The sequence below is a fragment of the Colossoma macropomum genome, unplaced genomic scaffold (assembly GCF_904425465.1).
Source record: "Colossoma macropomum unplaced genomic scaffold, Colossoma_macropomum, whole genome shotgun sequence".
Taxonomy (NCBI): domain Eukaryota; kingdom Metazoa; phylum Chordata; class Actinopteri; order Characiformes; family Serrasalmidae; genus Colossoma; species Colossoma macropomum.
In genome coordinates this window covers 18782574-18907045 of record NW_023494790.1, presented here as the reverse complement: position 1 = coordinate 18907045, position 124472 = coordinate 18782574, and the positions used below count along the sequence as shown (strand labels likewise).

The 124472-nt window shown below is 38.9% G+C and overlaps 4 protein-coding genes across 7 annotated transcripts; 1 reads left to right on the top strand and 3 right to left on the bottom strand.

Annotated features, from left to right (window-relative positions):
• Positions 1-2972: 2972 nt before the first annotated feature.
• Positions 2973-30713, bottom strand: tmem94 (transmembrane protein 94). Of its 3 annotated transcripts, XM_036572438.1 has the most exons (32): positions 30590-30713; positions 26959-27272; positions 22660-22779; positions 22409-22536; positions 20918-21054; positions 20503-20711; positions 20145-20296; positions 19902-20004; positions 19693-19779; positions 17574-17690; positions 16374-16430; positions 15001-15105; positions 13943-14116; positions 13389-13601; positions 12661-12970; positions 12076-12249; positions 11888-11990; positions 11457-11665; positions 10857-11038; positions 10393-10528; positions 9808-9923; positions 9623-9722; positions 9338-9446; positions 9059-9248; positions 8721-8798; positions 7436-7521; positions 7228-7309; positions 6865-7046; positions 6684-6778; positions 4619-4712; positions 3992-4156; positions 2973-3855 (listed from the first exon to the last, which is right to left on the bottom strand). In XM_036572438.1, exons 2-32 carry the CDS (start codon positions 26980-26982, stop codon positions 3783-3785), a joined length of 4110 nt encoding a protein of 1369 aa, XP_036428331.1. In that variant the 5' UTR covers positions 26983-27272; positions 30590-30713; the 3' UTR covers positions 2973-3782. The 3 variants fall into 3 exon arrangements, with proteins under 3 accessions (XP_036428331.1, XP_036428334.1, XP_036428333.1); XM_036572441.1 differs by lacking the exon at positions 16374-16430; XM_036572440.1 differs by lacking the exons at positions 26959-27272; positions 30590-30713 and adding an exon at positions 25227-25397.
• Positions 30714-32174: 1461 nt separating this feature from the next.
• Positions 32175-65700, bottom strand: myo15b (myosin XVB). Its single transcript, XM_036572437.1, is given in 66 exon segments — positions 32175-32291; positions 32405-32542; positions 32846-32979; positions 33926-34053; positions 34202-34326; positions 34454-34602; positions 35139-35235; positions 35360-35437; positions 35564-35658; positions 36194-36324; positions 36438-36514; positions 37379-37455; positions 38008-38080; positions 38174-38237; positions 38446-38752; positions 39004-39115; positions 39577-39718; positions 39848-39966; positions 40732-40850; positions 40943-41018; positions 41228-41287; positions 41398-41513; positions 42050-42284; positions 42520-42610; positions 42769-42937; positions 44540-44641; positions 44866-44944; positions 45034-45282; positions 45373-45491; positions 45584-45685; positions 45884-45916; positions 46065-46143; positions 46330-46400; positions 47408-47526; positions 47735-47908; positions 48583-48655; positions 48859-49028; positions 49833-50068; positions 50421-50516; positions 50704-50739; positions 50741-50829; positions 50919-50976; positions 52324-52386; positions 54711-54801; positions 56242-56417; positions 56539-56653; positions 56817-56941; positions 57680-57725; positions 57898-58046; positions 58176-58253; positions 58453-58578; positions 58786-58917; positions 59779-59874; positions 60297-60420; positions 60539-60597; positions 60709-60822; positions 61573-61734; positions 61866-61979; positions 62158-62221; positions 62329-62432; positions 62539-62632; positions 63584-63658; positions 63749-63858; positions 64064-64127; positions 64852-64916; positions 65222-65700. Coding segments are annotated over 66 exon segments (7659 nt in total). The 5' UTR covers positions 65639-65700; the 3' UTR covers positions 32175-32192.
• A 5-nt stretch (positions 65701-65705) lies between these two features.
• Positions 65706-67413, bottom strand: LOC118808947 (myb-like protein X). Its single transcript, XM_036571828.1, has 3 exons — positions 67387-67413; positions 65829-67237; positions 65706-65718 (listed from the first exon to the last, which is right to left on the bottom strand). The coding sequence occupies exons 1-3, from the start codon at positions 67411-67413 to the stop codon at positions 65706-65708; spliced, it is 1449 nt and encodes a 482-aa protein (XP_036427721.1).
• A 5788-nt stretch (positions 67414-73201) lies between these two features.
• asb3 (ankyrin repeat and SOCS box containing 3) lies at positions 73202-79345 on the top strand. Of its 2 annotated transcripts, none has more exons than XM_036572435.1 (9): positions 73202-74319; positions 75381-75539; positions 75644-75756; positions 75872-76004; positions 76303-76480; positions 78008-78214; positions 78327-78596; positions 78784-78917; positions 79085-79345. In XM_036572435.1, exons 1-9 carry the CDS (start codon positions 74121-74123, stop codon positions 79252-79254), a joined length of 1563 nt encoding a protein of 520 aa, XP_036428328.1. In that variant the 5' UTR covers positions 73202-74120; the 3' UTR covers positions 79255-79345. The 2 variants fall into 2 exon arrangements, with proteins under 2 accessions (XP_036428328.1, XP_036428329.1); XM_036572436.1 differs by having other exon boundaries at positions 78784-78976; positions 79085-79309.
• Positions 79346-124472: the final 45127 nt, after the last annotated feature.

The following is a 124472-nucleotide window of genomic DNA, read 5'->3' as shown; positions in this document are numbered from 1 at the left end:
GCGCCCACTGCTGGAGGTCTTGCAATCGTATCAAATCTCTGGTACTCTCAGCTGTGTGGTGTAGCTACGGTACGTCATAGAAACAGGCCGTTACTGATGATTAGAGACGGTTAGCAGGGCAAAGAAGAAAATCCTGGGCCTGTATTCATGAAGTTTCTCAAAGTACGAGGGTCAGAGGTCTCTCATATTTACAATGATCTTACTGACAGGAATAAAGCCCTGACCAACACTAGCTCTCTGAGAAACTTTATGAGTACAGGCCCTGGTCATTTAAACATCTAGCCACTGATCAGCTGAAATGCAAAACATCTTCAAAATTATACACTGTATGTCCAAAAAATTGTATGCATCTTTTCATCCAAAAATGAAGGGTATTAATTGGGAGTCTGACAACCTTTGCTGCAGTAACAGCCTCTACTCCTCTGGGAAAACTTCACACTAGATGTTGGAACATTGCTGTGAGGATTTGATGGCATTTAGCCATAAGAGCATTAGTGAGGTCAGCTACTGATGTTGGATGGTTGTGTCTGGATCATGAGCTCCACTTCAACTCATACCAAAGGTTTTCGATGATGCTCCATCACTCCTGACAGCTCAGTTCCACAGCTCCACTGCACAATGCTAGGGGGCTTTATACCCCTGCAGCTGACACCTGGCATCAGGCATGGTGATCTTAGGCTCGTGCGGCTGTATTCCACTCTATCAGTAACACATTTTTATAGAAATTATACTGTGCCTGTAATTAGAAGGGGAGCCAACATACTGTTGGATATATAGTGAACCACAATTTCAACCACCTCCATTAACTACTAACATAGATATGATACAATGCATTAAAAGGTTTTAATTTTTTATATTTATTAACAAATTGGCTCACAAATCATTTGGAAAAAAAGACATCTTAAAAAAATACAAAATGTACAACATTTATACATTTCGTGAACATTCATAAATAGCAAAATTCTTAATAGTAGTTGGCGTAAACCAATACAGGTTTTGTTCTGATCGTTTATTTGCACAAATATGTGTGTACAGTGGAGAGTTGATAGGGCAGGATAAGGCTGATATGAATGGCGGAAGCACCAGCAACACCTGCAGTCCATGCAAGATTGAGTTAACATACTCAGAAGAGGACAAAACTCTAAACAATGTCTTTGCATTCGTAATGTCTTTTATCATGCATATATCTCAGCAAAAAAATATATTCAATAAAACTTTAAAAATAACTTGGATATTATCATTTTTTATATCTGTACAAAAGAAAAAAATAAGCTGCTCAATCGTTACACGTTTTAAGCTGATAATATAGTACTGTACATACGGAACTGATCAGTGCTTTTCAACAAACTTCTCCCATTTACTCTGATATGTCACCTTTTGCAACTTTTATACCAGCACTAAAGCACCTGTTAGAAACTCACTCTGTCATTGGGTCGCCCTGCCATGCCGGATTTAATGGTTGCGTATGCAACACAGCCCAAACTGCCCTGAGGTGGACATTCAACACAGTGCTAAAAATATAGCACAAGGGCTTCAAAAACATTCTGTGTATGTGCTGCATGAACCACCTTCAAGGTTAGAATTAAAATGCAGGGTGATAACTGAAATATGCACAATTATGTAAAGCTACAATATTGTGAACATGAGATTCTCCTCAGGCTGCCTTCATGTGTGTAAAAAAGTCCTTTTTTAATATGATTAATAAAAAGATGTGACACGAAATAAATAAATAAATATCAAATGCAAGGACTATTATTGAAAAGACTACAAGGATCAAGTCAGGTATAATCAACAGGAACAGGTACTTACAATATCATTTCCACAGTAACAGTTGCTTATTGAACATGAAAAGAATAAGGGCAGAAACAATTCCCCCAGGAAACTGCAGTGACTCTCTCTAAATGGATCCAGAGAGAGAGAGCGAGAAAGAGAGCGAACATTAGAAGTACATGGAAAAGACAAAATGGGTTAGACAGGGCAAACTGAAGGAAGGTTTTGGTGAGCTCACTGCACTAAAGCAGGAGTATTCTACAGTGAGCCACTCATTCAAGCCTTACAGTTTCCAATAGTTCATTATTAGTGAGTTTCAGTCTATACAAAAGCCCAACTGGCCTTCAAAAGGACATAGCAGTGTTCTTGCGAAGGAGACATTGTAATTTCAAGAATAGCATATTGATCGTAGTCAAAGCAGTAGAATCCCCTGTATTAAGATTAAAACAAAAATTGAATAAAATTGAGGCAATCGGCAAGAGGTAGAATAGCCCTCCCCTCCCGAAGTAAAATGTAATCTACACTTCAGTATTCTAGATATTTAAAATAGTGATCCAGCCCCAGCTGTGTGATGAGAAAGCAGGCAAGCATTACGGTCTTATCAAAGCATGCACGTGTATGTAAAATATTCGGCCTATTCTGGCTGACATTCACATATGTAAACAACACGGGTCAAATTTAGACAACACAGAGCATGTCAAAATATTAAGTCAGATGGAGCTGGAAGAATTTTTTTTTTTCTATTTGAATAAGCCCTCTTTGATTTTATCTCCTAAGAGCTAATAGTCCAGCTGCATATACTATAAAAATAAACCATGCCTACTAATTATTACTTGTACACTTTTTCCACAGCCGAATTTCCAGCAAACATATTACCAAACAATAATATAAGAATGCTTTGTCTGGAAAGAAGCAAAACCAAAATGTTTTAAGCCATTTTCTGGTTAATATTAAGAATACTGGTAGTCAACATCAGCCACCAAAAGCTGATAAAAAGGCTGACATACTCCATCTATGTTCCACAACATCTAACTAGATTCCCTTCTGCGTTGAGCTGAGATGAACACATAGGTGGCATCACACTTCGCTGGAATAAATACCTTCAGTACCTCCAGTACCAGGATCTAGATGATGATGTATAGGGCTTCAAACTTGTCTAAGTGAGAGGAAGGATTTCTAATTTCTAAGTTCTCACTAAAGAAAAGAACAGTTTTAGTTGTTCTAGGCATTCAGTATCTACAACCTCTTTGACGGCCTATTTAATTTAGTTTTTAAAAATAATTTAATTCCCATATGTTCCTCTCACCAGGAAGTCTGTAACGGAACGTCATTCCTTTCTGTGAGTGCAAAAATGTTTCCCCTGCAAACACTGGACGTGAGGTATTTTGAAGGACATACAAATATGCTTTCACATTCAAATCTTTTAGATGCGTGCTACAAAAGGCTCCTCAGTGTTTAGTGATGCAAGCAAGACAGTAAATAGGAAATTAACTGTAAAAAAACTGCTTGACTAACCAGGTGTTAACCAGACTAAATTCCAACTCTGAATAACATCGCCCAGCAAGAGATCCAGCACTGCTACCACAATGATGTAATCTAGATCTCAATGTGAAATACTATCTTGCTTTAGTAGGTAAAGTGATTAGAAGGATGTATGATAATGGTGCAGGAACAATCTTAATCATTTTACCGTCTTGTGGATGACTCTTGTGAACTTCATGACCCTCTCCCTTCCCACTCAGTTACGGTTTTCCCTTGTTCAAATGCAAATAAACGGTGAAGCTAAATAGAAAAAGAAAATATGAAGAAAATCTTAAATTAAATGCTATTGTGGGAAATCACAGTGGACAGATGCTGTCCTCAGTATTTTGGCGGCTTCGAGGAGGGTCAGTGTTGGAGTCAGGCACTGAGCACTCTTCTGAAGACTGTGGAGGAAAGTGACCCCTCCCTCCACTGCTGGTCATCAGTGGGAACCATGAGCTTATATCACAACAGTCCCATGTTCTAGCAGCTCAGAAAGGAGAGTTCATTCCCAGCTTAGTCTCAAACTGCAGCTTCTGTCGTTTCTGGTAACGCACACGTACCCTGAAATGACAACACAAATAATACTCTCTGAAAGCTGTTACGTTTGTACAACTGTTAAAAGTCATTGTTGCAGAGACTGAACCATATGTGGTAGCTAATGAGTCTGCCTTTCCCTCTTGTTCCAAGTGTATCTTACCTGATCTCATGTAGCTTGACAGCCTCATTAATCAGCACCACCAACATAGTGGACAGTGACACCAGCAGCCAGACCACCTTGGGCACATCACTCAAAGTAAACACCAGCCTTCTGTCCTGCCATAGCTGATAATCTACTGTAGCCTGCACCACCTGACCCAGCAACCTGAGAGAGATGATGAAGACATGGAATGAAAGATGGCATGAGGCTCAGCTATCCACTAAGATTGCACACTTTAATGTATGATATTTAGTTTCACTTCTATAGCTAATGAAAGTTGTTGGGTCCACATCACAGAAAAAAATTAATGCTTTTTGAATGATATAATAATAAAATATAATGATAATAATGATATAATAATGAAATAATGGGGTAACCAATCAGAACAGGTTATGTACATATATTAGTCTTAAAGGGACAGTAACAAAAGCAGCCTGTTGAATTCTAAGGGATAATGAGAGGTTGGAAAATGCTGATGTAAAAATGAATTGCAACTGTTTGTGGTAGATAAATCCACATAAATGTCATAAGAGTACCTCAGAGGAAAAAATTATATACAAAAAAGGCAGGATGAGTCCTTTCTTATGTTCACCTTTTAAATAACAGCTTTCATAGTGAAACACTTACACAACAGGCACAGTGAGACACCACCATGTGTTGCTGAAGGGGTTCTTCCTCCACAATGGCTGAGAACGGTGCACATAGCTGAGAGAGATCACCACTGGGAAAGGTGAGAGAGAAAGTGTGTACACAAGACAGTAATTTGACTGCTGCACCACTGATACACACTAACAGCAAGTAATTTACATCTGTAGATAAGGAACATTTATTTTTAAGACTCTGAAAGTAGCTATGGGCATTTAAATCATTCTTGCTATTCAAATATCAGCATTTTTGAACAAATAGTATTTGAATATCCCTACAAGAGCAGGGCGAGTTCAACACTATATGGCCAAAATATACCTTCGTAATTATTGAGTTCAGGTGTTTGGCCACACCCACTGCTAAGAGGTGAATAAAAGCAAGCACATGCAATTACAATAGACAAACACTGTCTGTAAGAGCTATTATTGTGAAATTAAAGCATCTAAGCAACAGCAGCTCAGCCACAAAGTTGTAGACCATGCAAAATCATAGCACGGGGCCACTGAGTGCTGAGGAAAAAAAAACAAAAAAAAACACCTAACTTCTGTTGCATCACTTACTATAGACTTTCTAACTGCCTCTGGAAGCAACATCAGCACAAGAACTGTGTGTCAGGAGCTCCATGAAATTCCATGTTTTCATGTTTGCGCAGCTGCACACAAGCCTAAAATCACTAAGCGCAATGTCAAGCGTCAGCTGCAGTGGTTTATACAACAGTTAGTTCTGGCCACGCAAGCTGATTGGCTGAGAAGCGTTCTTTTTTCACAAACACTATATCACTCTGGTGAGACACCGTTGCTAAGCAACGACTTTGACAGCTGCAGGAGACATTCATGCCATTTGATTGTTTTCACTTCTTACTTTGCACACAAACAAAAAATGGATATTTTTAAGATCACATTTGACCTACAGCCAATTTGGTCAGACTCTGAAGATGAGACTACACTAAATTCCAAAACTGTCATTACAACTGAGCAAGCTTTTCAGTGGGCAGCTGTGACAGAAGAACACCTAAACAACATGGAATTAGACAGAAATTAAACGAATACCATTTGCCAAACAAAATGGGCAGTAAAATGCTTTACAGACTGGCTGTAACAAAAAAACACTAATACTGATCTAGCAAAAATGACAAAACTGAGCTAAACTTGATATTGCGGCAGTTTTATGGCTCAGTCTGTACTTCAAAAGACGAGGCTTACAGCACACTTTGCAGAAAGTGAGTTCGTTACTCGGACGTAGCAACAAGCTGCTTGTTAAGGAACTATAATTTGGCGGAAGGAATTGCTAACATTAAAACATATTAAATACCACGTTCATGGCCCAATTTATTTGTGTCTTACTTTATTTATTTAACTGTTGTATAAAAGCAATAGAACACTCAAGGTCGTATTGTTATTTCGCAATAACACACTCCCTCTCATGTTCTATTGCTCAAGTAAGGCACGCTGCTACTGGACTCTGGAGCTGGGGAGCAACTCCATTAAAATGCCCATAGTGTTGGAATGGAATGTCCAATAAGCTCATATAAATATGATGGTCAAGTATCCACACACTTTTGGTCATATAGTGCATAATTATCATACGCAGCTAGCATAAGATCCCTATTTGGTCATCTAGGTAGTGATTTACCTTTGGGTACATGACTAAACACAGGACTAAACATAACAAAAGCAAACAGACAGAATGCTGATCCACACAAACTGTGCAACTTGCACTACGCATTTCTTATCCTTTTTTATTTGAAATATTTCTATATATAGCTTCATTTAAATGGCGGTATTAAGCTCTGCTATCAGCAGCTTGTGTCCAAGCATTCTCTAAGGGTATTACTTCCATATGCACTCAAAAACTGAATTAAAATTAAAGTTAATAAACATCTACATCTTTTTTAAATTCCAAACAACACATTCTTTTCAAGTCAAATGCCTGATTAAGCAAACAAATACTTAAATAAGTTTAGATATCCGTATATTTGAATAACCAAACTTCATGCTGCTTATTGTGAGTACAGTGAGGCATCGCAGATACTGAAAGCTGGTCTTACCAGTATGCAGAGCCAAGAAGCCTGCCATGACTTTCTGGACCAGCAGCAGACCATTAGATAACTCATCAAACCACTTTGGAGCATCTTCATATGAGCTGCAATCAGGTGCAAACAGGTGATCAAATGAGTTATCAATAAAAACTGTCTGATTATGAAAAGGTGCAGTGCCTACAGTGTGTACCTAGGAGTGAAGATGTTGGAGCAGTTAATGGCACTGCCATCAGCTCTGCTGATGTTAGCAGCTCTGCTGACGTTAAGAGCTCTAGCACACACTTCCTGCAGAGAGAAGCCGAAGCCCAGCAGGTAGGCACACATTGTCAGACCAAACTTGAGCAAGAACCAGCCCAGAAAGTACTGCTGAGTCTGGGGGGGAGATAAGAAAAAAAATACATTTTACATTCTTAATCTGGATCCTAACATAATTACTAGTCATTATGGCACCGACACACACACAAAAAAACCTGTGCCCACAGGTATCACGTTAGAGAATGGGATGCGCAATTAGATGCTGTGTTTGTGCCTTTTGACATGACTCATGACCAACCTTCCGTGGAATGGCATCCAGATTTTTTCCAGTGGGAACTGTCATCACAGAGCTGTCTGGAGGCTTCCCCAGTAAGGACACACTGTGAGACATGGGCATATGCACTTGAAAATCAATAGGACATAATAGGATGGTAACCTCTGTGTGCATGCGTGAATGCGTGCATGATGGGTGAGACTGTAAGACAGATACTTTTTGTCTCTCCTACCTCAGCAGTGGGTAACAGAAACAGGAAAGCCACAGAATGTCTGTTATGTTCATTGGAGGGGGAAGCTGAGTAAGACAGGCCAAGAACTATAAGAAGGGAGAGGAAAAAAAAATATATTTCATATTAAGCTTATTAACCAAATACATATTGAGCAGTCAAAACATTTTTGCAGGCATTCTAATAAAAGTATAGCACCCCAAGCAAAAATACATACGATTGATATAGATTTCTGTGACAGTTTGGGGGCAATACAGCCAAAATCACAACATATGTAATTTTATATCATGGTAACGGTATATATCATCACAATGTACTTCATTTTAATACTTTTAATCTGGAAATGTGATGGTGTGGGATAGTCTCAGAAAATGTGGTTTCATGGTTTTCCACACTAAGGTGTATTTAATGGAGGAAAAAAAACAAAACAAAAAGATCAAGCATGGCACGTTCAATAATTTAAAAAATAATTTATAGTGTAACGTTGCCTACTTAGAAATTTATAACTGTATAGTGTGCAAATGGAAATATTCGGAGAAGTCAGAGCCCTTGGAACTTTGTCAATGACTGTCAGCAAGTGTGTCTAGCCAGGGCTAGTGAATGGACAGTGAAAACTAACCAATTCTCATTTTTAGATATCCAAAATGATCCCACACTGCCAGATTAAGGTGCTTTTTGGGTGTGTATAAAGCTGCGATGTCCTATCCCACTATCAGCTTTTTGTACACTTGTAATGTATTAAATGTGATGTGTGATGTGTTAAATAACTACACCACTACCTGTGTAACCCGTTTTAACAGTGTTATTACAAAATGTGTTGTCTTTAACTTAACACATCAGTGTGTCTATTAAAGACAGAATGAATTGTTTTTTTAATCACATCTGTTTTAAGAATGTACACTAACACCTCATGACAATTGCTTGGTGATCTGCAAAAGAGCATTCTGCGAGCACACACAAGCAACTCCACATGAAAATGTTACTGTAGCTTCTAAATTCCTCCTAGTTTGGAAATCGTGACTTTTCGTGATCATGGTCAATAGTGAAACTGGTTAAAAACATGGACATAATGTAAAGCAGTCCCTCCTACTCAATTTGAGATGAACTGCACTGTTTGTGAACATTAACCACATAGCCGAATGATGCCAGCTACTGCAGTAAAGGGCCACATCTCCACCAGTGCACAAACTCTTACCATGGCAAGGCATATACACAGTCATACAGCCCAACCCTTATTCAGAATGTATTATTAAGACAGTGGCACATCAGGTGTGTCACCTGCGCTCACCTGAATGATGACCAAGGTGAGCTGGCACTGCAGCAGGAAAAGGAAGCACTTGCGAATCCCAGAAGTGGTGTGCCTGGCCTATATACAAAACATGAACACACATCAACCTTCACTCAATTTTTAATTTTACTTTGTCGATTTCATATAATAATTTGTTGACAAAAATAATCTTGTATAAGCATGCTGGAATTCTAAGCCTGATCATGTTTTTGTTTTTTTTTGTAAAAAAGGAACAATGTGAATGTGTTTCTGGGTGGGTAAGTGTGTCACTGCCCTATAAATGTGAACACAGCATGCTTCATTTTGTAGAATAATTTTGTAGAGTCAGTGTTCGATACCTGCTCTATGAGTTTAACCATGCTGACGCTCTCGCCATGGTGGAAGGAGACGGAGCAGCCGAGGCTGTTAAGGCGAGCGCTGAGGCTCAGCGGGGAAAGCTCCTCCCGCTCCTCACCCACCCCACAGCCAGCTGCGTAACCAAACGTCTCCCACGAGCACCGTGATGGGTACAGAGGGTCCAGAGAGATACTGCACCCAAACACAAACACACTTGACGTTATGTATATGATGCTACACATTATTCATCAATATAGAGCAGAAGTAGCACGTTGGCCCACCTGAGGTTACTTTGCAGAAATAGGCAGCTATTGCGGAAGTTAGCCGAGCTCCCTAAACAACACGTCACCTCTCTATTCTCCTGCATAATTTTCATCATCTCGCACATGGCTGCAATTCACATACACGCACACAGACAAACATGGAGTGTTTTTATCTATTTTCCATACAGCTCATAATCAGTTCATTTTAAAATGAATCCAACTGGCTGTGGCAGGAGATCTATATTCTTCCTGCTATAATAAACAGGTCACAGGCGCAGGTCACAGCCAGCACCAGAGACTCACTTTCAGGTGTGCAGTCTGTGAAAAGGGGCACTAGCAGAGGCACATTGTCAATGTTCTTCAGGTGAGGGCGGACCTGGTGAATACCACGAGGCAGCTTGGCCTACAAACAAAGAGAAATATAAAAGAAGGATTCACTCTCTGATGTGGTTAAATTCTTAGAAGGCATTGGACACAAGAAGAGTTACTCTGTTGCAGTCCTCCAGAAAGCTGGGCACATCACTGTCTGTGGGCTGAAAGCTGGCAAGATCTGACTGGCCTTCATCTTCAGGAAGTAAAGGGCCCTCAGCATCATCTCGAGAATCTGCACAGACAGACAGCAAAGCAAAGTCTGATACTCAATTAATATACACGCACGCAAACACAGTTTCATGCGAAGGTGAAGGAGAAAGAACCGAATCAGAGTCACAGCAATTCTCTACACAAACCATAGTGTGTATATTCACTGCATTTAATCTGAACACTTCCCAACAACTACAAATAACTAAAAGGTTGGTTAAAAAGATCAAAAAGCAGCAACATTTAATGTTAAACTGAGCTCATCATTATTAGGTATTAAACGAATAAGGGGTACCTATGATGTATTTTACCCACTGGTCTAATACATGATGGTGAGAATAAGATAAATCTAATAATAGTGGATTACTCATATTTAGGTGATTCCTGACTTAATTTAAGTGGGGTTCGAATGACTTAATACCAGTAAAAGTTGCACAGACAGACACAGATGCCAATGTACACAAGTGCACACATGCATAAACAAAACAGCTTACCCTGCAGTAGGTCATCATGTACAGAGCCAGCCTGGCTGGGACTGGATGGAGCTCCATCACCATGGCCATCTCCATTAGGGGTAAGAGAGATATGACAGTTCCAACCCGTTTCCAAACCCATTTTCTCTGCAAACACCTAGCACACAAACACAATTTTTTCCCCACATATAGCAGCACCAAAATGTTAGAATATGTACCAGTCCACATAGCGTCACATTTATTTTAACGTATATAAGAAAAAAATCACTGTATTAGGGCTGCAAATCTTTAAATGATTTCTATAACTGATGAAACTATCAACTCCTATTCAGTTAACTGACTAATTAAATTATTTTGTCTTGTTCTTTTCTCTCCCTTTGACACATAAAGTCAAATCAATTCTTTTTAAATCAACTCACTGACTCAGTTAAGTAACTGTTGTAGTCTTGCATTGAGAGGTACTTGGCTTGCCAGTTTGACAGTACCTTACTGCGTAGCTCGTCTTCTCTGGAGAAGTAGACGAAGCGAATGCACGCTCCCACCAGGTTCTCAATGAGCCGCACTGTATCTAGACGTGCCTGAAACTGTGATGACACCATGCCCATGAAGATTTGCCCACTCAGGGCCTGAACACAGTCCTCCTTCTCCAAGACCTCTCCAATGCCCTCTGAAACACATGCAGACATGCACAGACAGTAAACAGAGATGATTTACTGAATGTGAATGAGGGCATGGCTAACCAGCATTTTTCAACCGCTAACCCAAAACTCATGCGCATATCATGTGAAGTCGTTTTAAACCCAAGCTACTTATGGTAATCATGCAAAGGTGTTCCAACAACCTTACAGACATAGATCTACAACTGACTGATAATCTAAAACATTCCATCATGTTTTATTTTCAGCGCATTAGTATGACTTGTGTGGTGAACCCCATTTTGCATTACTTAAGTTAATTTGTGGTTGAACAGGAGGTTAGTAACATAAGATGACCCTCAAGTGGAAATCAGATGAATTAAGTCTGCAAATTTCATGCAAAAGGGAAGGGGAGAGGATTGAATCTTAGTCTCTTTCCATCTTGCTCACCGTCCGAACTCCAGCTGTTGCGGCGGCTGCTGTGTTTGATGGGCGTGGTGCTGGGCAGATCCACTCCAGAGAAGAGTGTAGGGCCTGGGGCCAGCTCCACACATTTCCCATTTAGTTGGTTGGACAGCACCACCTGCATGGGCTTATAGGCAAAGGCAGAGCAGTAGCCTGATAAACAGGCACGCTGGTAGAAATCCAGAACCTTCTTCCTGTGGAGAAGGAAATACTCACTTTACTGCATAAGACAATGCAACATTGCGTGTACTGTGTTCGCTAGGTTTGGGCAATATTGATTTTAGGGGGGAAAAAAAACGGCATAAATAACATTGATTGGAAAGGCTGGTGTCATTTTGTCATAATGTCAAATCTAAAAACTAAATTCTAAAAAATACCAGACTGACCAGCAGAGCATGCATGTGCATGTATCTGACCTGTCAGAGCCAGAGAGTGGGTAGATGTCTGTGCCGTCCCAGAAGTCTGTGCAGGCCTCTAAGATGAGGTCAGCCGAGCCGTGGGAGAGCATCTGCACATTGTCTGAAAAGAGTTCAAAAGGTTAATGACTGTGCAAACCAACAAGCATAAACAGGAAACAGGCAGTGACAAGCTGAGGGTCTCTCACTGGTGGTACTGTCCCGGACTAGAAGGCTGATCAGGTGGCTGATGGGTGGCTGGCGTTTGGTGAAGTGGTGCGGGCGACGTGGAGCCGACTCTCTGGCCTTTTCTCCACAAGGCAGCTGGTACAGGGCCAGGTGGTTCTCCTGCTTGAAGAGTTCTCTCGCTCCAGGAGTAAAACCTTAACAAAGGCACCAGGACACAGTGGCACTGTGTCAAGTGAGAAATCCTTTTGCATACATTATGAATGCAGCTGAGAAACTGAGGCAAATACATATATTTATCTCAACATAAACATATTTACAGGGTCCTTAAAGTTTGACATAATTGCACCAAAATCTAGAACAGGGATCAGTAATTCTGGTTCACAGAACAGTTTGGTGATTTCCTTACTCAAACACCTATACTAAACTTGGTTATTAGCTGAGTTAAATCAGGTGAGCTTGAGCAGCTAAATGTAGCCCTCAAGAACTGAAAATGAAGGCTCCTGATCTAGTGACGATTAGGAAGTTCATCAACCTTCAATGTGGTTCTGAACCAGCTGCTGCATTATTATAAAAATGTGTAGGTTAAGAGTGTGCCTCATGCTCACCTATGAGCCTGGAGAGCTCGCAGAGACCCCAGGGCACATGCACAGGTAGCACAGCGCCATGGCTCTCCTGCAGGGCCAGGTTGGACAGGTGGTCTGAGAAGCGGCACAGCTGTTGGGTGACTGTAGCATTGCATAGGTTCAGCATGATGTTGAGGCCCAGCGGCTTCAGTGAGGATAGGTGGCCCTGCCAACCGGAGTCATCAAACTGGATACTCACAGGGTTCTGCTGGTCCTGAGACAGACTCAGCATCTCCAAGTGATAGTCACAAACAAAGTCCTCAGCTTCACACAGACCATCAATACCGCAGAGCTGAAAAAAATAACACACATGCACACATGCAACTGGAAGTTAAGAATCAATGCCAAAGCTTATTCCATGAATATCACCCAGGCTATGTTTACACTGCAGGTAAAAGCGGCCCAAATCTGATCTTCACATGTGTCTGATAGAAGTGATGTTAAAAAAAATCATGTAAACGATGAGAAAAAAAAAAAAACTGGATTTGGGCAATAGATTGGATTAAGACCACATTTATATGCAGCCTAAACATAACTTATGTGCTTTTTGAAATTATGTACTTCATACAAAGTTGCATTCTCTGTATGAAGCACTTACTCTATAGATTTAAGCTGAGAAATTTAACACTCTACACCGCAAAGCAGGGCACAAAGGTGTGTAAGGGTGTGTGTGGTGAAGTATACTGGCATTCTGGTTTTGTTTGCGGTACCTGAGTGCTTTCCTCTTCACCCCCCTCCGTATCATGGCTAAAGCTGACATTGGAACCGGACGGGTGCTTGGAACGTGTACTCTGGGGGCCCCGACGTGTACGATGTATGTCGCGGACTGTGTCATGTGACATCTCACTGGGATCTGGCTCATTGGTTTGATGTAGTGAGGGTTCAAAGGCAGGAACACTGAGGAGAGCTTCCACTTCCAGAACCTACGGACAAGAAAGTGCCCAGAGAGGCACAAGTAGAACACCATCATTAGGAAGTGCAAATTGGGAAGTGCTGCAAACACAGCAAATTCAACATATTCATTACATGACCACAACAGAGAAGCAACCTTTAATTTACTCTGAAAATCTCATGGTCACTATGCTGACTATGCCATACTCTGGACTCATACTACTTGTTGAATGCACTTCAAGTAGAAAGGTTTGCTGTTTTACAGGTATAATTACAATATGAATGAATTAAACTGAAATCATGTTCATTTTTTGCTTGTAATTTGAATCTTGGCTCAGTTTTGTAGGGGAACTGTGACCACATGCTTCTTTACCTCATCGCGGTCCTCCTCTCCTTCCAGACGACAGAAAGAGTTGATGGACAGGTCATCTCTCAGGTCATCCTGGCTGTCGCGGGGCTGCTCGACGCGCCCGCTGAAGAAGAGCACAGTCTCTGGGCTGGGGTTGGGCCAGGACAGTAGACCCTGCTTATCCACACAGCACAGCACCTACAGCAATGACATACAGGCTGACACAGTCAGGACAGGAACTGGAGTTATAAGCCTACCAGTCTGCCTTACTTTACATTAAACTGTAATCACTGGAAAAATATTTCATTCATCTTCACTGAGCACTCTTCATTCATCTTTGTCAATAGGTATTTGCACCACAGAATGGTTCGATCTGTTAAGTTAAAAAAATTAAAAGTCCCTGACACACTCCACCTGTGTAAGTCAATGATGAATACTAGGGAATCAGCAGATGCTTTCTCCAAACATGTGACCGGCAAGAAGCAAATTCATTTATTTCTTTTTCTGGCCGAATTGTGCAGCAATATTATGACTTTACATTACACATTTATGCTATTTACTCTGTATTTGAATGCTGGTGCAACACACATTAAACAAAATAATTATGTATGACGCTTTGTACTAAATAGCTAGTTGCCTTTTACTTACGAAGCAGCACTTTGTTTGATACATGTTATTTAAATTGATTTTTCTTTTACAAACTGAAAATCCCAGCCTGGCCCATTAGCAAATAATGTTATTAACACTGCAACCTAATAGAAAGTAATGAAAATGTGCTAGTTTGTTAGTGTGTTCAATTAGCTCCGCCACGGCATGAACTTTGGGTTTAAAACACCCGCCACACATCAGTTTGGCTGTAAAGAGCAGGATCTGGCATAAAAATCTATTACTGTACATCGAAAAAAAAAAATCTCAAGAATACCCCACCCCGAGTTGTTTTTTACGTTCAGAATTTCATTAGATAAAATACATCTAAAAAAAAACAACTAATATATAGCCATATTTCAGATAATTATACTTGTCCAGATATAATTTTATATTGTGTATGCGTGTGTCAGCGTGAGAGAGTGGAAGGAACGTACCGTCACTGAACCTAGATTGTGCAGGAGACTGGAGGTGCAACACAGTGTCCGAGACTCTCCTTTCAGAACACCTTGCAGGTGTCTCCACACACAGCGCAGCATCTCCTACACACATATACACACACATAAACAAAGTCAGTCAGAGTTAAGTCACCTGTCCCAGGAGATACTCAGCTGTGTATCATAAAGTTTGGTTTTGGGATTGCTCTGCAAAACCATCTGCAGAGTGGAATTTACAACTTCCCACCCCTTCTGAAGTCATACAGAATATACACACGTCCACACACACAGCAAAAATAATATCTTGGCGACTGAAATCATCTGAAATCTAGTCATGTATTTTATCTAGTGCAATTACCTTATTCCACTCACAGATAATGTTGCTGGTGTCAAGATATATTCTTACAACAATCTGATCACAAGAAACATTGGGTAAATTAACTAGATTTTATATTTCACTTGTCAAGATGATATATTTTTTGCAGGGTAGGTAAGTCAGGGACAGTCCAGTTATGGGTTATACTCTCGTTCAGATGCAGAGCTTTTAGACTTGGATCAAACTACCCTGTCCTATTCCATGTCTATCAAGTTAAATTCACCTGGGACTAACGGAAGCATGTATATGCATATATATATATATATATATATATATACACACACACACACACACACACACACACATACACACATACACACTCTATATATAACTATAGTCAAACCCTTGCACAGCTTGAAACAAGAGAATGAACTGGACACCCAAATACATTAAAAAAAAAAAATCTCACTATATAAGCCAGACAATCTGGTTCATCATGCAATCCATTTTTTTCAACACTCTTTACCATTTACATTGGGTCAGATAATGTGACAATAGAGAGCTCATTCCAGGAAGCACAGGCTAACAGTTAGAGCAATATGTTCTATCATGCAGGCGATAGACATTGCATGGATGCAGGCAGGCACAGGTTGGGGGACTGTATGACTGGTGCAGGACTGGCAAGAGGGAAGCCAATACAAGAAGCCAAAAATAAACAACTAAATTATGCTTAAAAAGCCACACACCTGATAGGACCTCTAAACCTTAATACAGCCATATCAGTCCAGCAAGATTGAAATAGACACAGTAAACACTACAGTTTAAGGGTCTGTAGTGTTTACTGTGTCTATTTGTGTGAGGTTTTAAAAAAAAAAACAGTAGAAGTGCCAGTGTGTATTATAAAATAGCGATCTATGCGTATTTGAGAAGTGACAGCTTAGAATAAAAGGGATTAAATAATTAATAATGATGACTATATGGTGGTGGTGTGTACAGAGTAGGGGGGGGGTCACGTGCAGTGTGTGAGGAACGAGGGAGACAAATACAGAGGATGTACCTGGGAGGACACCACTTCCGTGTAGCTGCTTAGAGTGTCCTCAGAGAACTTAGCCAGCTGGGATGAGAGAAGAGGTGAATTAAGACCCCTTTTCTGCTCTTCAGGAACACGTGATTCCGGCCTAGCGCTCGCTTACAGCTGAACACATAAGCTCACACTCAGCACTGTGCAGGTTAACTCACAAGCCAAACGTATTGCACACAGGGCGTGTTACTGAGTAGCAGGATGATGAGATTTTTGAGGGGAAGTTGAGCAATGTGGGCTGTGTAATAATGCATGTGTATGTATGTATTAATGCACCCTTGCTAAATATGTGGAAAACATAAGGGGTGGGAAAAGTAATCAGCTTGTTGATGTTTCTCAATTTTCTCTTGAAAGATCTTGAAATAATTTATAAAATGTCACAAATGGATTTTTACATTTTTGCTGTAAAATAAGTTCTAAAGTAAGTTTTACTACTACTGATGTTTTCATACTTTTTACACTTTATTTATATTTTAGCACAATCTGGCTTGAAGAAGAAAACAAACGCATCATTAATACATGCATCTTTGCAGTCACAAACGGGGCACTATTTTTCTGAAATTACTGAATGACTAACTTAATAATACCACTGTGCTACTGATAAGTCCTCTGATTAAGTAGTTTCAACAAAAAAACAAACAAAAAAAACAAAAAAAACAATAAAGTTAAAAAAATTGCTGGAATATCCCAGAATTACTTCATGTTTGGACTCCTGTTTTAGCCTATTACCTTACAGCGCTCTATATGGCAGGGGTTTTTGTTTTTAAATGAAATATTTCATCATCGTTTCTCAAGTAAAATGAACGCTACACTGTAGACAATGTGACACAAAGAACTAAAATATTATGTAAAAATGTAGGGTTTTTTTTTTTTTCCATTTTTTAGACTTAGTAAAACAGGCCAGTAGACCTAAGTTTGCAGAGTGTAGGATAAGTTCAAATTCAACTACACAAACACTATTGGTAACACTACAAATACAGCAAAATAAATCATAATGAAGAACATAGAAATGAAAAAAAATTGAGATGCATTGAGAATTGCTTTATAATAACCTTGGCATCCTGAATTGAAATTGAACTCAAATCATGACATGCCTATTGGATTCCCAACCCTAGAAGGCTTGTTGTGAAGGTGTCCAGTTGAAGTCAATGAATCAAAGCAGTAAAACGGGCTCACCAAGCCTGTTGGAGAGTTGCGGCTGGATTCGGCTAACACACGTGCCTCTCCATAAGCGATGACCAGGACCCACATGACTGGAAATAGCAGAGGTAGGATAGGTAGCACTCCCATCATCTACACAAACAGAGGATGATAGACACAATATCCATCATACAAAGACCATAAACTACTAACTAATTACCTAAGACTGCCTTCAAAATTTTTCAAAATTTCTGCATAATAAAACAATTAAGTAATATATATATATATATGATATGTATGTATATATATATATATAAAAACACTGTTATTCAGAGTGGTTTGATGTGAAATGTTCCATTCTAGATAATTTTCAAATTCAACTACACAACACTATTGGTAACACTACAAATACAGCAAAATAAATCATAATGAAGGCTATAGAAACAAAGAAAATTGAGATGCATTGAGAATTGCTTTATAATAGGATAGGAACCAGGTCTCTTAAGAGGTTAATGCCTCTAAAAGCTACCGCACAGAAAGGGATTACAGCTTTTTACAGGTAATTTTTTTAGGTAGAACTGAAGAAACTTTTTACAGTGTAGCTAAAACAGTAATAATACAATACAGCATCATGCCATAAATCTGCATTGTATAGTTTATTTTCATTTTGGACTAATGATAGATGATAGCAGATGTTAACAAAAAATGCATTTCCTCCAGGTAATGAAAACATACACAAGTGCAATTTTTATTTTTAAAAATTAAAAAAAAATTACATTCATTTCTCTTCTCCTAGCAAGGTACTCTACTCTTGCTACAGAGTCAGAATTAACACACTGCCTATGGTGAGAGATATTTACAGTGGTATCTGGTAAAATAAATTAAAATGGTTATAGATATATAAATAAATAAAAGTTAAGTGAAATTACATGTGCTTTATTTTCTGCACTTTTCTCATTATAATTGTACAAAGATTAAACATACTGTTGTTTCCCAAATATTAGAAAAAACTCAAATTGCATTAAAATAAAAATAAAGTACACCAAAATAAAGTACTCTCTCACATATACATATATATACATATATATATATATATATATATACATATACATATATATATATATATATATATATATATATATATATTTGTAGAAATAATTAATATCCATTATTTTTTCGAGGTCATACTACATGATGTACAAAAGTGGCAACTACATGCCAGCCGTTAAAAAGGTTCATTTTTCCCAAATTTCAGAGAGACTTACAAATCTGTTTGCTGCTTCCATGGGTCCTTGGCAAATTGCTACATGATGCAATTTCCTGTTTTTTGAGATGATTTTAGCATAAACGTCCCAGAGTGGTTGTTTCTTGATGGTTACACCACATGATATTTCATAAAATCGACATCATCGGACAAAGTTTGTTTGTATATAATGATGGAAATAAAATTAGAAATGCTTTGCAGTTTTGAACAGGACGACAAAACATTTTGGAAATCATGCCAAATGGGATAAAAAAATAAAAATGAATAGATTTAGAGTAATTTCAAAGAAGTTTTCAAAACAGCAGTCATGGCCGGACGGTCGCACCACATATTTTGACCCTTTAAGTAACAGGAAAATTACAATTAACTAATATTTTTTAAAAAGTTAAAGTGAGTAGATATGTGGGAAAAGTACTACACATATATAGTACCTTTATATGCATTTAAACCTTTTTTAAACTGAAAAAAATGCTGTCGGACAAAAAATTTAGGCATCACGTCACTGACCCATAAACCAACTGAACTGAACCAGATCTACTTCCTCAACTTTCAGTTCTTTAGCATGTCAACCAGTGGGCTGCAGAAACGTTTGTGGTCAGCTGTGAGGACCGTGAGTTAAAAAGGGTTAGTCAACCACTGCTCTATTTGTTTTGGACAGTAAACGAAATGGTTATATATCGAAACGCATGGTTCCTATCACCACCACTATAGAAAAATAAGAGCCAGTTAAGTTTCCCTACAACTAACTATTCAATATCAAAATACTCCTAATAACTTTATTTATATATCAACCATTTAATTATGCATATATTAATAAATTGGAGGAATTCCTCTTTAAGGAAAATTAAGTTCTGAACTACTAATGAACTTCCTCAGTTTGAGGAGTCTTACCTGCAGCTGAAGGAAGTTGAACTGAGCTGGAGTGAGACTGGGAGTGTCAAAAAAGTAGCGAATTGTATTCACAGTAAAAAATGCCACCTAGGAAACAGTAATTAAACAAAGCAAGAATCGACACAACACATTAAAAGGCAAACATTTTTAGAAAAATTGCTGTCCATGATTTCCGTATTTTAAAAAAAATAACAACAAAGTTGACATACCAGCACTGCTGGGCAAGCAAACTTAGCTATGATAGACTGCACTGTGAACCGTTCATTATCAAGAGCTGTGACCGGCCGAGACAGAGCGAGATCAAGACTATTCCTACAAAGAAGAGATTGCATTGTGTCAGAGATCATATCTCTATTTTCTACTATGCAGATGTTTAGCGAATATGAATGAAACAGACAAGGCAAAAACATATTTCAACAGAAAAATCATTTCTGAGGATTACTGTGCATTACCTGACATTGTCAAGTATAGGGGTGTGGACCACCCTGAAGAGGCGGAACTGCTGGGGGCTGTGAGGGCCCCTCCTATCATTCCCACGAGGGGAGGGAGGAGGTGAGAAGGGTGGAAACAGGTCTCCAGGCTCCAGCACAATGTGTTCATCATCCTGGAGGCAGATGTGTCACAGTAGCAGAGACAGGGAGGGTTAGCACAAAAATTCAAAATTCAGAAATTCAACAATAACCTTGAATGCCCGGAAATCTTCAAGTATATTTTGTTTGAAACTGACACTCAGACAAAATAAGCACTCTAACACAAACAGGACTGAGGTAAAAAAAATAATAATAAAAGCATCAAACAACATAAAACAACCTTAATGCCTCTGAGCGAGGCGAATGCCTCTTGGCCTGGTCTCAGAGCAATGATATCACCCTCCACCAACAGACTGACAGGTAGATTAACCAGCTGCTCATCACGATATGTCCAGTGCAGGGACCAGGATGGAGAGGAAGGTGTGTACAGGTCAGGGTATCGAGAAGGGGCCCATCTGATTGGCTGTCCTCTGCTTCCTTCCAAATAAGCTGATAAACAAGTAATACAATGCCAGAACTTCTGTACTTTGAATGTTTCCAAGTAAACGAGAAAACCTCAGTAGTATGACATGTACATGGATTTTGTGGTGGCATGTATTACGATGACTCTTTACAAAAACAAAGAAAGAGGTGTACCTAAAATTAAACATGCAATATAAAATGCCAGGTCAAAACAAAAAGGGTTTCCCCCTCACCATTCAGTTCTGAAATGATGGACTTCAGCCGCCGCACCATCTCACTCCTCTTCAGTCTCTGCTGACGTCCAACTAGGAGGAGGTTGAGCAGCAGCAGGAGGAAGAGGGCTCCTGCATTCACCAGTTCGATGCCTTGACTGACCCAAGAGAAGTATTACAAGTTATGTAATATAGAGCCTGCGTGAGCAAAGACCTGATTATCTTTCAGTTTTTCCCCCAGCAACTTGTCTTTTTCTCAAGATATTCATTCTGTAAAAACTAAGGTTGTCTCTCTAGTATAAGCATTTTCAAATGAGTTGAGCAGCGTGGGGACAAGTGGGTTATGATGTTTTTTGTTTTTCCATGAGAACAGAATTAAATGATGGCCATTCTAGACCACAAAAGGAAAGTATGCCATTTCTGCCTCATTGCTGATGCTCCTGCATGCACAAAAGGCAGTTATGCTTACTCCATTTGAAAAAGTGCATTTTTCAAATCACAAGAGCTGCAATTTTAATTATTCATTGTTGTCTTAACAAGGTTTAAAGTTGGGGAATTTAACATAATGACACAAAGCTTGACAACCTCAATATATGTCAGAAAATTGCAGTAAGATATTCTACCCGAATTACTCAGCCCTACAAATACCCACCTTTGTCACTTGTGCCCCAACCGTGTTGCATATGTTATAAAACAAGTTTACTTTAGCCTAATTGGTGCTATTCATAGTTCACTGTGTTTAATGGCACAGCATGAGGTAGGCTAACAATAGGCTAACCACAGTTAAAGTAACGCATATATACAAGGCTCAAAGTTTTATTATACATTTCTACAGCCTAAGAATAGCTCAACCAGTTTACACTGAAGTTCCTGTAGTTACTGAATAATAAGCCTTAGGGGGTTACATACTGAAATATTAGACAAACATTAAAAGGGTTGCATGACTGCATTTGCCCTAATTATTTTATTATTTTTCTATTTACCATCTCACGGCAGTATGCAACAGCGTAGGCCTACACTTTTTCATTCTTCAAGCGAAATATTACTGTTTATTTTACTTAATATAAGAATCAGTACACTGATTAAAAGTGGACCAAAAGCTTAAGGACTTTAGGACTTCTAAGAGTACTTTATGTCTTGTTGCACCTTATAGAATATTTGGTGGGCATCAGAACAATGTTACCTCTAAAATGTAAAAAACCCCATGGGAACCCCTGCTATAATGCCCCCAACCCCATGCTATACTGGAAGGAACTGGAACTGGAAGGTTCAAGGAATGAACATGTGCTGGAACAGATCTAGTGTATTCCAGATTGCACTGCAAATCAAGCCAACCAACAACAAAAACAATGAGCTGTAGTTTGTTTACATGTGACATCTCAAATTTTCCAAAAGCGTTGTGTGTTCTAGTAAATATAGATAAATACAGTCTCCTGCTCAGGTAAAATGACTTTTGTTCCAACGACAGTAATTCACTATGTGTAATGCCCTAAAGACATATCCTCAACTCACCTGCCTGATGGCTGACTGCCATGGCAACAGAGCAAACCAACCACTACGAGCAACGTGAGGGCAGCTCCAGGCCAATGAAAACATGAATGGCGGTCCTCTTGGTGAAGGAAGCTCTTAGCCCACAGCTCCTGCAACGATACACAATCAAATTTAGATTAACCAAACGTTCCACAACATTTGCACCAATAAGAGACAGAGAGTTAGAGACAATGACCCAATAAGCCACATGGTGTGTGCTGAGGCTTACCAACCTGTATAGTGGATCTGCGCTGGCTGAGCTTCTGGTGTTGCTCCAGCAGGCTGGAGAGCTGGTCCCGGAGGGTCTCCAGAGCCTGTGCTGTGGAGAGTCCCAGTGGAGTTGCTCCTTCCTCCTAAAATAAAGGGCCAGTTCATTCACATTAATCAGTCAATAGAACTCTAAACACTGCAAAGCCATCAAATGCCTCTGCATTTTATGCCACTGGGATGCATGATAATATACAAATTATATCTGCATCAGCAGACATTTGCTTTTAAACAAATATAAGCATCAAACAGATGTTCAGATTTGACAGATATTTCAAATCCAATATTTGATGACATATTAATTGCACTCCAAAACAGCAGCATGTTTAGGAGTCACTGAATTTCTGCACTAAAATGTCAGTGCTCTATTCATTTTGCTGCATTTGTAACCCTCTACATGAAAGTGTTAATCCAGGAAGATGTGAAGTCATATTAAAGTTTATGTGCCCTAGTCAAATTACGTTTTGTTAAATTTTCTATGTACACACCTTCTATAGAGAACACACTTCTACACTTTTCAATGCACAATCACTGTTTTTTTTTACACTAAACTCAGCAAATAAATATGAATTATGCACTATGATTTGCAGAAAAATGCCATTTTTAAGGTTGTTCCCAGTAGAGGATGTATGCACAATTTCACTATTCAGAAATGCCTAATAAGACCAAAAAGAAGAGAGAAAATTCCCACACTATCCCCCTGTTTCTTCCAGTGCTATCTTAGTCTGACTCCCATTTGTGCAGCAGCCAGACTCCACGCAAAAGACAAGAGCTGCACGGCTATAAATAAACCCAGCAGTTTCCCACAGCCAGAGACCGAGGAAGACTATGCTAAACCCCCAGTGAGCCTCCATACAGAGGGAGGGCCTACACACATCCACATGCAATGGCTCACCACCTACTAACTTGCCATCTGTCTCACTCATGGACCTACAGATACTAAACCATCAAAAAGGAATTCCATAACTCTGCGTTACGGTCATAACTACAAAATAACAAACAATGCGCAAAAGGCAGCAAGCTTTAACAAATAAACATAACAGGCGAATAACAACCTGCAGCTCTTTCAGAGAATGCCAGCATGCTAGCACTGCTGCTAACAGTCTACTCACACCATCCTTCCAGAACCAGGTTCCATCTTTCAGGATCATGACAGAGTCCTTGTGTTCGACACAGAGACTGTTAGTCAGACACGATAGTGTGTGTTCAGTGTATATGGGTGGGTGGGTCAGGACAGTGTGGTGGACAAAGTGGGGGCTGCTGGATAATGTATGCTGCTGTTTCAGCATCCAGCCGGTCAGTCCAGCCACCACGGCTCTGTCCCCAGCGCATTCAGTCTCTCTAGCACAGCTTGCCAACAAAATGCACAGCATGCCAGTCCTGGCTGCTCAGTACAGACAGACTGTGGAAGACCTTCTTTTTTGTGAATAATATTGTGCTAGCGTAAAGGAATGGTTCACCGGAAAATCTAACTCAGGCAGTTTTGTTCTCACCACAGATGCAGATGCTGGTAATCAGTCAAGAGAAGCTTGGTGTCCAAAAAAGTGCTCATGTGTCTAAAGTTTAGTGCTAAAATTGAGCAAAAAATTAATTATTCTAATACGTAATACAAGTCTATGCCTTCTGCTGTATTACTATATTAGTCTTGTAGTGCCATTGCAAAACCAAAGAAACGTCAGACACTAAAAATATCTTAATTGATCGATTAGGTTTGCTTAGAAAAGCGTATTGTGACATTGTGATGAATTACGTCACAATATAACGATAAATATTGTCTTCTTGCCCAACCTTACGTGAAACCACTTACAGTACAATGTTTGGTAGACGAGAATGAAGAATGTGGTTTTTCATGGCCAGCTCACCACAGACAAGCCACTACTGTGCATTACCAAAGATGTTCTGCTGCCACTAATTCACAGAGTGAGGCAAACCTTCGCCTGAGGACATGCAGGAGTCGGTGGTGGGGCGCTTTTAAGTGAAAGAATTACTGTGTTAAGAGGGGGATGGATGGGCTGCAAGAGGGGGCGAGCAAAAGAAAGACTCTGACAGGCCAGCAAAAGCATGCCCCAACCCCTCCGTTTAGCGGGCATTCATCTATTTCAGCAAGCACAGCACTTTTCTATCTCAACAGCAGCGGTGGGGGCTGGAACAAGAGAAATGGACAGAAAGTATCCTCAGTGACCCTCCTGTCCCAGACACCGCGCCACAGCTCCACCTCTAACGCCAGGCCTCACCTCTATCTGTTCTCACAGCGCAGAAATCAATAGCAGCATAGAGGAGTGCCCTGTAGAGGATTTCAGTAACAAAGCTGAGACACACACACAGCTGTATCAGGATTTCAAGGACAAAGTCAAAATAGCACAGTTTTATTTTGTCTACACTCTGCAGAGTAACAGTCACACCTCATATGACTCCAGTGTTACAGTTCTACTACAACAGTTATAAAAGCTCCACAAATCAACTTCTCTGCCATTGAGCTTGCTATAATGCTTGCAGTGTCAAAGAGACTAACAAAGTGTAAAATTTACTTAACCTCTAAGACTTCCATCTTCACACAGAAAAAGGCAGCTGCTATGACTCCATCTAAGGTGTTAATTATTAAAGAAAATAGTGAAAACAGAAAGAATCATAAACAGGCGTAAAAGGTGAGCAGACAGCTCCGCTGAGAGCTCGTCAAGTACAAATGTTAGCATTTCAGTATCTCTTGACCCAGTTGTGAAATAGCCTCCGGTTCAACAAACCTGAACTTCCGACAGACCTTTAGAACCAGAGGATAAATACGGTGAAGAGGAACAAGTGAAATAAATGATTTAGCTTTAATTCACTGCTGCTTAATGTACACAAATCAGAAACAAAGTGTAAGAATTTAAATTCATTTTCACAATGATCATACACTGTAGAGCAGTTTTTTTAAAACATGGACCAAAGGATCATCACTAGCCTATCATATATAAAATCCAGATCTCTCTTGTATATATATTCTTCATATTAATTTATTATCCTACCTAATCTGCTACATGAAAATACATAAGTTTAACTTAACTTATACGACTACCGAGAAGTCCTATCAGAATTTCACTGATCGATTTTGCAGCAATATTGGCACCTTGGTTGTTTACTGGGCAGGAGGGGTTTGCAATGAAATTGTAGAGACTTGTGATTATTTTGAGCCTTACATATTACTTTAAGCTGTTCTGAATGCAGCTAAGTTAGTTTCTGATCAATCAAGGAAGAAACAAGTTGGAAATTAAAGAGGAATAAGAACACAGACATATGGGGAAATGAGAACCATACTTCTACTGTCATTTATTCAGGAAAAATTAGGAAAAGAAACTAAAGTGTTCTAAAACATATTTTGGTAGAACATCCAGTAGCAATATGTGACTCTGAGCTATGCCTGAACAACACCTAAAAATATTTATTATTATTATTATTAAGAATAATTTTCTTATTGCTAATAAATATATAAAATATTGGGATGATACATTAAAATATCCACCGCAAAAACACTCGCGTGGTTCACACAACACATGTTCCACAAATGATGCATGTTTACAATAACAGAAAGCACTTGCATGATTTACATATTTAATGCAGAAATAATGCAGTGATTGGACAAAATTGCAAGTCCTTGCAAATATTGCAAAGCTTGGAGGGACTGATGGAGTCAACCTGTATCACTTTTTTCATCTCTTCTTCTTTTGATTCGTTGGTTTAACTGTGCCCCAGTCTGAACTGAACCAAATCAGGCCATTCTCTGTAAACAGTGCCAAACTATAAATTGGATTCTGGGAGCAGATTAAACGTACTGTGTCATCTTGATAGTGATGGTGAATTACAATCAAAATGAAGTGCTATAAAACCACAACCAATTTTGTGGTGGCTTTGGTGGAGGTATGTGTGAAGGGGGGCACTAACACCTAGCCACACTGATTAAAAACACATTCCGGAGCAGCATGGACGTGATGAATAAGCAACATCACTACAAGACACATTTTACCGTCACAGAATTTCATATTTACAAGCAGCCCCTCTTATTTGCCAAAAAAGTATTTTTAAGCCAATGGTCTAAATCCACAAGTCACAAATTTAAATGTCCACTATATTGAGAAGCTGAATGTTTGTAGATCACTGAAGGATTGCAAGCTGTAAAAGCAGAAGTGCTGTGGAGAACAGACCATTCAAGAAGACTGTGGGAACAGCCAGCATACCAAGTCCACAAAAAACACATCCATTCTCAAAGTGAAAGCAGTGCAGCAACTCACCTGCTTTTTATCTTGCAGCTCCATGGCAGCCCCTGCCTCTCACCATGCTCCGTGAGGAGGCGCGGCGCTGGTTGACAGGGGCGTCCCCCGTCCTGACACAGGCCCAGACCGAGGATGGCAAGTGCGTCCCCTGGCCCCCAGACACTAATCCTTTCAGCACTGCCAGTGTGAGATAAGCCTCGATACCTAGACTCAGAGCAACAGCGTGTATGCAAGCTGCTGGAAGTGACGGTCAATGCAAACAGACCGATTCCTCTTCCAATACAGTTCTGGATGATTAGTCTGGATGACTCTCCTGGGATAAGGAAATTAACCTGAAGAAAAAAAATGAAAAGAATAGAATGACAGCAGTTTAACGTTATTGTATGTAGCAGCTTACACAATACTAAAACTGTACAATTTCATAAAGCTACTCTTTAGTACTGGAAGCAATCTGAGGTCACATAACAGTTCCAACACTCAGAGGGCGTACTCTGATCATGTTTGTAAATATCCTTTCAGATCCTTTACAGCCAAGAGGAGTGAACAATAACTGACTCAAAATACCCAGTAATACAGATGTGCACACATGCTCTCCTCAAGCTCCCTCTGGGACCAGCTTAGGTTCACCTTAGGGGTTGGGGAACTGAGGGCCAGAGTCAATGCCAATGTGGGTAATCAGGAGAGTCAGGAGAATTCCTAGTGGGCCGGTAGCGATCTGCACCAGTTACTGTGAGCTAAATTATAAACCCATATAAGCACAAGAGTGCAGAGACAAACTGTAAGTCACATGCCAGCCTACAACCCCATTTTCAAAAAATTCAGATGTGCAAAAAGTAAATAAAAAATGAACACACTGACATGCAAAGCATTTAAACCATATATTTAATTAAAATAGTGCAAAGACAACATATCAAATGTTGAAACAGAGAAATGTTGTTTTTTGAAAAATATATGCCCATTTTGAATTTGATGTCAGCAACCAGTTTCAAAATAGTTGGGACAGGGGCATATTTACCAAAGTGTTGCATCATCTCTACTATTAACAACACTCTGTAAGCATTCAGAAACTGAGGAGACCAATTGCTGCAGTTTTGAAAGGGAAATGTTTTCCCATTCTTGTTTGGTATAGGATTTCACCTGCTCAACAGTCCGGGTCTCCTTTGTTTTATTTTTCATTTCAGTATCCACCAGATGTTTTCAATAAGTGACAGGTCTTGACTGCACTGTCTTTCTGAAATAAGCAAGGCCTTCCCTTAAAAAGGTGTCATCTGGCTGGCATCATATGTTGCTCCAAGACCTGTATATATCGTTCAGCATTAATAGTGCAAGTCAAATGGGCAAGTCACCCATGCCATGTGCACTAATGCACCCCATTCCATCATGATATTGGCTTTTGAACTGTACCACAGATGATAAAATCCCCAAGTTCTTTGCTATCTTACACTGAGAAACGTTATTCTTGAATTGTCGCATTATTTGCCCACAGTCTTTCATAAAGTATTTTTCAAAAAAACAATAAAGTTAACATTTACTATGTTTTATGATTAAAACATGGTTTAAATGATTTGCACATCATTGCATTCTGTTTTTATTCACATTTTGCACAGCGTCCCAATTTTTGCAGGTAGTACATATGCAGTAATTTAGGTGTTCAACCAGCAGCCCACATGTGATAGCCTTGGTTTGGTGATCACAACTGAGTCCTGTACAGTGGACAGAGATTAGATTTTTATTTACATTTACATTTCAAAAGATGTAGCAGCTACACTCAGACACCTGTACAGGTGCTATCATGCACCTGCTGCACTATTTAAAGTAGACTGGAAATTCACATAAAAAGACATCAGCCTCAAGTAATCAGCATATCAAATTCAGTCCGACAGTGTGAATCTGGTACTGGCTGACAGCACAGGCAGTACTCTATGGAGTTAATTACATTTTTTGCATTCCTGACAGTTTTCACACGTGAATCATGAAAAACAAGAATGAAAAAAAAGAAAAACACTTAAGGAGGTTGAGAACATATAAGGTGGGCAGTGAGAAATGACTTACTTAGCTAGCATTAGTTTGTAGTACAATGATTGTCATGATAATGTCACATTTAAGATAAAAGCCTTCACCAGTTTTCATTTCATCACTAACAAGCCACCTTGGCTATCTCAATGTAGCATTTACATAATAAAAGAAAGAAATGACGAAGATGAAAACGTGCAGATTTTGGTCTGAATAATGTAACTCTCAGTCTGACTTTAAAGTCCCACTTTAGCGCTGGACAGAGTAAAGTGCAGTTTGGTGTTTTTGCTGCTCTAATACACAATAAGATGAAACTATGTTTGAGCTGGAAAACCAACAAACTGTCACAGAATCTGGGCCCCCATGACCGGAGTTCCCCACTCTTTCTTAAACAATGTGGGCTAGGTGGCGGAGGGGGAAGACTAGTCCTATCTCAAAGAGTTTTTGTACAATGCGCCATCTAACATTAAATGATTAACATCTCAATAATTGAATTATGTAAAATTTTGGAAAAAAGTGGAATTCCACTTCAGGCACTGACATTCTAACAGGTGAACTATATTTGGCAATGAATAACTGAGAAGGCTGGGATGACTCATTATAATATAAAGACATTATATTCATTACAGTGTGGGGCTAGTGAACGCAGAGAAGCAAGCTGTGTGTGATCCACTGCACTGCATGGTTGGTCACAAATCTCAGATTTCCTCTTGCAGATCTTTATTTATTATCACTTTGAAACACACTGTCCCAGAGTAATCCTTAAGATTAAGCACTCTCCACAGATTCACCTGCCTTGCATAGCTGGTGAAAGCTTAATCTCTCAGACACTCACGACTTGACAGGCTTCCAGGTGGCTTAGAGGGTCAAACTACAAGTTGCAGCACGCCTTAAAAAAAAAAAAAAAAAACACACACAAACCTTGCGTAGCTCCAACAGCCCCTCCACATCTAGCTACCTAAGGCAGCTTCTAGAAAGGAGAAGTGCTTAAGAAATATCACATGAACAGAGTCAGTTTGGAGCCACCAAGCTAGTAAAAAAAAACAAGCACATAGACACTTTATCACTAGAACCTGCAACGAATATTCCAGATATGTACGTGTGTACAGTAAGTATGCGTGTGTACGGGAGGACAGACGGTCGCCAAAAGCACTGACAACCAAGACAATGATTAAGATGCCCCGAAGCTGAAGTCAGCTTCTTGTTCGAATTTTCTCGTTCCACCTTAAATGGCGCAGCAGTAACATTCTGGCGCCATGGATAATCTGGAGTCTTTAATAACTGCTGCACCATTTAAGGTGGAACGAGAAAATTCGAACAAGAACCTGGCGAATAGGAAACACTTCAGCCTCGTTAAGATGTTGAAGATTAGGAGCCAGTCACTGAGTCCTTTCAAAGACAGACACACAATTTGTTTCTAAAACACAGCTTATGTTCGAGGCGCACACCCACAGAAAAACAAACGGACCTCCTCATTTCTTGTCGGGTCGTATCTTAATAGCTTACTCTGTGTCAAGCTAGCTATTAGCTACTTTCCAGCTGGAGGGCTTCAGTAACTGATGCCGCGTTGGCGTCACAGAATCAGAAAAACGAACCAACAAACTGCTTTATTCAGATAATGTTTAGTTTAACTTACGGAATGGAATCGTCACATCATTAATGAATGGTGTTATCATCTGTCAGCAGACGCAACCCCGCTGAACTGACGCTAGCTCTCTGTCTGTCTCAACCGCCCTGGCTTCCCTCCCTGATGACGGCCATGTTAGTAAGAATGAGCGACTCGCGTACGAATCGATTCGCTTGAAACGGTTCTTTTCTATGAATCGATCGAACCGATTCAGAAGTCCTGTACCGAAACAAGGACTGAAGAATTTAACTGAAGAGCGTAATTTTTCGAAGAGTAACTTTAATCACAATATTAAATAAATCGTATCATATTATATCAGCTGTGCATTGCGGCGCCGCATGTCTTCTCATCTCCCTTCGTGTAGCTTGTATTAGTAAGAATTATTATTATTAATTCATGTATTGATTGTTCGCTGTTCGTTGTGCTTTGCGTCAATGTGTATGCTGGTCATCTACTGTTCTTATGTTTACGTCCTTATATGTAGACCTATGTTTACCTTTTTGTCATAAAACTTAACCAACTCTTATGTCACAAAACTTAACCCACCTGATATACAGTGAACCTATAGTTCTATAAAATTGTAAGAACAACTTTAAATTCCCTTACATTTTACATTCAAAACTCTGTAAACGCTAAACAACTTCTCTTTACTGTCATGGGTTTGTGCTCTGTGCAGTCCGACCTCTCCGCTAAGAGAGACGAGTCTGATCAGACTTGTGTAGGTATATCAGTTGACCTGACGAAAATGAATCTTAGAATCAGACGTTCGAACGAACCGATTCAGCGAACTGATTCTTACTACTCATTGCTTCCCTGCTAGGTTTTTAAAGGGTGTGTCTTGTATTGCTGGTGCGCCGCAGCAGTAACATAATAGGTCAGCACCTTGAAGGGGCGGGCGTTGAAGGGTTTCCTCTCATCTGATTGGTCCTCATAAGGGCGGCTGAGCTCAGGTACGGAGTGTACGTTATGGTTTATCCACAAGACGAGCATTTATTCAGCAACTTTCATTTCTATCTCGTTTCTATCGATTTAATCCTCACCTCTACCTCTATACTTCGTATAAATAAGCCTATAGTTATAAAGATATTCAAAACAAACCACGAATCCAAATCACAGACGACAGATCGAAAACCCATAGTTTTTATTGAAAAGACTTGATGAGTTTACCTGGGCTGTACATTTACATTTATGTTTTTTTTTTTCCTTAAAATAAAGACATAGAGTATTTAAGCTCAAAAATAGATATAGGTTATATATATATGTACACAACTGTTTTAGGTACAATACAATCTCAGCATTTAGCAAAGTTAATTTGTAAATAATAATAATAATAATAATAATAATAATAATGATAAAGACTGTATCATTGGATGAAAGAAATAATTCAATGACACCATTTTCACAATTTAAGGCTTGTGCACAATACTTTTTATGTCTGCTATAGTTTGCTTTTATAGCAAAGTTCTCATAACTATTTTGTAGTAAACATTCAGTGATCACCAGTCTTGATAACTTGAACAGTATTGATGCAGATACTGATCCATCATTCAGTGAACATTAGATTAGGCAGTGTGCTGAAGCAGAGGATGGATCTGTACATGTGAGTATGGTGTTACAGAGGGGTTCCTGTACGGCTGGATACTGAGCCACTGACAGGTGGACTCACCAGCACCTCCATGATTACAGCAATGACGTGGCACATCTCCCTTGCCTGGATGGGTTGGAAAACAAAATTTTAGCAATACTTAGCTTAAAGTTTGTGTCATCCAGTGTTTTGTAAAGACTGAGGATTAGACAAAAAACAGCCAAATGTACTGTTTGTACCTGTTTCAGAAAAATAGTGATGGTTTTAACTTGAGATTTATCACCAAAGTGGATTTCCACTGCTGGCACTTTTTCTTTTTTGGGACGAAGAGAGCGCAAGGACTGCACCTCCTCCAGTGGGATTGTTAAGGATGCCATCTATACAATAAAAACAGTCAGTTGTGGCTTTGGTAACGAACAATAAGAGAAGGAGGTTACTGACTGAAATACTGTAGGACAGTGTTTCTCAACTCTGGTCCTGGAGGCCCACTGTTCTGCACATTGTGGTGTTTTCTTGCTTCAATATTCCCACTTCAGCTCAGTAAGGGTTTGGTAATGAGCTGATTATTTGGATCAGGCGTGTTGGGAGCAGGGAAAACAATAAAATGTGCAGAGCAGTGGGCCTCCAGGACCAGGGCTGAGAAACGCTGCTGTACGGGAACCTGTTTATAGCTATTCTACCTGTGTTTGAGGGTGAATGATGCTGATGGTCTCGTAGTTGATGGCCACAACACAGGGAGACGGGCAACCGCGATGGCTGACTTTCTGAGCAGTGAATATGCTGGAGCCAAACAGGGGCAGTGAACTTACATTCTCTGAAGGCAAAAGCAAGAAAGCAAGAAAGAAAGAAAGAAAGAAAGAATTAATGAAGTTATTTCGTGCCAACTCACCTCAGTCACATCATGGATTTCCATAAAAAAAATACAAATAAAAGCTTCAATTTATCCTGACTCAGTAGTGGTACTTCATTTAATGTTAACAAAAATTCTTACAGCTTTTATAGTGACAGTGAGCTACATAAATTAGAAATAAAGGTGCTAATGCAATGCCTTAGAACAGCAAAATCATAGAAGGATCACTTTTGGTTCCCTAAAAACCTCCTGATGGACAAAATTCTATAAGAGTTGAAATGGATGAATATTACTAAAATAAATAATCATCAGTTAATGTATAATAGCCTATTACTTACTTCTGTGTGTCTTTGGTTTTAGGGGGATTTTAATGCTTTGAAATGTTCATAAGAATACAAAATTGTTTATACACAAAGCTATTCATTAATCTTTGAGCCACTTCAGTCCTTGTGGTCTGAGGCCCCCTGAGGCCCCTGTCAGTCAGAGACCCCTGAGCACTGGCCTCACTAGTTCAGTCAGTAATCCATCCCTGCAATGGACGGCTCGCAGAATGGTTCATTTGTTAACTTCTTCACTTTTCACTATGTAGTCTTTGCTGCGTAGTGAACTGGCTGGAGAATAACAATCAAAAGACCGAAAACACTGTGAACACTACAAACGGGCTGACACGCTATACAGTGCACTATTGTAATAGGCAGCAATTTCAAATGCAGCTAATGAGATTTTCAAACCTTTAGGAAGCTTCTTTACAATGTAACGTTTGTGTATAATGTCAATAGTACATATCAATTAAAGATTTTTTCCTGGAACCATCCATCCAAGCCAAGAAAAAGTTAGAAACTTTTATTTATAAGTGTCTAACTAAGCTCAAGTGAAGACAAGAAGGTTGCCATTATAACATGTTACTCACTGAGGAAGCGCACTTTGGCTTGAAGGGGTTTGAGAGATGTGATGACAGACAGCTGTGCCAGTGTAGCACTGTACAGTTCACTGTGACTGATTCCATTCAGCCGGGGAAGATAATCCTTCACCACTTGCCTAAATGGATTAAAAACATCATAGGTAACAAGAGACACAATATCGCTTTGAGACAAAATAGTGACAATTTAAAAAACTGCAAGAGTTTGTAAACATAGTAATGCAGTCTCCAGTGTAAACGTAAAACTGCATCATCTCCATCACATACATAGTAGGCAGCTGAGTTAAGCCCAGAGCGAGGTGCTGAAGAGCAGCCAACTCTGCCACCTGCTGCTGAACTGGGGAAGCATTGCCGAGCAAGAGGAGTTTTCCATCCAGATAATTAGCCAGAGCCTAAGACATATATATAAGCTTAGTGTCCAATCTGTCTATACCACGAAAAGAATTACAGTATGGTAATAACAGTCAGCAGAGAGTCAAATAATCCGACTGGGACAAGTGTAGCAGAATGTGAATGTACCAGCTGGTAATGAAACTCCACATAAAGTTCATTGTCAAAGTGCAGGGGCTGCTGCCAGAGAAGCCGATGGAAGGAGAGGATGATTGAGTTGTCATCCAGCAGGAAGTCAAACAGATACTCGTCTGGGTGAATGGGACGAACTTCTCCATCTAAGAAAGAGGAGGAAAAGTGGACTGAGCATTTTCACACAGAGAACTGTAATGATGGGTAATGTTTTGGTATTTGTGTACTTCTACACTGAAGAACAGACAATAAGAACAGACATGGCAGAAGCCATGTGGTATATATGGCATCATTGCCTACATAGCTATCTATCTATCTATCTATCTAATACATACATATATACACTCATGTTCAAAAGTTTAGAATCACTTGCCATATTGACAATAATAATTAAATATTTCAAGATACATGTGAAGTGAATAAAATGATGCTATAATTATCCATGTACATAATTTGTTTTCATGTTATCTGCCTTTAGATTTGATCTTCACCTTTGAAATATCTAACTCAAATCAACCACTTTTTTGAAAACAAAAAATTCAGTTTGAATCAGTGTTTGTTCACTCCCTGCCCAAAAAAACCCTGACCTTTAAAAACAAGGGTGTGTTGTTGTAATGGAGAGGGAGAGAGAAAGAAAGAGAGAGACACTCAGAGAGAGAGACAGGTTGGGAGGTCTGCCTACCCTGTCTCCGGGTGGCATGGATGGAAAATTCTTGCACCTCAGCTGGAATATTCACACCCATCTCCGTGCAAACGTCTGACACTACCTCCTGCGCCACCTGAATGAGCACACCCACACACACAAAACTGAACTTGTTTCACCCGTGTATCATCACTGCTTTGATTGGGGCCTATTAGTGAGTGCAGGAGATATTCTGAAAGATCTTTCAAGCGTATTCTTACACTGAAGCTGCGAACTTTGCATGGAAACTCAACTCCACCTGGCAGCAGGATAGGCAGACGCCGGGAACTACGTCCAGCCTGAGTGGAGAATTTAATTAAGAATAATAAAAAAAAATACATTCACATTTACATCAGTCACCTTTTCCTTTGCTTTACAGTGAATTACTATATGAATTAACATTGTATTATGGTATTAAAACTTACCAAAATAGCTTCCATCTCCACATGAGAAGGAATATGTCTGCGTCCTCCGTAAGTGAGTGAGCGTTTGAGATTATCTTCACATGCACGAGACAGCTCTAAACACACACACACAGAAGTCAACATACCAAAGTGACATATGTGTATCATTTTGTCTGTTTATCAACAACAATTACTCAATGGCTGTTTTATATAAGGGCTATGGTACAAATTCAAAAGATTCAGCAACTGTCATTGGTATTGGTGATATTTCAATCAGCAGCAGAATGTCCACTGGGGGGGGATGCAGAATAAGGCTACAAACAGCTAATTTTGAGAATAAAAAACATTGGCTCGGGAATGGTGTCTGCTTAGTCAGTATAGATATTGGAAAAGAATAAGTGATATCATGCCATGTTTACAACCAGTTGATAGTCGATTCAAACATTTCTCAGACAAATTAAATTTTACAGCTTCTAATATCAAGCACAAAAATACTTTTAGCATGATATATTAGGCTGATGCATAATCTGAATACCCTTGAACATGAAAACTATTTGTTTTATCAAATATAGCTCACATAAACCCCATGAGTGGAATAGGTGAAAACCTCTTAAACATACTGAATTATGCTGTGTGAGGTAAGCGCCGTACCTTGATATGGGTGATTGGGATCCTGAGTGCAGCTCTGTAGATGGCGCATTACATAAGGCAGTAATGTGTTGGAACATGGAAAGAAACCAGTGACTAAGTTCAGCAGGCGCCAGCCACGAGTACAGCTCTCTCTGCACAGACAAAGTAGACGAATGTCTTATATGCTTCACAGACCTATACCAAGCACTTAGAATGCTGATTTTCAAAGACACATCTTGTACATAACGCAAGCACATTTACTCACCTGGCTGGATTGTTGGAGGTCTGCTTGATGATCTGACAGTAGATCTCATCTCTAAGAAACTCCTTCTCTTTTCCAAGCTGCATGAGCATTTTTCACAATCAATAGAAGAGAAAAGGTTGAATTTAAAAATTTCTTAAAACATTTTTCTCCAGTATTTACATTACAGGCAAAAGTTTGGAAGCAACATTAACTTTGTAAAAAGGTCAATGTAAGGGACTGTTATCAACAATGAGTGTGAAGAATTCATATTATATGTCATAATATTTTGGGAAAAACTTTTTTTTTTGTCAATAAACATAAACATTGTGATGGCACAGAGGAAATCTTTTTTTATTTCAAGTCAAAATGGCCATTAAGTAGTTAAAGTTAATTTTTCAGCTTGATTTTCTCCTCTCTCTCACAGATGAAAGCTTTGAGTAGTGTTTTTCTGATGGTAACAGTTTTGGTGGTCTACCAGGTCTTGCACGGTTGTTAGGAGTCCTGTTAGTTCTTTTAATAATTTTGTTAACTCCAGCATAGGAAGCTTCTATTTTTTCACTTATTTTCATCTGACTTTCCTCTTCCTTATACAAGTGTCTTCTATCTAATATCCTTACAAATATCTCCTTTTGCCATTTTAAAAGCACAGGAGAAAGACGTTTGTAAGACAGCTGAGGTGTGTTTGGGTCATTGCTTGTGTGAATGCTAGTGTCTCTTTGAAGGGGAACCTAATGTCAGTGACACCTTTGGGAACAGCTTTTGTTTAAGATTGAAAGGATGAAAGAGTTAATGTGACAGTACATAAAAGTAGAGTGGACAAAAGTAAAGAGTGGACAAATACTTATAGATTTGTTATTATTAGTTTGTGTATTTTTTTAAATATATGCTTTCTGCCTTTTCTGTAACACAGACAGTGACACTGACTGACAGTTCATTCAGAGGTATCATTGAGTTGTGTTTACCTGTAGAATGTAGTTCACGCATTTTCCTTCTGTCTGGTCCTTCTTCATGGGCTTGTCAGTCATGAACTGCATTATATCTGCAGAGAAGGACAAAGTAAAAAGAGAGGTGCAATATATTTTAAGAAACCTTTGAAATTCAAAGACAAAATCAAACCCTGACATGACAGCAAACGATCTGCAGGAAGGTTAGGCTAGAATGGTGATGGAAGGAAACACTGCATGGGTAGATGGAAGAATGAGTTCCACCAAATATCTGGAAGCAATTGTGACACAGTCAGTCAAAAATTATAAGCTGAAGCTTTTAGAATGGCCCCCTTGAACATCACTGAAAATCTGTTGGTGGATCTTAAACATGTAAGACTGCCCCAGGAATAACTATGCTAAAAAAGAATAGATAGACACCTACCTGGCTACAAAAACTGCTTGCAAGCTGTGATATCTGCCATAAGTATTGGCTTAGTAGAGTGCCCAAATTTTTTGCACATGCCACAATTACTATTTTTATTTTTTCTGTTTTTTAAGTTTTTTTTTTAATTGCAAATAATGGCAAAATATGTAATTTAGCTGTGGTTGCTCAAACTTTTACATACAATTAAATATGTGTACATGTGCATGCATTATTTACTCACTCATGAAACTCTGAACACCCAGAACATTGAGTTCATTGTCTGAGTAGAGGATGAGAGACTCTTTGATGGGCTCCTGAGAAACAAGATCACAGTCAACAAAATGTACCAAGGTGCAATACAGCATTATGGTTTAATACAGTTTCAGGTTTATGAAAGCTATACACACTGCAGTGTACTGCACCATCTCTTCAAGGCTTTTTACTCCATTGGGTTGACCTCGCTCATTCGGTCTGCATAACAAAACAGAGAATGCACAAACTATTATATTTTCAAAATATTAATATCAATATTCATTGTTCAGCAACATGCCCATGAATCTTGTTTTGCATGCTAAAACAAATCTGTACACACATTGTAATGTTCATAAAAAATTGACTGTAATGTTCATGCAACACATTCCTAATAAATCATGAAGAGAAAGCATCTGAAGGTAGTAACCTTAGAATAGCTTCTCTGAAGTACTTCATGGCAAATGCAGTCATGTGGTGGTGCTGGAGGTCTAACTCTGAGCCCTGGATTGACCCCTCCTCCACACTGCGCTCGCTGGCCCCCGAGCCCATAGGCTTGCTGACCTGAGATGAGCGGCCAGTGGGGGGCGCTAATGAGCTACCAGAGACCCTCATGCTTTTTCTCCTCTCGAGCTGGCGCTCCATGTAGGTGCTGTGGTAGTCTGGTGGTGCAGAAGGCTGAGTGATGTCTACAGGAAAGAGACCAGAGCGTCCTCCTGCTGAGCCGAAACTCCACCCTGCAGAGAAAACAGCCAAATTAAACACAGTGTGCAGCGTGCAATTCAGTACGATTCAGTGCAATACAAATCAAAACATACTCTGTTTATCAACAATAATGATTTACTGAAGTGGCCATGACATTCAGCTAAATGATAAGCAGTTGTCAATAATATCGTTGTTAGGTGGTGATATTGTTGCTAATGTTGCCACATACATAAAAGAGATTACCTTTTCTTTTCCTGGAGAATAGAGAACAATAGTAACTCACCTTCTTGGAGCCCATCCACATGTAGCAGTTTGATGATGTCGCCTCTCTGGAGACTAAGCAGGCTCTTGTCATCTGTCACATAGCTCTTCAGAGCAACAACATACTCTGAGCCCTGAAGAGATATATAATAAACCATGATCCACTGCTGAACTGTGGAAGGTCATTAAACAACCTGCTAGACATACTTTACCTTGGAACCACTTATCATGATAATAATTGCAGTTATTTTATCCAGTAAAAAATGATGAAATTTAGTTTTAGCAGTAAAATTATAATAAATTACACACCCACAGGTATTTCTAGATGTTTTATTTAATATTTGTATTCTGGAAACAACAAGAAGTTTTCAAGGCCCAGTACAGTATTGTCTTTCATAATCAAAACCCTAATCTGGCGGCTACTACCATCTTATTAAAATTATATTATTTATGTATCTGTAATCAAGCTTATACTTTTTTAAATTATTGAAAACTCTGATTCAAAACGTTTGATCACTTAGTCCTACCACTAAGTAGTTCTGTGAGTGTGGTATGACATTATAATACACACAGAATAAAGGTATAAAACAAGTACCTTAGTGAGTTCGGCAAGGAAAAGGTGCACAACAGCAGTGATCTGAGGAGCTTGTGGGGAGTGTAGCTGTAATTCCTCACTTTTCAGACAGATCAGAACTGTCCCAGCACCCTGCTGCTCCACAGACAACAGCTCTGCATAACTGCACAAACAAAAGAGACGCCACAGCTCAGAACAATGCAACTACGAAACAAAAAGTACTAATGTATAATACTAGTACAGCTCAGGGGAAAAATATGATTTACTCAGTCCTAAAGAACTGAATTGCTACCTGTAGCTACGCAGCAGTTTTAGGTGTTTTGGGTTGATGCCTGATGCTTTGGCCACTTTCAGCAGTCTGATGCCACGGTGAGAAACACCAAGAATCTGAGCGTCACCTCCATTTCCACCCTGAAATAGGAGACGTGTATGTGCATGAGCGTACACTCATATTAAAACAATATACAGCTCTGTGCAAAGCTCAGAGACCACCATTCATTTAACTTCCTGTCGAAAAGGCTTTATTACAGCTTTTTCAGTAGACTTTCAGTTTTTCAAAGAAATTGGCAGGGATGTTTTTCCACACCTCCAAAGTTCAGTCTTAAAAGTTCTGCTTCTCACAATTCAAGTGATCCCAAACACTTTCAGTGATGCTGAATTCTGGACTCTAGGGTGGTCAGTTCATTGTTCTGAGAACACTAGCAGACTCTTATTGTGATTTGCACATTTTCTTTTTCTTTTTCTCAGTAACAGCTTTTTGACAGCTACACATCTTTTCAGACTCATAGTGTTGAGTTGTCTTCTTAGAACATAATGATGGACAGAAACACTAGCAGATTTTTCAGATCTGAAGTAAATTTTGCGGTTGTTAATAGTCCCATTTTCTCTATTTATTTAAATAAATAACTACAGATTTGGAAACTTTTATGACTTATGTTTTCTTTGACTTTCCCCTCCCTCATACAAGCTCAGAAATATCTGGAAACTAAATAAACAAAAGGGTCGTCTCTGACATCTGGACAGAACTGTATTTAAGTAATGCTCTTGGAAGGCACTGTAATATATTCTCAACATACTAAATGCAGACCATGCAGCACAGATGACATTAGATCTGAGCAAACCTGTATATCTTTCTATGACATGCACCCATATGTGGAATAGAAAGGACTTATTTACTTTCACAGGGAAGAGGCGTGAGAAATAATTTTCCCAATTGTCTCTTGCTGCCATGACAACCCTCTTCTTCATAGCATCATCCTGCACAGCTCTGATGCTCGTTCCAATGTGAAAACTCGCTGTTGACGACCAGAAAAGCAATCAACTAGAGAACAGGGCTTAGATGATTATAGCAATATGTGCCTGAATAGCAGTTTAATAAAATTCCTACCCAGCAGATCTTTCATTTTGCGTCGCTCTTCACGTGAAATTCTCACACAGGAATCTGAGTAGGTGTCTCTCATAATCTATAGTTCATAAAAAACTAATTAGAACATTTCCCCCCGCAGTGGAATCTAGAAAAAAAGTTAATATACTTCCCTCCTCAGAGTTGATCTTTGATTAATGTACCTTTGATGTAAATGCCACAAGTAGGTCACTGATATAACGATTCTGTATTTAGTTTATAATTATACTGTCAAAAAATATAAAGAAGGAAACTGCTTTTATTACTTACCTGCTCACACAGTAAATTAAGAATGTAAGGGTGATTGAATTTCTCTCTGGGGTAGAACAACTGACGAGAAGAAAACACAGACTCAGTGAAGGATAAAGCATATGCAAAATTACAACAGGGAGAAACACCAAAGCATGCTGCTGGAGATGGAGGGGTTTCTCTCCACTTACCTCTTTGCGCAGGAAAAGCTTGCCAGGCATTTGTGAATAGGAGAAGTAGACACTGGCAGAAAACTTGTGCAGCTGAGACTGAACACTCTCCTCATTGGCCATTCTCTGAAGATCATCTGAAGAGATGAGATATTTGCTTTTAAAAACAAACTTTGGACTTTTTTTATTACTCAGGCCTTTAGTTAGCTAACTGTGGGTCTACTTTATTGTGTTTAATTACATCTTTTTATTTAGTTATTTAATTTATTTTCGATATTTTCACTTTATTTAGCTATTTAATGTATTTTTCCTTTTTTTCTTGTTTGTCTTTTATTGTTTTAACATACTGAATGTTTTTTCTTTCACCTTCCCATTTTAAAACGCTACTTTTTACTCCTTCTCCTTAAATTTTTACATTTTATTTCTGTGAAGCACTTTGAGATACAATTTCTGTATGAATGTTACTAAATAATATTACGTTTAATTTTTTTTCAGATGTGAAATGTTTTTATAATGACATCTGATTTTTATAAATACAAATGTTTTTTGTTTATAGCTTGCTGAAATCTTAATTTGGCTTCTTTTTTGTACTTTTTGTCCATAATTGGACTACCTTTTAAACGAGTTCACAATAGAGCCACACCACGAACTAAATGTATGTACTGCCACTCACTCAGTCCAGGTGCAGGTGTCGGGGGTGGCTCAGGGATGTCAATGGGCAGAGATGGGGAGGGGCCTGGAGGAGGTGGAGGTGGGAGTAGGGGCGGGGCCTGAGAGCTAAAGAGGTCAGCTAGAGAGCGCTGCTTCTGCCGCATGCTGCTAGAGATGGAGCGAGAAGAACGTTTTTCAGGCTCAAGTGGGGGTGCAGGGGGCACTTTTTGGGGAGGTGGAGGAGGGGACCACTGTTTCTGTTGCAAAAGAGGACAAGAGAACACCTGTGTATTTGGAACGGTAACTGTACTCACAGAGCATGGACAACAATTCATATTTGTCTGCTTTGGAGAAGTATTTCACTATGAACCTGCTGAAAAAAGATGTATAATTTAAACTGGAGACAGAGCTCTAGATATGCAAAAGAAGACATCCAATCACTGCGTGTTTACAAGAAAGTGCTAAGCATGATTATTATGTTGGGCATTTTACCTTCTGCTGGGTGACCGGCCCTTTGGCTCTCAGAATGGCCAGCGCTTCCTCTTTAGGGTCGTTCTTTTTTTTAAACTGCTTGGCAGGAACCCTGAAGAGTTCAAAGTTCACACCATCGACATTACCTAACAGTAAGTTACCTCTTTCAAATCTGGGAAGCTTGCCAAGTGATAAGAGCAATACAACCTTGTCCTGGGTAATTAACTGCACCATGTAGCAGAGAATGGGGTGGTTAATGACTGCCCTTACCTGACAGGCTCAAAGGCCTTGGGCTCTGGAGGAGGCCGAGTTTGGTACTTTTTGATGATTTCTCGGATGTTACTGCTGGGCTCTGTTTTACTCGGCGAGGCTGGAGGAGATTCCCTTTTCGGTTGTGGTGATTCTGCTCGTCTGGGCGGCTCTGGAAGTGGCCTCACTTCTGGAAACAGTAAAGAAGATTGTTTTCAAAGACTGAAGGTCTATTGTTTAAGATTGGCATTGTATTTTTGAGTTTGCAAATGAAAATTTAGAAATGACACGAAGAGACACATTCGGTGTCCAAAGTTTTCTTCTTTAGTTTGGCACTAGAGTTAATGCAGCTGACAAGTAATGGAAGCTTATTATCAAGCTTACATATTTATATTATCACATATTTGCCTCAAACCGCCTTGTTCATCTCAAATAGATGGTTTCTGACACAGTAGGGCAGTGTTGTAGGAAGGGACAAAAGTATGTTGCATTGCTAAAACAGCAGTAGCCGACATCTTGAAGCCTTAGTCTGAGTAATTTATGTATGCAGTTTGGAGCCTCATAGTTCCTCTGTACACCAGACATAGTGAGGGAAAACAAGGATTTAGACACTTCTGTTTTTGTTATTTAATATTCCCTTCAGTGCATATATCCACTTTGTATTTACACAAATAATGTCTTTTGACTTTGTACTTATAATATAACAAAAGGTATACAGATAAGCACATAGAAATATATAAAATTGATAGGGGAAAAAGTATTCAGACACAACCAAAGAAAAAATTAGTACTTTGTTGCAAAGCTGTTGTTGGCAATTGCAGCTTTAAGAGCAATATTGTGGTTTAATTTTGGCCCATTCCTTGCAAACCATCTTCAATTCCCCAAGGTTACAAGGGTCTCAGGTGGACTCTCCTGATGGATGTTGGATCCCCCACACATGTTCAGTAGGATTTAAGTCAGGTGATTGGCTAGGCCATGCAAGCACCTTTACTTTCTTTTTTAGAAACCAGTCTTAGAGTTATTTTGGATGTATCTTTCTTCTAGACAACAATGAGATTAGATGGAAAGACAAAGGAGAGTTTTGCTTAAGTCTTCTGCTGCTTAGATTTTTCTGCTGAGCAAAAGAGCTCAGTAATCTGAGCTCAGTGTACTTTTAAGTTTTAGTAGAAATCTCTACAATATCACACATTGTGCTCAGATTTGCTAAAGATACTATCACTCATCTTTATCTGCAAACTCCTTTTTGTCTAGTGCTAGTTTTCCTAAGGAATTTTAGGAGAATCACCACTGAGTCTCTTGAGCTACAGAGAAACAATTAAGAGATAAATTTTCCTCTAAGGAATGTCCATCTTCTCCGTTTTTACGTTCCTTTACCCCTCCCCTCATTCTTTATCATTAGCCTGAGAGTACTGTGAAACTTTCCATGGTGCACCTATCTATGTACAATTAGTTTAGGTTCTATGAACTTTCCAGTTGCATATTATCCAAGCAGTTGTACTGTCAGGCATGTTTAAGGTCTATAGCTTTTTCTATATATATATCTTTGCTTTTTAAACATATCTTTGTTTATACTAATAAATACATACTCTTTTATTCATATTTGTAAGTACAAAGTCAAAAGAAATTGTCTGTGTAAATTGGTGTGGATGAACTACATTTGGGGTTAGAGGAAGATTGTGCATGTTGTAGTGTATGCTTCATTTAAAAAAAAAAACTTATTTGTATAATATTATATGTATAAACATGAACAAAAAAATCCACTTTGAATAATTCTGACATAAGGAATGTTAACCTTCAGTCTTCACTGGGGAGGTGGGCTGTGTCTGTGGTGGAGAGGCATAGATCAGTGGTTTAGCAACCTTTGGTGCAGGCTTCGGACGAGTGTCCTGAACTCCTGTGTTACAAAAAAATCATATTTTCATATATCATATATTGGAATATAATATTAATCAAGCATTTAGCTGCTCAAGTTTTGAACCTAACCACTAATAAGTGGTTGAAAGCAACAGAAGATACTCCTAGATTGGCATCAATACTTAATAGTTCTCATAGTTTACTGTTTTGAGAGCTTAACCAGATTTACAGAAACACACAGAATCAACTAAGAAAAACTCTCACCAATGTTCTGGAAAAAGGCTCTCTTCTCCTGGAAGGATTCTGGCTGATTAGAGCTGGTAGAGTTAACTTCTCTTGCAGGCTGTACAAACAAGGTAAGAAAGTCAAACCAAAGAATATATATGTGTAAAATCATATTGTGCATGCAGGGTAATGTCTTTGCTGGAATACCTCTGGAATGTTTTGCTGCACAGGTGGCTTAGTAGTTTGACCTGCAGGGGAATGGATAAGAGAAGGTTCTGCTGGAGGAGTGGGTGGCTGTGGACGCTGCGGCTGTGGGCGCTGTGGTTGTGGACGTTGCGGCTGTAGACGTTGCTCTGCCTGCTGCTGTTGCTGCTGCGACTGCTGGCGCTGTTTTTGTAGCTGCTCCATCTGCTGCTGTTGGGAGAGAGTCATAGCCTGCAGTGTCATCTGCTGAGCCTGCAAGAGAAAAGATACATCTACTGTTTATACAGTCACATCTTTGAGTGCACATAATAGTAAACTGTGTCCTATTTTAAAAATTCTCACCATAAGCAAAGCTTGCTGATTGATGAAAGCTTGTTGTTGTTCAGCCAGCTGCTGTGGGTTGACAGCTGGGGGGGTTGCAGGCACAGGAGTTTGGGGCATGGCACCTGGCATCATCATAGCTGTGGAAAAGAAAACAACGAGCAATGGTAAAGCTGAGGGTTACATTATCTTAAGAGTATTTGTGAGATATGGCTTGGAAAAGAGCCCTTACCTGGCATGGGTTGCATCATAGGCATGGGAGCAGCAGCACCCATCATGTTTGGCATCATTGGTGCGGCACCATAGCCTGGCATGGCTGGATTCATGGGCATTCCTGGTGAATATTAAATACATTTTTCATATCCTTTGACATCTTCTTTATTGGCAATTAAAAAGATTCTGATTCTGACTATGAAACCACAATGCAGCATTTGTAAAGTCTTACAGAAGCAACAGATACATTCCATGCTATTGTGAATATATAAGACCATTCTGAAAGTTTAATAATATCTGTGGTATTTCTTTCACTCACCCATAGAATAACCTGGCATTGTCATCGGAACACCTATAAAACAGAGGATAGACACTTAGTGTCCATGAATGCCCCTCTGATAGACATTCCATAGTGTACAGATCTGATTCAACAAATTACATTCTAAAGTGCTTTAAAAGTAGTTTGATGGCCAGACTAGAATGAATTTTAATGATTATACCTGCTCCAGTAAACATGCTAGGCTGCATCCCTCCTCCTCCCCTCATTCTCCGGTTCAGCATGGCCATACGTTCAAAGTCCTAAAGGCATACAGAAACTCAATGTCATGGCATGCATAACTAACAGAAATGATTCAGAGTGCTATTTAACATAGAAAACATATAGCTGTCGAAGCACAAAGGGTCAAATTGCTTACAAAGATGGAACAAGACAGCACTAACTGTGATCTGCATAATGAAGACTTAAATTAACTGAACTGCACTGACCGGAGGACCCTGATCCAGCACAGGATCAAAAAGATCATCCACATAGGCATCCATCTGGGGACCTCGGGATCCTAACAAGACGAATATTGTCAGTGAAGAATTAGTGCAGTTCACAGAGAAAGCAGCATTTTTTCCTCCTTCTTTCCTCAGACTTTAAAAGCAGATTCCACAGATTTTTCAAAATGTCAGCATAATGTTCAGTCATTAAGATGCAAACAAAGTGATTCTGAATGTTTTGAAGGGGCTCATTCTAGAGAAACTTATTTAATGAGATTTCTTTACAGTGGTGGTGATAGGAACCAGGAGTTGCAATGTCTACAGTACAAATATTGCCATTTTATCTTCTATCCTTCTATCCTGATCAGTGAATCTACATGTGTCTCCTGAGTTTTTATATGTATTGGTGATGATGACAAAATAGTGGTAAAGCTGAAAAAATAAGCTTTCTAGACAACTATTTTGCCCTGAATGCATTTACCTGCCATATGCAGATTTAAAAAAAATACATTTTAACCCTTTTGTTGCCATATGAAGGTTACAGCAGAGAGCTAATAGCAGGTTTCACAGTGGTTATGCCTGTGTTTGAGCTGTATTTCTGGGTTGTGGGATGTTAGAGCTGGTTTCACTCTGACTAGTGATGGCAGGTTCCTCTGAGTGATCTGATATGTGAATCATGTCACTATTTTTAACCCTTTGTTTATAATATGAAGGCTAAATGCAGAGATGTAATATAACAGTAGCGAGTGGGTGATTTTGGAGCTGGATTTCTGGCTGATGGATTGTCCAAGGTGAATGAAATCACTCTGGATGGTGAGGGCAGAGTCTGATGAGTGATCTGATGTGTGAATCATGTCCCTGTTTTAACCCTTTGTTGGAATATGAAGGCCAAACAGCAGAGCAATAATAATATGATTTTAGGTGATTCTCTGAGCTGAATTACTCACTGAAGCTGATGTCACAGCTCGATGACTTCATGCTTGCTAGTTAGGGGCAGGTCTGCTGAATGTCCTGATATGTGGATCATGTTTGTGTCAAACATAAACCACATAATGATCATATTATTCATATTTGTACTCACCCTGCGATCTGCTAGGTGGACCAAAAGTGTCCCATTGAGCTCCTTCAAAAGGAGGGAGGCCAGGAGCCTGCATGGACGGAGCAGGAGGGATGAAGTCATCCATCTCTGGGGGCATTGCCCTAATTGTGGAGATAAAAACAAAGCTTAAACCGCACTGTGGGGAATGGAGAATATATTCTGAAAACTCTAATCTTAATCTGCAGTCAAAAATAGGCTCTTCTGATTTTCCTGTTTATTCTGAAAGCAATACATTACAAATCTACGTGATTTACACATCAGCCAGTCTTTTACTAGGCTTAGTAAGGCATATGTATGTACTCAACACACCTGTCCCCCATGTCACTGAAGAGATAATCAGGGTGGGCAGGTGGCTGGCCCAAGGCAACATCACCCTCCACTCCACCCAACAGATCCATCACATAGTCAGAACCATTCAGGTCAGTCCAGCCCTCTCCAGCCAGCAGAGACACAGACCAGCCTCGATCAGCCTCAGGAACACCCCTGAGGATAAAGCATATTGCATCACCAAGGTTTCATACTTTTTATTTCTATATCACTCTTACAGTCAGTTTAGTTTCACTGCAATACACAGTATAAAGACCAATGGCCAGTGATACACATACAGTTGCATGCAAACATTTGAACACTCCTGATGTTAAATATGGCATTCTCTGCATATTTAGTGCACAATTTAAATAAGCAAATAAGAAATAACTGCACATTAAAATGTGCATAAGTGTGTTCTCTGTAGAAGATGTATTTTCACTTAGAAAATCAACATAACGTAAAACTTCTGCATCTGATTGTATTTTTCTGCCATTTTTATTCATTTTTATGGGTTTCTTTTGTCACTGAAGTCTGAAAATACCAGTGCTTTTAGACATAAAACTTACCAAAAAACCTAATACAGTTCTCACCATTTTATATTATTTCAGTTACTTTTAATGGTTAATAAAAGGTAATCAAAGTGTTCGCTTTACTTTTAGTGCTAATCAACAATTGTAGCATTTAATCAGACAGAAAGACATCAAGTATTCAATGTAGTACATGAAGAACTTACAGCATAGGTACCATTTGTAGTGTATAACTACAGCATCCCATTCCACGTCATGCATTATGGCATGACAAAAAGGCTTTACAAGGTTTGTAAAGAAAAACTTCCTAACTGCACTTACCTGAAGCTCAGGAGCCAGGAAGCCAGCTGTTCTCCTGTGGTCCAGGACTCCACCTCTGCTGTTAGTGTCTCCTCTGTGAAAATGCAGATTGTTGAAATAATTATTGAAATAAGGTCAGAACCTCTACACCTGTTCAAGATCTAAGTATGCACTTTAGAGGCAAGAGCAAGGTCTGATATAATACCCTCACTCTACAAGGTATCACTAGTCTACATGTCATTCAACTGAGATTCACTTTACATGCTTTCCATACAATATAACACAGTCTGTTCTAACCATTGAAGGTGTTGACATCCACAACCATCTTCCCTTTCCTCTGATTGGCAGTCCATTCTAGTTGAGTGGGTGGATGATGTCTGCAGGCAGGCGCAGGCAGCTGGAGAGACGTGAGCAGCTTATGCTGACACAGAGAGCGGTATTCTCCTGGACCCCGATCTGACACATACCTAACAAATACAGGAGCCACTTCAGTCAATAGACACATGAGTGATGGTGATATAATGAAAAAGAGAATTAAACTGGGCTGCTGCAAAGTCCCTTACGCTCAACATCATGTAAGATAACCTTCAATGTTCCCAATAATCCCAATCTGTCTCAAAATATGTGCCTTATTATTTTTGCGTTAACATGTATATGTTTTGTATGTTGTGTATGTATTCATGTTATGTATTAAAGTAGCATTTATATGATTTTATATAATGTTATACCTATATAAGGACCTCATAGAACATGCATAACCATTGAAAAAGATATTTAAAAGAAATACTTGGGTATTTATGAACCGCTTATGCCAGTATTTGAAAGGTGACAAATGTTTATCTATCAATCTGTCTATCTATCACTAATTTGAGGGCATCAAAGAATTGATATATGGTGTTCTTAAACAGACCCCTGCCTTATTAAGTCCTTGCTAATGATACTTTATAGCAGTGTTATTAAAGGAAAAAAATCACTTCAGTATAAGGGCCCTTATGTCAATACAATGTTATTCATAAATACTCAAGTACTGTCTTTTAAAGATGTTATTTATTGCTTAAAGTCCCTTTGTAGAAAGCCTTCAAATAAAATGTCATTTGCATGTGTGTCAAATTGCATACTAAACTCATTTTACATTCTAAACTCATTTGCATGTATTTTTATTTATATACATTTTTAATTACTACTGCACTAGCATAATGGCCCACATCAGCCAAGAAAGCTGTAAACCACAGGCCTACTCTTTCTATCATAATATAGGCTGAAGGACGTACTTAAGAAGAGGTTTGTCCAAGGTAGGGGATGGGGTGAAGGCACTGAGGCAACAGGCCAGAAGCAGCCAGCCTCTCACTGAGCCCTCCTCACCCTCCCGATCCCAAGTGTAATAGGTTAGCTGGGCCAGAATCTCATCCCTGAGTGAAGGTCTGGTCTGGCCTTTCTCCACTATATAGTTCCCCAACATCTGCTCCTGCCAGCCAGTCAGCTCTGAGTCTCCACAGAAACGCAGGATCTGGTAAGGAAGAAAGGCAGTGACAGCACATGATATGGTGAATTAACCGCTTTGACCCCTTAGGCTTATTATTCTGATATTGGTCTTATTATTCAGTATCTATTATTAATTATTTGGTAAATACTATAAAACTAATATGATTAATTTAACTGATATTAAATGGGCCCACATATCGTTTAAAGCGTTAAACTAAAAATACTGATGTTAAAGCAGCCATCAAAATATAAAAATGGATCCAAATACAAAGAAACAGAAAAAAAGTCAAAATAAACATACAAAGTCTCAACATGTGGTGGAAGCATATGAAAGTATTACTAAATGCACTCTTTTTGGGCACATGCTTCTCACTTACCAGTTTGTAAATCTCCAGGGCAGTGTGGGCATCTTCTGGCTCCAGAGAGGTGAGTGATCTCTGAAGTGACTGACCCTGAGCCTGGCACCATCCATCCTGTAACAAGAACAGTGTTCAAAGCAACAAGCAGTTATGTATGAGCGAGTAATCTCTCATACACCCACATGACGGAATTCAATTACCCTTCATTACAAATGAAAATGAGTCTGAACCCTTGCACTAAATTTATACAGTACTGACAATCAGAGTGCTCATATATGGACAATAAATCCAAACAATGTACCTTCAGAACTGTGTTGGCATATCGAGAGAAAGGGATAGCTGTCAATATCACGGGGCAGGGAGAGTTTGTGCTCTGCTTTCACCTGTGGTGGGGCTACTTCTGTGACGCCTGACCCCTGTGGACGCCCTGTTAGAGATCAAGATCAAAAAAAACATGAACAAATGTACACACATGGAAGACATGCATCAATTCTGCAACACTGATTCCGCTCTCACCTGCTGAACTTCGCAATCTGGCTGATAGTTCAGCCGGAATCTCCAACATTCCCACATCCTAAAACACAGATAGTAATGACAAACCACCATAACATCCATACAGGCATATCATTCAGTTTTTAAGCTTAAGCTTATTTCTTCTTTGTAAACACTGACAGTATTTTCAAATGTAGTGTACTGTGTTCACAGAAGTGTGATACTACAAATGTGTTTTACAGTTTTATATCACATCCTATGTTAAATTTTTTATAAACACTTACAGTTCAGCATTATACTGCATCAAACACCTTATTGTATGGTTACTGTAATATTATTGCAATAAACATCATCAGCTTTACTCTAAAGGTAGGCAGCAAATGTGATTTTCAGATGCAGCAAAATCTTGACTGCAATTCAATTTTTCAATTGATTTTCAGTTTTGCATAATTTAAATGTTAAAGAGCTAGCTGAGCTGCAGTAATAGCTGTGAACAAGAGTAAACAAGTTAATACTTAACCAGTGGTAAATTTAACATTAAAGTTAATGCTAGCTAGCTATCTAATAACGAGGTAGCATAACTAGCACTATACTGTCATAAAATAAAGCATGAGATATTCAAGTGAGTTCATTACCTTTATATTTTGTTTCATACATTATATAACAGACTTCATGCTTTTTCTGCTTAAGAATCTGAATACCACTGCTACAGTAAGTTTCAGCTAGCTATAGGGTTCATTTTCCAGGGGTTGTGTAGTGTCATGTTAAAAGCAAGCTAACGGTGGTTTACATTCACTCACCCACACTGGGTTTAATACAATACAGATCAAGCTTAAATACTGACCTTTTGAAGCATGTAAAACATTGTACTTAACGGCATTTTGAATATTAGTAGTTTTTTCAGTGAATCCTTTAGTACATACTTGAATTTTAAGCCTGTGAGAATTTTCAATAATGTACATTTTAATTCAAGAAGTTAATGTAAACAATGAATATTTTTGTTAGGATTTTTTGAGTCTTTCAAGAGGATTTAATTTAATTTAATAGATATGTTAAAACTGCTGTTTTAACTCTTTAATTTCCTAATGTGTATATATATATATATATATGTATATATATATATATATATATATAATATATATATATATTTGTATTAAATATTCAGAAAAGAGAATATTACTGATTACAGGAATATACTGCTGTCATTTTTCCACATTTAAAATACAGTACAATGCCATTACTAACACACATTACAGTACAAGTGTATTTTTAAAAGTATTAATGATCTGTTTTACAGTGTTAGTAACTACTAAGAATTGTTTACAAGTGGCTATGAAACAAATATGCAACTTTCATTTAAATTGTGGGTCCACATTCAGGGCTCAAAGCTAAAGCCAGAGATGAAAAAGGTGAAAGAGTGAAATCATACCATCCCTGAATAGGTAGACTGGGTTCTGGTCGTGTGTTTCACTCTGGTTCTCTCGTCGTGCTCCTGTAACATCAAAACAACTGTACAATCAGCATTCACTGTCTTTGTAATGTACACAATATGCTTTTATTCTCGCCAAGCTCATTCTGCTCTTGAAAAGCCTTTAACATGCTTTGTCAATTTCCTTCTTGTCCTCTTACCTGTGCACTCCACTGTACAGCACAGAACAAAACTATTCTTAGCAGCAGAGCTTCTTTTATATCCCAGGAACACCCTCTCCCCCCTTGCCCCACCCCAAACATCAAAGTCACATGGAACAAGAGTCCACAAGGCAAACCCTAATCAAACCATATGTGCATTATCATTGGCTATGATCAGTGTTCGCCACTTTGTTTCTTTGTTTTTGTTAATTATGGTTCCTTATGATGAGGAAAAGGCACGATACTTATCACCATACTTATTCCATCATATCTGAAAAAGGAAATTTAGAAGTACTGGAGAGGAGAGTTCTTAAAAATTGCCTTCCCCTTGCCTATCCTTCAGCCTTTTAGAAAAATAACTCAGTTTTGTCCATCAGATCAAGAAAGTTTAACCTATTTCTCTGGTAAATAAAAAACAGCCTCCTTTACCAAAGTCCCTCCTACAGCTGGACTAAAATTAAACAATGACAAGAAACAGGGAAGTGATCCAAAAAAATAGAAAAAACTGTTGTTGTTTTTCAGACCCTGGTTTTACACACTGCTCCAATAGAAAAAAAGTAAAAGTCATTGTGAATGTAACAGTGTGACATGAAAAGTACTGCGTTCCAGGTAATGGTTCAGATATGTTACACTTTACACTTGCTCTGACACCTTTCTCAAGTATTCTTCCACTCACTCTCTTTACTGCTGTCTCAATATCTTAGCATTCTCTTTGCGTTATCTGATGAAAGGTAATATAAACTCTCAGAGTAACGAAACAGAACATACCTAAGGCAATGCTGAGACACAAGTAGTAGTCAACAGAAAGGAGTTCTTAAGAGACGCAGGCAAAGATGCATAATTCCTCATTGAAAGTGAGGGTTTGAAGTCCAAACAGGGCAGGAGTGAGACAAGGTGTGTGCTTAGAGAGAGAGAGAGGAGAGAGAGAGAGAGAGAGAGAGAGAGAGCAAAGATGAAAGGGCAGATGGGAAAGAAGAATTTACCTTAGCTGTAATAATTCTGATGACGCCCTGAGCAGAAGGCTAGTGAGTGCTTACTGTTTGGAATGGAAAACTTGCTTTATGCACAATATATTTTAATATTTCTTTAGAATTTAGAATCTTAAGACAAAATCTAAAGAATCTTAGGATTTTTCTTTTTAGATGTGTTTTAATAAACTAATTTTTGTTTTGTTTTAATTAATTCTGGGTCTCTTTTCTTAAAAAGAATCTTAAGACTTTTCTTGTTAGACCTGTTTTTATGGATTAATTTTGCTTTGCTTTAGAAACTCTGGATCTTTTAAGAAGAATCTTAAGAATTTTCCTTTTAACTTTTTCCTTATTATTATTATTATTGTTTAGAATCTTTGGAAAATGAAAACAGGCCCAATGAGATAAATATTACACACAAAATATAAGGAATATATAATGTTTTCTCAGATACATTAAGTCACATAATTAGCAGCAAGTATTGATCTAAAGTACTGATTTAAAATTGTTTAAATTGCTCATATATCTGGCTGGATTTCAATCAGCCTTTACATCTCAAACTCACTTTAACCAATTTGTAGCATACATTTATTGCATTTTCTGTAAGAAGCTGTATTATCACGTATGATGCCATCTTGGCATAAACAGAATTTAAATGTCTTATAAATGCACTAAAAATAGGTCTAATAAGAGAGGAAGCCTTATTATTTCATACAAATCAATAAAAGAGCAGATTATGTCGATATCATAATAAGGACTGAGATATTACACTATCACAAAAGAGATTACTGCTGCCTCTAGGGAGTGAAGATATCAAAGAATGTCACACATCTAAAGTGTGACTCAATCAGATTATTTTCTGAATCCTTTTCAAAAAGGAAGTTGACTGAAAGTGTGTGGTTAGTGATGTGAGTTCATACTTTGACCCGACACGTAACTACACATATATTTCTATGGTTGATCTGGAAGCAGTGGACGCGTCCGGCAACTGACTCTGAGCTACAAAAGCTAAGTTCAGAGCAAGAGTGAAAGGAGGGTGAGGTTGGAATTTATAACATTATCTGGGCAATAAACTGGTGCTGGTTGCCAGGCAATGAGTAACACAGAGGAGTGTGTATGTGAGACAACATCCAATAATGACCATCTCTGTGACATATGGCATATTTGACAGAGAGAGAGAGAGAGAGAGAGAGAGAGAGAGAGAGTGTCATGAGCCTACCCTCCAATGTCGTTTTTTGATGGTGTTCCTGGTAATCATCATTGTTGCCCAGAACTGAGTGAAGGAGTTCTTTAGTCTCTTAAAATACTTCCTGCAAATAAAATAGGCCAATATAACTCCTCTAACTGGCCATACATTTTAATCTTTTCATTTATTTACTTCATGGCTTCTGTATTTTTCCTTATCTCTCTTTTACTTTCGTGCATTCCTAGGCTGTATGTGTATCATGTTGTAGGTTGGCAGAATTTTAACAGAATGAAAGCAAACTCACTAATCGCAAATGAATCAAAAATTAAAACTACATGTGGAGTGCTCAGAGTTCAATAACATTTAAGAAAAGGCTCTTTGTAAAAATACTTTGAAAGACATCTTCTTTAAGAAAGTTACAAGACATTCTTTACTGAAAACATGCACTTCAAACAAGAACAGTATTTACACTAACCAGCCACTTAATTAGGAACACGTGTAGCCCTGCTCAGCTGTACAATTATCCAATTAGCCAGTCATATAACAGCAGCAAAATACATGAAATCATATGAGAGATCAGAGGAGAATGACCAGACTTGTTCAAGCTGACAGGAAAGCGACAGTAACTCAAAACACTCAAAAAAGCATCTCTGAACACATAACACATCCAGTTTTGTGGTGGATGGGCTACAACAGCAGAAGATCACAAGTTCCACTCCTATCAGCAAACAACAGGTATCTGAGGCTACAGTGGACATTTGCAGCAATCACATAATGCAATCAAGTCAACATTGGCCATAGTCAGAAGATTTTTAGCTGTTTTGAGCATCTTCTAAAATCCATGACAAAAAATTAGACTGTTCTGAGAGCGAAGGGACTACGAAGTCTTACAAAAGTCTGTCCACTCGATGGCCAAACAACACCTCTGGGCAGTTGTTTTCAGCCACCTCTTTGTATCTGTCTCTTTGAATAGACTCATAAACCCAAAACTACAACAATTTCAAAAGGATATTTGAAATCACTGGTAAAATATGTCAAAAAAATCTTAAATAATTTGTGCTGTTTTGATCTAATAATCTTCTGTTCTGGCTACCGCGCATGCGCATATCTCAACACGGGTAGGTTTTTTACCAGCAAGCTGACTGGCTCTTTTTATCGAACAGTGTTACTTCTCCCTTAAACAGGCGCCATGCTGAGCAACACAAGCATTCCTATTTTGCTTTCCAACCAGGGAACTCTCTCTCAGTGTTACTAGTAAAGTGGCCAGTGAGCGTATGTTCGTTGTGTGAAATAGTAAAGATGTAGACATTAAATTATAGTAAAGCCGTTCACAAAACTCTGATTATAGAAATTTGCTTCTACAGTGTAATGATTTCAGAGAATGTCATGCACTTACTGTATCGATCAATCTGATGGATGTAAGATAAAATGCCCTTACTGCAAGTGCATGGAGCTTACACAGTTGCACAAGTCATGCATAATGAACAATTTTGTCACAATTTTGTTTTGTTGTCCGTCCTGCTCTAAAACACCACTCCCCACCATCTGCCCTCTTGAATCTGACCTGGCCTGGTGACCTCTAATGTGGGACTGGATGACGATGGCTTTCTGTTTGAAGAAGCGAAAGTTGCGTCGGCAGATGAAGCCACGAATGTTCCTCTGGATGGTGATGGCAGCCCAAGTCTGAGTGCTGCTCCATTTCTCCTCCACCAGCTGGTACAGAGACTCCTTCATAAACACCTGAGAGAATGTATGGTGTGTTTATAACAGTGTAGACAATATGGGAGCCATTTATCATAAAATATATTTAAACATTAGATTTGTGATTCAGTTGCAGCAGAAATCTTCCACTTTACTGTACCTTAGTCCGTCCTAGTCGGTACTGACTATCTTCAGCGCCAACAACCTCAAGCAAGGAAACCACCTGTTCTTTATCAGAGAGCTGTATAGGCCGCTGTGTTAGCAACACACCATATCTATCACCAGAAAAAAGTGAGAAAGAAGTAAAGGTGGAGAGGTAAACAGCAGTAAAGCAGGAGAGAAGATAAAAGAGATGATTGCTTAACAAATGGCACTTGATTAGCATGTATTCTAGAATCATGTTTTTTAAATTCAAATTAGCTTCTCTAAATTATGCACCTTTCCATGAAATACTTGAAAGGGATGCGAATGGGAAATCCCTCCTTTCTAATATGAACAGTCTCTAGTATTCCTCCATGTCTCAACTGTGTAGTGATGTAGTCCACATCAAATAATCCAGGGAGCTAAACAAAACAACATACAGAACCAGGTACTAATGAAGAACTAGAAATAACACAGCATATTGTCACTGTAAAATTAAAAACTCATAACTTAAAGCTGCACTCTGTAAGTTCTGGGGATTTGGAGACCTCTCTGGTGGACATATGTAACTGCACACCAAGTGCAAAGAACATTTTGTAATGTCAGTTGTGCTTTGGACAATCTGATAATTGTGAGCGTGTTTAAAGAGTATTCAAAGAGAGCCAAAACTTATTGAAGGTCTTCCAAGGATCTAAGAGGACTGTCTACAACTGCCATCATATCTTTATCAGTATAATGTTAATTTTGTATCTAAGACCTAAACGTTGAGCTGAACCTTCTTTTTGAACCTGTGTGTGTGATGTTAACATGTAAAGATGTATGATATGGTCTGTAAAACTCCCACCCCTGACTATTAAATGACTATTTCAGGCTTTACATGATCACCTGGAGCAGCGCAAAGACATCATATTTTAAAATGTTTTTTCCTCCTGACTCAATAATACCACTTTCTTTTTTGTTAACAAAAAATTTTACATAGTGCAGCTTTAATTTTTTACACCAATTAAAAATGTCAGTTGCATATTGTATGAATATTTTATGGCAAATAGGCCAATAAAAATAGTCTAACATCACTTCATTATGTCAACAATAATATCCTTTTATAGACATCATGGAAGAATGAGTGAAGCACTTTTAATGCAGCATAGCTCAGAATTTACCTTGACATAGTTTGGTTTAAAACATCGGATAAATGTGGTTTTACACCTGAAAGAAAAGCAGAAGGAACAGATTATGTGCCTTTAGTGTAACATTTGAAAACAGAAGCCCAAGCCAAGCCTTGGAATCGAATGCATCTGACTGAAGAACCAACATTAAAAGTACATGTGTAACACAAGCAACTGAAAACAAATGAGAAAGGCAATGAGGTTCTAGACACCTCTCTACCCGTGTGATGAGCTCAGTGAGTGACTGCTGAAAGTGTGCAGCTACAGTAGAGGCCTGGTGCCGGTAGCTTTTCCCTCTGAAGCCCAACTCTCTCTGCTGGATGTAGCGCTCCTGCACCTTACGGAACAAACCTGACACCATCTGCACCACCACACCATGAACACAAACAAATACTTATTAGCTCAGCTCTTCAGCAGCATTTCCTTTAAAGCTATCACAGATCATATTTAGTATGCAGAAGCAAAACACAGAGTCTGTTGGGTTGACTACCTGCAATCTACTGCGTGCAAAGAGCTCTAATACCTCTGGGCGAAACTGGTCATGGTTTTTGTTCAGAAAGTTGTGAACCTATTGGGAGAAATGCATTCACAACAACACTGAGGTGTCAGAAAAGATCTTAATATTTAAAGATAAAACATATCTTTTCCACATTCTTTAGATTTCATAGTGTTTACATATCACTAATGACAGTTATATGAAGCAGTAATGTGGTGTATGAATAAGTTTATATGAATGAACAGACATATATTGTACTAAAGCTGCTTGCCTGGTAGGTGACAGCTCCTGCATAGTGATACACAGTAAAGACAGGCAGAGGAATCTTGGGCTTGGCGTAGTAGGGGCTGTTGCCATGGTGATAATGACATTTCTGCAGGAATGTGTGGTCTGTAGCCTGAGACAGAGAGGTGGGGAACAAGTGATAAAGTCTAAGGCATACAAAAAAACAAGAAGAGCAACTCAGTCTGAATTGGATATTCTTTACTCTCCGGTTTTGTTATGTTTCTTAGTTTGTACTCTTTTTAGTGTGTAGGACTGAGTATCCCACATTTTACTCCCGTCAAGGTCATTAGAAATGATAAAGCCTGGAGTTTGTGTGTACCTGCGGAAGGCAGGTTTGGTCATCAAGGATGCGAAGGATGCCATGTGGTCGTGCAGAGATGAGTTCCAGACAGGGGTGGAAATTCTGAAGGGTCACGGGATACCACTGAATCTGCTCAGAGTTATATTCCTCCTAGAATACATACAGCCAACATAAAAATACAGCCAAAAAAAACAAAACAAAACAATATATATATATATGTATGTGTATATATATATATATATATATATATATATATATATATATATATAAAACTGAAAGCTACAGAGATAAACTGCACTGTGTGTACATTTTAAAGAGTTTTTAACATAGAATTAGCTAATACACAAAATGTGCTTTACTAGCATCTATTCTAATGACATGATGACTTTAAGGACGTTCTAACGATTTTAACCCCTTAAAAGGCCTGGGTCCAAAGTTTTATTACACACTTCTATAACCTAAGAATAGTTGAACCAGTTTGCATTGAACTCCCTGGAGTTACTGCATAATAAGTCTTAATATGTAAATAGCCTGTTATTTTAAAGGGCTTAAACAAATAATTTATTTTCAATCTTTAATTTCAGTTACTTTCAAAGTGACCTCGTCAGTCAACATCACAATATCACTAAAGATAAAGAAATAAAATTAGGCAAGCCTAGTTTTTCCAGACCACAATCGTCTGGAAAGCATTTGTCAAAGAAATGTCAATGATATTTCATCAACAGTGAAGCAGTCATTCATGTAAATACACACGTGTTTCAACAACATGACTCAGTGAGTCAGTAACAGCTAACCAATCCGTACACAGCAACAAAAGATAAACACTGTAACTGAGTAAAGATTTTGTGCAGAAACTTTATCAGAAACTTACGCATAACAGACTATGTAATAAACTGTTGAGTTAAATCAGGTGTTTTTAACATGAAAACTGCCAGAAAGTGCTGTAATAAGGCCCTAGACACCCCTGTCTTAGACAGTCTGTAAGGTAACACACAATGCACACATGCTAACCTGCTCCTGTGACACTAGGGCTTTGTTCACAAATTGCTGGAGCTGCTCATTTGCAAAATTGATGCACAGCTGCTCAAAACTGTTCACACCCAGGTCCTGTAATAAAATGTCTGTTAAACATTTGATTCATACAATGCAGCCAGAATTTCAAATATAACTTATCACAGCCTTTATCGAGATGGGTGGTGATAAAGTGAAATACATAAAAGGAGCTTCAGATAAGCGACTTGCTATATTGAAGAGCAGTGGTTCTCTAAACGGTTTTCTTTTTTTGCTCCAGACCAACTCATAACACATTGAGATGAAGGAAAAATGCAGACCATCTGGGAGGCCCTGAGGACCAGGTTGGGTTTAAGACACTGTTTAAGAGTTGCATGCTCTAGGACATCATCCAGTTCTCTGAGTTTAGTTTAAGCTAGATCAGGAGTGTTACAGTATAGTTTAAAACTAAACTCCAGGGCAGGTGATCTCCAGGAGCAAGGATGTTCACCCCAGCAGAACAGAATATAATGTCTAACCTCAAACCCGTAAATGTCCACGATGCCAACAGTGCTGTCCATCTCTGTGGGGATCAGCCACTCATTGATGCGTTCAAACAGCCCATCAAAGAGCACAGAGTACAGGGCTTTGGCAATGGCATCCCTGAGTCACAGTGGATAACATATTATATGTACAAAACACAGAGACGCATTGTCACAAAGCACTTTTGCCAGAAAAAATAGCTTTTGTTTCTACATCTTGCTCTTGTGCAGTGCCTCACCTGGATTCAATGGCACTTTCCACAGAAAGGGGGCAGTAGATTCTGTCATAAGTTGTTTCCTATAGAAAGAGATAATAAGAGAAATGTATCTTTTGATTCATCTGGGAGCTTTTACATTAGAAAACATGAATGGTTGAGTGTCAGCATAAAAAAGTGTCTATGATGCTCACTGTGACTCGGTGTGTAATAACAGTCTGTAGGGCTTCAGCTGACACCTGTAATAAGTTACCCACTCTCCGAGCTTCAGCCTCACTAAAGATCCTTGCCACCTCAAATGACTCACTCTGGAAATATTAAACATACACATACACACCCATACACAGACACACACACACACACACACACACACACAACTTAACTTTTTTTTAATACACTGTACACAGCAGTGTGTGAAAGTCAGAGACCATCCTTCATTTGCTTCATTTTCATTCATGCCATTAAGTATTAAGTTATTCATTTTTTTCAGCATCAGGAAAAAACAGTAAACATACAATGAACAGAAAATTTACATAGAAACCTCATCAACTAAATACAAATACATAACATCACATTTTTTTTAGCATTTAATGTGTCCACCCTTTGCTTTTTACTAGCTCTGGGGTGGCTAGTCCATTGTTCTGGAAACACCAGCAGAATCTTTCATTTGCAAAGTTTCTCCTTTTTTCTATTTCCTTTTCTCAGTAAGGGCTTCTTGACTGCTCCACACCCTTTCAGACTCATAGCACTGAGTTGTCTTATCAGTAGAGGGAGGCACAGAAACACTTGTGGATTTTTTGAAATCCAGATTTGTTTTTCCAACATATTTTCCTTGGCCCTCCCTTACACAAGTGGATTATCATATATCTAATCTTTTCAGAAGTACCTCCTGAAAAATGAATAACTTGTACTTCATGGCTGTTTTGACTAAATTAAAGAGAGTCTCTGACATTTGCCCAGTACTGTATATATTTTGATAAAATGTACGCATGTCCAATTACCAGTGAAAAAAAAGCAGTATTCACACATTACAATTTAGTGTATGTTACTGAACAAACCTCATATGAGCTGAAGCAGATGTTGCCTAGCTGTAGAATAGATGACAGGATAGCCCAAATGGTGGCTATCTGATCTGCGTGTAAGCCAATTGTCTCAAGACAGTGTACAAGAAGCAAAAAGTCCTGCTTGTCATGCTTTCCTTGCAGCTCACAGACACCACCCTTTATCAACCATAAAAAAGAAACAAAAGAACAAAGTATTAAAATATATATGTATACACACACACAGTATACACACACTTGTAGGAAACAGGCATATATACTAGAGGATCATGGTAAGACCATAATAAAACCTGGTTGAGATAGTAGTAAGTCTCGGCTCCCTGTAGATACAGATCCTGCTTGTCCCACTGATTCAACCCTGCCAGCAACTCATAAAAAACATGATAGTTCCTTTCTTCATTGGCCTGTAGGAAGAAGAAGACTTATTTTGGACTCATGCCTATATAGTATTTATAACGTTATACAGCATGATCATTAGGTTATAAAATTTAAATGCTTTGTGTGCAGGAATGTTAAATCATTTACCCTAGAAATGACTGCATCTAGTACAATTTAAATGATAAAATAATAGAACACACGTACCTGGAAAACAACTCGTGATTTCTCAAGGAGATATTTTGACAGTGAAGTCCCAACAACAACACCTCTGACAAAAAGTGAAAAGAATGGAATCAATGCACATTTCTTTTATGTTCATGGTTATCTAGAGCTACAGAGAATGCATATTAACATATTAAAAAGGTCCACACTTACTGCCGTATGTGTATGTGTAGGTATTTGCCAAAACGGCTAGAGTTGTTGTTGAGTATAGTTTTGGCATTACCAAAGCTCTCTAATATAGGCAAGACATCCATTGGCTAAGAAAAAAAAAACAACAGAGATCTAAGACATTTTTTCAGTCCATCTCTTTTCAAGAACAGAGTGCAAGACTGTAGAAATGTACATTTGGTTTATTCACAGTACCTGACGGATGTTGTCATTTCTACCCTGATACATGGAGCTTAGGTAGTGGACAATAAGTTTGGCTGCTTCAGTCTTCCCAGATCCACTCTGGCCACTGTAGAGAGAATTTATACTTAATAAGGTACAAGATACACTATACAGACAAAAATATTGGGACATACCTCCTAATTATTGAGTTCAGGTGTTTCAGCTAATTAAGCATAGACAAACACTGGCATAGGATGCCACATCTGCCACAAGTCAGTCTGTGAAATTTCTGTCCTGCTATATCTGCCCCTGTCAACTGGAAGTGCTATTATTGTGAAATAGAAGCACCAAGGAGCAACAACAGCTTAGCCACAAAGCAGTAGACCATGCAAGTGCCTATCTGATGAACTGGGTTTGGCGAACGCCAGGAGAATGTTACCTACCTGACTGCATTGTGCCAAGTTTAAAGTCTGGTGGAGGAAGGATAATGCTATGGGGTTGTTTTTCAGTAGTTGGCCTAGGCCCCTTAGTTCCAGTGAAGGAAAATCCTAATGCTTCAGCATACCAAGACATTTTGGACAACCGTATGCTTCCATCTTCATCTTTGTGGGAATGGCCTGGGGAAGGCCCTTTTCTGTTCCAGCATGACTGAGCCCCAGTGCACAAAGCAAGGTCCATAAAGGCATGGCTGGGTGAGTTTGGTGTGGAAGAACTTGACTGGCTCGCACAGAGCCCTGACCTCAACCCCATCAAACACCTTTGGGATGAACTAGCACAGAGACTGCGAGCCAGGCCCTCTCCTTCACCTTTAATGTTTGGCCACACAAATGCGTTTCTGGATGAATGGTCAAAAATTTCCTCAGACACACTCCAAAATCTTTTTCGAAAGCTTCCCAGAAGAGTGGAAGCTGTTATAGCTGTGAAGTGGGGACCAAGACCATATTAATGCCTATGGATTTAGAATGGTATGTCATAAAAGCTTCTGTGGGTGTAATGTGTAGGTGTCCCAATGCTTTTGTCTATATAGTATATTAATGTTTCCTTACTGTTGGATGTTGGTAAAATATGAATCTCTCACCTTATGACTATGCATTGCTCTTGGGTGGAGTTTTGGGACTGGCAAAAGGCAGCATCCGCGATAGCGTAAACATGGCTAGAGACATTATTCACCAAAAGTCAAACATACTATCACAGCCAGCCATCAGTAAAGTGGGCAGCAAAAGGACACGCTGTGGCTACTTACGGTGGGTTATTGTGCTTCTCTTTGCCTTGGTACTGCTCTCTCAGTTCCTCTGTGTAGATATTCAGAGGCTTAAAGGGATTGACTGACAACAGCATATTGCCAATATACGTCTGTTTTGATCAGATCAAAAAAAAAACAAAAAAACAAAGTGAAAATATAAGACAGGTAAGTGTTTCAAATAAGCTTCAGGTTAAACTAGGCGCGTTGTGAGGACACTGTTTTGGAAAAGGAGAGGCTATTGAAACAGTTTAGACATGGAAATACTATACCAGAGCCAGGTCATATAGCTTATTGTTGAGGAAAGCTAATGCATACATAAATGGAATCCCGTTGAAACCTCTTCTTCAGGTTCAGCAGCACTGAACTCTCACTCACTTCTCTGCAAACACAAATGGGTTTAGATAGCCAGTTTAGGTGCACAAATAAATTCATCATGCATTTTCAGTTTAGTTACTGTAAATAAGCTTTGCAGAGAAATATAAATGCAAGTTCAAATTTACTCAAAATTTTAACTCTCCTTTATAGTAATGTAACATTTCTCTTGAACTCAAACATGATACATAACAATGACATAACTCTGCCATAAATATGTTGTGGCAGATGTCATACGGTGTCATGAGCTGTCACAATGGATTATGTCCAGTAATTTCTAACAGTGTGATGTTTGCATTACTGGTAATTTTTGTCGTTTTTCAGTTTTTGACATAATTAGGAAACGCTTATTGCCCTTTACACTGTATGTAAATTTCATAATGAATGAACCAAAAGAAGTGGCCCAAAATTACTTGGAAAAAATTCTGGTTCAATTGATTCACATTAAAAGTAAAGTATGTTTCTTCTTTCTCCTGTAAAGTTCTCACTTTGGAGATGCGAGGTTTTGTTCCAACAGCAGTGCATGACTTGTTTATGGCATGGTTACGTCAGTTTTATGTAGCAAGGTTCAAGTAAAGTGTGATCGAAATATACAATGTACAGTGTTTATAAAAAAATATGTTTTCAATGCACCATTTGCACTACAACGAAATCATGCATACATTCTCTGATATAGTAAAATGTTTTGGGTGAGAGAGGATAATTCAGGTGAAAGGGCTGTTGTAACTCACTGCAATTGTGACAAGTCCTCCACTTCATCCACCTCCACAGCCTGGCTACTTCCTGGCATGAGGACCTGGAGTAGAGAGTGGTGAGCAGTAGATTTCTATGAGATATGAGGATAATAACAGCTCATACTCACCATAACCCTGCAGCAGCACAACAGCAAACAAGCACAGCAGGAATCGTACAAGCACACTCTGTTGTTCAGTATAGTAGGAGCTGTATCAGCATACTACAGAGGAACGCTGTAGCTTCCATGCATGCAACACTAGCCGCTGTGATAACATCACAGATAAAGAGCAAATGTATTGAAATTGAACACAGAGCTCATTAACTGAAGATAAGCTATTTATAACCAAATACAGGTGCATTTTATACCTGAGTGCTGTTGAGTCTGTCCTCCAACATATTTTGAGTAGGATCCTCTGATTCCCATGGGCCCCTGCCATTGTGTATGGGAATTTTTTGAGCATGTTCATCATCTTGGTACACAGTCCACTTTGTGAGCTTCTCTATGGTTTGATGTGGCAGAAGGTTTTCATTGCGAAGCCAGTCCTGAGGATCACCACCCATTTGGTGATTCTGAGCCCAGTGGAGATCCATATTTGAAGCGAAAACATCCTCACCCATAAGTTCAGCCACTTCTCTGTCTTCTTCCTCTTCATAAAACGATGGCCCCAAACCATCTCTCCGTAGCTCAGCCTCTGCAGAGAGAACTGCTGGGTTTCCCTCATTCCGCTCCCCATTCCTGCTTTGCCCAACACTTCCACCACCTCCCAGAAGAGGCTTGCTCATGGACAGTTTAGTAAGATTGACATGTGAGCCCCCAAGTTTTCCCTTTGCTGCTTGCAGGACACTGGCACTATCTTTGCTGTCTAATGTTGGTGTTTTGTCTGTTATGGCCTCCTGTCCTCTTTCCAACACTTGTTCTTCACAGTTGCCATTCCTCTCTGGTTGACTGGTAGTGTTGGCCTTTTTAACAGACTTCAGCAGACTGAAGTCTGGCTTCACTGGAAGCACAAGACGAGCACCAGGTTTTGGCGGTTTGCGCTCTGGAGAGGCATCACTGCCTGTACTAGTGCCATCAGGAGCAACAGCAGTGTCTTTGGCCTTGCCAACTTTGTTCATTCTGGGGAAGACAATAGCATATTTGGCATCACCTGAGTTGGCCTTTTCTTCTGGATCTTGTGGAGGCAAACAGGGGTCATCAGATACATTTCCCAGGCCTTCAGCAGAGTCATTCTGAGTATTCGCTGCCTCTTCTGTCTTTAAATCTTCTTTGGGACCCTTATTAGACTTTAAAGCACTGCCAGCCATCTTCATTGCCATCCTGTGGCGAAGAAGACTCTTCTTGGACTTTGTTCTGCAATCTTTCTTCTTCAGGACCAGGGCAGGTAGCCAATTTGAAATTCCAATCGCTTGTGTGACCGCAGATAGCTTTCGTCGAACAGTGATGCTCCTGGGCATCTTCTTTTGAATCCAGCCGGAGACACGGCGCAAGGTAGTCATTCCCCTCTTGCGTGCTAGCAAACGTTCGTTTGGCTTTAAAGACACTGTTTCTTCAGTCTCGGTTGTTTCTGTGGCTGTTTCTTCATTATCTTTCTTCTTCTTTGCTTTGGATCTCAGAGACGTAATCCTTACCTTTCCTAAGGTCGGTCTTACTTTCTCAGGTTGAATGTTTGTTTTTTGTTTATCTACAGTTTCTTCATTTGTTTCATCTACTGATTGCTCTTCCTTGGATGTTGTTTTATTTCCATCATTTTTGCCTTTCCCTTTCATTGTAAATAACATACGTGACTGTTTGCTGAGCAAAGTTTTGGGACCTTTTGATGGAGCCGCTGCCTCCTCTTCCTTCTGGATCTCTTCTTTCTTATTCATTGCCTTTGTTTTGCCAGCCAGCTGTAGGATCTGAGACTTCCCCTTCACTGCATCAGTCTTACTGAGAGTCATCCTTTTTATCGGGGATTGATCTGAAGGTACGGAGTCTTCTTTAGACTTCTCTGCAGGAGTAGGCTCTTTCTTACGTAGTATCTTAGATTTCAGCATCTCTCCCTGACTTTGGAGATGTGAAGCAATGTCGAGCGAGTCCGGCTTTTTGGATGGAACAGCAGTTTCCCCCTGCTTGTCTTCGGTATCGCTGATCACCTCTTGAGATTCTACTTCTTCCTCACTACTGATGGGCTCCTCCTTAGGCTTATCTTTGACTTCGTCTTCTGAAGATTCATCTACATCCTCCTTTATTTCTTCCTTTTCTCCTTCCTTCACCTCTTCCCCTGTTTTGATCTCTGTGTCTGATATTTCTTCCTCACTGCTCACTTTACTTGCTTCTGTCTCCGCAGTCTCTTCCACATATTCTGACTCCTCCTCTTTCTCTTCTTCACTAGACTCCTCACTCTGTTGTTCAGACTTCTCTTTTTCAGTCTCAGATTCATCCTCTTCTGAGTACACTATCCTACCTCGTCTTTTAGCACGTTTCTCAGGTGTTTTGCTGGTTGTTTTGGCTGGGGACGTTTTTGAACCATGTTTGGTATTGACAGCCTTACCTTTGCCGGCCTTCCCTGTGACTCCATTACTAGTCTCCTTAGAAGGTAATGGTTTGCCATTTTGTTGTCTCCTTCTTCTTACTCTTTTCAGAGGTTTTTCTTCATCTTCAACCTCCTCAGCTTGCTCTGTTTTTCCATTTTCATCCTCATCTTTTTTGGCCTTCCCTTTACTGACTACATCTGCTTTTTTGGCTTTCTCTTCACCACCCTTGCCCTTTCTTCGTCCAGTCCTGTTCTCAGTAGCATCTTGAGAAATTTTGGATCCTGCCTTCCTTGCTTTTTTAATTTGAACTTCCTTTTCATTCTTGTTTTCTTCCACTTTCTGTTTACCCCCTCTTGCCTTTCTTGGTGATTTAGCAGGAGACATAATGTAGAATTAAATTTGCATGATTTGTTCTCTTCTTCAGTTTTCCAGATGTCAGGACATTTCTTTTATAACCTGCAGATTTGTACATATTTGGGAGACATCAAAACTTTTAAACATGTGACCATGACCGTCATTGTTAATACTTACAGTTTACAGTTGTACATTGTCTTTCCTTTAACTTTTATTTGTTGAAATAGTGAACTGAAGCGGTAAAGAGACCCATACTAGGAGGTGGACAAGATCATGTGTCATGTCTGTCATCTAAAGTGAAAGGTGTGCCTGACCTAATGGTCATCATTAGTACTGGGTTTCAGTCATTAAGCCCAGGATCCTGCATATAAAACTGTTTGGGTGAAAGATCTGCCCTATTTATCAGCGAACATTCCTTAATGCAGTAAGATGCCTACAATATATAAACTGTGATACACTGCATGCTAATATTCCATATGCATATACATAAAATCTTTTATAATAAAAGGAGTTGTTTTCATTACCTTAAAATACAAAAAAATCTACATAAGCTTTGTGACAAACCTCAAATCAAATTCTGTTTACATTGTAAATTCACATAGATCCCTAACACAGTGACTTATGTCAGTGAGGTACTGAATTACTTACTTGTCTTCTTAGTTGCACCGGAGGCATGGCGGGGGTCTTTCTGCTTGTCCTGAGCTGCTGGTATCGTTGACACACATCAAGGATTGAACTCGCTTTGGGACACAAACACCTATGCAGTTTCTCCAAAACAGATGCGAGTACACAAGTACGCACGCTCGAGGGGTCCTGTTAATAATTCACGTTTCCACGGCAGCCCATATAGTTATACACCCATTCATATCGGCAGCTGGTGAACAGACTCTGGAAAGGTGAGAGGCAGTGCTGAAGGAGTGACAAAAGGTGGTGACACATGAGAGAGGGAGTCAGAGGGAGAGACATGTTGAGAAAAATTCCGTTAGAGCATCTCTAAAGATCTATATAAGGTCCTCTCTTTTAATGTATTTTTTCCCTCTGATGCCTTGAAGAGCAACTTAAAGTAAAAGAGAGGATCATCAGCAAGCAGACACCTTCAAATAAGTGCCAAAAGTAATTTCATCTGAACACGAGTCTGTGAAATGACTGCATTACTTGGTGCCTGTAGAACCAAGATGGAAATCACTGCTGAATAAAAGTGCTGCCAAACGTTTTGAGTATATTGCTATTTATTACAACAATTATTGCTTCAGTTTAATATTTACGCAGCTACACACTTTGAGCAAAAATGGTTTTATATAGTACCAAAACCAGGTTATTTGACTTATAACAATAGCAGAATTCTTTGTTATTATACAGATCCATTTTTAAAGAGGTTTTTTAAGGAAGTACATACAACAGGTTTTTCATCATAGAGAAGAACCATATAACCAAGCAAACAACCACTTATGAACCAAATTCATAATTAAAAAAGTACTTGGAGAAAAGCTAAAGGATTTTGCAAGGGCCTATGATGTTAAAAGAAGATTGTAGATTATGTTTTTTTTCAAGAAAATGCATGACATGAAGTGGGAGGGCTAAGTGAGTTTCACTGTTTCAGGGCTACTTGCTTTAGTATTTGGTTTTTGTATTAATTTGCGCAGCTGCATGATGGTCCAATTAACATATTTAATATGTTCTCAAATAAATAATATAACAATTACATTTTTGAACAAAAACAAACATAAAAAACAGTGGCAATACGTGGCTACATGCTTGTCTTTCAAAGGCTATTTTTAATATCTGAAAATTAGGTCTGATTAATGATTGATCACCCTTTATTGAATACTGAACAATTGAAACTTTGTTGTAACAAGCGGGAAATGGTGAGCTAGGACACTGCCCAGAACTCTCTCGCTCAATAATTCAGTGGATATTGTCTACCTGCCTTCAAAAAAGCCGCTGTTTGGAAAGCAGTTCTAACTAATGTATAAAACCGCAGCATTAAATAGCATTTCATAACTCATGCATTAGAAGTTCCTGATCAATGTTCATTCTCATTTCCTTGGCTGTTCAATTAGAAAAAAGGCAGATTATGGAGTCAGATGTCAGCAAAGTGTTTGTGCATAGCCAATTACAGAACAAAGTGATGTTCAATAATAGATTATGAAACTCTTGGTCATGCATGTATGATAACTGACCCTAGAACCACTTCTTCGCACAGGGAATTTTCTACACCTGAACCTTCCTGACAGGCTGTACCACAGACTATAAGCACTATACTGTGAAAATACGGCTCAGACTTTACGTAGTTGCCTCACAGGGCATTCAGCAGTTTACTTCCATTATTATTTGGCCAGTTACAATACATACCTTCGAGATGAGGTTGTCCCTGATTTTGCAATCCCATGGCACAATTTGTATTGCTCTTAAAGGTCAGTTTCTTGCCTATCATGGAGGTCACTGAACCTCTATGGTTCACTATATATAGGCTGGCCTACTGTATGTTTTTATTTATTTTCTCCATAGGCCATTTTATACTGTCATATTTCACAAAGTAAGCTATTATGTTATTTGCTCACAGAGTCATGTACTCTATTACAGTCCAAGATATTGCTTTATAACACAGCAAAAGAGAGAACATATTAAATGTGCTTTCCTTCAGAACAGTTCCACTAGCGTACCTAAGCAGGATAAATAATCTACAGGCTCTGGAAAGAAGGTTTCAGAGAGGATATCGCTACAACAACAGAGAACCAAATTTCATTAGCCTATACAAAGCTACAGAGTCAATTTACATCTCTTAAACAGCAATTACTGCAGAGTTGCTTTGGACATGAACATGTCAACAAGTCACTGTCTTGAAGACAATTACCGTAAAGGTGATTATGGTCACTTTTTATCCTTTCATTCCTACATAAAGATAACAGCATAGTGAAACAGAGCAAATTGTTTTTCACACCTACTCATGGAATCAGTTTAAATATATGCACGTATGCAATCTACTGAGACCAGAACCACCTGTAGAATGATGTGTAAAGGTAGCCTGACACCAGGTGGTTCCTTCTCATTAATACAATAAGATATACAACTCACTACATATATGCTATGTAAGTACTCTTTCACTGCATTCATGTTATTTCCCACCTCCATTTCAAGAGGCATACCTAATACAGCGTTTTATCTCTGTAATTACTGACTCCAGGATAGAGGCCAGTTTGGAACAAGTCATTTCCAGCGTCATTAGAGGGCTGGGCAAAGTTTAGCTCTTATTTAGTTTATACCGGGTCAGAAATACCTTTTTCTCATTTTCTTCCTGGCATTTAGCTCTCTGTGATAAAGTTCTCAGTGAGCTGAGAGGTGGGGGGTCACAAGCCTCTAAATACAGAAAATTACTTTTGCCAGAAGTAGGAACGCACAGTTAAAACCATCTTAGTTAAGACCTGTTGGTGCAACCTATACTGTAGAGAGATGTAGTTCCAATCTGCATCTAACATGCTGCCACCCTCTTTACCTAACATGAATGCAGCTAAACAAAGACAAAGGAAGTTAAATAGCTGAAGCAGGTGTTGCAGAGTGTGGTTGGAACTTCTGGTATATCAAAATAGTACACCACCATAAGCAGCACATTCGTTAATTTAGGATGCATTATGTAGTAGTATGTGGTGTTGAAGGCAGCCTCAAACTCTGCAGGAAGGTAGATCTCACAAGGGCCAAGGTTCCAAATCCCTGTCCTGGAAGAAATGCCACTACTGTACCAAAAGAGTCCTTGGATAAGACACAGAATACAATATAGGCCTACCATTGTAAGTTCTGTGGATAAAAGTGTCTGCTTAAATCCATTCATGTCAGCAGCATCAGGCAAGACCTGACAGCAGGAATATGCCTTTTTCTTTCAGGACAGATTTCCAAGTTCTGTTACTAGTTTTTAAGGTTCAAAATGACCTTAAAGCACCCACTTACATCACAGAGTGTCTGTCTGTTTATGTTCCAGCACGTGATCTTAGATCTGCAGATACTGGCCTTTTGTAAACACCTTCTGTAAAATACAGAAAACATGGAGAGTGGAACTCAATTCCACCTTTTATTAGACATTCAAGCTCAGTGCTCACTTTTAAGAAATTTAACTATGTACATCTTTAACGTAGCATTTAATTAAAACTCTAGGTCTCTTGGTATTTATCTATTTAATTTGATCTGTGTCATTGTCTTATATGATTTTAAATGAACACTCATGATTTCTTCTGTTACTGTTTAGCTTTGTCACCTGTTTGTAAAGCATACTGAGCTGCTGCCAGCATGAAAAGTGCTATAAAAATAAAGATTATTATTATTATTAGGTGGTTCAGCAAATAATTATTCCTTCTATCTTTGTTTTAACAAATACGAAATAAACATTTAATAAATGCATGTCTATAAAATACATATATAAGATCACATCACTTAAATATACAGTAATTACATACCAGTTTAGTAGCCTATAAAAACAATTTCCATTGATACGGTGGAAAAAACAAGAATGTGTTAAAAAACTGGACTTAACTAGTCACACTGCAGGATTTAACAAGTCAAATGCTGGACTGAACTAGCCAATCTAGGCCCAGTTTCCAAAAAGCATTCTAGTCTTAAGATCATCTGAACTGGTAGAGAGAGTTCAGTGTTCAGTGTGATGCTCTACCGTTTAAAGATCATCTTTGTGCTAATATGCTTTTGAGAAACCCAGCCCTGAGCAGAGGATTCAACAACAAATATGACAAAATGTATGAGATTGGGATTGTTTGCTATGTGTATTGCGCATACTGTGTATATGTGTTTTAACTATGTTTTGTTATTGTTATAATGTTGCAATATTAAGCTTCTGAAAGCCAATATTTTTTAAGATACTACAGTATAGACAAAAATACACACACAGAAAGACACACTATCCACTTTTGGAAATGTACAGGGTGTCCCAAAAAAATTTACATCATTTGAGATGTGAATATCTAGCTACGTCTTAGGCAAACGAAATTAAATAGGCTTCATGTTGAACAATACAAGATTTATTTATCAAAATTCGAAGAAGAAATTCAGATTTTATAACCGATTTCACAAAGCTTCACAAATGTAATATCTTCCGATACTGGTGGTCGTCCAGATCCCTTTGCCCTGCATAGACAGCCTTCCTCTTTGAATTTTTTTGCCCAAATCTGCTTTCCAGTCGGTGCATTTTTATTTAATTTTCTCGAAAATGCACGCTGCACACTCTTGTTTGTTCGAGCATATTCTAACACACAAAACGCCTTTTCATTTCTAGTGAACGCCATTCTTCAACCTGAAAAAAAACATTAAAAGTTAAACTTGGTTAGTTTTTACACATTTTGTTCAAATTTGAGATCATTTGAGGGAGAATTGGCTACGTTATTAGACTACGAAATTATGTCAATTTTTGGGGACACGCTGTAGTGGTCTTCTACGGCACAGAGACTTAGTGTAGTGGCTTTTATTTTGAAGCGTCTTTTTCTACATCCGTTTACTAAAGACCACGGAAAAACAGTCCTCTTCAGCTCAGTGTAATGTTACTCGATTTGGGTGGCGATTTCACAACTGTTTCACCTTTACTTGCTGTCTGATCACAGAGCAGTTTATCGACCTGCCGTGCAGTGGATGAGGCGGTACAGACGAATCAAACCGCTGACCCTGGTTCAGCTCATAGCTGAAGAGCGACCTACCTGGACTGGATTTGGACTAACGTTACTTTAGGTGCCTCATTCAATGAATCTCGGCAGTTTGTGTTCAGTCAGGTGAAAGGCTGCAGCTGTTAGACAGCTAACAGTACTCACACAGATAATGTTTACACGGTCATAAAGGAATCAGCTAGAGGTTAACCGGCTGGTGCACGTTCGCGTTATTTTTCTAGCTGTTATGTAACTTAGTTTTACCAGCTAACTGTCATTTAGCGGACACCAGCTACCGACTAGCTAGGTTAGCTAGCTGTCAAATATCCTTCATATCAGTCTGCAGCTTATTACAACTGCTAACAGAACTGCGTTTTGCTAGCATCACTTAGACAAGGCTGCGACAGTTAGTTTAGCTAGTTTGCTTTTTTTTTAAGTTTGTTCTTCTCCTTAGCTAGTTAGCTAACCCAGCTGTTAAAGGTACTTTATATTAATATGTATTATATTGTGACCCCTAAAACCTGATTTTTCCTAGCATCACTTGGACAAGGATGCGGTGTAAAGTTAGCTTAGCTAGCTGAGCTAGTTCGTTAACTAGGTTAGTTAGCTAGTTAAATACGTCCACTTTGGGTTCTTCTCACACTCTTAGCTAAAATGTTAAAACTGAATTATTAGGAAGTGGACGCTGTCTTTCGTGTAAGTGCAGTTTTCTCGTCACTGTTTAACTTTCAGCGTTAGCTGACAGGACAGTAATATTAGTGATGGATTTCACCGAGTGCTATGAGGACACTTGCTCAGCCGTGGCACTGGCGGCCAGACAAGGTGATGGCCGGCGGGTTCAGAAGCTCCTGAGAAGAGGCTACTCGGTGGATGTGAAAGACAACCGCGGCTGGAACGCTTTACACGAAGCTGCTGCTTCTGGCTCTGCACAGTGTGTTCGCCTTCTGCTCAGCGCTGCTGGTGAGACACAAGTAGTTGATAAGATTTTTTTTCTTGGCTAAATTACCAAAAACAACCCCCTGACCCCTGGCTATCCGTTTGACTCCAGTGTGTGCATTGCAGGGTTGTAACGATACGTATTTTTTAGGTTCGATACGTTTTCGATTCTATGTTCAGTTCGATATATTAGGTCTCTTGACTGTACAAAGCTCCAATATAATACACATATTATTTCAGTTCATTTTTTATTCCCAGACAAAATATTGCAAAGTCATGCATAGTTCATGTCATTAATGGCGATCCTGTGAAACAGTGTGACTGAGCTATAAACAATACCAAAAATCTAAACAGCTATATGCTGCGTTTAAGTCTTGTTGGAAATAGTGAAATTAGTTCACATGAACACCAGGGCAATTTTGCAAATACTAGTAGGAAACTCAAATTTTGCTGTGAGCCCCAAGTCAAGGGTTGACAGCCTGCAGTAGATGAATGTATAGTAGATTTTAATAAATCATAAGTTGTAACTGGGATAATCTTCACACAAGATTTATTTTTTCTCTAAACTGGATAAAACATGCATTGTTTGCTAGGGTTGAACCATTTGAGGAAAATGTCTAATTCTCATTTTTCAGATTAATGTTGTGGTTGTGATTTAAATACAGTTATTGTCTATAAATTAAATATAATTTTCTCCAATAAGAAGATAAGCACATCCATTTCTTTGGACTTGAGACTTGAACACTAAATGTAATGTGCTAGATTAGCAGTTCTGCGCTATTAGGTTAATTAAGCTTATGTTAAATAAAACTTGTATATCGTTGTTGTGGGTACAAAACTTTGTATCTCCAGGGTCTTTTTTCCCCCAAAACTTGTAAACACCACCTGCCCTTGACATTTGTCCATGACAAATAGACCAATAGAAATGCTCCAAAATGGAAAAAAAAAAAAACTTTTTACCCTGGCTTCCATTACGAGTTAAGAATTTTTGTTTTTTTCTCCTGAAAAGTTAAAATTTTGAAGATGAAGTTTTGATCATTGACAGTGACGTTCTACATAATCACGAGTTTTTCCTCTCTTATCAGCCAGCTCTGAAGACTACGTCAACTCTCCGACGCACAACTCTGAAACACCTCTGTATTTTGCCGCAAAGAACGGACACATCCGTGCAGCTAACCGACTTATAAAGGGGGGTGCAGATATCAATAAGATGTCCAATGACCTGTCCTGCCCTCTCTTTGCAGGTAAGGTAAAACATTTTGGTCATATATAGCTCACTTGTCAAGTTAATTTGTGTTGTATATAATTCACTGCTTCAGTATATTGCTTTTTCCTGCTTTGTGTCAAGCTGTGGATGGTGGGCATAAAGAAGTGGTGGAGCTGCTGGTCAGTAAAGGAGCAGAGGTCAATGGAACTCATTCCACCTCTGGCTGGTCTTGTCTCCATCAGGCAGTTTACAAGGTACTGACTAGAGACCTCCAAGAACTGTTAAAGTCTTTTGGCACATAGTAAACAACTGAATTATTAGGTCTAGAAAGCAGAAGCAGAGTAAAAGTCATTGTTGCCACTTTCCCAGGGCCACACAGAGATTGTGAAATTCCTGGTGAGTGTGTGTTCACTTGAGGCTGTGGATGACTATGGGATCACGCCATTGTTCGTTGCTGCACAGTATGGACGTCACGAGTGTCTAGAGGTCCTTGCAAATGCTGGTGAGGTTACCTTTTTAATGATTAACTCAGTTGCTCTACATATATTGGACTGCAAGTTTCAAGCTTTCTCACATTGCTTACTTTGGTCAATGTTCAATGTAGCTTTTATTAGAGCACTACAGTATTATTCTACATGACATCAAAAGAACCTCTTATTATATGTTGCTGTATTGCTCAGCAAAGGAGTTTTAAGAGTTATATGGATGCAGAAGCAATGTAAGGGGAATAAAGAAAAGGTCTTAGGAAGCATAATAGTACATTTGCCAGTGTGACTGATATTCACCTATAAATCCTGCAGGCGCGAATGTAAATTGTCAGGCAAAAGACCTGGCCACACCACTGTTTATCGCTGCACAGGAGGGCCATTTATCCTGTGTGGAGCTTCTTCTTGCCCAAAAAGCTGACCCAAACCTCTATTGCAACGAAGATCAGTGGCAGCTTCCCATCCACGCTGCAGCCCAGTTCTGTCGGCTCAGGTGAGATGGCCAGTTCAGTGGCGCAGCAGTAAATATGTGTGACCATTTTTACCTGGTTCCAAATTCATATAGCTTTTCACAGTAGGACTGACCTAGGATCAGATTGTTGATCATGCATGTTGATCATGCAACTGTGAAAGTACAAGCATAAAGAAGCCAAATTAACAGATTAGTTATCTTGCTTCCTACCTATGTTTACTCAAACAAATGTCTGCAGTGACATAGAATCATGTCTTGAGTCATGCAAAGCTACATTTGTTCTTGAGATTGAAAATGTATTCTGGTAGTATACATACTAAACACATTAGAATTAGCTACATATCTAAAAAATACACCAACATTACTCATGCTACTCATGATGTGTCTCAGTGAATATAATAATTGTGACTGGCCTAAAATGGAATTTAGGTTCTTTTAATGAGTATGTACCACGCTTCATAACTGTAGCCATGAGTCCCGTGATGGTCTCATCAGTATTAAAAGTCGCTTACTTTTGAATTTGCATGAAGTTGAAAGGAATCAAAAACTTAAAATTGCACTGATAAGTCCGAGGATCTTACAATAGGCTTTGAGAAAACTAAGACTAATTCCTTTTGAGATAAAACCAAGGAACTTATCATTAACAGTTAGAAATTTGTTTTATCACTTGTTCTTTGCAATGAAACAGTCAGCACTATAAACTGAAGTATCTAGGAATTAAAAAAAAATACTCAGGAAACAGAAAAGGTTTGGGGTCAGTATGGACACCTTAACATTACTATATGGTAAGGGGTGAGAGATATGCCAAAAATGTAATATCATGATACTTGAAGACATTCTCGTGATAAACAATATATATCATATTTGTTTTTCCTATCTTTAATGAGTTAGAATAGACAAGTTGCAACAATAGCATAACATTTTTTAAAAATGTTTTTTAGTCAGCATTTCTCATATTGCACTGCTAATAAACAGGACCTCTTTGTAATGAATGATGTAGTTGGACAGTGTTCTTTAACTACTATGTACTAGGAAAGCATATTGTGATGTAGTTTATCACAATTATAATGAAAATATATAGCACATTGCCCACCCCAACTATATGGCTTGTAAATCTTTGCCCAAAGTGCAGGAAGCAGTTAGCTAGAATGGTTAAAACAGCTGGAAAAATAATTGGTAAACAGCAAAGCCTGTCTGACCTGTATGATAAAGCTGTGCACAGGAAGAGTGTAGCTATACTGAGTGATCCCAGCCATCTCTCCTCTGGCTGGTGTTTTAGAGCACCATCATCCAAAAAGAATCTCTATTAAATATCTTTTGGGTGTCCTTTTTATGAGTGATTGTGTGTTTCTATGCTTACATGTTAATGTAATGTGTTTATGGTGTATGATTGGCTGTGTGAACTATGGATGTTTTAATCATTGTATCTCAGGTGAGACCAAAGAAAAATGTCCAGTCTTGATTGGCTTATTCTGTTGTATTGTAATGGCTAATGGTTTTGTTGTTGTCACATTAATCCTAATCCTTGTTCTGTGTAACTCCCTACAGTATTCTGGAGAAATTGATCTCTGTGACAGGCAGGGACTGTGACCAGGGTAAGGGGAAAGTCAGCCCTGTGTATCTCGCAGTACTCAGTGGTCAAGCGGACAGTCTTCGTCCTCTGCTCAGGGAGGGTTACAGTCCAAATGCCCAGAGCTGCAGGCAGTTTGGATACTGCTGCCCTTTGGACATGGCTCTGTGGTGTAACTCTTGGAAGTATGAACTCAGACATGTGTAAAAAATTAAAGTACACAGCATTTTCATCTGTTGTTTATGGTATTGTGTAATAATATATGCTATCTTGTATCTATTTTTTTCTGTCTCTCAGTTTGGACAGTGAATGCCACCAGAGTCGAGAGATCGCTCAGATGCTGCTGGCCGCCGGGGCGCACGTCACTATGCCCACATATGTCTTTGCACTTCAGGGTCACGTACCTGAACATCTGCCCCTGATCCTGGAGCATGCTGGCCTCCCTAAGGAGCACCATCTGGGGGAGCTGGTCCAGGCATTGCTGAAGGAAGTGCCCAGTGCTCCCTTTTGGCTCCCTCTGCTGCTCAAAGCAGGCCTGGATCCCACACTGCTCCTTCACCAAAAAATGTAAGAAGTAGTAGAAAAGCATTATGTGATGATTTATGTTAATCAACACCAATCTTATTTACATTAAGTTGGAAAAAACAAAGAAAGTGCTGTTTGCTTTTACAGTGAGATAAATTAGGAAGAGATTTTGTTCTACCCCTCCTCTTCATGTGTAGTATTTCCCATGTGGTGTTTTAATTGTATGAAGGTTTGAAGAGGCAGAGACCAGGGTACTTAATTTCTTGCTGGAGTTCATTAATTGGAAGACTCTGCCCTCCACAATGCTTCAGATTCTCTCGTGCCGTCAAGCAAAGGGAACTTGGACCCCACAGAAGCATTTCGGTAAATACTGTTATTAAAAAAACTCAACACAGTGAACCTGCATTGTCTCTCCTCTCAAGGTAACATTACCTTTGCCCTTTAATTAGGGTTTTTCACATATATCTAGTAAAAGAGCTCCATGCAAGTCCGTTGCCATGGTAGAGTAATCGCTTTTCTCTGTGTTCCAGAGAGTGTTCCTGCTCTGACTCATCTGTGTAGACTGGCAGTACGAGCTGCAGTGGGCAGCGATGCTCTGTCTAAATCCTCCTTTGTTCAGCAGCTGCCTGTTCCGACACTGCTGCAGGACTACCTCCAGTTCAATGACATCTCCAGTGCCTACACCTACACGGCTGCCTGACTGACAGTTAGGGCTAATTAAGTGATCTTACTTGTTCCACGGCAGTATTTTGTATATATCTTAATAAAACTTGAATGCCCGTCTCCTGAAACTGGACTCTGGCTTGCTTCATTACACTGAAGTCAAAAGATGTGGTAAGGAAAAAGGATGATTTCCTTCATTTTCTTTTCAAGTTCGTTCTCCTCTTACACAGCCAGCCTTTAGACAGAGCTGGAGTTGAAATTCACCTCTGCTTCATGTCTTTGGTCTGCCTCGTTATCTCCCTTCTCCTCCTCAGCAGCTCTCCTCTCTATCTGCCTCCAAGGTCACACAGGCAAAATGCGCATACTCTTTTCCAATGCTAATTACGGACTGAGGCATGACCATTCAGTTGGACACATCTATTTTTTTGTCATCTTATTATTATTATTTTTTTTTACAGTATTTCCATGGCTTCTGTAGAAGTGCACTGCATGCTGTTAAAAGCTTTTTCATTTTATGTCACTGCAAAGTTTATACATTCAGCCTTGTCCATGTACTTAAAATACAGCACAGAATTTTGAAGTACTTTATGAATATTTGTATGTTTTATACAGATGGGAACACATCCAGTTTCAGATCTGGGCATATGTGCGATTTTATTTGACTAATTCTATATGTGAGCACTGTGCTGTTGCATATTTTAAGCATAACATGAATGCTGATGTATGTTTAATGTATACGTGTTGCTACAGGAACATATGCTTGCTCTTCATGGTGGAAGCATGTTGGCCTCGATAATAGGTCTATTTTTTTTTCTTACGTGTATCTTCAGAGCAGGGTTAAAATGAGGGTTAAATGTAATTGATTGAAACCAATTAGGCTCCTTGTTTGATCAGTGCTCAGCTGCTGTAAAGACAGAGCAGAGTCTGTTTTTTTAGGAGGAGGAATTTATTGAAAGTACATCATAATACCATCTGCCAACAGCAGGGGGAGAACATGTCCAAGCCTTGATGTTGCTGCGTGGGGCAGCTTGGAGCACTCTGAACAGGGAGCCATTTCACACACATACTTCCTAGTCCTACATCCTGCTTCTCTGAATTCTGACTAAAGTGAAGGCTGAGGAACTCGAAGTGAGGCTTGGGCGAGACAATCAGGCTGCCTCTCTGTGGGAGACCCCCCTGAATGCAAGGCATCGGCAATCAGGGACATTAAGGTCCCCTTGTAGTGCAGGTAAGCTTTGGTCCAACAGTTAAGGCTTTGATTTGCAATCAGGCTTTTGAGCTGCAGTCGAAGGATTCCTCTCTCTCTCTTACTGCTCTTGCTCGCTCTCCCCCTCCCATTTCACTTTCTATCCTTCCTTTTTCTTTCACTCTCTCTCTTGCCCCTTTCACTTGCTATTTCTCCATCCTTTCATTCTTTCTCTCCTTTTACTTTCTTTCCCCTTTCACTATCTCTTTCAGTCTATTATTCATCCTTTCTCCCCTCTCTCTCTCTCTTTCTCCCTCACCCCTTTCACTTCCCATCTCTCCATCGTTTCATTCCCTTTCTCTCTCTCTCCCCTTTTACTTTCATCTTTCACTTGCTCTCTGTCCTTTCACTCTTGCCATTTATTTCTCTTCTTTCTCCCTTCTCTCTCTCTCACCCCTTTCACTTCATATCTCTCCATCCTTTCACTCTCTCCATTTCTTATTTCTCCTCTTCTTTCTCCTCTCTCTCTCCCCTCTTTTTTCTTTTCTCCTCTTTCACTCACTCTTTTATTTCTGTCTTGCGCTTTGTTTTTCAGTTCTTTCTTCCTTCTCACACTTCCTCCTCTTTCCCTTTCTCCTCCCTCTCCCTTTCTTTTGCGCTCTCTCACTCTCTCTGCTGCCTCCACTTCCTCTTTTCTCTCTCCCTCCCTTCTTTCTCTTGATTTTCTCTTTCTCCATCCCTTCTCTTTTTTTCTCCTTCTCCCTCCTCTTTCTCTTCTTTCTCCCTCACTCCTTCTCTGCTACACATACATTCTTTGTGTTTACTGAACAAAAAAGAAAAAAAATGCCATCATTCACATTACTAACATCTTGCTTCAGAGATAATTTGAGAGATTTTAGAGGTAATGGAAATATTTTGCCCTTTCACCTACCTCAATTTTCACCAATTTGAGTTGTTGGGCCGATTTAAACCCTTAATTTCCACTAATGGAGTTTTTTTTTCTTTCTATGTTTCACCCGCATATAACCCTAGCGATTTGGCGTGGCTCCTTATCTGATATGCGACCCTGATTCAGAGGAGTGATGCCTAGAATAGGCCATGTAGCCTACATAATTGATGGCACATAATGTAAAATGTATCAATCTTTGGATGCAGTGCAGAGTTTTAGAAGAAGTCACTCTGACACCCAGCCCCAGAGCCAGTTCACCCTGTTTGACTCCCGAGCCTGGTTTGTTTAATGCTCGACATCCCTCACACTGTGAAGCACATTGATTCCAGGGGAATGCAGCAGGACTTTTGAACACTACATGGAGGAGGGGGCTTTGAGGTGCACAGACTCAAGCTCCCAGGCACTATCATCACACAGTATGGTATGCAGCTAGCTCTGTTTCCTTGGTGCTTTGTTCCGTAAAGAGATGCTCGCAAAAACAAAGGCACATGTGCACATTTAATCTCTGCCTTCAGATTTAACACTGCCAGCTCAGTTGGGACCATTTAATATAGTTTTTTTTTTAAGCAGAAATACTTTGCGGTGTATCACGTAGAGTTCATCCCGGTATCTAAATGATCTCTGTGCAATTAGAGATTGTTCTCCTCGGCTCTGTTCTCGTTCCTCTAAATCATCTTTGTGTGTATTAGGTGTATGCTTCTTTACAGTGTGGTGCCAGGTTCAGTTTCATTGTGAAATGTGGTGAAGGCACCCAATACCCTTATCAGCTCATTATCCTGTTCTCACCGTGGGTTTGGATCACTAGGACACCGTTGCCTGGCGACCTGCTGATGGGAAATATCCGCTAAATGATTTGCTTGAAGAGGCAAACTGTGTTTGCCAATATTTCTGTGAACTCTAAATGCTACACAAGTTTGCTTATGAGCCCCAGTGACTGAAAGTGTTGAAAGATGAAAGACAATGTTGTGACAACTGTGAACTGTTTTCATTTCAGTTGTGCTGAAAATAGCTGCATGTAATAATGTACCTAATGCATTTGTTCATTGCAGGTTGTAGCCTAATTTCTTCCTTTTAGATGAGGCTATCACAAGTATGGTTTACTTTGGAATCCTATTACTTAAAGGGACCCTCTGGCCAAAATAAGAAATGTAAACATTGTTACATCTGTTGTAAACATGCCTACTTGCATCCCATAGTGTTGCCACAGTAGTCACGAGAGTGAGATTTTCCCATTTAAAGACTAGGAGGACCCCCCTTTATGATGATGTGTCTAGAAGTTGGGAGGAACTTTTGAAAAACTACAAGTCTTTTGGGGCGGATACTGGAGGGTGGGCTGATGCAGAAAAGAAATAGCTAATGTTACTGCCAGGAAGCCAAAGATCATGTCTGTATTTATTAACTTTTACATCAGTGGTAGATCAGTGGATCAGTGAAGAGGGATTCCCAATGGTTGTATGGCAGATACAGATGCATAATGCATGCTGGGTATTGTAGTGAGAAAACACTGATGGATGAAAACACAAAGGACACAAAACTGTGAATTCTGACTGAGGGATGCAGTGCTGCGCTACAGAATATTACATAACAGTACAAATAACGAATTAAATACTGGTTTTAAGCCGGAACGCCTCTTTAAGTGTGGAGTAGGAGTGCAGGGAAATAGTAGACTCTTTTGTTGACTGCCAGGCTAATGTGTTTTTGTGCGTCACTGCGTTTTTTCATGTCTCACATCTCCAGCTTCCTGAATCATTGACTTTGCGCTGTGGTACCTCTCAAACAGGTCATTGTGTGCTTATTTGTGTGTGCAGATTGTGGCTGGACTAACCGAACCTGGGGAAATGAGCCCTTTTAATGGAGCAGCTGTTTTGTGGAGCATACAGTGGCATGGCTGCAGTGGCACTGAAAAAACAACACCCTGCCCACACAAAGCTACAGGGAATGACTGTGAATATTGCATTGAAGCGGCACCAAGTTAGCTGAGCATCCATGTTCTTCATTACTTACAGGAGAAGATTAGCAGGAATAATTGGTTTGGGTGGATGCTCACCTCATGTGGGGGTTCCAGGTGCAGACTAGTTGCTGAATGTGTGAAGAAGTTGCTGATTGAGAGAAATCTGTAACACCCCAGTGAGGTAACGTCCCTTTAAATAATGACTGCAGTCAATCACTCGGACGTTGTGTTAATCAGTGCAGCACAGAGCCAGACAGGAGAGGAGATGGAGGAGATTGCTGCAGAGAGGTGGAGAGAGCAGTGGCTGCAATTACAGACTGGCCATGAAAGGTAGTTTTTCTTGGTCCAGCTATTCTTGTATTTATGTATGGCTTCATTTTTTTGGGGGTGTCTGCATTAGTCTTATCAAAAAGGTACTAAAGACAGTACAGTACTGCATAAAAGTCAGAGACCACCCTTCATCTGTTTTATTTCTAGTCAAAATGGCAAAGTAAGTTATTCACTTTTCTGAGATTCTTCTGAGGGGATTGGATATAAGATAATCTGCCTGCATAAGTAAGGGGAAGAGTCAAATGAAATTAAGGGAAAAATAGAAGCTCCAAGTTCCAAAACATTTAAAAGATATAGAGACAAAATGGGACATCTCCATAAATAAATAGTACTTACTGTTTGAGAGAGAGGAGAAAGTCAAGCTCCACAGGAGATTTTTGAGGGCTGAAAAATCCACAGGTGTTTCTGTCCATTCTTTCACTGTGAGAAGTCAACTCAATGCTGTGAGTTTGAAAGGATGTGCAGCTGTCAAGAAAGACATAAGAGAAACAAAACAGAAGAAAAATCAAACAAAGAAGCTGCTGGTGTTCTCAGATAGATGGACTGGCCAACCCGAATCCCAAATGTGTTTGGGATTACTTGGATAGTAAAAAGCAGAAAATGCAACCAACTACTAAGACTGAACTTTGGAGGTGTGAAAAAAATATTCCTGCAGATTTCTTTATAAACTGAAAACAAGTCTTCTGAAAAGAATGGAAGCTGTAATGAAGGCAAAGAGTGGACACTCTTAACACTGAAAAAATATATGTAGTTGTTGAGGTATAATGTTCTGTTAAATATATGCTTTCTACTTGTATTTAATGTCCAGTTTGACTTAATAAAATAAATGGAAATTGGTCTCTGACACTGCACAGTACTGTATGTAATGTAATGCAAGCCACTCCTCTTCAAACTCCATGGAACATGAGAGCAGTAAACTCCTGAACTCATGGGGATCTCCTTCATTAGGCTTTTGAAGTATTGCCTTCATTTCATTGTTACTAACAATAGACCGTTTTGTGCAACACACTCAGATGCTTTCACCATGTTTACATTTGAGAGTTTCTGTCCACCCTCATTCAACTTTGACAGTGACTCGGTTGATACAATATTCCATCGTTGTGTCTCCCCAGGCTCAATAGCGGCTTTAACCTCATATTTGAACTCAGTGTTTGAACAGATCTGGTTCCTTATCAAGTTTATTCCCCACTACTGCATGCCATCACTGCTAAGTCCATAGAGATGACCCGATGCCCCCCTCTACATCATAAGACTTAACTATCTCCCTCACTCACACAGCTTCAAACCCAGGCAAGTGCTATCTGATGAAAGAGCATCAAAGAGAAGGTTACAGTGACAGCCGCAGTAGAGGGAAAAAAAAGAAAAGTGTCAGATCATTTAAATGCTAATTATCCATTTTCAATCCCTCATAAACTTTAACTGCAAGCCTTTGAGATTGGAACAAAAATAACATCTTGAGGAGGAATGTTCCTTTGGGAGCTGATGTCCTTTTTTTGAGCGGTGAAGGGAGCAAAATTATTCTCCAGAGAAATTTAGCATGCCTCACCATTTCGATCAACATAACGCACATCAGCGTTTGCATCCATTCTCACTAAGGTGCTACTGTGCCTTCCATAGGCATTATGTGTTTATGCCATGGGCATCCTTTTGTGTGGCATATTATGTTTAATTCATTTGAGTTAAGATGAATTTTTCAACTGGCTTACTGAAAAATCTCTCAGTCCTCAATGGTATGCACAATGGTGCCATGTTAAATGCAGAACACACACTGTCCATGCTATGTTTAGTTCATGTCTTGATGTTCATCCGACGAGCATTTTCACCGTCTCTGGTACACATTTTAATGAGACATTGCTAGTATTTTCTCAAGCATGGTGCAGAAGTTCCCAGAAACCCTCAGGCAGAGTGCCCACTCACACTCCTCTGCGCTTCCTTTCATATACGTCACTTGGCGGGTTTACAAAAAAACATCAGTTGAAATGTTCCCCCCAAAGGAATACACTGATTCACTTCCTTTCCAAGAAAAAGAGAGTGAAAAGAAAGAAAGGCGTACCTTTGATGGCTAAAAAGAAAGTAAGTTAAAACAGAAGAAGAATTGGTAACTGATTTGTGAAGTGCCACCAGGTCTAGCAAAGAAAGTCTTAAAATATTTATGGTATGCCTCGCATTCTGCACGTCATACAGCCATGATTACTATCCTGATCGTCTAGTTGAGGGGTGCCCAAACTTTTCATCTTGAGTCGCCAAAGTGCCAAGACAAAACAGCGTACAAATAAAGAAGCTTCTAATTGTGTTTTTGTGTTTTAACATCTCACGATATTTTGTGGCTAAAATGCTTCAAAAATACAGAATTTAATAAGTCATGTATAGTAGAAAAATATGCTTTTGTTGGGTGAGGTGGTGGGGTTATGGTAACTTTATGGTGAGCAAAATCAAACATCCTCATGAGCCAACTTCAGCCCGCAGGCCACACTTTAGGCAGCCCTGATCTAGCCGGGTTTTGAGATGTGACAGAGGTCTTGGAGGTCTTTTGTTGGACAGTCCGGCTTTAAGTTAACCTATATATTTTGTATTTATATATCACACTATAATTATTAGAGATGCACAGATACCACTTTCTCCTTTCCGATACCTGATCCTTTAGTATCGACTGAAACCGATACTAACTCTGTCTATCCTGATATTTATATAATTAAATTTTTTAAATATTTTATTTTGGTAATATATGCTCTGTGTCACAAATAAAATATACTCAGCTTGGCTAGATAGCATTTACTTGTTGTGTTTATGTCCTGTATATTTAGTATTAACTAATATATAATCAGTAATAAGAACCATATTTAATAACTTAAGTAGCTAAAAAATGTTTATTGTGCAGAACAGTTAAGAACAGAACTGAACAGTATACAGATGAACCTGTGGTGTTTACACATCAGCACACAGCAGCTTATCTGGCTCAAAAACGGAGCTGAATGTTGTTTCACATCCAATTTCCCCAAGTCATTTGTCTCATACGCACGTCTTGTTCACTCGTGCTGCATCTCTGAGCGTCAGTTCAGCAAATATCACCGTCGTCCACGCTGTCAGTATTAGCAGTCTTAGTTTTTCTGGCTTAGTTGAAACGACGGCCCTCGAGACCCCGCTGTTGAGTGATACGGCTAACCGACGGAGGCGCACCGCAGGCGTGGCTAGTGGCCGCACAGGCCCGGTTAGCGGGCTGCTATGCTAAAAGCTAAATCGAGGATAAAGGATAACATTCCGCCGAGAGTCCGGCGGGTCCTTCCGCTCTCTCAGTAACATTAAGTCAGATCGTAAGTGACCACAAAGCGGCAGACGAGTGATTACTGAAAGAAGCAGCTCAGCGTTCAGGTAAGTGGTCCGGTAGCATGTTCTTCACACCAAAAAGTGCCGTTACAGATTCTGCCATGAGCCCTTTTATTGCTGCTTATCGTCCCACACCGCCGACGTGTTGTTAAGTTCTGTTTTATGCTCGTCAGAAATTGCTTCGTGGTGTCAGTCACAGGTATCGGTACCCCATCACCAATGCCGATACTGCGTTTAAGTGCCGGTATCGGCGCCGATACCAATACAGTATCGGTATCGGTGCAACGCTAAGAATTATGTGAGGTTTACCTTTGCCTTTTCTCACAACTATTATTTGGTTGGCAAGGGGGTCATTTAAATTTATATCAGTATAAATGATCTTTGCAGTTGGAAGCTGACAAGAAAACACAGCAAGCAGGACTTATAGCCTATCCCGAGTTAATTAATTAAACTATTTTATTTAAGTTGTAAAAAAAAATATATATTTAATATGAATTTATTTTTGTCCGTGTTCATGGCTGCTGTTGACTTTAAAGCTAAGCTACACAAGCTGCGTTCCAAAGCCTAGGCTGCATTTTTCGGCCGCTACATGTTCCAAAGTGAAGGACCCTTCATATACAGCCTAGGGATGCAGCCTACGTTCAGAATGATTTGAAGGACGCATCAGATATATCCTTCCAGGCCTTTGGTTACCCACAGTTCTCTGCACACGAATGAGGCAAAGGAAGGAAAAAAAACAGCACCACGAAAATGGTGGAAAACAAAGCCGTTGGAGCAGAGTTTGTTTTAAAATGTAAGTTGTTCGCGTACCTGAATTCAAATCACTGATTAATTAAAGCATTCGTCCACGCAGCCTCGTTAGGACTGTTCCATTTGTGTGACCAATAGGCTACTAGGGAGGAGTCTTCATAGGACAGTCCTACCGAGGACCTGCACTGCCTTGGCTGCAGCTACGCCGCTGCTATGCGGTATTTGGGGATATAGACACCTCTCTGGTGGAAATGCGTAATTGTATGCAACGTACAAAAGAACATTTTGCAGTGTCGGTTGCACTTCGGACCTCCACAAGCAAATCAATTTTGATGTTTGTGAGCGTGTTAAAAGAGTATTTAAAGAAAACTCTTCAAAATACAACGTACGACATTGTCTGAAAAATCTGGCCCAACAGCTCTGCTCTCAAACTATTATTCCAGGCTTTACAGAGAGACTTGCAGCAGCACACGCACACCATTACTTTAGAGTATTGTTTTTTTTCCTGACTCAGCAATGCTACTTCTTTGAGTTTTAACAAACAATCTTATGTATTGCTGCTTTAAGTCAGAAGTCACTCTGAAATGCGCTTAAGCTTTAATATTCTCCTGTTTTAAATTGAAGCTCAGTGCTCTGTATTATATGATTATGTTAGGAATTCAGGCTGGGTAAATTTACAGTTTATGCAGAGGGAGGAATGTGATGTTGAACATGATGAAAACTTAGAAAAGAAGACAGTCATCTTGTGTGAGAACGTTCATTTTGTCAGAAAATTAATATTTTATTCAAGGAAATTACACGGGACCCCCCCACCCCCCTTTTTATTCTTATGGGATATCTAGGACCCCCTCAGCCTCCCCTCAGTTCAAACCATGGATCTATTTGAATCAATCTGAAACAGGAATGGAGTAAATGCCATCTAGCCTTTGTTTACCTGTGTGATTGAGTGGGAACAGACAATGGCATAACTAGGATCGGCGGCGCTCTAGTGCGACAAAAATAAATGGGCCCAAGCCATACATAATAACTTTCAATAAATAAAAAATGACTGTAATTTACTTGTTTACTTGCTATTGTTATGTCTCAAACAAAGCATGCCACCCACTAGCATCTAATGTTAACCTGAATATTTAAGTTAGACTATGTATTTCAGATTAAAATGTAAATAATGAATGTATCATGTCACAGAATGTGAGGGGTCATGATCACCATGAATGAGATGCATTATGAATAAGAAGGAGATAAATAGACATCAGAGCTGTCTGTGTAGTGTTGATGGAAGCTACAGTTGTGTCAGTATCTATATGAGCGGCCCAATAAAGATTTTAGGGGCCCAGTAGTTACACCACTAGGAGCAGTAATAAATGTCTCCTTGTTAATCTGTACTCTGTGCGCTCTGTGCGCTCTATGCATTGTAATATGTAGATTCTACACTGAGTTTCTCAGTCCTTGTACTGGCTTAACCTGGCGCTGCACATTTTACTGTTTTCCAATTCTAATGCACTTGACTCAACCCATTATTTAATTATCAAATGTTTGATGAGATAAAATGTGCAGTGCAGTATAACTCCAGAAGCAGGATCGGGAAACTTTGGCTTATACTATAAAACACATAATACGTTTCCTGCGTGGTAGAGCAACATATTCTTTTATATATGTACATTATGTTTTAAAGATCAGCCTTCTGACAATCCATCAATCCCCCACTGCTATTAGTTGTCACAGTGTAATTGACCATCTTTAATCATCAGTGCTGTCATAACATGACCCACATCTCCAGCCATTTAGGTTCCAATAAGAATTTGTTATAAATGGCAGATCAGCTCTTGTACAGCCACATTATGAGGTCAAAAACATACTCAACACAAGCACATGAACAGAAATGACAGTGCCCCACCAATGCATTATGAACACATAGTCCTTCTGTACAAGCTCTCCATGTGTTCTTATGTTACTGTCAGGGTTAAAGCACTCAATACTCAAGCAGGACATAGAGAACAAGTCAGAGTATCTGTGAATGAAATCTACTGTCATTCCAGCAGCAACAACAACTGAACCTGTCCACATTAGAGTATCATGTGCTGCTTCACTTGATCTAATGGAATGTAGAGGTAATGTATCTATATGCTGATGTGTTCAGTTACTGATCTGCCATGACAGACAAACAGACAGACAGGCCTGACAGATAGCTATGGCTGTCACTATAGTGCCCCTTGCTGCAATGCTCACAATGCAGCTTGCACTTGTATTGCATTATGAATTGTGAAATGAACAATGTCTGAAAAAGGCATCACTCGACCTGGGCTTCTGAGGCAATATACCCTGAATATTTTTTAACCAGCTCTGAAACTTACATTGTAACATATAACATTTCACTCGTTTCACACATCATTCTCATCAGCCATCGTTTCATTCGAGGTCGCAATCACTATTCCTCAAACTCAAGAGCTACTCTGAATGCAGCTATATTGATTTTGTATGATTTTGTACATGAAAAATCGACCGCAAACCCCTAATATTTTGTTGGGCTCTGTTGGACAAATTCCTTATAGGAAAGTCTGTCTACTCGACAGCCTACTTGGCAATGCCCCAGGGCAGTTATTTCCAGCCATATAAGACCATACTCATCTCTTTGAAAGGGGAGAGACCTGTAAAACTGAAAGTAAAAGGCACATAAAAAATAAAACAGCATTATTAGTTTGCAGCGTTTGGCTCAAATTATGCACAAAAAACACGATTTTTAGCTTTTTCTGGCTACTGCGCATTTCTGCAAAACAAAGGGAACTTTTCCTGCTTGCAGCTTAAACAGCAAGCCAATTGGCTCATTTTATTAAAGAGCATGACTTTATGAGCTTTCCCTTTAATCTTTCCACCAGTGACCGGTCTTCTCTTTTATAACATCTCTGGCTCGGGTTGCAACTCACAAAATTACCTGGATGGAATGCTTTGTTTTGCTGTGTTTTAAATATTTAAAACATTGGTTCTAGTTTGATTTTAGTTCAGTTTTACTGATTGAATTTTTCGCTATTTAAAGGATCAGTAAGTATATCAAAAAGCATAGATGTAGCAGGACCTTTGAGAGGAGACATATAGAGCAGCTGGTTGACATGGGGAGAGAGAAAATGTGCAGAGGACTTTCAAAATGGCATTATTGGAGAAATGTTGACTTTTTTTGTTTTCTGTTGCAAGCAGTGTTTTCAGTCTTCTGTTTTTTATGATTTGTTTGCATGCCATTGATGAATTCTGAATTCTGAGATTTGTTGATGTGTAGATTCCCATATTAGATAGAAGAGTAAAAAACTGCACATATAACAGTTTGTTTTAAAATAATTTTGGGGAAGATACCCCAAAACAGTCCTGGGCTAAGGCCCTGATCTTAACATGCCCAGCCAAGGCCCCTGGTGTAAAACAGTGTTTGTTCAGCTCAAAGCATTTATGTTTGTGTGTTTGCATGAAGTATGTTTCTGGACTAATCCTGAAATGTTAACATATACAATATGCAGAAGTGGGTAGGGTTCCCTGAACTAATACTTCAGTAAAAATATTGTAACTTCAATCAAACAGTGACTCAAGTAGACATAAAATTAGTCTAGCAAATACAGCTTGCACATTAGGTTGGAAAACTCCTCATGTGCTGAGAGCTCTGTGTATTGGTTATCCCAAGTTTAATCAACTCACTTGAAGGATACATTTCAGCAGTTATCTCATGAACTGATGAATACCTTAAAGGAGTCTTATCTTACATTTTTCTCTTTTTTTTCTTTTGTTTTCCTTTGAGGTTCTCTTATAACGTTTTTGTGGTTTTATAAAGCAAAAACAGTCGTCATACATTTTTACATGGCCATGTTCCAAGCTCCCTTTATCCCTTAGAATTAAACATGGTGTTTTTTGTTTTACTGTGCCTTTAAGACTGATCTATGTAAATGAACTATGTTCTGATTGGCTGCCCTTGTTCAAAAAGGACTCCAGGCAGAAAAACTCCTTATAACCTCACTATGAATGGGCAGGGCCAAACTGCTGGAGGTAAACTGGCAGATATATGCAAATGTGTTTTTTGTGACATCACAAAAACAATTAATTCAAAACAGGCTGTTATTACAGCTGGATTTACATACGTATGCCATATGGACTGTGGAGTGAATGGTATGGTTTGAAACTTGTGTATATTAGCATACAGAATTCAGTTTTCCATGATATGGGCTCTTTAAAGGCTTTGTATTTCTTCAAAGTATAATGTAGTTCTGCCAATGAGTGGTGATAACTTCATGTGGTGATCTTTCTCATTTTGAGAGCTGAAACTTTTGTATTAGTTTTATCTTATTTATTTATTTTCTTAATCATTTTTCTAACATGTCCATGTAAAGCACTTTGTGAACTTGGTGGTATAAAAATACATTATAAAACTACATATTGTTATTATTATTATTATTATTGTTGTTGTTTTTGTTATAGAACTGCAATTGACCTTCTTAGTATATCCAGCATCTATCAGCACAGAAGTTAGTGCTATTTTTTTCCCTTTTTGGATCTTCTGGTCTAAAATAAATGCTACAGCTCCAAAACAGAGGTGTGAGAAACAGCACAGCAGTCCAGGTGCTGTCTCTATCAGCGACAGAGAGAATTCAAACGCAAAGAGAATCAAACACAAAGAGAATTAGTAATTCAGTGTGAATGGCTAAAATGTAACTCACTAAAGATCAATATAAAGTCAAATATTTTCCTCAAAACTATATTTCAGTAGTCATGAAAGAACTGTTTTTTGTAAATAGAGAATTACAACTCCATCAAAATTTTACTTGAGTACATATAACTGAGTAAGTACAACCACTTACTATCCACATCACATCTTACATCTGACAACATCTTTATGACTGAGCTCAGAGCTACATAGTGCTAGAATAGGCATTCGCTCCAGTGTCTCATTTTTCTCTCACTATGTGAATTCGTTTTCATACAGCATCACAATGCTATTAGAGAATTTCCATCAAGGGCTCTGCTGGAGAACAAACATTGAGCTTTGCCTTGAATGTCTATTCATTTTCCCATTGTAATTTTAGGCATGGTCTGTATTACAGTATTGTATCAGTTGTAATTAATGAAAATCTCTACACTTCCACTACATCAGTAATGTATCTTTGGCTATATTATTTTGTAATATGATCATTGATTCTGTTTTATGAGCACTGTGTCTTCTGCTGTATCTTTCCCCTAATATCTCACCATATCTCAGTGCACATTTGCTAGGGTAGGGACGGACCACACTAAAAATCATATTATAATATTAATCGCCAGACCAATAAAATTCATGAGTATGCTTCTCCCCCCGCAATTTTAATGATGCAGCGTAGTGCAGTTTTATTATGCATTTAGGTTTTGGTTAATTTACCTGCTGTTAACTGAGTTACAGACAATTAAATGCATGACAGCGATCTGCCTAATTATTTTGACACAAAGTCTAAGTCTTTATATTTGCTGGTTGGCTTTTCTTTATATTGTTTATTACAAAGCAATAAAGTAATAGAGTTAATGGGCCTATTCATGACAATCGGATACATCATGCCACAATCAAGGCAGGGCTGGAATGCCTACAATACTGAAATTCATCAAAAGAGAGAGCTTCAGTGGCTTTTTAGGATGAAATGTCAAGAGACTACTGCTTGATAATAAGAGGTGCTTTCTGAGACATGTGTCTTAAAACTGCTATGAAATAATGTCTGTAGTCCATCAGCTTGGTCTTACACTGAAAACATGAGACACATTTCATTTCATTCAGATAAACTCATTCAAAGAAAAACATCCTCTCATGTTGTTAATATAACAGAATGCAATCTTCTCTTGTAAGTGCTGGAGCACCAGCATTATAAAAGGATCTGAGATGATTCCTCCATGAAAAAGTCTCTTCAGGTCTTTCACTTGTTGAATCTCCTTTTTTATTCAGTTTAAGCCAAGGAGCTAGGATGGCCACTGCAAAAAACCTTTGATTCTGTGATCAGTGAACCATTTTTGGTGTGAATTTGGAGGCGTGCTTTGGATCACTGTCCAACCATGACCCTGTCTTAGCCTGCTGGCAGAGGCAGCCAGGTTTTGATCTAAAATCTCCTAGTCCACAATGCCATGAGTCCTATTTAAAAAAAAAAATTAAAACAGTTTTTTTTTATGTTTCTTGTGCATGTAAGGTTCTGGTATAGATTTATGAACTATTCTCCTTTGGAGAATTGGGTCTTTAGCCATTTCACATTTTTATACATAGGCATTATTTACTAAATGTTTGGGATCCGCTGAGGATGTTATGTCATGTGAGAGTGCATTGTGTGAGTAATCTTTTATCCCTTTTGTCTGTGGTTAGTGTGCTGCCTGAGTTCTGGTCCTGTAGGATGCATGGTAATAATTCACAGAGCTGTTCCAGGGGACTACACTGAGCTTTGCCTGATTGAGAGCAGCCTCAGGAGGGAACCCTCTGCTAAAGTGTGACTGCCGCCTTCTCAAGGTCCTCTAAAAGGCAAAGGCAGAAAATCAACTTCACTTGCCTCATGCCTTACACAACTCTAAAGCGGGGCTCTCATAAAAGCAGGATTCTTTGAAGGGCTGTTAAACCAAGCCCTATAAAATGCGTCGTGACTGCGCCAATACTTCTATTTCACAATAGAAAAAATTTCTTCCATCGGCATCTATTGTGACACGCACTATCTTGATAATTGTATTTGCCAAATTCCTTGTTCAATGTTTCATCACCATTTCCAAATGTCATCATCTTGGGCTAGTTGCCATGGTGACAGTGTTGCGTTTCTTTCCCCCTCCAGAAATAAGCTCAGCCCCTCCATACAAATGGCTTTGAAGCAGGCGCTTTCATCCTGGAGGAGCAGAGTGGGGTATTTTGAACTATGACCCTTTTTGCCCATCTTTGATGCATTGTACTGTGGGTAACGCGGTCACTTATGCCCTCTCTCATGAGTTGCCAGGAGCTTCCAGGGGGCTAGGATATAAAAAAAACAGCATAAAACGCCTGAAGCTGCAGTCTATCCCATTACATGAGGAAGAACCTCCTCCATGCCAAATATAGCTCAAATATAGAGTATGTCCATACTTAGAGCTTGTTTCAGAAAGGTAATAAAGGCTACTTCAGAACGTATGCCAGGGGGCATGTGCTTCAGAAAGACACGCTCAGGAGGGCAGGTGAGGAGATGCGAGGAGAGGAGCGCTGGCCCTGTAATCAGGACTCATTAAAATCACCTCACCTGTCGTTCGGAGAGGCCACACACAATCAGCCGTCTTCCTCCATTAAATTATGGCTTTTCTCGGTGCCAAGATTTGATGTTTCTGCCCATTCGGCACTCTCTCGGCTGTGCTTTCACTCATCTCTGTGAACGCCTGTCAATGATCAGGCCAGAGTTATAATTACATTCCAGCACATTAAAGAGAATAGGAGAAAAATGACCAGAATTTGCATGAAATATGGTGTCGCTGGACTGACATGGCACATTAAAGTGAAAGGCAGGAGATGAAAGGTGACACACAAGGGTTGGTTGATTGTAGAATAAGCAAATCTTCACTTATATTGCATGTTGAAGATGGGTTGACAGGTCATAGATGTAAGCTTTATGCAGCTGCTCAGTAAATTATACCTGTGATAGAAGTGCCTACTAGAAAATTCACAGAAAGAATTGAGAGTGGTAGTGTATCCAGTGTTAATGCAGCGGAAGCTAAAATCTAGTATTAGCTGTGATAAAACTGATTCCATGCTCTATATGAACTTCTTTTGATGCTGCCTATGAAGTGACTCAAAGATATGCATATGATATAATATCTGTATAGTACCAAAACGGTTCTAGCTTCTCAATAATAGTAGCAAAACCCTTTTTGGTGTTATATAACCATTTTAAAAAGGTTCTATATAACATAGGTTTTCCATCATAGAGAAGAACCATTTAGCTAAGAAGCGAACCATTTATGAATTCAAGATCAAATATAAATATCAAGTGTCCACTGTTTTATATATATAACCATTGCTTTTACTAAAGATTGTAGACACAGTTATTTAGAAATCAGTGGTATTATTAGGGTGTTTGTCTCCTTTTGCTTCAGTAACAGACTCTACTTGTCTGGAAAGCTGACTTTACATGCTAAAACTTTAATGCAGCTAGTTGCATGTTGTGAGCTGCCTGCAACATAACTTTCTTGCAACTTGACAGTTTCACAGAGCAATTCAAAAAACAAAGTTGCATGCCACACATTACTCCATTAGTTAGACAAATTAGCAACTCAGTTGTGCTGGGGGGCTTCATACCTCTTTAGCTAATGCTTGGCACTGGGCATGCTCAGAAAATTCCACTTTAAAACCCTTCTAGCCGATGTTTGACATTGGGTATGGTGACCTTAGGCAGCTGTGCAGCTGCTCCAGAGCCTTCCATTCTATTGGCACTGCTTTTCTGTGTAAACTATAGAGTGTCAGCAATTGGTGCACCTTAAAGTATCTGAATTCACTAATTAGAGGGATGTCTGAATACTTGTGGACATGTGGTCTAGCAACTATACTCTAGTGTATTAATGTAAATACACTATATGTGTGGGTTTGTATATATATATATATATATATATATATATATATATATATATATATATATATATATATATATATAATATATAATGTTCTTGCAGCGTTCAGCCTGAATGATATCTTTCTGACAACATGGAAAGCCTGAAATATTGCGATAACAGCTAATGGTATGCTTTCCAGCCTTGAGTGCTGTGTAGTGTATGTTTGGAATTATGAAACGTTGGCATGGGTTTCCAGCTCTGAACCCATGGTTTCTCTGTGAAATCGTTTGAACATTATACTTTGTATTTCTACCAGTGTTATGGAGGTAATAGGTAAGTCCAGCATAAAGGAATTAAACTACCAGAAGACAATAGCATTACCACCAAGGACGGTTCTTATCTTAAGCTGTGGGTGTCTATTAAAGCCTCATATAGGCAAGCCTCTGAGGTTCTTTCTAGGGGGTGATGTGGTAGAAAGAACCCAAATGCTTTTCTCCATCCAACAGTGTGCCCCCTACTGAGTGCACACACCAGCATGGAAATCACACCACAGGTGGCAATGGACACTAGGGTATGTGATAAACTTCAGAGATAACTCAGGAAAATCTCCTGTTGTCTTCCACTTCCACTTACAATTTATGTGCTGTAGCACGTATAATCTGTAAACAGTATACAGTATAATTTAGGTCTAGCACTATAATCACAAAGTGGTATAAAAAACAAACATACACTGAATCATCTGTCAGAACTTGTTTTCTGCAGGTAATGTTTTTAGGGTCTTCACACAAATAAGCATTGATTATGAAACCAAAACACTGGGCAAATGATGACATATAATACTGTGAAAAAGTCAGAGACCACCATATTTAGAAGAAAATTACTCAGAAGCCTTAACAACTAAATATCAAAATATACAATCAAATTAATATTTTGCAAGCTTGGATCATGCCTTCAATTTGTGATGGTAGTATGATGGGAGACTGATTGAGGGAGGGCAGAGAACTCTAAGGACTTGGGCTGAAGTTCAGGGTGGCTTCTGCTTGGAGGTAGAAGGCCGGAGTGGTTGGGTTGGTGGTGGGAATTTGCAAAAAACATTGTTTTGAGAATACCAATAGCTTCTTTGTTTGATAAGTACGTCTTGAACTTCTCAGCAGTGTGTTCGAGTTATTATCATGCTGCAGAATGAATTTATTTTACAAACATTTATTTTGCAACACGTTTCCTAGAGGGTATTAATATTTGCTTTGTTGTACAACAGCTTTTGTTTTACATCCCTGAACTTGCACTTATCCTCATACTTGACTAATGATTGTAGACATGAGAATTGTTTTGCTTTGACGGCATACATACTGCCTTCTGTTACCATAGACCAAAGTCTAAAGACCTCATATTTCGATTCATCAATACATAAAATCTTACTCCACATCTCACATCACGAGTTTCAGTGTCAAGCAGAGCTGGATTTTCTCTCAAAGATGAAAGCTTTAAGAGCTGTTTATCTGATGTTGACGGTTTTGCTGGTCTGTCTAGTCTTGCATGGTGGTTAGGAGTCCCATTTTTTCTGTTTCTTTACATTTTTTTCCCCATCTTTGGAAGCTGACTTTTTTGTTTTGCGTATTTTTCCCTATGCATGCTGATTATCCTCTATCTATTCTCCTCAGAAATATCTTTTTTAGCTGTTTTAGATACACAGGAGAAATAAGTTTGTAAGGCAGCTAAGGTGAGTTCAGGTAGCTGCAGTTGTGAGGGGAGCAAAATGTCACTCTCTCCTTTGGGGACAGCTTTTGCTGGGAGGACGGATGAAAGAGTTAAAGTGACAGTAGAGTGCACAAAAGTAAACAATGGACAAATTAAATACTGGTACTGATCTGGTACTATATTTGTGTAACTTTCTGGTAAATATGTTTTTTTCTGACACTGAAAAAGTGGCTGTTTTGACTGGCAATTCGATAAGAGAAAGGGTGGTCTCTGACTTTAACACACTACTGTGTAGTTACTGTTGGACATGTTTCCAAGCTTGTATAGGTATTGTGTTTGCCAAATAATAGACTTGTGTTTTCAGTGTGTGTTGCAATTGTTAAAAATAGTCATGAATGCTTTATGGGTAATGCTATTACACTGCAGGAGTTGAGCCAGCAGAGCTGCAGCTTCTCATTCATCTTCAAATGAATGATTTAAAGGCTGAATATTTTATTGCATTTTGACATTTATCTGACATTTGATGTCTTCATAGCTCCCCTGAAAATATGCAAATGTGAAAGTGAATGCCGTGCCCTATCGAGTCATAGTGTGTCATCACTGATCTTTACAGAACGGCTCGATGGGTAAGGGATAGATTTATATAAAGCCTGCGCAAAGACAGTTTAAATCGGTGATCTTTGAAAACTAGCACATCTCTCCCTCGCGCTGTCTTTACTGGGGACGCTCAGTGCCGCGCTGGGTGACCAACTGAGAACATCAGTGGTGTGGTCATCGGACTAAGGCTGGGATTTGACTGAACAAATATGTGCCTTTGATTATGGGTGCTGGGAGAGGCTGCCGTGGGAACCTCTCCGCAGGATATTAGGAGGCTGTTGCCATGGCAACAGCACCTCGGAATAAGAGTGGAAAGCAAAGGTGCGCTCTTCTCCTCTATTTGAGCTGTCAGATATGCGTTGAAGGTTTATGTGATATAGCTCATCAGGCAGGCTCTGCCGAGGAGGTGCGCTAAAGCTCCATACGCCTGACAACTGAAACATCCATCACCGTGTGTATTTTAAGAGCATTAATGTGTGTGAGAGGATGATTAGCTGTGTGTGTTTTGGGGGGGCTGGCATGTTCCTGGCGATCATTAGCCTTCCTTTGTTCACAGCTTGCCTCTGCCTTCGATCTTTCACTCAGCCCACTGGCCACTCCAAATGACCTGGTCAAATGCCTGTTCAATCAAGTGTGTGTGGGCAGTATGCCCCAGTGGCTTCTCACTAAAAAACAATAAAAACTCACTGTTGTGCTACAGGGAATCCAGTTACCAATACAAATCAAGGTGTGCCCAGTTCTAAGAGCCTAATGATAGTGTGCAAAGTGCCCTGCTGTATGAATCAAACTGTACGCAAAAATTCACAATTTAAAAAAAACATTCTCAGTTAACGTATCCTATTAAATCTGCTGTGGATTGTAGCAATTTCAAAAGTTTTTTTTTGTTTATTCAGTTGATAAACTAATGAGACTTTATTAGACAGTCCCTCACAAATCACAAATTCACACAAATTTTCTGCAAGGCCTTGTGATTTTTTCAAATCATGGTATTATTTCTGCATTAAACATTCTAAAAAACATTATTTGCCTCAGCTTGATTGAATTATGGAAAGTATTTGCATACAATTTCTGTCAAAATAAGGCAATGTCCAACATAATTTGCTAAATTGGCTAAACTTAATCTGCTACCAATTTCCAACTCAACTCACTAAATTTTGTTGAACAGCCAACAATGAAGCTAGGCAATTAATCAAAATATAGAATATAAACATAGACCCAAGGGAACATGGCCTGGGAGGAAAAACAACATGGAGATCATGAGTAAAGCAAGGGGAAAGAAATGCCCAATATGCAATTAGGTGGAGCCGGGAGCCAATAAAATCCTGTCTCCTGTGTTAGTCCTTTAGCTAAACATCAACTAAACTAAATTTTAGTACATTGATTCAATTCAAAGATCATATTTGAATACATAAAATTATAAAAAGTTCTGCTAACTCAAAATGTATTCCCTGTTTTACGTACAACAGACTTCATTTATTTGGGTATGCATCTCATCATACCAGGTGTAAATCTAATGAGAATTGCATTTGTTATGTTCTTACAGTACTCAGTACATTTTAAAAAGTGGTTAAAAACTTACTTAGTTTTCTTAACAAGTACATAGATCAGTTTGATGTTTTTTGAGTGAATGTGTAAACTGTATAAGTTATATGCTTTTACAGTGTTGTAAATGTGTGTGTGTGTGTGTGTGTGTGTGTGTGTGTGTGTGTGTGTGTGTGTTGTCTTTTGTGCTATGCATTAAAGACATGGATAATGCAGAGATGATTGCATTTACCAGCAAAATAGAAAGAAAAGCAAAATATTTCCCAAAGTGTTTACAAGAAAACAGGGTGGAAACAGTTTTTTATGCCATGCAACATTGTCATGGACCAAAAAGGAGAGTTAATGAATGAATCATGAAACATAACTTTAACTTGGTTTTCTGCACACTTTTGTGTATGATTTTGTACTGAGTTTACTGTTGTAATGAACATGATGGTTCAGAGACTAGTGCAGGACTGGGCCTGTGTGATAAGGTGATCCAATTGGATATTGGTCATGACTGACAACTTGATGATGATGCTTCAAAGATGATAAATGCATAGTTGGGAAAAAGAATTGATAAACAGCTTGACTAAATATTTAATAATATGTTCATGAAATTTCTCTTTTTCTGTTATTCTGATTATTACGCTGCATTAATACAGTACAGACAATTCCCCACTGTCTGCTGCAGTACTAAGCCTTTTGGGAGCAGCTTAAGTCTCACAGTGTTTCAGAGGGTGATTTTTTAGCAAGAGAATATCATGCTAATTATTTTTAGATATTGCCCAGGCCTAGTTAAGAGTCACACAGTGCTACTGGATGTTCTACCAAAATAAATATGAGCACTCTCTATTTTACTTCTTTTCCTCTTCTTTCCTGAATATGTGCCTGTGGAAGTATGGTGCCTATTTTGTATACAAGTAGTTTAATAGATAAAATTAATATACAATACTGAACTCTTTTCTTTTAAAACAGTGTTGAAACGTTGTTAAGTTGGAGTCTGTATGTCTGTATGTTGTTGTTTTTCAGAGGTGCACTTAGTTTTTAATTTGTTTCTTCCTTGCCTTAATGAGGAACTAACCAGGAACATTCAAAACAAGTTGAAGAATCTCACAATTATCCCAAATTTCAGTTTGTTCCCCCCTAAAAAAAGGCAAAAAAAAAAAACAAAGTGCAAGTAATGCTGAAAATATATAAAAAAAGCCTCTACAAAATCAAGCGTTTTAGTCTGCGACAATCACAATACCACGAGGTCATAGTGGGACTGATTAATCTTAGAGTGGCTAGACTTTGTACATTTTATTTGAATAACATTTTATATTGTTGGAATAAAAGTTCAGATCCATAATCAGGATATGTGAATGTTTCCATGGGTAACACAGCTATTTGGACACCCATTTCTGATTTATTATTTGTCAGAAAACTTTTAAGTGTTCTTCTGTTGGTACTTGTAATGCCTGGGCCCACACTTTATATGTCTGTTAAAAACTGTTGAACTTTGGGCTTTAAATATCTCTTATTTAACAATGTTTTCAGCCAACATGTTGTGTCTCTTTAAGAAAGTCACTGATGAGTTTATGATTATGCATCCTACATGGCTAAACATAAGTATATGAATAAGCAAGCATCTGAATTTATTAACCTGTCAGCCTTAATTGCTTAGTCAAATTGAATCACAAACTCCCTCTCATTTCTCTTTCATTTGCTGGCTCGTCCCTTGCTTTCTGTATGTTACAGAAACCCACTCATCTGACTCACAGAATCCCACCAGATTCTCCAGCAAAGTGTGAGAAAGCAGTGAGGACTGATGGGGTGCTGGACTGATGGGGGGAGAGTGACTGATTAGCGGCTAACTGGACTAATCCTTGAAAAGTAAACAACTCTGTCTCTGGCAGGGTGGCTTTCTGGTCACTCAATATGCGGAAGAACAACTGTTTTTATCCATCGCTTGTCACAGCCTCTATTACTCGTTTCCTCTGATGTTGTCCTTCCCTGAGGCGGCTTAGCATAGCATGGACATGCTCTGAATATCGCAATGGTCACATGATACATCACCCTTGACCCGTTGGTCGCCTTGAACAGGGAAAAAGGAAGCTGTCCTTGAGCACTGCTGGAGTGTCACTGCTTGACTATGCTCTCTGTCTATCAGAGTCGGCCCTGACCTTTTAGATGACTTATCATTTAGGTTAGGGAAAATACCATGATCCCTGAAAATACTCCATACCACCGCTAGACGCTGTCCATATCTTGCAGCATGTGAACAGTTCTTTTTTTCTCTGTGACTCAAAACTGCTTTGTAATATGCAAAAGACTGACATACTGTGCAGTTCTGTGTGCGAGATCTTTCACAACTGAGATAAATATATTCTGAGAAGCAATATGCAGAAGCTTTTAGTGTGAGACTTCAGCTGTTTTACCAATAAGAATCTAATTTGTCAACCAATTATAGATGCTTTGGAGGGGGTGTCAGTAACTGCGAAATGAAACACTTTTTAATACCATTTTTTGCCCTGCAGTGGAGATAAGAGAGAAGAGTGTGAAAGCTGTTACACAGAGCGTGCCCCATGCTCCAAACTTCACAGATTTTCCATGCATATGGAACTCTCAACCATTAATAGGAAGTGGGTGCCAAAGCGTAAAGAGAGTTGAATGTGTCTTTTGGAAAAGTAGTCTGTCAGTTAATCAAGACAAAGATTAAAGGTGTGTATGTGTCTGTGTTTATGCAGGAGTTTATACTGTGTTTTTTGTTCTGATATATTTTCAGGACAAAAAGCAAAAATTATAGATTACATTAAATTAAAAACTATAGAAAAACAGCATAACCAATGCAGGCCAATTGTGGCGGCAACTTTGTTTTTAAATTTATTTTAAATAGAATGTTTAGTTCTTAAAACTGAAAGGGAAAGCCCAAACCCATTAAGCTCAGGTTAAGTTTAGTATGGTAGTACTTTATTTCATAGTATAGTAAGTATTTAATAAGTAATAAGATAGTTATTACAAATAATTTCTGGTACATACTTGGCATGTACATAGTATGTGAAAACTACCAGGTATGAACAGCATTCTTAACCCTCCACTAAAATAATTACTCAGAATTTAATAGTCAATTATGTAGCTCTAACAAGTAATATTTATAAACATATTGCAATAATAAATTGAAACTTCAGTGTGTACGTACAGAGTAACTAATGTGAGAAAAAAAGGTATATTTCAGAAATTAATACTAACAAGTTACGTAAATACAACCACATTGCTTCAGTAAATACATGCATGCATGATAGTGAAGAACATATGTACAGGTGGTACACTCTCAGAGGAGAAGGTGCTAAACTGTCACTGGGGTGGTACCCTCAAGGGTACATCTTCAGTCCCTTCAGTACCATATTATATTGAAATTACATTTTTTAACTTGTATTGACTCCACATACCCTGTCTTATCTCCAGCTGTTTTCTTTTATTGTTCTGTTTTGAAACATTAGGTTATGAAAAGGTACAAATATATATTTTCTCCTGGGTACAGAGTTGGACCTTCAAGCATTATCATGTCTTTGAGGGTACATTTACATTATTTGTGCCTTGATAAACAAAAAATGTACCTGCACAATATCTTTTTTTCTGACAGTGTATGTTTACTATGTTTACTGGTAAGTCTTCTGTAACATTGTGGTAATAACATGTATGAAGTTTAGTTTCATGGAGACGTTAAAGTTACTATATTGGTGATTTTTAGGCAGCGGCGATATGGGACAAAATACGCAAAATATGCATAGTTATATAATACATATATATGTTACATAATATATATATATATAATATATATATATATGTTACATATGAAATATATATATATATATATATATATATATATATATATATATATATATATATATATATATATATATATCTTTCATATGTAACATATGGACAGTAAGGCCCAGCGTCCTGACATTGTATAAACACCTGTATGTGTGTATGTATTTTTAATTATGAGCACAAATAGGCCGTGTGTCCATTCTGTTTTCTTTTAGCTGGTAAGGGTGCATGACCTCTAGCTGCGGGGTGCCCTGATGGCCCAATTGCATGCAGCAGATGTGTGCTAAGAGCATGTGTTTGATTGTGGACTGGGTCCAACTTGACAGCCGGGAAAAATGACAGTGCTCGTCCCTGACATCATTTATGAGGCCATTAAACACCCATTCACTGTGATAATGACATGTGATGTTACAGAGGACAAGGGCCTTTTTAACATCAGACCATGTGTGCTATTACACCTTTGGCTTAATATATACACACGACCCTGGACAAATGATAAACAGGTAATGTCAACAAGGCTTTGGTAGACTGATCAACTTGAGCTATTTATGTTTTAGGCCCATGACTATTGCATACATCAACTATTACGAAAAAAAAAAAAGTAAAACATTCAAAAATGAAATGAAATCAGAATTAAGTTAATTCTTTGTGTCTGTGCACTTAAAGCTTAAACATTATTTTGAACCTCCTCCTTTTACTTGTGCCTCTTTCCAGAGCTTTAAGTGAAATAATGATTTGAAGATAATCAAATTTGCACAGAGATGCATGAAACTTCTGTTACTTGAAAAGAGAAGCTCTTTCTGTGCCTTCATGCATGGAGGGATTATTATTAGCCTGCCCAGATTAAAGTAAATGGTTGGAGTAAATGGAATGATGGAATGATTGAAAAAAACAAAATAGCCTCCATTATAAGAGTCACCAACCATGGACAAATATGAATTCATATGGCTATATTTACCTGTATATATATATATATATATACACATATGTGTATATATGTATATGTATGTGTGTATATATATATATATATATACACACACACACACACACACATACATATATATATACATATATATATATATAGGTCTCTAAACTTCAATAGTCTCTGCTTTTAAAGACCTTATAAAGTTTATAAATGTTTGTTGATGGTTATTAGATAAGTCATGAACACTTTAAAAATCATTAATAAGCAGTTATAACACATTAATAGAAAGGGCAAAAGTGAGCTGTGATTTCTGCTGAATATGAATATGTGATGAAGCTGCCGAGTTTAATGAACAAGACAAAGTAAGATCAGTAAACATGAAAAACTGAGGTTTAAAAGTATAAATGAATGAGGGTTCACTATTCGGCAAAAAAACAGGTCACTGCTTCCCTTTTTATTTCTGTGTTATAACTGCTTATCTTCTGAAAGAGGACAAATAACATCTGTAACAGTCTCATATGTAATACCTTTTCATCATATTTTATTTCTGTATGTTTTTGTGCTTTGAAGAGAAATTAAGCAGTAGATTGTAGCGTTTTACCATTTTGAAGTACTCACAGTATCTGCTATTAACAATACTGGCTTCATCTTCTAATCTAAAGCTCCTTACAGCTTTGCTTATATTTTTATAATATAAATCATTTCTAACACCTAGGCCCATAACCAAGATTTGCGTAAGAGTTGCATTAAATACACGTTATACAGACTTTAACTCCTAGACATGTTTAATCTCAAGGTTTATTATTCAGTAATTAAACTGCAAACTGATTACATTATTCTTGTTATAGAAGGTTAGTGAGGAATGGAAGCCTGGATCTGCCTGTGATCACACATCTTAAGCTCCAACTTCCTACCGGAGTAGCACTGAGGTCAGTTAACATTTTAACACGATTTGTTAGTTTAATTTTAATTTTTAATTTTTTAAGTATTTTGTGTACTTTAGTGGTTGTTTAAATTGTTAGTAATGTTTTTTAATGAATAAATATTTATTTAAATACATCCTCATTGAAATATTGCTGTATGGTTGAGACTCAGTAAAATTTGCTATTGTCTTAAACTGGCACTCTGTTTAGCAGGTCTGGGAAATGTACAGCATTTTTTAAAAATGCACGCACTCATTTTACCAAAAGACAAGTTTGTTGTGCACAGTTTGTTCTTAATACATGGGTAATTCCATGAATGTGGTGCCTTTTGCGTCCCACTGATATTATATTTACAAACATGTATGTAATTATGTTTTAAACTCAAGTTAAATGTTCTGCACAACCACATATGTGCGTGTTTCATATAAATAACTTAAAACATTAATGAAACTTCTCTAAAGCACTTAGAAACTGGTATTGTTGGCTATCCTAGCCCCCTGTAATTACACTATATCTCAAAAAAACTATCATTAAAATGTTTCTTAAAAGTCACAGCATATCAAAATTCTGTTCGCTAAACTTTGGTCCCATTATGACCAACACTATCACAAATTTCAGAGCTGTGGAAAAATATCTTGGTTATAGTGACAAAGGTCATTTACAAACCCCACTTTGGCACAGTAGGACTATAAAATGTGGTACCAAACCATTTATTTCAGAGCAATGGAGAAGACAGAAAAAAAGACAGAATATTAAAACTCTTGAAGATGTATTTAGTTCAGAGGGGATATTAAGCTTTGAAAATTTAGTAACAACCTTCAATATACCAAGATCTTCCTTCTTTCTGTATTTACAATTACATTCAGCCCTTAAAGCATATGGAGTTCCATGGGGAACAAGCCTCAAGCCACATCCGATTTACAGCTGGGTCATTAATGCGGCATCACTATATATCAACTATATATTCTCATCTCACTGAAACATTGTATAAGAAGCTCCCAATTCAATCTATCTGGGAAAAGGAACCATTTGTTAATATAACTGATTGGAACATCAATATGGGGAAATATATTTCATGCATCAAAGAACCCCAATCATCAACTGATCCATTTTAAATTATTGTCATAAGTTACAATGGATACCATGAAAATGCTTTCTTACAAAAACTGCATTAAATCCCTACTGCAACCACTGTCCACAACAACCCATGGGAAGTTTTTTGCACATGGTGTGGGAATCCATTTAAAATCTTTAAAACATCCTTTTTCAAGAGTCATCCATAATAACTTATGAAAAATGCACATTTTACCACAACATTTAGGTAACCCTGTTAACGCATACTTCTCTGAAATATCTGGAATATTACACAAGTTGCATGTTTAACAGGAAGCTGCATCATCCAGATTTCTTGGAGATCATGGGTAGAAGATTTGTACTCTCATTTTTGTGCTCTCATTTTTTTTTAAATTATATTGTGACATTGACTAACAAGGTCACTTTGAAAGTGGAGCTCTGTTACCCAAATTATAGATTCCAAAATAAATAATTCATAAAATAATACATTTTAAATAAATCATTACAATGTCCTTAATGTCCTCATGCAATTAGAACATTAAGGTCATGGATGCTAGTTAACCACATTTTGTGTATTTGCTAATTCTGTCCTATAAACCTCAACCTTGTAACTGATTTAAGCCAATGTCAGCAAATAAATATTGTAAAAAATTAGATATTGTTCCATTTTATCAGCTCTACTTACTATATAGGTGCACTTTGTAGTTCTACAATTACAGACTGTAGTCCATCTGTTTCTCTGCATACAGCAGCTCATCTGTTGCAGCACAGTTTGTGTTAGTCATCCTCTCGTCCTTCATCAGTGCTGACAGGACGCTGTTTTTTTAACCATTTTGAATGGTTAAATGCATGTTTTCTTAGTTTCAGTGTTGAAAAATTCACATGTGTCAGACTCCAGTCTTTGTGGTCCTCTGCAGACTTCACCACGCTGCTTCATTAAACACACCTGATTCAGCTCATCAGCGGATTAGCAAGGCCCTCATAAACTGAATTCAGAGTGTTATATGAGGGTAAATGCTAATATCTGCAGAACTTTGGCCCAGAAGGTCCCCAGTTTGACATGCCTGGTTTAACAGAACTTTTGGAGGTCCAAGTCCCAACAGTGCTAAGCTTATCCCCTGCATCTGCTTTCAGGAGAATATAGTACATTTATGGTTTATTGTTGGTCTGGTAATCATCGTAATCATTACTAATGAATATCAACACAATTGTGCATTGAAAAATACAACAGCTAAATTTGATTTGTGGTCAGTAGAAATGACTGTTGATGAACATAGATTTGTGATATAATTTGCATTGATTAGTTCACTGTGGACGTACACTGTGTTTTTCCTTGTTCTGCTGCTCAGCTGTAATGGAGTTCCTGCTTGTGGATGCCGCTAATCTGCAGAGTTCTATTCATACAGCTTATGGATGCCTTTCCAAAGGTATTTTTAATGTGTTGTCAATCGAACTGATTGTACACATAAGCAGCTTCATTTTGGTAAGTGTATCAGTAGTGATGTGATGACTATAAATAATGATGTATAGTGATGTTTACTGACTTGACCTGTCCACCTGTGTGTGTTGGGCTTCAGATTATTAGTTATTGGCTTGGGTTTAATTTGATCAATGCAAAAACGGCAGAAAGATAACTTGAGCAGAGAGCAACAAGTTCCAAGGTACTTAAACTCTTTAGTGCTTTCCTAAGCGAGCAAAGCAGTCAAGCTCCAATTCTTTCCCTCTCCCAACCAGGGAGACAAGATTGGTTCAGAAGAAGCACACTTTCACACTTACATGCCGTAAGAGAGAGTGGGGTTAACTACCTATGATTAATACGGGGAGAACGTTTTTTAAAGAGGAAAGATGAAAATGTTCTTACAGATAAGAATGTGTCTTATCCTGAATAAATAAAGGTCAGGAACAAAGATTCTTAATAAATTGGTCTTTGTCCCTTTGCAGCAATTTTGTTGTCAACCTACCAGTTTAGCATAAAAGCATATTAAGAACTGTGTCACTGCTGCAGGCTCAAATTGAACAAGGAGTTAAAGCTGGCCACCGCTTTCTGTCTGAAACATTTCAGTATGCAACACGGAAAGAAAAAAGGGGAGAAAGTGATTGTAAAGACTGAAATTAGTTAGTAATGTTCTCAGTCAGTTCCCTCCCCTCCTGCAGAGCGAGACCTTTGGTGAATATTGAATGATGCTAATGTCAGTCTCCCTCCAAAAGTCATTCTCATTTTCTATCGACCAAAGCAAGAAAAACAATTCTGCCAGACCAGCAGAGCAAGCAGTAATGAAGCAGGGACGACAAATTAGAGCCGAAATTAAATAAAGTAGATTACATAAAGCAAGGGTGTGGGAGCATGAAATACAGATGGAAGGTTGGCCCAGTTGTGCAGTCGTGGGAGTCACTCAGTGCTGACATGAAGGACTCTTGCAGTTTGTCTTCCACTTTACGTCATGCTTTATTTACATTAACATATGTCTGGGGTTTTATAAAGCAATTTTCGTAGGATTATGGGGTACAATTATGGAAAACAAACTCATTGAATGTTTTGTAGGACCATGAGAGAATAGTGGGATTAGGGGAAATATGGATTAGGCTACATCTTGCCATTTTGAGACCTTTGCAAATCATATTTCTTTGACTTAGCGTTTGGCTTTTCATAATATTAACATAATTATGTGATTAATGACTCAGATTACTTTAATTCTAGTATATGAGAAATGTTTTCTCATTAGAAAATATTTACTATTGTTTATATTCTTGCTGAATAATTGTAAGAGATTTCTATTCAGTTCTAGACCTTTTAGCCAGATTAGTCTTTTTTAGAGAAAAGTGAATTATTTAGACAAATTACTGACCCCAACCTAAAATAACCACATCCTATGTTTTAGAAACCTGCATACTTTTCTCTTTACAAATGTTTGTAGACACCTGCTCATACACTATTTCTTCTGAAATCAAGGGTAACAACAGAGATTTGTCCCGCCTTTGCTGGTGTAACAGTAACAGTCTTTACTCTAGATGCTGGAACATAGCTGTGAGGATTTGATTCCATTTAGCTACAAACGCATTAGTGAGGTCAGGTACTGATGTTAGATGATTAGTTCTGGATCCCAAACACCTCTTAAACTCATCCCAAAAATAATGGATCATCCTTCATTACTCCAGAGAACACTGCTACACAGCCCAATCATAGGGAGTTTTATACCCCTCTAGCTGATGCTTGGCATTAGGCATGGTGAACTTTGGCTCAGGGCTTAAGAGCATTTTGTTCTCTTGGTAGTACTTATATATGGAGCTGTGTGTGTACAATTGAATACCTGTGTCAGCTATGGGTGCACCTTAAAGAACCTGAATTCACTATTTAGAAGATATCCGGATACACTTTGGATACATAGTGTATATCTTTAAGCTGTTATTATCACGTAATGCGGCATACAGTGTAGACATATGGCCTGAGCTTTACAAAACCCTTGTGTGCCAGGAAAAACTGTTTATTAGGTCTTTATGCAACCTCTGTGAAAAGGATACCCAACACTTAAAATCACTTCCACATATACACCTGCTAGACAGAAAGTGGTTATATCTGGGCATTTTTATTTTAACAGCGTAACAGTAGTTCAGAATCTGACAACATTAGCAACCAACCTAGTGCTCAGTTAGTTGAACTGCAGTTTCTGTATCACCAGCTCACGGGCCAGTGTGCAGCGGTGTTTGAAAATGGAAATCTGCACTGTTGCGGCATTATGACGGACGCTTCAGGGCTTTGTCCCAGAGAGGGGCTTGTTTGCTCAGATCTGGGGAGGGGAGTGAAGTCTCTCGTACAGCGTTATGTTAGGGCTCACTAATTACGGCAAAATCAGTTACGCCTGGCCAAGCCACACATCTGTTCAGAACTCCTGCCTGCTTCTGTCTAATGCACCACTGCTCACAAAGCACTGATCTCAAACCGCTCACATCTAATGCCCTAGTTATCTCTCTCTCTCTCTCTCTCTCTTTCTCTCTGTCACATATCTAAACACACATACTATTACAACACAGGGAGGTCTTTTTTCAAGTGAATACAATATTTGATTACACACTCTCTGCGCAAATGCAGTCAAAGTGCTGTTTCAAATGAACAGTCCAAGCTCATTTATTCTCAAGTAGCACTCTGAAGTAATTTCAGAAACATACAGTATATCAGACTTACTCTCTTGTTTGGCGTTCTTGCAAGCTCAAGCTGTACAATATGTCTTACTTTTCATTTAAGACATGTATAGATTGTATTGAGAGCTTCTAGAGAATGTGTTGGACCTTTCTTTGCTGCACTTTCCCTCAGATAGAAACACCACTTTTGTCATAGCAGCCTCCAGGTTCAGAGAACATGTCATATTTTATTTTACTATATTTCAAAGTGTACAAGTGATCTGTGTCCTAACATTCTAGCTTGCTGTGCAAACAATAGTCATACTTTGATAATGAAGCCAATTTAATGTCAGGCAATTAAATGTATGGTTCTTGACTGTTAACGCTGAGCTTAATTAAAAATGAGAGGGGGGATTAACATTACTTCACTCTCTAATAACCACAATGAGGGCCAGAAGTACAACTGCATTTGGAGTTGAAAATGCAGGATAAAAATAGAAATAATTTTCCACCAAGCGTCTGTTTGTTTGCTGGTGGCAGCATTCAGCTGGAGTGGTTTTAAAACAGCTGACACAAATTAGAGTTCAGATTTTTTTTTTTCTCTGAACACATTAACAGCTTCAAAGTGCCAAAATCCTTCTGTGATATGTGAGTGTGCTAGTTGTTAATGTGTCCCCTTCATGCTATAACTTGTTTTAAAGTATTGTAGATGGTGCACATGGAGATCACACTTCACTCATGGTTAATTGCACCTAACAAAATGCCATTGTTTAATATCTACCACAATAGGGGTCGCTGAACGGCACGTCAAGGTCTTGGATATATTAGATGGTATGCAAACGGTTGGTTTTGAGTGGTTGGCTTGTTGGATGTGGGAGAAATGGGCAGCTCTGAAGACCTGACCAACTTTGACAAGGGCCAAATCATTATGGCCAGATGGCTGGATTGAGGCTTTTCCAAAACAGCAAGGGTTTTGGGGTGATATTGGTCAGCAGTGGTGAGTACCTACTGACAGTGGTCTGAGTAGGGATAAACCACAAACTGGCCACAGGTTGTCGGGTGCCCAAAGCTCATCAAGGCTATGCCAACTGGTCTGAACTAGCAGAAGGGCTGCTGTGGCACAAGTCAAAGAACTTTTTATTGATAGTTACAGGAGAATTGTGTCGCACACACAGTGCATCGCACCATGCTGTAAGGGGCTGCATAGTTACAGACCAGTCAGAGTGCTTAGGCTGACTCCTGTGCGCTGTCAAAAGAGCCTACAGTGGGCACGCAAATGTCCGAATCAGACATTTGAGCGATGGAAGAAGGTCGCCTGGTCCGATGAATCCTGCTTTCTTTAATACCACATGGTTGGCTGGGTACGCATGTGCTGTTTACCTGTGGAAGTGCTGGCACCAGGATGCACTGTAGGAAGAAGACCAGTTGGTGGAGGGAGCATGATGCTCTGGGCATGTTCTCCTGGAACAAGAAGTCCAATCTATGGCAACTCCATCCCACTATTTACAGGACTAAAAGGATCCTCTGATACCACAAGGCACCTTCAGAGGTCTTCAGTCCATGCCTCAGCAGGTTGGAGCTGTTTTGGCGGCTCGCAGAGTACAGCATATTATGTTAATATATTAACATATTATATCATCAGTGCACACTGCATATTGCTAGTGGGAATTTATGCAGGAGCCACAATATGATATTATCTCAATTCTTGATCCACGCACAGTACAATTCTACTGCGATATTTAAAGATTTGTGATAAGTGTTGCAGTATGACATGTTACTATGTTTGACTGCAAATTATTCCTCCAATATAAATACTTTGTCTTATTAATGAACTTTATATTTTTTCAATCTTTATTGAACCTAAATAGAACTGTGAAGTACAGAACAAATAAACATTCAGACAAACTCTGCCCTTACATTTATGTATGTAGCAAATGCTCTTTTTTGTGAAGTAGACAAACAACATTCCATTTAAAACAGGCTTTATCATTTCATATTCAGCAAATGCTTTTATCCACAATACATTTACAATGGAAGGTGAATGTAATACCATATTATAGTACTGTCTCTAATACTACTACTGTCTGAACAGGGGGGAATGAACCCCATGCTTCTGTTCATGTGGTGAGCATGTTATCCACTACTCTATGTATCATTTCCTGAAGCTGGGGTAACACTGTGCAATTTTTTCCTTGATTTTAATTCCAGATTCTTAGCCTAGTCAAGTCTGTGCTGGCGGCTCTAGCCTGCAGATTTTGGGACAATTGAAACTACCTAAACTATCACTTTCATGATGCGACCTACACTGTCAAAAATGTCCAGAGTCTGGTTACTTTTACCTTAGATCAGTTTATATTTAGACAGCTTGTTAGCTCACAATGAGAGAAAGGCTAGTTAGTGCAGTATCAGTCATTACCCTACATTTGAGTCGCACTAACTAACATGCTGTCATGACCATTTTAAACTAAGCTCATGGAGACTTGATGGAAATTTTCAAAACATAAACACACAAATTGTCAAATAATATTAACTACATTGTGTAGCCTAGCTAGCCTTTCACATTCCAAACACATGGCGTGCTGAAGTTGTTATGGTTGAGACTGGGTGGGTGAATCCTGCAGCTTCTTTCCATTGGCTGAATGGGTTGTAGGCTGAACTTGTGGTTTGTTTAACAGATATTTTATTTCATGCCTAAATTTTAGGACAGAGTAAAACAACTATACACAGTTTCCTTATAAAAGTAGTTACCCCGATTTTCAGCCAGAACATCATTCCGTCCTGGCTTTTACTCCCGGCCTTGGGTTCTGGTATGTTACTTCCCCTTTCCCACTCCTGGTTACCACCCAAAAACTCAAAAGTAACTTAATGTTACTTCTTTTTATCTGTAACATAAATATTCATTGGGAATAGACACACATGACAAAAACAGGGGAGGGCGGCAACCTGATCAGCTCCTCAAAAATGCAAAGAACAAGCAGTCAATGAATCAGTCAACAAATAAATATGTTGTTTGTGCTGCAATTTTCTTGCCAAACCCTGTATCTTTATTTGATGGTCCGCATGTTCTTTGTATAGGGTGTGAAGTAGGTTTCAAGCTTTAAAAAGCTGCTTTATTAGTTTATTTTTTATTTATTTCATGAGAACTTTAGTGGGGGACCTGTTTTTGTTTCACTTTGGACATCCTTTCACTTCAGTTAAACTGAAATGAAGCAAATATAAATTCTGCTTGAAATGCAGCTCAACAGAATTTGCATTCTGAACAAAGATGCTGGGTCCACTGGTGAGGATTTAACACGATGCCTGTACAAGGCAGTATGTTCTATTGCATGGCAACGAAGCAGCACAAGAGGCATTAATGGAGATAACTGAAGTGTGGGTGGGTCCTAAATTACTCTAGCAAAAGTTATTCATCAGTGTACTGTGATTTCACAGCCTCTATTTCTGTCTTTATGTGCGTTTGGTAACAAATGGCACATGTGGGCCACATATGAGTGTACAAGTACAATTTATAAATAATCCCTCATTATGTGAACACACTCGGGCCGAGCATGCTGAGCTTTGGCAGCCGTCTTGTGACAAGCAGTAAATCACACCAAACATTTTCACTTTTAGGTAGGTCTTTCTAACTTCAGAATTTCAATGAATCAGAGCTATTGAAGTTGTCAGTGGATGTAAGTATTCAGCAAATGAAGACATCCACCCACAGCGCGGCTGATATACGTCTGCATTATACTTGCAAGGGGATGCTGTCATAGCAGGCATGAATAATTGCTCGAGTGTCTGGGCCAAAAGATGTAAAAAGCTTCAGTGCATTAGGCAGCACATGTATGCATTCATAAATATGTAGAAGTGATGTAATTATTTTCCCTCTGGGGTCATGGCTCTGCATTTTCTTGACTATTTGATAATTGCTTATGATCTCATCCTCCAAGTTGGATTCTCTTTTGTAGCTGTGTTGATTTAATCCACCAGAGCTCCTTTGACCTAAATGAACAAATCAATAATCCTAGAACATAAATGACTAAATGTAATGGTAAAACTTTCCACTACACCTATGTTGTTTTCTGCTGTGTGGTGGTTTAAATATGTTAAACATGTAACAGGCACAAAAGGACTATTCAGGATTAGTTTTCCTTGAGGAGGTGGGGTAATGTAATTTTACTATAGGACAACTGTAATGTTTATTACCATTTGGTAAAAAAATATTTGTTGTTTTAACTTTCATACAAGGGATAGTCTCATGTGTTGCAACTGTCTAATAATTCATCCCGACATCAGGAGATTGTGAGTTTGAATCCTAGCAATACCATAGCTATCCATATCTGAAAGCCCAAGAGGCAAATATGCCAGATGGGACTGTGTGATAGAAGGAGTGCCAGCTAGAGGGGAAATAGAGTAAAAATGTAAATTCAGTTTTGTTTATCTAACTGAGATGCAGACCTAGAAACAGCAGCTGGGAGAATTTTTGACTCAACTAAGTTTGAGTTGAGTGAACTCTGGGGTCCTCATATTGAGTCAACTCAAGAAAAGCCATGTAATCAGTAATTACTATATCATTTTAAGTTGAGCAGACCTCTCATTTTTTACAGTGAGTGTAAGCACATGTATTTAAGGATTTTTTAACATTAGTGTTGTTTGCTGGAGATAACAGGTGTCCCTTTTACATGCCTTTTAATGGTGGCTCATCGTTTTGCTTGAATGCAAATTCAAGAGCTTGTCTTTTCTCAAACATCTGCCAATTCTTTCCATATTGCTTTTACCCCAGATGAATCATCACAACTGTGAATGACAGAGGCCACATTCAGCTGCTGGTAACCCACTGTCAACTTTTATTACTTGCCCAGTAATCTTTTATAAAGCTAATGCAAAGTGTAGTTTAACGGAACATTTTTTCTGTTGTAAGAGGTCAGGTTTAATTTTACTGGATGTAATGTGTTCTCTGCACATGCTGCAGACATCGACATGCTTAATTGAAGTTTTTAATGGGATTTTTCAGTGATGTGCTACAATTATGGGGCTAACGACAGACATGTTGTCTGTCAGACACGAGCACACAATTTCCCTCTTCTTTAAACTCCACTTTCACAAGGAACTGGATTGGTTTAGAAATTTCACTGTCACTTTGTTTCCACCCTAATAAGCCTGAAGTCTCACCCAAATTTAGGCCTAAATTTCTCATGGTTGTCCTCAGATGTGTATTCTAGGTATGAGATCATGTCTGGCTCCACAAGCCGAGGACAATATTGGCTTGATTTGAGCCACAGGGAACACAAGTAGATGCTCATTTGAGTGCCTCCATACTTAAACATTCCAAAGCTCCTTTTCCACAAAATATGATAGCATTCTTACTGACATGGCAATTCACACTGGATTAAGTAAAAGAAAAATCATAAAACAAAATAAAAAAAAAAAACTCAGTATAATAAAAAGGTTGTATACCAATTAAAGGTTTTTCCAGAATCATACAGCACTCTGCAAAAGTCAGAGACCATATTTCATTCAATTAATTTCAAATAATATTCATTTTCAATGAGATATTTCAGAGAAGATTAGATATAAGATAATCCATTTGCATTAGGAATGGGAAAAGAAAAGAACATAAGTGAAAAACGAGTTTCCAAAACTTGCAAAAAAAATGTTCAGAGTTGTTAAAAGATATAAAGGAAATGGGTCTCCAAACAACCATGCAAGATCTGATAGACCACTAAAACTGTCACTGCAAGATAAATAGTACTTAAAGCTTTCATCTTTGAGAGCTCCACTCCTGCTTCAGATCTGAAAAATCCACAGGTTTTACTGTCCATCCTTCCACTGTGAGAGGACAACTCCACACAATGTGTCTGAAAAGATGTGTAGTGGTCGAAAAACTGTTACTGAGAAAAGAAAAGAACAAAGAAACTGCTGGTGTTCTCAGAACAATGGACCGAACACCCCAGAGTCCAGACCCCAACATCACTGTGAATTGGGACTTCTAACAACCAACTTCTAAGACTGAACTTTAGAGGTGTGGAAAAATATCCCTGCAGATTTTTTTGAAAAACTGAAAGCAAGTGTCCCAAAAAGAAGCTGTAATAAAGGTTGGACACACCATGTGCTGAAAAAGTTGATATCATATTTTCTCTGTTCTGTTAAATATATGTTTTCTGCTTTATTTCCTGACATTGAAAATTGAATAACATGTACTTAATGGCTACATTTTGGCTGAAATGGAAATAAATGAATTGTGCTCTCTGACTTTTTTGCACAGCCCTGTACATGGTTCCCTTGGTAAAGAAAATGTTTCTAAATAGAACCATGAATACTCAAAAAACCCTTTGCATGATTAAAGGGTTCTTTGCATCATGAAATTGTTGTTGATGGAGAATTCTACATTGAATCTTTTCGAAAAGAGTTCTATAAAGCACCTAAAAGTGTACTGCTATTGTTATGCTGTCAAGCTTGTAACAACAGAAGAACCATTTTTGGTGCTATATAGTTCTATAAAGAACTATATACAACACATTTTCCATTAATCTGAATAACCATTTCACCATGAAAATAATAATGCTTAATCAAGCAAAGGCTTCTTTGAGTGTTTTCTTTACTAAAGAACCCTTGTAGAACCATCTTTTTTAAGTGTGTATGCCAAAGCCAATAACCATTTATTTTTAAGAGTGTAAATGCATCCTGATCCATTAGCCAGTGTGAGAGATGTGTGTTGGGGATGGAGGGGGTTCTTTCGGGGGGCAAAGTACTCTTTGTACATTCAGTTAGAATGTCAGATATGCTACTGTGGACACAGTGTGTCTCGGGTTGGTTTATGTCAATCACCCTCAGAGAAGCGTGACCAATCCCATGGGAGAAGGGGCTGGCAGAGAGCACTCTACACTTGCATTCACTGAGTCAACTCACTTCTCTCTCTCTCTCTCCCTCTTTTTCATGTGCATATGTGGCAGAAATGCACTGCAGCATCCTACCTCTACTAAAGCCTCTGAACCAGTGAAGACTGATGTCAGATATCCAGGTTGGCATTTTGCTATACTAGTTAGTTTCACTCTATAGCTTCCGTGCATTGCCTCTAATCTACAGAGGACAATAATTAGCCGTTTATGTCAAGCTTTATGGATTGTTATGACTTTGAACTGCATAATCTGTGCTGTAAAAAAAAAAGGAAAAAAGTTTGGCTAGAGTTGTTTCCTGCATTAGTGGCCGTTTAATGGTCTTTTACCCACCTTCAACAATCTGTATTCTGCTCGTGGTGCGCGGTGTGTATGAGCACTTTCTCCCCCTCCTCCATCTCCTGCATCCCTCCTCCTTTCTCCAGTGCTCCGCTTGTCTGCTGAATGGCAGCCCGTTCTTTACACAAGGCCATTAAGCTCTGGAATTCTACTTTGCCAGTGAACCAAATCGCTGTCTCCTGTCTCCCCTGTCTCTTCCCTGTGGACCCTCCTGTGAATATACAAGGCAGTCTGTGTCGTCGTCCCGTGGGGAGCGAATGCTGAGTGGCAGGAAGATCCAGTTGCTGACTGTGAGCACTCTGTTCTGACCACCATGCTTTCTCTTTCTCTTCCACAGAATAACCTACCATACTCCTCCTCCACCTCATCGACATCTGCAGTGTGCCGCAAGCTCGGCTATGACATTAAGTGAGGTGCAGAAAGCCAGCATGGGATGAGTTTTGTGAGACTCTCCATATAGTGCAATTATAATAAATAACCTTGGAAAAAACAGGAATTATTCCAACGTAATTAAACTACTTGGAAAACATCAATGGCAGAGGTTTAAATGGTGTAATCAGTAAGAGAATTATAAACCTTAAAATAACCTTCCCATCCTGTCTGCTTATGTTGTAATTCTGTGTAAAGCCCCTCTTTTAGATAATTTTACATTCCCATGATAGGAAGACCAAGGCTGTGATAGCTTGAAGCCTGATAGATTTTTTTAGTGAATTGCGGTGATGGGGAGAAACACCTGATGTTTCTACTGCCTCTGTAGTTAGGCTGTAAAAGCTTGCTACATTCAGAAAATAAACTTAATGGAAATGAATTACATTGAAATTGATTATGCTGAACTTCCCATTCAGTCAAAGAGACTAGAATCAGGATAAATTGACTATCGCAACATAAAAAGCAACTGCAATTAATGTCAACATATTTTCATCATCCCCTTGGAAATTTTTGCATGTATTCATTGTAGAAAATTACTAAATTTTACAGCAAATTACTGCCTGCTTAGTTGTCAGATAATTACTGTAAGTATACTGGAAACTGTAAAAACAGTCATGTGAAGAAGTAAGCACACCCCATGAAATGTTTCTCTTTTGACATATTTGGCATATGTGCTCATCAGTATTTAATCTTAAACAGTATGTATAGATAAATGTTATGTCATAGAATAAAAGCAATGGAAATTTGACTTTGCGATCATGTATTAAAAAACTGAGAAGTCATTTTTGTCTGGTGAAAAGGTAAGTACACCCTTGGCTTCAGTAACTGGTACTGCTCCATTTGGAAGAAACAAGTTTATGTAGGTATTTCCTATAACTGTCTACTATTTTCTGTCATTTACTAGAAGAAATTTTTGCCCATTTCTCCAAGCAGAATTCTTCAAACTGCGCAATGTTTGAGAGGCTTCTTGCATGTACAACCCGTTTCAAATCCACCTCACAGCATTTCAAAGGGATTCAGATCTGGGCTTTGACTTGGCAATTTCACAACCCTCATTTCTTCCTTTGGAGCCATTCCTCGGTGAATTTACTTGTATATTTGGGATCATTATCTTGTTGGAAGTTCTACTTCTTCAGCCTCAGCTTAGTCTCCCATTCTCCTTAAGCACTGTCTAGTAAGAATGAAAATTCATAATCAATTTATGATTGCAAGTTGGCCAGGCCCTGAGGCAGCAAAGCAGCCTCAAACCATAACATTTCCACCATCATGCTTTACAATATGAGGTTCTTCTGATCAAGTGCTGTCTTTGGTTTTCGCCATGCTTCTATACTGTGGCCAAACAACTACATGTTTGTCCATAGCACATTGTTCCAGGAGTCTTGGTCCTTGCCTAGATATTGATTAGCAAACTTTATTCTTGCTCTCATGTTCTTTTTAGACAGCAAAAGCTTTCTCCTGGGGCACCTCCCAAGTAGCTAATTTGTGTAATTTGTGTAGTCTTTTACTAATGATAGATGCGTGCAGTTTTACATCAGCAGTGGCAAGAGCTACCTGCAGATCCTGTGATGAAATTTTAAGGTTCTTTTACAGTCTGGTCTCAGGTTAAATTTGCTTGGGCAGCCTGGTCTGTACAAGTTGGCAGTGGTTTTCAATCTTCTCCACTTGTAGATGATCTTTCAAACAGTGGAATGATTGATTTCCAATATTTTGGATATCTTCTTAAATCCCTGCCCAGACAGATAGGCTTCTGCAATGTTCTTTCTGAAGGCCTCAAAGAGCTCTTTTGATCTAGGTATGATGATACCACACACTGAAATAACGAAGAGCAAACCAGACCAGATATCTGATATAAATAAGACGGGCAATAAATAAGACCGGTTTCTCCAAGATATTCTCATTAGCACCTGATTGAATGCATCCAATTTCAATTTGACATGTTTGAAGTAGTGATATATAGGGGTGTACTTACTTTTTCTGCATTACCATTTATTTGAATTATAGAAAGGATGACAAACGTGTTAATTCTAAGTGTCACTTGTTAAATTATATCAATTTTAGTGATATAAGACTTGATATCTGTATTTCCAAATATGTTGAAAAAAACCTTTCATGGGGTGTACTTAGTTCTTTACATGACTGTGTACTGGTCATTTTACTGTAATTTTACACAAGTTTCTCCAGAAATAAAATCATAGTATGCTCCTGTATATCTGTACACACATACACACACACACACACACACACACCTTCTAAACCACTTATCCTTCTGGGTCACGGGGGGTGCTGGAGCCTATCCCAGCTGTCATTGGGCGGAAGGCAGGATACACCCTGGACAGGTTGCCAGTCCATCGCAGGGCAGACAGACAGACATATACATCAACACACACAGTCACACACACATTCACGCCTAGGGGCAAGCAATTTAGCATGTCTATTTGGCCTGACTGCATGTCTTTGGACTGTGGGAGGAAACCCACGCAGACACTGGGAGAACATGCAAACTCCACACAGAAAGAACAGTGGTCGCCCGGCCAGGAATCAAACCATGCCCTTCTTGCTGTGAGGCGACAGCGCTACCCACTGTACACATGCTATGAAAGTCAGTTCAGTTGCAAGTACACAACTACTGGTGATGTTTACAACTGGGATAAAACTCACTGCCATGGTGCAACTGGTGCATGTACAGACATATGCAAAAGTTTAGGCACCTCTGGTAAAATTACATTTTGATTTCTAAGTGTAAATAAATGAACATGTTTTATAGAGAACAAACTTCTGCACATTTTGATGCATGATACCTGTTTATTTCCTGTTTTAAAGTAAAAAAATAAAACCAAAAAGAAATTGTGGCCTGTGCCAGAGTTATGGTGCATTTTATATTTTATATTATGTTTTATTTTGTGTTTTATTTTGTTTTATTATGTCCCATTTACATTTATAGTTTTTTGGGGGGTTATGATAGTTAACAGGCATTTACTGTAAAATAAACAGTAATTAAAAAAAACAGTATGTTATTGTAAATACATTAAATGTCCAAAAGTATCCAGGCACCCTGTTTAATGTGTAAATTCAGCAATTTTAAGGGGCCCCCTTTTTGCTGATTCAAGTGTTTAGCTGCGCACAGCATGCTTAATCTCCATAGGGCAGCATTGTCAATAGAATAGGATGCACTGGAGCATGTTAAAGTTACCATGACCAATACCAAGCATTGATCAGAGGGGTATAACCTCCCCCCCCGGCCTCCGGTATCGGGCTTTGGAGCATAGTCTGGAGTGATGGAGCTCCATCCAATACATTTGGGATACTTTAGAGTTGTATTTGTCATCCAGAACTAATCAGTTCCTGACCTCACTAATGCTCTTGTGACTGAATGCAATCAAATCCCACAGCCATGTTTCATACATCTGGTATTAAGCCTTCCCAGCAAAGTAGAGGGTTTTACTGCAGCAAAAGTAGAAAAAACTCCCTATTTACAATCTTGATTTCAGAAGAATGGATGATCAGCTGTCTACAAAGTCTTGAACATGAAGTGCATTTGCTTCAAAATACAGCAGTTGTTTACAAAGTAGGTAAGCAACACGCAGCATGCCAGAATGGTGCCCTCTTGCTCTTGCCTGCAGAGAAAACAGGGGTTTGAGCAGAAGTGTGTATATAAATATCAAACAAGGACAGAAGCAAAAAGGAAGAGAAGAAAGCGAGCTGTAGAAATGGCCAAGAAAATAAGCTAAAAAAGAAAATGAAAAGAGAGGCGAAGGAGATTTAAGCTGAAGGAAAAAGATATCTGGAAGTTGAAAGGCAGTCCTCTTCCCTCTGTATTTTTTATGTCTTTATTATAATCTTTCACTTTGCCTTTTTTAAAACTTTTTTGTTTCTTCCAACATTGGGATGCTGTTTTTAAGATTTAAAGAAAAAAAGCAACATCTTATTGAAAATCCTTTTTCCAGGATGCTTCTCACCAAAAATAAACAGTATGGAAGAGGAGCAGCATGAAGTCGCTGTCTGTGGGGACACCATATGGGACATAATATAAGCTAAAGTCTATTAACTGGTCAATTAGCGAAGAACTCTTGCCTCAGATGTGAAGATATGAAACCTAGTGTACTGATGGAATAATATACACATCAAAAGTGTGTTGTTCCCCATGTGCAAGCAGCATCTCCTCTGTGGCTGTATCTCCTCCATACATATCAAAGTCAGGGAACATCAGGAGGTTCTAAGGGCTTTCATTTTTTTGTAGTATGAACTCAGAACTGCTAGTGAAATTCAAGATCAGGGACACATTTTGTGGTTTACAAATTGTTCTGGCTCAGACAAAACAGTAATGAGTGAATTCATATTCTGAGCCATCAGGTTTCAAAGACCAATTACGTTGCTGAAGGTTGGGGCCACAGCGCTAACAGAATGACTGGCCAACTGATTAACTAACTAACTAACTAAACATGGCTTGCGCAATTATGGTGGACTTAAACAAATTCATGTCATCAGTGAAAGCTTGAGCTCCTGTGTGCGTGAAGTCAAGCAAGTGAAGTGGAGGACTTACAAATGTAATAATTTATATGCAAATTATCACAAGGAATTCCAGTAATGAGATGACATTATGAAAAGGAACAAAAACGACCCTGACGCATGAAATCAGGGCTTTTTTGCCGCGAGTATTTAATTAATGCAATCACCAGGCTGGGAGGTAGATCAGCTGTGGTGATGAATATGCTCTTGCATCAGGCTAAAAATCGGTCTTGAACGTTCAATTCGTTCTTGAGTCTCTTTCTCCTCCTCTCATCTTGTCAGTTGATCGCAAGGTAAAGGCTGCTTTGCTTGAAGGTTAAGGACATCCAAGGCTTGATTTCAATGCATAGCCTGCATCTTTTTCTTTCTTTTTTATTTTTTTCCCCCCATATTAATAATGTAGGGAGAGTTCCATCCGTGATGACCTTGATGTTGCTATGTATGTCTCAGCTTAGCCGAACGCGCCGATTCAGAGGAGTGGATTCAGCGCTGAGCTTAGTGATTGAGTCCCTTGGGTGCAGACCGGCAAACTTGAATAAAATGCTAAACGTTCATGCAAATAGTTCAGGGTTTTGTGTATTTGCGGTGCGTCTTCCTGTATGGTAGAGGTTCACAGAAGAGAACTGCTGGGCTGCAAACCACGTTTTAAAAAGGCCGAAAGACTGGTGTTTCAGTGATCCTTTGTTTGAGCGAACACGGTTTGCTTTTACCTCGAGCTTCAAATGTATAATGGAAATCAATATTTGCCTCTCTCTGGATAACCTTCTCCAATCTAGCCATCCTCAATGCTTTGACAAAATCGTGTGATGTTACACGTGCTGCCTCCCAATAAATCACAATATGGCTCCACTCCACCAAGCCCTGATGATCTGCCTCATTGTATCTGCAGTCATTTTTTCCCTCTTTAATTTAAATCTAGTTTTCCTGTTGACTCATTATAACCCGCATGCAAAAGTATGATGGCGAGGAAGAGAAATGGACAGCAGGGAATAGAATGGTTGCCTGGAGCTGCTATCAGTGGCTCTAAAGCTCCTTGTGCTTTTATGACCCTGTGAAGCAGACCATTCTTCATCATTATCAGTGGTTGTTAAGAGGCAGGCTCATCTGTATGCCCCTCATTCAGTGCGTGGCTCTCTCGCACAGCACACACATTGGCATTCAAGTCCAGGTGTGGCTCAACTACAAAAACACAACCCAGTGATAGAGGACCAGAGCGCAGAGCACTAGCGGTTTTAAAGCTTTATTTTAAAGCTTTTTTTTTGCCAAAGTCTCTGTTTCTGACTGAATTAGTAACATTGCTAATGGCTGGGCATTGCTTTTGTTATTTTATGAGAGAGTGATCTTTTTGGCAACACATGCTAGCAGCACTGTCACACCAGAGGTGACAATATCTGTCCTGTGGCCCATC

Coding starts and splice junctions, on each gene's coding strand:
- LOC118808947 (XM_036571828.1), bottom strand. CDS start 67,413: ATGGAGTCACAGGGAAGGCCGGCAAAG. Junction 67,238..67,386: donor CACAGGGAAGGCCGGCAAAG/GTAAGGCTGTCA, acceptor TCTGAACAACAG/AGTGAGGAGTCTAGTGAAGA.
- asb3 (XM_036572435.1), top strand. CDS start 74,121: ATGGATTTCACCGAGTGCTATGAGGACACTTGCTCAGCCGTGGCACTG. Junction 74,320..75,380: donor CCTTCTGCTCAGCGCTGCTG/GTGAGACACAAG, acceptor CTCTCTTATCAG/CCAGCTCTGAAGACTACGTC. Junction 78,215..78,326: donor CTGTGGTGTAACTCTTGGAA/GTATGAACTCAG, acceptor TCTGTCTCTCAG/TTTGGACAGTGAATGCCACC.
- tmem94 (XM_036572438.1), bottom strand. CDS start 26,982: ATGGAGCTGCAAGATAAAAAGCAG. Junction 22,780..26,958: donor AGCTGCAAGATAAAAAGCAG/GTGAGTTGCTGC, acceptor CCTTTATTTTAG/GAGGAAGGAGCAACTCCACT. Junction 15,106..16,373: donor CGGAAGTGGTGTCCTCCCAG/GTACATCCTCTG, acceptor ATATGTGTGTAG/GAGATGCTGCGCTGTGTGTG.